General features: G+C 43.9%; 1 protein-coding gene and 1 long non-coding RNA gene across 5 annotated transcripts; one reads left to right on the top strand and one right to left on the bottom strand.

Moving 5' to 3' along the window:
* Nucleotides 1-32,135: 32,135 nt before the first annotated feature.
* ldlrad3 (low density lipoprotein receptor class A domain containing 3) lies at nucleotides 32,136-102,225 on the bottom strand. Of its 4 annotated transcripts, none has more exons than XM_056416694.1 (7): nucleotides 101,819-102,225; nucleotides 79,348-79,434; nucleotides 63,185-63,310; nucleotides 61,927-62,061; nucleotides 46,385-46,429; nucleotides 34,758-35,160; nucleotides 32,136-34,233 (listed from the first exon to the last, which is right to left on the bottom strand). In XM_056416694.1, the coding sequence occupies exons 1-7, from the start codon at nucleotides 101,868-101,870 to the stop codon at nucleotides 34,029-34,031; spliced, it is 1,053 nt and encodes a 350-aa protein (XP_056272669.1). In that variant the 5' UTR covers nucleotides 101,871-102,225; the 3' UTR covers nucleotides 32,136-34,028. The 4 variants fall into 4 exon arrangements, with proteins under 4 accessions (XP_056272669.1, XP_056272667.1, XP_056272670.1 ...); XM_056416692.1 differs by having other exon boundaries at nucleotides 79,288-79,434; nucleotides 101,819-102,223; XM_056416695.1 differs by lacking the exon at nucleotides 79,348-79,434 and having other exon boundaries at nucleotides 101,819-102,224.
* On the top strand, nucleotides 66,651-89,749 carry LOC130195257 (uncharacterized). Its single transcript, XR_008832035.1, has 5 exons — nucleotides 66,651-66,839; nucleotides 66,967-67,047; nucleotides 84,302-84,534; nucleotides 84,610-86,883; nucleotides 87,101-89,749. It is a non-coding gene; the product is annotated as an uncharacterized LOC130195257 (long non-coding RNA).
* Nucleotides 102,226-112,247: the final 10,022 nt, after the last annotated feature.

Below are 112,247 nucleotides of genomic sequence, written 5' to 3'. Positions count from 1 at the left end.
CCAGGAACAAACACACACACACACACACACACACACATTTGCATGTTTATATGACCACACATGATTGTGCTTCTAATAGTGTTTGAAAGTACACTCTGTGTTTGTTTGTGTGTGTGTGTGTGTGTGTGTGTGGTTGTGTGTTTAGAATTGTGAAGTCTGACTGGGTTTCCTGTTTGACTCTTTCTCTCCAAACTCGGCATGAAGTGTTGGTCAACTTGTTCGGCTCAGGTTAACTCCTCCCATACTTTTGAACCTCCTCTGCTCAAGCCACCTTCCTTGTTTCCTTTCCTCGCAGTGCGTGACAAAGTCAAAACCTCCAAGACTTGCTGACCATCTCAAACTACACTTTAAGGACATGTATTAGGGGATTCTTCACCTGTTTGCTGGTCATTACTAACTGGAGCAGAGTAGAACATGTGCAGCTTCAACAGAGCGACTGCTGACGGTATAAACTCCCTCTTCATGATTGGAAAGCATTGTTGTCACTCGCAGTTTTACAAATTGCTCCTTACATCTTTTAATGGTTCACCTCTTCTTGGTCTGTTGTGTGCAAGTTTAATTCTCCTCTCTCTTCACCGCCGTCCTTCAGTCCCCGACCCGTCCTCTCTCCTCCCCGCCTCCTCCTGCTTCTTATTTACTGGGTCGCTGGTGTGCCTCATGCTCTGTATAGGGCCCCACTTTGCATTTTCCTGCCTATCAGAGAGCTTGTGTGTGTGTGTTTATGTATAGGAACCCCCCTTCTCCTGCGAGCTGAAAGCGTAAAGACAGCGTCCCTCTCCTTCAGTCCAGAGGCTAAGTCTACTATCATGCTAATGCCCATGTCCTGAGACTAATAGGTCCTTTTACACTGGAGGTTTTCATTCCCCTTGCCTCACTAAAGGGTTTAGTGCCAAGGCCCTTTCTCTCCTTCCAAAACTTTTAAACAGGATAAATATTTCTGTGATTCCTCTGCCTGGACGATGGGTTTGGAGACCGTTCTTTGTGTAATTGGCTCCAATGGCCTTGTTACGCTTTCTGTAAATACACCACGCAAGATGCAGGAACGCACAATTAAAAAGGCTGATTGAAAAAATGAAGAGGAAAAAAAAGCTGGGGTTGTGCTGTGTGTATAGGTGAGTGTGTGTGTGTGTGTGTGTGTGTATTTCCGAGCATGTAGGTGTGGCTGTGTTTATGTTGGAATGATTTAGATGAAACTCTTGGTTTCTCCTCGGTGATAGATTTAGATGTGGCATTAAATCAAAGTTGTAAATCAAAAGTTTGATCATTTATGACCTACGGGCAATTATCTTTAGAGTAATGTAAACACCATTTTTTATTTTTTTATTTTAATGTCATGAAATTCTCTCAAAAGTGTTAACCAAGATTGCATAATTTCTAATGATATCAAATTAGATAAACGTATTGTGTATGAGTTATAGCAAACCACATGAAGATTTTTCCATTTAATGGGCGCTTCAATGTCATCACCTTGAACAATGATATGGCAGTTGGATCAAACAATTTGCGTGCTGTATTGACAACTCTTCCTTGATTCAGAGATGATTGCCTTGACTCTGTTTTGGTTTGTTCTTATCTCCCTGTACAGTAAACACACAGTCAAGGCGTCGGCAGTAGACATTCAAAGTGTCATCCAACCGCTCCATCCCTCCCAATGTGAAGCTCCAAACACACACACAACATCGGAGCTGTAAAGGCCCTGCCAGTGTTTACATTTACATCAAGCATGAAGAAGGAGCCAGATACCTGTGCGTTGCTGTTGTGACACTCCTGCGAATGCCACTCCAGCCTGGAGACTTTAAGATTCCAGCAGAGACTCTGCATCTCCAATTTATTGTTGCGTAACAACCGACAGAGAACTGGGTGAGACCGTTCTTTTTAATTTGTTAAAATGTTTTTCTCGTCATGCATCGTCTCACAATTCTGCAATTGGCATTTAATCAAATGTATCAACGGTGTGAGTTATGAGTTTTATACGTCACAGTTATGAAAAAGGACTGAACATGGAAGAAAATATCATGTTGGGAGGCATGATTTATGAATTCAACCACTGGCAGTTATATAATGTATGAGAGGAAAATTAATACACTAGTATGACTCTCTCTCTCTCTCTCTCTCTCTCTCTCTCATATATATATACATACTGACAAATAATATCGGTTACTGTGGATTCACAGACAAAAGCACGTGGCTTATCAGAAGTCCGTTGGCGGTTCTTTCTCTTGCTATGATTTGGCGTGGGATGTGACGGGCAGGTCTGCTCATGTCTCAGCACACAGCAGAGAATGAAAGTAGCCTGGAGCCAGGATGGATTTGACTCTGTAAGCCTGTGTGTCAGTGGCAGCAGGAAGTTGAGGGGAAAACATAAAGCATGAACAATATTTTTACTGTTGTGTAGAATAAGTTTCCGAGGTTAAAACGTTCTGGTTCTGTTTGCCGCGAGGAGTAAAATGCCACGTTGTGTCCACTGGGTCTGACCGGGCTCACGGGGCCTACGACCACGTCCCACTCCACTTACTCGCACTGTCAGATTCTGTATGTTTACAAGCCTGTCGTACCTTTCTTTGTGTGGATCTGTCTGTCCTTATCAATCACGACACCTCTCAGGTCTCTTCCTTCTATTCCCTGATGGAGGAATGTATGCCCTGCAATCCCGATCGCGAGAGGACGAGCCGATGCGTTCTGACAACTCCGTCAAGCACAAGAAATGGCTGCTGGTTGTCCCTGATGCTGCTGGGTACATTCACCCACACACACACACACATTCATGCACATTCCTAGCACACAAAGCATGGATATCATTTTAATCTAGCTTTTCTTAATTTTAATAACTAATTTCAATAAATTTGTTCTCTTTTTCTCTCTTTCCTTTTCTCTGTCTTTCTCTTTCCCCACATATGTAAACAAGTCAGCGGGCAGCCTGAGACCAAGCCAAAACAAAAAGATAGCCCGAAAGCATGCAGCATCACGGTTTCAAAATGATTCTGTCGGTTTACACTCACCAATTGCAATATGTTCACAGTATTGTGTGTATGTATTATCTTTAGTTAGTGCCCTTTAACGTATTGTTCATGACAAGATGCCATGTTTGATAAGAGGCGAGGAGCTGCTCTCCCATGTCAAGAAATAATAAATAATAAACTTAGCGTCCACTACATCCACTCATAGACTATTTTACAGCTGGGGTAATATATAATTCAATACTACTGTGATTACATAATAGGAAAAGAAAACCCAAAGTTCTCATGTGCCAAATGCTTCTTTGTGGTTGCTATCAGCTGTTCTTAAATGGCCGGGTACCCTGGATTTATGATGATTTTACTGTTTAGCAGAGGATGAAGGCAGCCTGAGCTTGAAAAAAGTAGGTGAGAGGAGAGAGGAAAAACAAGAAGGCAGTCATGGAGGACATGAAGAGACCCTTCGGGCAGTTGTTCCTCGATTTCCCCACCAAACATCTCTTAAGGTGAAATATGCATCAGTGTGGAAATATGACAGATAACAGTGTTGTCTTCTTTACAACTCTGACCTTTGAACTTTCTCTCGCTTGCTAGCTTCGGGCCATATATGAACTTTAACTGAAAATAAAAAATCAATCGTAGAAACAACAAACAATATTACTTTTTTTTCTCATATGCAATGCTGTAATTATCTATAGATATTTTTTCCTATCGAGGGAAAATATTGAAACTCCCAATATGGCCATCTTACTTTACTTTTTGTATCAGTTTTGTCATATTATATTTATTAAAATAAATGTAGAACAATTACTAAATTAGCTGAGATCATTCCAAAATATTCCAACACATAACACGATTAAAAGTGTTGTTCAATAAAGTCTTGAAACAACCACATTTTGATTGATGTCATTATGCTATCTTTATTGGCTGTCTTTAAAATATGATTGCACTATAAATCAATAAACGTGAGGCCTACTTTCCTGGACAAATTACACAAGAAATACGGACGCAGGTGTAAAAAAAGAAACGTACAGTAAATAGAAAGAGATTGTAAAAACAACTAATTGTTTATACAACTGCTGAGTGCAGTTACATGTGACTGTAGTGACTGAGGTTATTATTTGTGAGCACTAATCCTGATGTTGAAGCAGCCTCTGTGAGCTATGACATGCTGTGATTGACAGGTAACCTGCAGGGGAGAGGTCCAGGTATGCACACGGCTCTTCCATCCATCTCCACCTGTGAGAACACCTGATAGCTAGTGACAGGCAAACTGCACAGTCTGAACTTTGTTCTGTGTGTGTGTATTTTGGTTTGTGTGTGTAGATAAACATCAACCGTAACTGTTTCAGCAGCAACAATCTGTCTTTCTTCAGTCCTCTTTACTTTTGCTGTATTTAGGACCTCAGTGTTGGAGACACTGGAAATGTCATTCCTTGTGGTTTGGCTCATGATTTCTCATAATGGGAAGAATCGCTGTGGGCCTGGTATTACTGACACCTGGTTACAAGCCATTAGCTCTCACATGCCAATCTCCAAAACACACACACTCACACGCACACACACAGTTTTACAGAGGGCGCATGAATAAAAATGATGTGTTTATATCATTTTCTGTTTGCCTCCCTGATTTGTGTTGGCAGATTGATGTGTTTAAGTGTGTTTATGCTCAACACATGTGATGTGCACACAATACCACACACGACTGTCACCGTTAACAGCTGTTAAGTGTGTGGTTACAGGTATTGAAGGAATGGGAGACGGTTATAAAGGAGACCAACAGGAAAGGAGGATGGAAGATGACAGGTAAAGACAGGTCAAGCCTTGCTCTTTGTGAGTGTGAATGATCTAATGCAAATGTTGAGGAGAACAGAATGTCCTGCGCTACCCGTGACCTGCACACCAAACTCTTGTTTATTTTCTGTTTCTGAACTTGGTATATTTGAGAGTACTGTAAACGTTTGTCACCCATGTGCAGCCAAACAGTCAATTTCCCAGTGTTAATCATTCATTGTTAATGTATATTGACTATTTCAGAGTTATTACAATAATAGAAAGAGTAAATACAACCAACTTAGCCCCCAGTGTTGGTGTAAATATTCAGAGATAAACATGTTTGTGTACAGTGTACAGTGTTAAAGGGAATCTGTCAAAGTCATGACAACTAAAGCAAGAGTAAAACCCCAGTGTTGATGACAACATTCACTGTTAATCTGGAAAGCTCCGCCCCCTCCTTCTCCTTTCTAATTGAGTTTCATCAGTCGCATTTTAATTTTGGAAAAACTGCAGTAAGTTTCTCTAAATCACTTTTTTATATCAAATGTTGATATTTCAGCAAAAGCAACACTTTAGAATAGCTATACACTGTGTTCAACTTACACTCGAGCTGTCTTGAAATATCGTATTGCAGACGGCTAACGTGGGTCGAAAGCTCCACAGTAGAGTAAGCAGTGTCAATGCAACACTTACAGAGTATATTAACACGAAGCCAGTGAACATGTGGTCCCTACAGAGAGTTAAAGAGCGACTGTGGGTCAGTGGTTAGCAGAGAGTTTTTCAATCGGGGTTGGCGTTTAATCCCCGCCCTAGTCGATGTGTCCTTGAGCAAGAAACTTACCCCTGAGTTGCTCCCTGTAGCTGTGTCTACAGTGTATGAATGTAACATGATTGTAAGCTCTGGAAAAAAGCATCAGCTAAATGACATGTAATGTAAAGTAACACTGAACATTTCAGAGTTAACACAACTCTGGTAAGAGTTATTATTTTACACTGGGAAGTGTTCATACTGATTAACACTAGTCCAAGTGTCAAATGTAAATAACACTACAAGTGTTATTTACATTTGACAGTGTTGCATTCGGGATATGTTCACGAGCTGAGTTTTAAAATGTACTATATAAGTGTTAAATTGACACTGCCAATTTGACTGTGTAGCTAGATGTGCGGCTGATTTTGATTTCCGTGTTTTCATGCTTAACAATGACTTTATCTGACAACTGGGGTCAGAATATCTCAGGTGTAAAAGTTTGGTGTTCAAGAACTGAATTATGCTCTGATGGTGATGATGTCAATTGAATGATAGATAGCAGTCATTTATTATGTTGCACATAGATCACAGAGCCGTGAGAGAGAGCTCAGTAAAGTTTGTTTGCGATGAATGGTATTTGGACTTCCTCCCAGAGGGACGAATCGCACAGTTTTCTATTTTAGAGACTTTTTAAACCCCATGAGAAAAGGGATTTTAATAGGTTTTTGCCTGCCTTGCAGTCTGCAAGGTTGGTTTCTCCGAAAAAGTAAAGTAAAGGAGTTTGGACAACATTTACTCTAAGAAATATTGCTCAATATATAGTAAGAGTAATAGCAGGTTACTTGCTGTTTATGCAGGGCCATAAATACCCTACTGTATAATGAAGACAAGATCCACTGTGAAAAACAACCAAAACAATACAATCGGGACTTGGAAAACCTTGTCTGAAAAATTATTTAAATTAAAGATTAATTTATGGGAGTCAAGAGAGCATAAGAAAAGAAGTTTCACAATGAAAAGGTGCCGTGTTTGTATTATTACCACACGGCTAGGCCGGTGGAATTCACCTCATGACAGATGAGATAGCTGGGACAGTACACCACATACAACATCAGTGCAAAAATAAGGACAAAGACACAAAGAGAAACAAATACCAAGAACACAACTCCACAAACTATTACATTTAATTCATTTGTTCGTGTGTATTACATAACAGCACAGCCTTGTGGAAGAAGCTCCGGGTAAGATGTTCTGACACCTACAGTCAGGAAAAAGATGGCGAGCTGGTGTAGAGGGTCAGCCGTGATCTTGATCTAGTCTGTAGCCCTTACTTTTTTATGCTTGTGTCCATTTTCTTTTTTGTGTTCTTAGGTTTTTTGTTTCCATAACAGAAAACTCATCACAGAATTCTCTGAATTACGACTCTGTACAATTTGACCAGTAGACCGTGCCTGACTGAAGTTTTTGTTAAAGCTTTTTGAATGTGACATGAGGCCCGATTTCAGGTTACTGCTGATGTGTGCGCCTGATATATCATCAGGTAATGATCATTCAGTTGTCTATTTTCCCTTCAGTACCAGGCCATTTACCTGGACCAGTGGACTGGCTACCTCCAGCCTGTCAGTGTCAACATTTTATTTTGTGATCAGCCCAACAATTGTGGTGTGCTGATGGATTTTGATCTGAAATCATTGGTAAAGAGGAAGTAGAGCAACAGGGTTGGCACGACGACGATGCTTTTGGTAAGGTGTTGGGAAGTAATTAAGTTATTTAATCTGACAACAGCTCCTGTCCTTCAAAAAATCCATGATCGAGAGGCACAGTGAGGCGTGCATGTTCATGCCCCGGATTGTCCTGAGCAGCTTGAGAGGGTTGGTCCTATCAAAAGCACCGGTTTTGGCGATATGCAAATGATCCCAGCAGACAGTGTGGCTGCCACACAGATGGCTGGATTCCAGTTAGCTGCTTCAGTTTTAGGGTCCTGGAATCTCGACTGCTTTTCTTACGACGACGCGTTTCCTCAGGTGTACCCGCCCTCCTCTTTGGCCACAAAGGGTTTTCAGCCTGATGTTTGAGATGTTTGTAATCTCTAATAAGATCGCCCGATGTGTGACGCATTTAAAATGGTACAATGTATACAATGTTTCCACACAGTGCTAAATCGAGACACTACCTCAGCTATATTTTCAACATGTAAAACAACACAGTATGATGGGATAATCTCAAGATATTAAGATTACAGGACTACTTCCCAGAGTTTTTAAATTCTTAGGTGGACTTCATTTGAAATTAAATGAATGGTAAAAGTGCTGGAACTGGAAAAGCTGTACATTTCCTAAGCATGGGAAACTATACTTTGACTTTAAAAAAGAAGCGATTATGATACTAAAAATATTGCATTGCTTATATGTCATATATGTAAATATATGTTGTTCATCATCATAAGTAAACGTGTTTTCAGTTACAGATAGTTCTTGGGTTTCCCCTGCAGTCTATGAGCACTATAAACCTTCTTATCTCATATCTCCTTCAGTCGTCTGACCTCAGGCTCAACCTGCAACATTATTAAGGCACATACCACAATGGCTAACCTCCAACCACACAGTTGTGACCTGTTCACATTTTGTGGGCCATTGTGTCAGCGTCGTTTCCCCCGAATGGTGACTATGATTCCCGGCCAACTTCAGTGAGTTTGAAACAGATACAATAAATAAATAATAGCCACTCCTTAGACACACAGACTTTTATAAGGGGTAGGCAAATGAGATGACTTTACTGTAGACGCCCTCGGCGGTTTGTCCGGTAAATAGATTGAGCCACTTTGATCCCGTCGTTAAGGAGAAACGGACTGGGACAGATGACTGCTCACATTAAGAGGTGTGTTAAATGCTCTTGAACCCAGACACGACCCAATGAGAATACAATTACTGCAGCACAGGTGATACAGCAGTGATTCATCATTGACCTCATTAAACAGAGCACTTGTGTGCTCCTCTCATGCTATTAGGAGGACATCTCAGGACATGGAGTGAACATGAGGCACATTAGTGTGTCCATTTCTTCTCCCTCCATCTCTGCATGGCCCTCTGCGGTTGATGGAGGTGATGTGAAAGTAGACAGATGGGGTTGGCAGCAGGACAACAGGCTGTTGTCCTCGGCGTCTGTTGCTGGGCTCTCTCTCCTTGCTTCCATGTGTCCCATGTGCTCCGTTTCCTCCATCTCCTCATGTAGTCCTGTTCTGTCTCCAAGCCTTTCTCTCACCAATATTACTCGCCCTACATACCCCCACTTTCCCCCATTCTAGTATCAACATGTTTCTGCGTAATTCTCTCTCCATCTTTCCTCTGTCCCCCTGTCTCCATTCTTTTACCCGGAGCCATTATGGTCCCATGCAAACGGAGGCCTTCATTAAATGTCAATTATACACCAGAGACCACACGGTGGAAGGAGAGGACACAATGATTTGTGACCCCAAAGGTCAACATGCTTTATGAGCATTCAGCTTTTGTTTAAAACCAGTCTGTCTACTTTGAGGTCCCAAATCGATCCAATATGAAAAAGAAAAAGTGTCGTCTTACGCTGTTTGAGAAATACTTCATTCCATTAATATGAAGTATTATTCCCAGGCTGATAAAAGTAGGAACACAAGTGTTGGGGGGGGGGGGGGGGGGGGGTTCGTGCCAACTCCACCCAAAGACATCACAGCGGCTCCATATGCGCACGAGCACATGGGAATATTGTGCTCACACATCTGTGCAGTCCCCAGCGTGTTGCTGTGCGTGGCTCTCATACCGCGAAAAGGACCAGGCCAGATGGTGAGTGTTGGTAAGGGGGGGGGGGGGGGGCCACATGTTGTGAGTCTCCATTCAGACAAGCTGTGCAGTATGGACATGCCCCCAACTCTAAATAAACCTGTGGCAGCACCTATGGTGGAGCCTATAGCACAGACAGCGGTAGATAGGAGGCTGAGACGGAGGATAAAGTGAGTGACGGGATTTCCCCAGGGACGCATAAGAAGAGCACTGTGTGTCGTTTCGGTTGCATACTGTGCACTGTCCCATATGTTGTCCTGAGCTCCATGTCGGCCTTTGTATGCTTGTTGCACGTTGTACATCACGGTGCGGCTCGACATTACTGGACTTCTACACCAATGGCTCCATCTTCTGACCCCGTGTGAACCACATTTTATGTGGTGAATCCAACTACATGAGATTATCTGCACACTACTTTATGTGTGTGTGAGACAAAGAGACATGGGGGGGAAAAGATGGTGAGCATTTGCAGAAACAGACTGTGAGACAATAAATGTGAAGGGAGCGATAGATTGAGAGCCATCTGGCAATTTTTATCTGGCCTCAATGAAAGGGGGGTATTCAGAAGGATTCAGTGCAACCCCACATGACTGCATGGTATTTCTGAAGGAGTATAAATCCCAGACTGAAATTCTCTTAATTTCTGCCAGAGCAGGCTGTATATAGATAAGAGCACCTCTATTACAGGGAAGAAACTTCCTGGGGTACATGCAAACCCACCGGCACAGCAGTTTTATCTTTTCCCCTCCTTTCCAGGGATGTACTCCCAGATTACTAATGCATCTCCCTGTCAGCAAGGGCTGAAAATAGGTAAGCGCTGACCCATTTATTCAGACTTGTGCTGACCCCTAACTGAGGTGAGAGCAAGCGTTTGGTCAGGAGCTTCAGGAAGGACTCGGATCGTGTGCGCCCTGCGGTCTTTCAACTGAAAGTAACGTGAGGTGAAAATGACAGGTAACGGCTGAATAGAGCTGGTTGACTTTGGGATAATCTAATGTTTCAACACAGAGGTCATGGTATCACTTTTGCAACACTTTCTCACCCTCCCTGCTCGTTTGAAGGTCGGACACTCGACTCCAGATCACAGATTGTTTGCCCAGCTAACTGGTTTAGCGCTTTCTGGAAGGTGGAAAGAAGTGACAGAGGGCAGATTCTCGTGGGAGACTGATGGTTAAGTTCAGCCAGCTTGCTGACCCACGTCCTCCCTCTCTATCTTTCTCTCCGTGCTTCTATGTGCCCCTTTGTGGCCCCTGGTCACCACCTCTGGTCCTCTGGCCCCTGACATCCACCCCCAGTGTGCTCCTGTCCACCCACTGCATCCCCTCAAAGAGCCACGGGGTCAAAGCAGCAGCAGTGAAGGTGAAAATGCATCTCATCCTTGGTTTGTTCAAGGCTGCCATTATACTGGCTGGGATCAAGCAACCAAGTTCAGCTCCAAGATAAACTGACCCCCCCCCCCCCCCCCCATCCGTCCTCTGTATCCCTCGGGAGATTCACCCCCAGGCGGAGTGTCTTCTCTCTCTTTCATTGCACCCCATCTCTGGCAGAGGACCTGCTCCCTGTTTATTCTCTTTTCAGAACACCCTCCTTTGTATCCTGCTTCTTTTTGCTCTTTCGCTATCACGCCTGCGCTTGACTCTTTCTCTTAACCCGTACCCGCATCTTTTAGTTCTCCATCCTCCACTTTCCCTCCTCTTTCTCCCGACATTTATTTAGACATACCTCCTTATTCCCATCTCATCTTTTCTCGATCTCTGATCTTCTTTCCTCCTTCCATCTTTCTTTCAGTGTGGCCTAGACACCCCGTAGTCTGGAAACGGGCCCATCCCGGCCCTGCCCCTGAGGCCCACCGCACGGCCCCGTGGGTAATGGGCATTGTGTATTCCCACTGATCCCTGACGGGACCATATTGTGCCCCGGCGGGATGTCAGGAGCACAAAGCCAACCGGCCTGCCACATTGTCTCACACTCCAAATGAAGAAGTTCCTCCTCTGGCTCCCAACACAGCCTTGAAATGTCAGCAGAGAGGGAGGAGGTGTAGGGAGGAGGAGGTGGTGGTGGTGGTGTGAGGGTTGTGTGATGCTCATTAATGCACCAACACTCCACTCATTTGGATCCAAATCTCACAGCAACTCCACGAGACACACACACACACTTGTGGCTGCCTACTCTCATTCTAAGAAGGCTTTCATACATGGAGATGAGCGAGCACACACGCACACACACACACACACACACACACACACACACACACACACACACACACACACACACACACACACACACACACACACACACACACACACACACACACACACACACACACACACACACACACACACAGACATGGGGTTGGATTTCTGCTGGGAAAAGAAGTGTAGATTTAAAGTTCCGAGCTGTTTTCCTTGGTAACATTCATTTTAGAGCCAGACATTACTTGGAACGGGTTAATAGGATACAGCATTTCTTTGAACTTGAACACAAGTTCACTCGCAATTTATCTGCTCTGTCATGTCACACTTACACAACGTGACATTTAAGGGTATAATTTAGATGCTGCCGATGTGCAGCTAGATAAATAAAGATAAGGGGCTTCACAGGCGAGTCTTTACCTTCACAACTATCACAGAGCTGGAGTGATTGGGAAGAGACGTGATGTTCAGAGCTCCCTGTCAGCCCATGTCTGTCTAATAGAAGTCAATATTAACTGTCTGGAGATAAACTTCAACACGGCTCCAGCCTCTAATATCCTGTTTTTTTTGTCTGCTGGTTTTACCTTGAATTTATTGATTTCAAATTGCTTTACTTCTATCACAAAGTGTGGTAGAAATATTACTTCACTTACTATGTGGACTTTATGATGAACAATATTGCTTTCAATCCCTACAGGGCTGGTGATGAGCTTCTCTTTCAGGTTATCAAATAGTTTTAGTACCTTAACCATCACAAAAGTTCTTGAAGTGCACAGAACAGACTATTACATCCAGTCATGTGGACTTGGGTTGGGTTATTTAAAAGAAGGATGCTCATCCACAGGTTATAAAGATCATTTAAAGGATAAGTTTGCCCCAATAATATAATAATAGTCTTCACCTGCTCCATGGAGTTTTATCAGAAATGTCAGAGGTGAACCCAGATGAAAAAACTAAAACAAACAGACTACTATTTGCATGGCCTGATTCTGCCAAAGTTAAAGTATGTGAATTTTGTAACTTCCCTATATTTTGTTATATTCTTCTCAGACAGATATATTTATATGCCATTTATATTCCATGCATTATTAATTAATTAGTTAATTAATTAACCTGTGAATGGGGTTTCATTTGGTTCACAGCAAAGCAGTTTAATGAAACGATCCCTGCCTGTTGACACTGCACTCTGCTCCGCACAGGAACGTTGATCTCACTCAAACATACGTTCACCGATTGCTGCCATTACATTCCAACAATTACATTTGTCATTTGACTAGGATGGTATTTGTGTAACACTTATCAAAGTGTACATACGTTCCTTGAGTACGTTTACCAAAGACTTACAGAACTCCCAGTCGTTGAATGAACCAGAGGTACATGTGTGTTTTTATTGACGTTGCACTTCCTCCACTAACCCGCTTCCAGCAGTGTTTCTAGAAGCTTAATGAAGTGTTGTTTGCGGGTGAGAGTGCAAATGTGTGTACTTGCCTGCCAGCTGGAGCAGCCTGGTCAACAGGACGTCCAAGGCTAAGACCTGCAGGTTGAGCAAACTGCCCCTCGTGAAGCCAGTGTGTGAGCTGTTGACTCCGAGCACAGTTAGATTGGCTGTGGCTATAATACCAACATGGCCGGGGCTCCGGGGGCTCGGCTTGGGGTCGAACCCTGCTCTGCCCAGTTGTTCAGGCGCCCTGGGGAGAGCCCGTCTGCATGTCTGAGCTGAAGAGCACTAATCCTAACAGCACCAGCCACGCTTACAAATGCCCGTATTGCAAAATGATGGTGACATGTTCAGTCTTTTCTTCCTTCTGTTCTCTGCTCATTTCTTAGATTCCATCTGGTTCTTCAATCATCTAAATGCCATCTCTCCTTTCTAATCAGAGCCTGCCTTCTGTGAACGTTTGTACTTAGTGGTTGGAAATAAAAGGTCCCTTTAAATGAAATACACAGATGGTATTGAGGCATAGGTCCTTTTATAACTTGAGTCATATATACTTTATAGTTTTTAACATAATTTATATTAGTAATGCTAATGATGTACACACCAAAGTGTTTACGGGAACTGGAAACATAATGATCACGACAAAAATCTAATTTTTCGGTATGTGAAGCCTGACATGTCAGTAGAAACCCCTCGCGCTCTGCTTGAAATTACATTTTTATTCAGCTAATTTGAAAATGCTAATTTATTTAGTAAGAGACATGTTGCCGCCTGGATTATATTTTTCTATTAATGAGATTGAACATTTTAAATGAATGAATCTGCTAATCCTTAAAACGTTGATGCCGAACGTGTCTGATGAGAACGATTGAGTGTAGATAAGAAGTGGACGTAGTCACTGAGAAGTCACACATTGGTTTCATCAGAAATAATTTTGTAAGAAAGAAAGAAGTTAAAGCTACTTGCATCGGTTGCTGATGATAATGCAGGGCATCTGTTTTCCAATCGATAAAATACATCAAATAAAGCGAATTAAGCGAGATGTGTCAGTACTCACAGCACTTGGTTAAGCTTCAGAATAAATGTGGTGTTGGTTGACTACTGCAAAGGTTAATAGTGACTTGAAGCATGATACATTTCTTTCAAGATTTCTTTTTGCAGTTTTGCCTTTATTGGATAGATGACAGTCGTGAGACAGTAAATAAGGGAACACAAAAGAATGACATGCAACAAGGTCGCTTACTGAAATTGAAACGGGGACATCGCAGTGTCTGCTCAGCTACTGCGGCGCCTTTGGCTTTGAAACCAAACCACATACTTTCCCTAACCTAACCGTAACCAACATGCCATGTAACCACACGCAGGAGCCAGAGAGCAAATGCTGGCCTTCTTTGTCAAAGTCTGCATTTTGTCCCTCCAACCACTTTCATACAACTGCACAATACATATACATGTATTAAAAAACAAACTAGACTAATCTTTTCCCGGGGTACATAATTCAGGGAGCAAACTCCTGATTCCACCACATAACTGACCACTTGAAGTGTGGGAGCTTGAATCTGTCGTCTCGTGAGTGTGATATGAGTGGTATGCGTTTATTTTTGAGGGATATTTCACAATGTGCTGTGACTCCTCGCGAGAGTCACCGGCCGTTGGTCCCCACCCTCTTCTCTTGTCGTCGTGCAGTCTGTACATGTACACCGCTTTAGTCAAATTCACACAATCTCTCTGTTTTACATATAACTGTCCCTCCACTCTCTGTCTCTCTCGCCTCCTGTCTCTCACTCCCTCTCTCACCCTTCTCCTTTCTTTTACTTATCTTTCCATTCTGCAGTAATGAGTGTGCTGTAGCTGCAGGCCTGTCCGTGCTCTGTGTTAATCCTTCCTTTCAGCTGGAGGGCCATTTAGAGCACAAGCACCCAAAGCCTGTTCCAGAATTTAATTAAACATTCTTGGTGTCGCTGTGTTAGCTTTCACTCGCTCTCTTTCTCTCTATCAGACATGCACACGCCCGCATATACACACACATACCTACACCTAAAGAAAATATTCCAGACCATCCCTACTCTACAGCTTCTATGTGTTTGTGAAGGCATACGGGTCTGTCCGATGTCAGTGTGTACTATTTACCTCCAGGGTCCAACTAGTGGAATTAATGCACATCTAGCCTCTAACTTGGCATATGGTTGAGCCTCATACCTGTCTGCATGTATCCACCATGCAGACAGGTATGAGGCTCATCTATCACACACATTGCAACTGTTTGATGTGTCCGATTACTTGTTATAACATACACAATATATATACAACATCAAGTTACTGACACATGTAATGAACAACAGCAGTCAGTTCAGAATACACGCCCGTCATTCTGTTGCTTGCTCAAATGTGACACCTTACAGGTGCAATTAAAGGGAAGTATTGAAGAATAATGTGTTATTCTTCTACTTAGCGATGAGAGGAATTTTCTCCATGCATCTCTGCAACCTTATATGGCTGATAAAGTCGGAGCTCCATAAATCAAAATCAGCCAATCAAAACACCGCAAACCCAATCCCTCAAGCAGTGAGCACGACAAAACACCCAATGCGTGCACACACTTGTGTGTGCATTTCATGTTTGAGATGACCCCAAAACTGTTTTTCTCCAGTGATGGAAATTGCCCCGAGTGGCGTTTTGGTTGTTGCCGTTTATCTTCGGCTGTGTGTGTTGTTTGTGGCGTCTCTGTCTTTCTGCAAGTCTGGTTCAAGTCTGGCAGGTTGTCATGGCTTAATGACCAAACTCTCAATCTAATCAGGAGGTAGCAGAAGGCTTTTCATTTCTGTCCCACACATATACTTACAGGGAGGCATATACGTGTCTGTACGCAGGCTCTCTGCACACATACACACACACCATGAAAGCATCCGCCAGGGCACCATGAAACAGTTGGACAGGTGTAAAACATTCCGTGGCCAGTTATGCTTATCAGCCAATCAGGACAGAGAATCGGTGAAGATAAATAATTTCTCGCCAATCAGATGTTGAGGAGGTCCAGAATAAACAGAGTTAGTTCCCCCTCACTGTGAGTGAGTGTGTGTTATCTTCCCTGGACTAACAGAGGCCCTCATTCATACTCAGGTCTTTATAACTGGCCAAAGAAAGACTAATTTGGGTGGAGGTTTTTTTTTGGCGGAGGGGGCAGTATGGGGGAGCTGTATTGTTTGCCTAATCCGCAGTGACTGGGAAGTTGTACGCTGTGCAAATAGCGCATATTTGAGCAGCTCCGCTCCAAAGTAAAGCCCCTTCTGCCCCAAACGTTGAGATAAGCATTGGGCTTGGCTTTATTCTGGGAGCAATGTCTTAACGGTCAATTCTTTTGGCTCTCACTTATGACATTTTGTTTACCATCAGAGCTGCAAAGCACATTAAATCACACGGGATATACTGGCATCAGAAATTATTTGGGACAATTGTAAAACCAGTGCTTGTATCTGCAAAAAAAAAAGGTGGTGAGAGTTACACCGATGCTCCTTTCTTATAAATACATATGCAGACAGTAGAGAGTGAGAGAAGAGATGAATCCCTTTTATCATTTCTTCCCCTCTCTCTCTGTGCCGTTTCCTCTTGCCTCTTCTTCTCCTTCTCTTTTCACAATACCTGAGCTTCAGGTTTGAGGGAAGCTTTTAGATAAAAGTTTCGAAAAAGCACAAAGGTTTCCTGTGTGGTGCTTTGATTTATCACTCAAATGTGGAGAAGCAAGTCATCCATCCACTGTTGCATCACAACCAACTGGGTTTGCAGGAGATATTATGAGCTTTACCAAAGAGATGTGCAGACTTTTTCTTTTCTTTTTTTACATTCACGTCTGCCTTTGAGCCACATGGGAAAGCCTGAATATTTGTATTAGTCTGATAATCATAACACTTTGCATCTATTTTTAAAGGCTTGAGAAAATTATGTGTGTTGTACTAATGAGAGGAGATGCAACTAATGAGATTGCTTGTTAACTCCCCCTTAATATATAATAATTCATCTTATTTATAAATGATTTAACATGTTTCTAATTTCAATAACAAATGCACAAACAATTAGTGATTTATTAAACTTATATATGGCTGGTTTACCTATTTGAGATGATTCATTGTAATGCAGAAATGGTAAGGAAATTAGTAAGGGCTGTTCATTATTGCTTTTTCTATGCTTCATAGATAAGGCCTATCGTGAATTGGGTCACAATCATTTTTCATTTTGTAAAAGTGGGTCCTCAAAAAAAAAGAAGTTTGGGAAACACTGAGCTAAAAAATCTGCAAATATGTCAAATAATCAACCAACCAGTCAGTTCGGTGGGGAGCGTGTTACACGTTAGTTACCGGTGACACAGGAATAACTTACCAGAAAAGACTCTCTGAAGAAAAGATCCATGATTTTGATTACTTGACAGATGGCAAAACAAATCATACTCAGCATCATACTCTGAACCTGGGTTTTACAACTCTGACAAGTTATCTCGGCCGCAATTACTTTTTTATCGTTCATTGTGACAATCACAAAGTAAACACCGCTTGTTAGTATCACTCTGCATGATGCAACCTTCGTCTTTCAGTCAGTCAATCCGCTGGTTGGATAACATCCAGGTTTATTACTCGCCCCCTGGGCAGAGGGGGAAAGGTGACACGCCACTGTCGCGTGGCAATGATGCAATTTAAACTTTATGAAGACGTGCCAGGCGAGAGCGGTTTATCTCTCTGACAGCAAAGGGTGTGTACGAGTGGGACCGCCATGTGTTTGTGTGTGACAGGTAGCTGGCATGGTCGGGCCTCAGCGACATGTTTCACCTTATTTGACGTGGAGCAGGCTTGTAGCTCGGCCCCGGGATCAATAAGGAGTGTTTCGATGACGCGTCAGTGTATATTTAAACCATCTGACGGACTACTTTCTCAGTAACTTCAAGTTTCTTTTCGTATGGCCCAAGGCTGACTCTAATATCTTGCCCATTATTTGACTTTCAGATCAGTGGAACCATTACATTCCCAGAGCGAAGGTTTGCAAACAGTGCAGACGTTCTTGTCTTGGAGCGCACAAGTCAAGCAGAAGACACGGGAAGGCTTGATCAGGAGTTTGGGCCCGACAGCTAAATCCACTGTTTATTCTAAAGCTTTTTAAGGCTCAATAAATTCAGACAGCTGCAGCAGTTAGTGGCATTGTGTTACCTTTTGAATTATTGTGATAGATCTCGGCATCAGAACTTTAAAGGCCGTGTGTAGTTCAGGCCTTTCCTAATCTCCTGTCATCTGCATAGAACTGCATAAAACTACCGCTCACAATAGCCGCGTAGATCAACACCAACAAGGCTAACTTGTCCAACAAAGTGCTGCTTTATTTCATCTACCCTTTAAAACACACACGCTATAATCTATGGGGGGAGTGTTTGGATTTGAGGTCTGAATCTCTCAAAAGCAGTGCTCCCCTTTCTTCTCTTTTTGCTGTATTGAGGAATTCCCTTATCTTGCCCCACCAGTGGCGTAGCACAGAAAAGAGCAGGCCGCTCTATTGTCAGCCCCTTAGAGTTCCAGTCTTGTTTGATAGTTTTTTCTGCGGGTCACTTGACACCCCCTCCTTCTTTTTTTCCAACACCCTCCTTATGCCCCCACATTGTTTGCCTCTTCTATTATTCCCCTAACCAGATTCAGTGTGGGGATGGAGGGTGAGGGGGGGGGGGGGTATTGAGAGGTGGATGAAGGGAGGATAGGGAAGTTTGTCATCGGTTTGAAACAGTGAAAGGCCTCAGTCTGCTAGCAGCCAGCCAGGGTGAACCGAAAAGCCATGGAACCATATGGAGACAATCAAATTACTTTTTTTCTCTTCGCCTTTCTTTCATTTAAAAAAAAAGAAATTATCGCGGACCTTTGCATTTGCCACCCCAAGACCGGGAGGGTATACGTGGAAGATGTGACCAAATTCCACCGCTCCTAATAAGTTAATGAAATAATCAGATCATCGCTTGTCAATCAGAGGAAATGCCTTGCTCTATAGGTGATGACCTTTGGGGGTCACATACCCCAGACCAGCATGGAAAAACAGGCCCTTTTTAGAAAATGGTTTTGCACCACAAGATAATAAACACATTTAGTTTACATAATATATATTTATATATACATTAGATATGGATACATATAGTACATTTAGAAACACATGGCTCTCTACTTCTTCTGGCACTCTTCATTCACATTAAGCGAAGCACTTGGTTGTGCTGACAGAGCCAAGTGAAAACTTTATGAACTGTATTTTCAGTTACGGCTGATGATAGAAAAAAAATATTTTACAATATAATGAGTATGCCATGGAAACACGCTTCCCCCAGTCATTTAAATGGCAAGGTAAGGGGAGAATAGCCAGGGGGTGTTTCATGGTGACGGAGGGACATGCACGTGTTTTGGGGTAAGAACTCACGTCAGAGTCAATGCCTGGGTGGCCAATTAGCGAAAAACGAAAAGAAAAGACCCTGCGCCATCAACCAATGACGGCTGGGGGAGCTGGAGAAAGGGGACGTTTTTTGTCTGTTTTCCTCTCCCTTTCCTCCCACCCTCTGTTCCTCCTTTACTCTCTAACTCTGTCTGTCAACTTGGTGTCCACAGCAGAACTCCAACAGAATACGCAATGAGGATGACTAGACTGGAAGCAGTGGGATTCCTAGAGTTGTGTGCGTCTGTGTGCGGTTATGTATGTATGCGTGGCCATGTGTATGTGTGTGTCTCACTTGTTTGTGGAACAAAAATGTCCTAGTGTGTCCCTCGACAGACATTTGGCTGTGTTCCATTGGCCATAGAGGATTACAAACCCTCTCTTTGCCTCTTCACACTGGCCCACAGTGCTCCAGTCCCCCTGGCTAATGACCCAGTGAGACACATTCGTTCCTTCAAACAGAACACAGCCCTGGGCTCATCTCTGATATTTCCGAAACAAAACATTTGAACACCAGAGGCTGATTACCAAAAAAATCCCACCGATGATGATTTGTGCTCTTCCTTCTACGGTTGATTTGGTGCTTTCTGAACTTTGACAAGTTCAAGTTGCAGAAAGTGCACAGAGTTTTGTTGGCTTTGCTGAGCTACGACCATTTATTCTGAGCGATCCTATGTGGGATTTCTAAAACATCACAGACACAAGACTTTTTCTGTGATCTCAAAAGACGGATGCTGATGCTGAAGGCCTGTACACGGACCACCGAGCTCCAGTTGTTGTACGGCGCCTTGTGCAACTGCTCTGATGCTTCAAGAGATCAACAAGGTGCTGGTTTAACCGAGTTCCTCGCAGGCCTGCTCGTTGATGACCTGAGAGGAGATGGAGTTTAAGAGAGACCTGTGGGAGCCTGTCTCCCTCTCTCCTTGGCCTCAGCCTTCATGGTCTCGCTCAGCCCCTCCAGATATTCCACTGAGCTGATCCTCCCTGACGCCACACCGAGCCCTGAGCATGTTACTCCCCTCTCGGCAATACGGCCTTTATATCCGGGTTATAGAGAGTGGAACGTTGCCAATTGTGGGAGAAGTTACGCGCTGCATGAGTGAAATGAGTTTTAATCAAGATAGTTGACTTTAATGGAGACTGGGAACGTTTAGATTTTTTGTTTTGATACTTTGAACAGTTGTTTGTTGTTGCTGAAGGACCCACAGGCTTACTGTGCATGTGTAGCTCACATGATATACTATAAAGACATATCTGCTTATATTGACAGCTAATGCACACACAACGAGCGCGCCTGTGCAGCTCGTTTTAATGACTCCAGGGCTCGCTGTTGAATTTGAGAATAACTAATGAGTGTGTGCCGGTGGGTGTGCACGCATTTCTGTGCAAGCATGCATTTTTGTGTGTGTCTGCGTGTTGAGGAGCGCCGGCCTGGAGTGGGGTGCTGCTACTGTGTTTGGGTCTTTGTGGCTCTCTGTGAAGCGGGGTCGACCTTGTGGGGCTCTCCTCTGGGGCCCAGACAATGCCAGTGCAGGATTATCCACCCCGGGACAAAGTGTGTGATTACCATGAGAAAACAGCCAGCTCCAGCCTCATAGCCAAGGACTGCCAGGCCTGCTGGAGAGGTGGGCCGCCACTCATTAGCTGCAGGGACACGCTGAATGCAGGCGCACACTCACCGCCTTACACGCACACACAGGGAAACACAATGACACACACGCACAGAGGGACACGCATGCTCATGCTGATACACATGTGCACATATTCACACGTCATATGCGCAGGTATACATACGTACACAATTATGAAGTTGTTATCATTTATGCACATTTGAGGTGGTCAAATGGGAATTTTGACGTATTTGTTATTTGTATGATGAATGCAAAGAAATGCAGCCGGTTCAGACTAAACCAGCAGTCTCTATGCACAGCTGAATATGCAACAACTAAAATAAAGACAACATTATAGAGCGTAAAGAGGCGTGAGCCAACAATCGACCAAATAGCTCCATTAATATACTGATTTGTTTTAATGATATGAAGAACTATGTCCATAAATAATTTGTGGTTATGACCAACATGTGGACATGCCAATGAGGGCTATTGTGACTCTAAATGAATGATTCAGAGTAAATCGTCATTAAAAACAAACAACATGATGCCGCAAGATATCGTCAGTGTTGTTATATATGATGTTTGTATTTGTATAATGTGAATCATCACTTTGATGACTCAAGTATGCTGTGCGGTTGCAGCGAGAGTGTGTTCTCCACAAAGCACCGACAGGGATTGGCCTCCCGTCCTGCTGCGATGACCTCTCAGAGAGCCACAGGTCCATTGAAGAGTTTTCATCTTCAGCCCCTGATCAGTGGATTCCCCACCTCTTCACTCAAGAGTCTTCCCTGGATTAAAGGGATGAGCTGATACCCCTCTATCTCCTCATCCATCCCTCTGTCTCCTCGCTGGAGGATGAGAAGAAGATGTCTTTTGTTGGCGGGAGGTAAACCCACTTGAGTCGAGCTGAAGAGGGTCTCCGATGGAGGAGGTTTGGGGGAGGAGAGGAGCAGACGGTAGAGGGAGGATGGGCAACATGATTGTTGATGAAGACGGTGTTTCTAAAAGACGCCTAGCAGGAGGTATCAGACACACACACACTGAGAGAGAGGGAGAGATTATGAACGGATTGTCTTAGCTGGGTGGCACCTCTGGGTCACAGGGGAGGTCAAGAGTTCGGGCCGTTGCTACTTCGACCCCCTCAGTTACAGCATCTTTTGAGTGAAACCACTCTTTTATATATATTTTTTTACAACTCTGTGCTATTTTACGATCTCTTTGTTTCCCGATTGCTGGGAGGGGTAGAAGTACAAGTAGCAGAGGGCAGGACGGATTGAGCTGGTGGGGAAATATATTGCCACAGACGTTTGTGTTACTTCTCCTGCTTTTTATTCCTTTCACTATGATCAGATCTCGGTTTTTTTCTTCATATACTCATGGGGCACTTCTCCTCCACACCTCTTCAATGCATCTCCTCTCCCTTCCTGTTTTCCTTTGCCTCTCCAGGGTGGGAGACAGGTCACAGCTGTAGGGGACGGCGAGCCTGTCACGTGTTGCTTTGTCTCGGTCTTCACCAGAACATACCGACAGAAGTAACCCGGGCAACTGCCCTTCCTTCCAACAACCCGACTGTAGTTTGGAGGAAGCAGCAGCTTTTCTCCTGCGGACAGTATTCTCCAGCAACTCCCCAAAAGGTCACTTTGACTTTGACTTTCTCTCCTCTGGGTATGATTCATGATCTCTCTTAAATGAGCCGGTTGATGTTTATATTTGACTTCTTGGAGAGCTAAAATAAATTCAGTTCTGATTGGCTATTTATCTACCTGCCAAAACACGATTAGCTGAAGCAGGAGTTAGTGAATGTCACGAGAGAGAAATTAATACATATATATTCCCAGAGCCCTCACTGTGAGAAGAGGCTCTGCCTATTCCTGCTCTCCTCACCAGAGGGAACAGGGTGGCAAGTCGTCTGATTAATTGACTTAAATAGAACATAGATCATGTTTTTTGGAAGACCTAGAAAAAAGTTTGGGCCTCTCCGCTGTATCCTACAGAACATCTTATTCAGCATAAATTTGAGCCTGTTATCAGTGAAACATTAAGCCTGCCCCGCTTCTTCCACCTTCCTCTGCAGCCTCCGCTCTGAACTGAGCCAAGTGGGTCTGATGAAACCCTTTCCTGCTCAGTGCATTCCCATCTATGTGTCTCTTTTCTATTTATAGATACTAGTTAACGGGCAATTTGGCTATTTTTCAACCTGGGTCATATTTCCAACACTGTCATCACTTTGGTTTCGGAAAACACAACTTTGTGGTCAGTTTGGTTCGCTGGTAATTGTCCCAGAAGTCGATCTCAATGCTGTGAACTACAACAGCGAATCCATGAGGCTGCAGTCAACGTTATCTTTCCTCTGAGTCCGGTTTAAATCCCTAGATTGCTAATTGCAGCAGCATGCACAGGGCTCTATTGTGGGGACAACTGGCCAGATACCCAAACTAGCTTTCTGAAATTTCTACAACACAGTCGGTGAGTGCAAAGTTAGCGTGACACACAGTCAGAGTGGGCATCGGTATGTGAATAAAACCCATGTTATACTCATATATCAAATATATATATATATGTATGAACATATCCCATATTTCTTCTGAGGTAAAACCTTAATAAAGAAACTAGGTTGTCAGATTCACTAAAGTTTTAGCACTACTGTCACAGACGTTCGGGAAATTCTTTTGTATATTGCTCTTCTTTGCAGTATGGTGTCCCAAGGGTGTAGCTTTCACTTGAGTGCGAGTGTGTGTGTGTGTGTGTGTGTCTGTGTATGTTTCATCTGTGAGATCATCTGTGAGTATCACAGATGGCCCGGGGTCCCTTTGCTGACATGACTCTCATTTATAACCATCAGGGGTGGGTGCTGCACCCTCGCCTCTCTACCGAGCTCATTCTCCTTCTCTCTCTCTCTCTTCTCTCTCTCTCTCTCTCTCCTCTCTCTGACACACACATACACACATGTACACACAAAAACTATGGCCTAGTGCACTCTACCTAGCAACGCTGGGCACTGAATGGCATCACACTTCTCCCCAGTCCAACTCTATGGTCAGAGGCATCAATGGGCGTCTGATGTTGAAGGATCTGGCCGCTGTCCACAAGGGGGCCTGTTTGTCTTTGCTGATCTATCGTCACAATCCTCACAGCATTATATCATCTTCCCTTCATTCACATGTCTGGATTCAGCTGGAAATTAAAACGCTGTTTGAATAATAATCTTTTTTTCTTTTGGCAATAGATGTATACATTTAGACCAAATATAATAACGTTTTGGAAACCGACACTTCTCGCCATTCAACAGTTGCTATGATTTTTTTATTTCTTTCAAGGGAACTCAACAAGCTGTTACACATGACCCCCCCTCGCCTTCCTATCAATCCACACATCAACCAGTGCTCATTGAAGAAAAGGATCAGCTCCTTCTGGTGTGTTCCCTCGGCCCGTTTAGCATAGGTCCCCACCCCGGGGCCTTCGGGCATGGCTCTGTGCCGTGACACCGGAGTCTGGGGGAATGCGTGCCCTGCTGAATGCTTTCTAATGGCTCAGAATGGTCTTTAATGAGCTTGAAGACGCAGCGCTCCGTATGGCGTTGTTCACCTGGGAAAATCACAATCTGTGCACCCGAAGACTGACACACACACACACACACACGCACACACACTCAGAACATTCAACTGGCTTTTTGCAGCCTCAGCGCACTATTGTCCTTGAAGTGAATAGAGCTGGAACGTGGTCAGTCACGGTTCCATTATGGCGCTGTGTGTTTGTGGACTGATGTCTGCTTCTGTGTGTGTATGTGCGTTGTTGTTTTGTTTTGTGCCTGTCCTCTCTAGTCATGCAGGTTTTCCATATGACACCCCTTCCGTCGAATGTATTCAAATAATTGATTTATTTACTTATATTGCTTATAGTATGTACATAGGATGTATGAAACACAATGGCCCCCACTTCTCTTCATGCTGATGCACGGCACTAATTAACAATAGCGGTGCCACATATAACCCCATTTGTTCCCTCTCTCCACCCCTCCAGCCCCCTATAATTCCACCAGTCTACTATCTGCCTCACAAGTCTCTGGGGTCTCATAAAGTAGCACACTGGATTTGGACAATCCAACATGTGCTTTGTTTCCCCGACCACGGCTTTCTCCTCATTTATAATTTCCCTATCTTCTAACCTTTTCTGTATGTAATCTTTTCCAGTTTTCCTGGCTTTGCTACCGTTGTTCTTTTTATTGAACTTTTTTACGTCTTTTCTTCCACTACTTTACTGTATTCCTTTGAGTATCGGTTAGAACTCTTGGGTGTTTTTTTATTTGTCTTCTTTTGACTTCTTCATCCCCTTCTTAAATTAATCTTTCATACGCCACTCTGTCTGCTGCTGTCTCTCTCGATCTCACTGTCTGTCCTTCTCCTGTCACCTCTGGTCGTGGCCACGCAGCTGCAGGCATCTCTACCCCCATGACCAGCGGTGAGAGGTGCTCTATCAGCAGAGGGTGTGAACGTGACCAAGCGGGGACTTCCCTCTCTTCCTTGGGCCACAAAGGCAGGATGGTCCGCAACAGAATATCAGCACCGACAGAAAGACACCCGCTTTTGTTTGACTTCATGGATGCTGCCCATTCACTTATTCGCTCCCCTCCTCAATCTTAGCTCTTTTTATTTTTGGTTTCTGTCACAATCAGTGCTATTCAAGGTGTCTTTCTTTCTTTCATACTTTCTTTCATCCTTTCTTTCTTTTCTTTCTGTGCTCGTCGTATTACAGCTGAGTGCACATATCACACACAACTCAAAGGTGTCTTTGATGTAAATCTCCTACTTTCTCCATCTTCTTTTTATGGTTCCTTGCAGATGTGCACTCAGCCCCTCTCCACACCTGAGTTGTACTGTTCAACTTCACACAGCACCAGCGCTCAGGTCAGCAGAGCACGGTGAGTCTCGGGTTGTGGGCCCCTAAGTCAGGAGTTCGGGGCCCCTACTGCCCCCCAGAGGGAGTGCCGTGGACCCAAGGGGAGGGCCAGGGCGGCCCTGTTTGACAGCTCAACACAGGGTCTGCTGGTGACCAGGGGGCCATGGAGGGGGACAAACTATACTACTTTAGATCCCACCACACCCCGGTTCCATCCCCCAAGCCTCTGGGCTGTTGTTCCCTCGGAGAAGAGGGTGTGTTTGCTGGAGGGACCAGGCGAGGAGAGGCAGGGCCCAGGACAAAGGACGGTCCTCCGGCCAGCACTGTTCTGCATGGTAGCGGCTATATTCTTCTCCCCTCTTTTTTGCCTTTTCTTTTCTTTGGGTTAGCTGCCATTGTGAGGACGTGATGGAGACTGGGGGGCAGATATGATGGATGGAACTGGGGGGCACAGACAAGTTGGGGGGGCTGCAGGGATGGAGAGGCCCGGTGTCGTGCTCCCTGTCTGAGAGGAACGTGCGTGGCATGGGGTGGCCCTGGGTGGTAGGCGGACTCTGGCCGGGGGGGTTTACGGTTCCTCTGTTGTGTGTTTCATTCTGAAAGAGGGACTATGGAAATGGGGGGAGGACGCAAGCCTCGGTGAGAAGGAGTGTGTCGGGGTCCATGAAGAATCTATGGCTTAGGAAATACAAGTGAAGAAGGATGTTACTGCGGGTGGGGAATTATTATAGTCGAGGGTTCATGCTGAAGAAAAATACTTTATATCATCGTGGTGCATCAGCTTCTCTGATGGAATTAATGAAAAGTCCTCCACAAGCATTTCGGTTTTCAAGTTAATAAATAATGGCCACAATTCCAAACATTTTGTAAATGATGCACTTAACATTTTCAGTTATTATATGTTCATGATATAAAGTGTTATAGAAATTAACATAAATCTGCAAGTTGGAAATACAGTCAATAATTGGTATTTTAATAGAAATAGAGTAGAGACTAGTGTTGCACTGCCAACTGCCTTTGTGTGTGTGTGTTTATTTGCATGTGCGAGTGTGTGCGTATGTGTGTGTGTGTGTGTGTTCCCATAGTGTTTGTGTGTATTATTGGGTGCTGCTGAAATATGTGGAGCTCAGTTCTCTGGGGGTGAAAAGACAGATGAGGGTACAGAGTTAGGATGAGAACACAATATTTCATCATGGACACTACAGAACCAGGCCTGGATAAATTGTTTAAAATAATCATTATATGGCTATCCGTTGAACCACAACATATAATACCACACACGCCACATGATATTACCATCAATTTGGAAGCTTCACTCGGCTCCTCTGGGCTGTTATTCCTTGTGTAATCTCCAGAACTTCTTCCTCTTTATTTCATCACACCATAAGGTTTGAATCCTAGTTTTCCCAAGGGAGCACCCTCCTCCTATGACCTCCTTACTGCACCTTGCACTGTGGAATGTCCTCTCAGCAAATCAATGTCAGCCTGCTTCTCCACTCACTTCCATCTCCCACTGTCCACCTTGCAATGTGGAATGCTGTAATCCATAGATAATCCTGAACTGTTTATAACCACAGGAACACCTTTCAATAATTTGCATAAAATGTAAACCCCATTCAACTGCCTCACACCATTCAAATTCCAAATTTCTCGTAATTTGACCGGTAACTGCAAAGATCAGTAGTATTTCAAAGACCTGTTTTTATCAACAGCAGCATCAACTGTTGAGGCTCCTTCATCTTGCGAACTAATTATTTGTTGTCAACGCTTGTTTTAAACGCTTCAGGTTGCTGTCTAGGTCCCTGAATGGGGCTTTAAGACACTAAATATGAGGTGGTTGCCTTTAAGATAACAGCAACCTCATACCACTCCCACTGTACCCTATCAGATTAGCTGGAGGTCTTTGTTGACACATACAGACCACCTGCTGCATGACAAAATGCCCTTACGCCACACTTTCACTCTCCTCATCAAGGAAGATAGCAAACCTCCTCCTGGTGCTCCACGGACCGGAAACAAACGGAGAGGAAACAAGGACAGACGCCAATCTACCGCCCATCAGATACCAATCAGGGCCTGGCAACCTGCTGGCATCCCTCTGGAGGACTGAGATCAGTATCTGGCAACATGCTGGTTGTCCAGTAGCCGGCAGCCTGGTGGCTGTCACCCAGTGCCCAGAAAGAGACATCCTCTTAGGGCTGGGACAAAGGTGGTCGGTCCTCAGGGATTACCCATTAGCATGCTAGTCAGTGTGTTTAACACTGGCCTGAATGGAAAGGACAAGAGCCAGCACCCTGGTCTATTCTTAAGCAGGGAAGTGTTACTGTTTCAGCTGCTAAAGCTGGTCTGACTTATGCATATACGTACACACACACATGCATACCAGAGGAATGTGTGTTTCTACCAGTATGTGTACTGAGGTAACGACAGCGAAGGTTTTTCCAATCATCTCATGAACCTTTCCTTGACTTCTGACCAACAATGTGGTCAGCTGGCCTTTTGAACTCATGTGTTGGTCCTTAGTTGGTTACCAGACTGTGACATCCGCTGATTTAGTACAGAAATGGCATGTTGTTTGTTGTTAGATTTGCAGAATCGGTGTGATTGGTTCCTTTTATTGCATGAATCGCATAGAATACAAGGTATAGGAAGTTTCAAACAGGTGGCAGCTGAAATTATTGCTCATGTATTCATCCTGTGAAATTAGCCAACTTCTCAATGGTGATTTAGCTATCTGTGTTTCGGGGTGTTCATAGTCTTTTCTCTTTCTGTGTGTGTTGCCTTATGATGTGTTAAGACGCCTGTATGGAAATGTATATTTGTGAACCTCTGTGATTGTTGCTATGTGTGTCCGTGATTGTGTGAAATGCTCCTTTTCTGGTGCTGGTGTGTGTGTGATTATGTGCTCAGACTTGCTGGCTGGTGGCTGATAATGACACAAGAGGCCGTGTGTTTGTGGATCTCTTAGCTGAGGCAATTCTCACCGTGCTCAGCGTGTCTGGGCTCTGTGTGTTTTTGAGGTTGCACGCGTGACTCCGCCAGCTGTTCTATTCTCCTGTCGGCCCCCTCAACCCGACCCGGCCCTCGTTCCTCACCGGCCCCTCCTTCCCTCAGAGGCCTGCTCTTCATCTGATAAGGGCCACGCTGGCCAAACCCTCGGCAGAGCTCCTCAGAGCTTTTGCATGCTAACAATACAGCCTCCTTTCCTCCATGCTCACACCATTTACATGTGAAAACATTGGGTCTTATCTCCAGTTCACTGGAGCTAAGGCACACCGGCCAAGAGAGTGTGCATGTTCCTATGTGTGTGAGCTAAAGTACATGAGTGTAAGCAGGTGAACACTTCTGTGGCTACATTTTTATATACATCCCTTTATATGGCTTTCTTTTTCCAGTAGAAACACATGATTGAAAAAAAATATACATATTTACTTTAGAGTAAGCGTACGATTCTCATTCAGCAATCAGCACTAGTTGAAATAAGTACAGTCTTTATTGTCAGGGGGAGATAATCCAGCTTTATTGCAGTGTTTCCAAGAGCGGAAGGCCAGTAATGCCGAATGAAAGACCCCCAAGAGAGGAAATGTAGTCTATCTTGTCTGTCACCTTGGAATATTGCCATAATGTCTGTTAACCATCGTCTCCCTCTGCATGAACACAGACATCACCACTTTCCTCACTACTCACATAACAGACAACTCAACTATTTCTGCTTTTCCTATTGTCATTGCTTGCTCCCATCAGCATCACTGTCCACTGAGGGTCCACTGACTTGAGAGTATTGGGGCGTGTGGGGGTCCTAACTCAAAAGACAGCATCATCTAGTCCAGCAACACACTATGTTACAGCAAATCAATAGAAATATTCCATCTGCCAATTTACCAGCTGCCTGGAAAAAATAGACACGACAGACAGGCAAAGAGAAGAGTGCATGCTTTTAATTAAAGTCTGTGTAGCTAAGGACTCGGGCTCAGCAAACATGGGCCTCCGCCATCAGAGTTTACGACAAGGTGAAGGAGAGCGGGGCTCCTAACCCCGGGAGAGGAAGACGGGGTGAAGGGAGGGAACATGTGAGTGTGGGCACATAACAGATGAGCAGGACTATTACGATGCGGGGGCAGGTAGGGCGGTGGGGAGGGGGGGGGGGGTGCTGTCAGAGATGCTATCGCATGTTATCTGATATGTCCAAATGTGATGCGGATATTGGAGTGAGAGGGGCAAGATGAGAGGCCGGGCACAATGAAAATAGGGGGTGACTGGTGAGATAGTATTCATAGTATTCATGTATTCAGTGAACTAGTTATCATAAGAGATGAAGATAGTTGCCATGAATATAAGATGTATGGAAATCTTGAACGTTGTTCAAAGCTTGATAATTTTGATCAAACAAAGGTTTGACAGAACCTAGATTTGACTTTTTAGATTAAACCAAAGCAGGACAGAAAATAAGAACTTTGTTTTTGAAAACTGGATCTGAGCTAAGCGTTGTCCATTGTGGGGGCATGAGGACCTCTACTGGTGGACATGTAGAGCTGCAGGAGTGCTTCAGCTCAAGCGAGAGCATATTTCCTCTCTATGTTTTCATTCAAAGCAGCAGCTGCAATCACTTTTTGTTACGTGATAAAGTGCATTTTAACGCTTGTAAGCCTTACAGCTTTAACACTATGTAAACTGTTAAATGGTACAGGGATGGTTATATTATAAGGCACAGAGACGATAAAGTCATAATGCAAGACTTAATGTTGACAACCCAGACATGGCGACCACGGAAATGCAGTTATGTGTATTAGTACGTCATGACTGTTTGAGCTATGGACAATCAGACTGCAAACTGGCCTTCATCATCATTACACAAGGCCTGTTGTGATTACAGAATACAGTTGTCAATACATACCTGTGTTGTGTCGGCTGCAAAGATACAGACATACCCCAACATGACCTCTGAGTTCATAAAGTAGAAGATGTTGGACGACGTGGACAACGTGAAGAAACTGCAACAGAAGGACGACATCATAATTTGCATTAGATTCACATGGATGTGTGTCTATTGCTACTGCAACTTATACATCAAATACAACTACTATACTACTACAACTACTACTACTACTACAACAACTACTACTACTACTACAACAACAACAACTACTACTACTACTACTACTGCTACAATAACCACTACTACTACTACAACTACTACTTAAACACTTATATTTATTATGTGTGTATATATTATATTTAATATTCAATTATTGTAAATTTGTTTACTTTTTATATGACTGATTTTTATCGTTTATTATTGACATTACTTGTTTTTGATCTCTTGTGTGCACTTGACCCGTTTGCTGCTGTAATCCTGTAATACATGTCCCCACTGCGGGACTAATAAAGGAATATCTAATCTACTACCATGACATTGTTATGGCTATGACTTTCTTATGACAGGATCAGACTTTATTTCCCTATTTTACTCTATACTATGACATTTTAAATTACATTGTTTACGGAATCTTTGTCTGGCAGACTATATTAGCTTTTTGGGCTACTACATTTACATGTCTCGGACCTTTTTTGGCATTTTATGACATATTTAAGGCATACTATACGATGACTATTTTTAAATAACTTTTTTCTGCCATAGTATATATTTTATTTTTCGGCCATTCTCTACTATGCTTCTGATATGTATGTGTTATAGCAGACTTTGTTAAGACATAACCTACAGTATATTTTTTCTTGACATTTGTTTTGACACATTTATGTCACACTATAATTACTGAAACCATAATCAAAGTATCAAGGCAATACTTTTCTTTCCTAACAATGGCTTCCTCCAGCCTCTTCTGCTTGGATGGAGAGAGGCGGAGGAGGCGGAGCTGCTTCTGATGAACCTCCCTGTGGTTCTTCAGCTGCTCCTCCAGCATTTTCAGGATAACAAAGACGCAAGAAAAACACAAGACCATGTGATCCAGACTTTTTGATTCAGATAAACACTTTCAGTTTTGTTAGACATCGCTTGTTGGCACTACAGCCCCACAGGTGAATGCAGGTAGCAGAGACAGTACGACAGTACAGGGTGGCGCAATGAGGGAATAAAATGTACGTAATATGTAGCGAGAGGCCCGGGGACAGGGACACATTGGTGGGGGATGTCATACGACTCATTCGAGTACTCTAATGACTATTTTTTGACGATCTGGCTATTTGGGGATCTGTGACATAAGGTTTACCCAGACCGGCAGAAAAGCTTCAGACTTTGCAATAAACATATGAAGTTCTTTATAAAATGTAATACGAGTTCTCCAGGGAGACAAATACATACACGTTGAGTCAGAATTGTATATTACTTTCAATATACAGAATATCAGAAGAAAAAAACAAAAACATGATGGGCACACACGTTTGTAAAAAGCCAACTCAATATCAAATCAGAAAAAAGGGAATTTGATCTTCAACATTCCCGAAAACAAAACCGAGACACAAACAACAGAAGAGACAGACCGGCATACACTGTGTCCTGAGAAATGCTTTCCAGTTCTACAGCAAATAATATGAATTCTGATTTTACTCAAGACAACGTTGTACATTTTATTATAATAAAGGCACAAACAGTTGTTGATACGTAATCATTCCCTTGGAGTGTCATATCCTCGGGCTAAGGTTAATAATGATTATCTTTGGTTGTATTGTTTTCTTGTGCATTATTACTTCTGGCTCTGGATCCAAAGCACAACTAAATGTCACACGCCTCACTTTACAATCTACGTTTAAATAGATTTCTTTACTTGCCCTAACTCCTATTTACAGTGTTGAACACTTTGAAATGAATGAGAACAAAAGTAAAAGGCGATGATATCATAAAAACACAGATCCTTCAGATATGAATGTCTTTATCTAATACTACTGAGGATGATTTTACAAACATGACAGTTATATACATAAAAAAAAATCTCAAACAAAATGTGAACAATCTGATCTAAGAGATGAAATTCTTAAATGTATGTTGTCATGTGATCTTACCCGGCTGTTGTTGTCTTTAGAGGTTCTCTTTGTGCCCACAAACAAATCACATCCACAGTGATTATGAGACCAAACTGGCCGACAATAAGGCATCAACAAAATAACTTTCATAACTTACATTTCTTTTTTGTGTCTCCATAAAAACTTGATTGGTCTTCAAACAGAAATGTAGTAGTTAGTACCAGAAAAGAGAGGGCGCTCTCTGCTCAGAGGAATGACGATGCAACTCACTCGGTGTATCACATCTACTCCACTACATCGTTTTAATACATTTTAATGGTCCGTTTCACATTTTTTGCTTGAATTTATATATAATCTCAAGAAATCTCAATGGTCCTTTTCACATTTTAGCTTAAATTTAACCAAATGAAAACAAAAATGTTATATTTTCGAAAAAGAATACTCCACTGCTCGACGAGAAATATTTCTGAATAATATGGGTTTAGTTTGAAGTACCACTCAAGAAGTTACACAATGTTATTATTCACTGTCACCATATTAACAGCTCACTGTTCACATCAACACCGGAAAAACAGATTAAAACAGTTGAGAACCTGTTATTGAGCTGCTCTCGTTTAAAGAGCTGCACGATTTCTGTGAAATTATAAGTAATTACACAACACGACTGTACCGTCTTCATTTGGACTTACTCTAAAAAGTGGATCAACTTGAGTAAGAATAAGGCTTCAACATGTCATTGCTACATTTTATATGTACAGCACATCATCACATTTAGCCGTCAACAGTATAGAATTTATCTAGATTTTAGACATTTATTATTATTATTATTATTTCCTGTGATTGAACACAACAAAAGTCCATTATAAACCCCACTGTGGAAAACACTGGACGTGAAATGTGAAGTATCGAACGGTAACTGATTTAAATGTAATGCCTCCATGCGCCCAGCAGGCGGAGCCAACATACAAGATCAGTGTAGTGGGAGGAGCTCGTCTCAGTCCAGGGCTTCAGGGAGCCGTGCAGGCAGTAAGGACACTGTTTAGTACACAGGTGCTTAGTCCTTGTTGACTCCTCAGCAGGGCTTGCTGGGGGCCGCCCTGGCCCTGTGGCCCTGCAGCCTGATCCTTGAATCCTGCACTCTCTGATTTAAAAAAAAAATCCAACAAGAGAGAAGCTAAAGCTGGTCCGACTCCTCTCTGGAGCTCAAACTCAGCTGCGTGCCTGAGGCTACAGTTCTGGGTGTGGAGGGGAGCGAGGGAAGTGCTCTAGGGTAGCTCGAAGGGTCTTGTGGGCCCTCGTATCGAGGCAGCTCGCCCTCTGATGGAAGCTCCCCATCTGAGAGGTATGGAGGAGGAGGAAGATCAAACCAGGGAGGCCGACTAGGGGAAAACAGAAGAACAATGTCACGTCAACAGACTGAACACTTAATACTTTTGACTGGGACCAGCATTTAGCGAAGATCTTTTAAAAATCTTTTTGTTATAATTTCATTCTCTTCATCAATGTTCACCACATTTCTCTGTTTGAGTAATTTATCAACATTTTAAATAGCAACAATCCTCCGTATAATATTTATTTAATATAATTCAATACATCATATATAATGGGTAAATGAGCTGCGTAAAGGGTTACTGATTGAAAATCACCAAAAACTGATTTGTCTGGTGTAAATAAAAATGACAAGTTTATCTATTAAATCCAAGTAGTTTATTATATTGTATTACACACTTATATTATTATTATTATACACTTACTTAGAAAATACTTTGCTAGAGAGACAACATGTAATGCCCTAACACTGCTTTAATGCTATTTTAGTTGTGGCTTCAAGTGAAAAGCTTTATGGATACAGTCAACGGAGTATAAACTTTCATTAAGCTTTTAGCATCCTCTTTTATCCCACCTGACATCCAGAACCGCTTGTGAGTAAGATGGAGGTGAGTCCATGGGGAGTCCAGGGGGATAAAGGGTCCCAGACAGCAGCTGCAGGGTTTGAGGAGTTGAGCTGTACTGGCCCCCTGCGGTGGGCGAGCCGGGGGAAAGACCAGGACCTCCGGCGTGGACGTGGCCCCGGTCCAAAATGACCAGACGGGAGAGCAGCAGCGGCTGGTGGTGGTGGTGGTGATGCGAGCTTCCTCTCACGCCTCTGGGCAGCAGGACGCTCCGCTTCCTCTGGTGGTGCAGTACCAGGGCCAGCAGCGCCACCACCAGGACGAAGATGACTGCGCTGCCAATGACGGCGTAGGTGATGCTGGGGTAGTAGCGCAGGCGGTAGTCCAGTGTCACAAAGTCCTGGCCCGGAGCTTCTGTGGGGGGAGGAAGGGAAGGGGATGAAGAGCAATTGTAAGGACGCATGATGTAGGAGGGAAGAGGGAGGATGAGAGGTGGCTTGAGAGACAAGGAGAGGAATGGAGGCAATAAGGATGCAGAGGGAAACAATGTGAGGGGCGAGGTGGTTGAGGATACAGGAGGATGAGAGGTGGAGTTGAAGAGTTTGAGGAATGGAGAAGGAGTGAGGAAGACTGGCATGAATATAAAGGAGTGAATTCAGGTTCATTCTGACATGTGTGTGATTCAACGGAGGCTTCGGACTCTTCCGAGGGAACACACAGCGGTCCTGTGCTGAGGCGCGTGTTGAACCCACAGTTCACACGCAGGGACCTCACTCTTTGTCTTGAAGAAAGAGAAAGAAAAGAGAGGCTGAACAATTCTTTGTGAGGACAAGACTGCCCACAGCAAGAGAGTTGCTCAGCATGGAGGATGAGCGAAGGCATCAGGGCCGTCACACATTACCGCGTTTGTCGGGGAAATGGGGAATCTAGGGAACTTTATGTCTGCCAGATGGGATGAGGGAATAACACTTTGACATTTCCGTTCACTGATGTTACAGAGTGAGAATTCAATCAGAAACTCGGGCTGAGGCTCATGTGAATGGCATCGCCGCAGACAGTGCTGTTAAACCAAGGCCGAGTGGATGAAATCCTATTTATTACGCAGCTGCAGGAAGGCTGTGCAAACGAGGAATGAGCGACATTATTTTACAGCTGCTGTTCCAGCTCAAGTTACACTGTTACCTAAACGGCTCCGTAAACATCAAACCTCCAGGTGCCTCAGACAAAGTTCAGACCACCTTTGGGGCACTTTAGATGCCCTCTGTCTGTGAGGGTTCTGTGCTGCTGCTTCACAGACTGTGGACTTTAACGCCTAAAATACAAAGATTCATATCCCTGTTCATGATCCATCATGCAGACTGTCGAGGATATTGTGCAGAAGGCTTGCCAGGAAATGACCAAAAGAAGATGCTGCCAATCTGTAAGCATTAAATCCCCCGAAACTGCAACAGGGCAAGCCCACTGGGAGCTCCAGCTTGACACCGATTTACAGGCGCTCGGAGGATATTTCATTTAGCACAAGGCAGACATCCTCCCCGCACGTACAAGCTAGAGCTGCAAGGAGAAGGACATGAAACGTCCAAAGCTCCACACAGTGCAGCAATGAGACCCTGGGACGGGGAGTCATAGGTCTGATGCACAAAGACATCCGGACTAAAGGGATCTGCACCGACTGATTCCAAGAACATTATGTAAGATCTCGTGATATGGATTAAAAAAATGCATTGATGAAGGTCACAATGTGCACAATGTGGAAACATGACTTATAACTGTGAACAGTATATATGAAGCAGCCAGGCGGATGAGCTTCGCTTACACACTATAAACATGACACATGGAAACATTCAGGCAGGCTGTGTTTGTTTCATCTGTTCACAAATACCTCAAAAGAACAGGTTACGGGTTCAGCTTCATCCGGGTTACGGACCACACTATTTCTTCGCCAGGTCTTTCCAAGAAATAGTCAGGCATATATGCCCTGTCGGGTTGTTTTTACACTTGCACATGGCACTGTGGCACGAGCGTCCACAGATGGCATGCCAGCTACGAACATCACACAGGTGCTTAAGCTCAGCGCAGTGGTCGTGCAGAGGCTGTAAGAACGAACTGTGAAGAGGCCAGAAGACGAGCGCTACCGGCAAAACGCCCTTTACCAACCTCCAATATGCTGAGAAGGAATTAAGATTAAGTGTAAACTCGTTTCTCATATTCATGGACTACTTTAATTGCCTTTTATACTCGCCCTAAATATTCATCACAGCTGTTTCTGGACAAAGCAGCAGGCCATTATTAGAGGATGAATTCTTCCACAACTTCCAGACACCGTGCTGCGTGTTTCCTCTGTCTAACTGACCTTGAAGACCTGAAGGAATCTTCAGCAGTGCGTGTGTGTGTGTGTGTGTGTGTGTGTGTGTGTGTGCACAAATGCTGTTGAATTTCCAACAACAACCAGCCTGGCATAGAGCCTATTTATGTACCAGTGTGTAGTCAGGGGCCCGATGCCTTAATTAAATCTAATCTAATTCAGAAGCTCCACCCGCCTGCTGCCCCAGCCAATAAAACAAGCCCCCTCGACCTCTCCCTTGTGATTTAAAATTGGCTAGTCGTTCGCGCTACCAATTAATTATGAACTGGACACTCAGCGGAGAAAGGCCAAAACAAAGACTCATTATTTCCATAATTACTTATGGAAAAAAGCACAAATAAAGAGATCACATCCCTGCCACCCTATGCTGCCTGTCAGGTTTGGGTGCCGTCCTCTGGGAGCAGAGCGACACACACACACACAAAGGGAACTCACAATGCTGCAACATGGCAGCGCACAGCCTTCTCTGAACTTATGAGGGCAAAAAAGGCACAAAGGCAGATGAAAAGAGAAGAGACTGAAGCTTTTCAAGTAGTCTTTTCGGGTGGGGTCCTGTGTGTGTGCGTGTGTGTGTGTGTGTGTGCGTGTGTGTGTGTGGTGTGTTGAGCTCCAAATTGTTGTGTTTCCATTTTTTTTGAGCTGTTTTGCAGCTGTGAGTTGCAAAAGAAAGGTGTCATCAATCACCATTCAGGGAGGGTGTGGTCTCATGACAGCAACGCTAATTCAGATTCAAAAGAAAAGAGTCAGACTCACACACCGGTACCTTACGGACACACGCACACTTCATGTCCTTTGATGGCAGAAATGTAATTTCTCTGAAGTATGGAATCACACATCAAAGTCCCAAATAGCAGAGATGTTGTTTTTAAAAAGAAAAAGTGGAACGGCCACACGCTCTTACCTATGATTTAATATTTCTATTTAATAAACATGTGGATACTTTCCCTTTTTTAAGATGAAAATGAATAACCATTTGCATGTGACTGTCTCTCATTATTGATTGTGATTGACTTTGATTATGTTTTGACAGGCTTTGAATTGGCTCTGTACTGCTCTGTGGCTCTAGCTCTGACCTGCTGTAGGCTCTGTGGCTCTGTGGCTCTGTGGCTCTGTAGCTCTGTAGCTCTGTGGCTCTGTAGCTCTGTAGCTCTGTGGCTCTGTGGCTCTGTAGCTCTGTGGCTCTGTGGCTCTGTAGCTCTGTAGCTCTGTGGCTCTGTGGCTCTGTAGCTCTGTGGCTCTGTAGCTCTGTGGCTCTGTAGCTCTGTGGCTCTGTGGCTCTGTAGCTCTGTGGCTCTGTGGCTCTGTGGCTCTGTAGCTCTGTAGCTCTGTGGCTCTGTGGCTCTGTAGCTCTGTGGCTCTGTGGCTCTGTAGCTCTGTAGCTCTGTGGCTCTGTGGCTCTGTAGCTCTGTGGCTCTGTAGCTCTGTGGCTCTGTAGCTCTGTGGCTCTGTGGCTCTGTGGCTCTGTAGCTCTGTGGCTCTGTGGCTCTGTGGCTCTGTGGCTCTGTAGCTCTGTGGCTCTGTGGCTCTGTGGCTCTGTAGCTCTGTGGCTCTGTAGCTCTGTGGCTCTGTGGCTCTGTGGCTCTGTGGCTCTGAGCCTCGTTCACTTGATGGAGCTTTTATGATCAAAGTCAAACATCAAAGTTCACTGGAGGCTTTTCTGCTTTTTCTTGTCAAATCTGCCATGTAAGCTGCAGGTAGGCTCCATGTGTGCTGTCCACCAATAGCAAAGCTACTTGGACGCTGTTGAACGCATACATAGGAGTAACTTCTCCGATGTAAAGTGAAGGAAGCCGGGCTGCCTCCTCTTCGTCGAATATTTATCAGCTTGATTAGACATTTTTAAAGCTTTTTTCATACTGAATTATTTATTTCCAAGAAATTTAGGAGCACATGTCTAGTTTCCAAGATTGAAAGTGGTACTTTGGTGTGGTTCTTTATGGATGATCTTTGTACAGATCCGTCAATTAGATCAACTTATCGATTCGTTGATAAAATACTATCTTAGTCCACTCAGAATGTATTTTGTCCAGGGCAATCCTAGATGGGAGCTGTCCCTTTAGCTTATTCAATTTCATCCAAGTCTTGTATGAAGAAACAGGAATACACATCAGGGACTTCCCAGCCCGGGGTTCTTGGTAACCAACAGGGTCATTTTGCAGTTGTGGTGGCGTAGCTAGCGGGCAAGCTAGTGGTTAGCTGAACCTGATGGATAACTGGTTGAAATAGATGGGGTAAATGTTAGGGCATTTCATTCAAAATGTTCAGCAGACAAATTTGAAAGCATTTATAGATGAAAAGCAAAGTCAATGATCTGCACACTTAACAAACTAGACAGGCTATAATTCGAGACATTATAGCCAAATGATGCTAAACAATCCTCCTAAATTGGCAACTGGAAAATATTTTCAATCAGCAAAGTCAATTTATTTCAGTCAAATGTGTCTGAATGCTAAATCGCTTAATTCTGTCTGGTGGTTTATGATTATTTCCCCATAATTTCTATTTGATGACATGGATCCTCAGATGAAACATGCTGTTATAGCTGCGTGAATAATCAAAATTAACATTAGTCTGGTAATATCTGTAATTTCATTAATTGTTGGAACAGCAACATTAATGACTTTATTTGACACGACAATGCAACCTGTGGTTATGGCATTAATGGCAGAAGACATGTGTTTGTCGTGACAGTTGGTCGGACCATACTGAAGGCCTTTCTGGTGACTCTACATCCGCATGAAGGCAGCGGCTGTCCATTCCATCTGCAGTCTCCAACTGGAGAGATACTATCACGACCAGGACACAATTACTTACGGCAGAGTCGCTGGTTATATTTCGTGCAACCGGCATCAGATTGTTGTAATATAACCACAGAACACCCGTGTGTTTATGTGCACATCAACCGAGCCATTTCGATTAATTATTCTACAGTTTCTTGGCACTTGGCAGGGAGGAAGTGCTGCTGGGTTCATGAAAATAGAGCCCGCAGTGTCCTCTCGTGAGCAACGAGCAGCAACTAACCACCAACGTGTGAAGAAAGAGGTAGAAAACCAACTCTATGCAGAGAAAGTAGAGTGACAGCTGCTGATCCTGATGACCTCTGAAACGTGATGCATCAATCATAACATCTCGAAACACAGTTAGTGGTAATAAGCCTGTTCTTGTCTGAATGTTTACGGTTTAAGTTATTTATATTAAACATTAAAATGCACATAAACTGTAACATGCATGTAGCCCATGTATCCAACTTTAGATTATATCTATCTATGTTATTTTTCACTGCATGATAAATTGGATGTGTGGCATGACAGATTGTGAAAAGTGTGAACTGCATTGATCTCATGGTCACTGTGTGGAGTGGGCACCCCTGTAACTGGTTGAAATAGTTTGCTATAAGCAATGAATAATCAGTTAATGAAGCTTGAATAGTGGTAATGGTTTGTATTGTGTTAGAGTTAATAGATTAGCTAATGGGTAAACAGTCAAAATGCTAGTTAGCTAAAAGTAATAGATATATGGTTAAATATTCAGCTTCTTTCATCTTTCATCATCAGGGATTTCATCTTGAGGGATAAACATGGACCACCCTCGGGAACATTTTGGAGAGTAGCGCTTCATCTCGTAGATGTACTCATGTTCCACATAAATAACCTTTCTCTGCAGCTCCCCTAGTGACACTGGCACCTCTAACCGTGTTTCTAGCCTCTATTCATAAACTCATAAACCTGCCATATGTGGAGGCTTGGAGAGGGTGGCAAGGTGCAGCCTCTCAACTCAGCCACTTTAATTACATCAGAGTGCTTCCTCCCCTCCTCCTCCTCCTCCTCACCACTCCTGTGCCGTTGGGTTCCCCCTCTTCCACCCCCTCGGCTTTGTGCGTTCCATTGCTCCTCCTCCTCCGCTCTGCACCTGCTCTTCTGCTCTACTCCCCTGTTGTTGATAATGTACTGTCATGTCAATGGCATCATTATTACTTTGAGGATATACACCAGCTCCAGTAAGCTTGGATTATGCCCTCAATGGAATGCTTATCAACTCTGGATTTTCAATCTTTCTCTTTCTTTCCCTTTACCACTCTCTTTCTAGCATTTTTCCCGCCTGCATCAATCTTATCATCCCTGTACAACAGGAGATAATTACAGGGTCAGGGAGGGTCACAGAGGACAGAGGAGAGGGGTTTAAAGAGGACAGATCTAAAAACAGATGTAGATATATCCAAAGGGAAGAGGTGGAGAAATGGGTATATTGTGTCTTTTTGAGTATCATGTGCACACATCTCATCTCCTCTACCACAGACTTAGAACATTGACCTCTACACACACTGCTCCTGTCTAGCTTTCAATCTAGAGACACAGTCACACGGGACCCCTGCTGTATCCCTTCAGGAGCAGGAACGTACACTTTTTGCCTGGATCCCTTCTCGTGCTGCTCTCTTGTACTGTACATCTTTGTCCTCTTCTTTCTAAACCTGGACAACAAGCCTCAGGATTCTTAGATGGTTTGGCTCCAGTAAATACCCCATCCTTGGTGATGAGCCACACAATTTAAGTAACATCTAATTCTTATGTATCACGATACTATTCACATTCCAAAATCTAAATGATTCTGTCTAAGAACACAACTGTGTGCAACCCTACATGTGTTTATCTGTGAGTTGTAATACTGTGCGCACCACCTTCTAAATTTCTTTTTCATTAAACAGTCCAGGAGCAATAAGCCTTAATATCAAAATACGTCTTACTTGAAATGAAATAAAAACATAAATCCATTGAGAGGTCCTACAGAACAAGATGAGACAGAACATTGGGACACACCCACACATTGTGAGCTTGTATGTAGCTACTGAAGCAAAGTTAAAGCCCATGTTAGTGCACCATAGCCTATTGAGCGTGCAGTGCTGATTAAAACAGACTCTGATACACTCCTTTGTCTGTCTTTAATCAAACTATGCTGCAGATCAACAGCAGACATGTCTTTGGGTTGCTAAGATACACGTTTTTTTTATTAGAGCAAATTCTTCTATCCTGATTGGCTACTTGCCACTGACAATGCTCATCCAAAGATGAATGAGTAGAGTAACTCCACATATCTTACGTGCCCAACATCTCTGAATAAAGGGAATGGGGATACTCCCCACCCCTCCACTTTGGTTCATTCCTGAGGGAGAATAGAGAGTGCTGAACTTTCCCGATGCACTGAAGACTTATTTCACATTCAAGTGACATTTTTAAAAAGAGTCCAAAGTGTGTGTGTGTGTGGTGGGGGGGGGTGTAATCATCCTTTAAGCAGTACAGGATTTGCATACGTGTCGAGTACACCGTTTCCAGCTGATTGAGGTTGGTCACAGAGGTGCTTTCCGTTATTACAGTCACTTTGTCTGACGCTAATTACAAATGTGGGGCTTCTGCCTCATTTGGCAGCTTGGTTGCCACAGTTACGCCCACAACGACAGCGTTATAAGATGAGGTGCGGAAACTGTGACAGACTTGTCAGCACATTAAGTCCAACATGAGAAGAGAAGAGATCAATCATATACACATACACTACTACATATACACACACACACATACACACACACATACACACTACATACACATTATACTAATCATACACTACACACAATATACATACACACACACACACACATACACACACACATATACATCATACATACACATACACTCACACATACATACACTCACTCACACACACATATAGATACACATACATACACTCACACACACACACATACACTCTCACACATACATACACATACACTCACTCACACACACACACACATATACACTCAAACATATACACTCACACACACACTTACACACACACACACACACACACATACTCACATATACACTCAAACATACACTCACACACACACACACACACACACACACACACACACACACATACTCACATATACACTCAAACATACACTGATACATACACTCACACATACACACACACATACTCACATATACACTCAAACATACACTCACACACACACACTCACACATACACACATACTCACATATACACTCAAACATACACTCACACACACACTCACACACACACATACTCACATATACACTCAAACATACACTCACACACACACACACACACACACACTCACATATACACTCAAACATACACTCACACATACACTCACACACACTCACACACACACACACACACACACACATCATCCATTAGTAGTGGGCGGGCATTCAGAACAGTGGGAGGGCGTGCATTGGGTTGAGGGGTGTGTGTGTGTGGGGGGGGGCATGCCTTCTGGCTTCAAACACCCTCAAACAGATGAATCCATGTGCAATTAACATAAAGTCCCAGGCACATACATTCACAAGCATACCGTCAGAAAAATAAAAAAAGTTCAAACACATTCACAGGCCGCATTTAGATGATGAGGAAGAACGACAATACAAACAAAATACCAGAAATCCTTTCATCCTGGTCCAGAAAGAGCGAGCTAACTATACCCATGCCACATGGTGGAGACGTCTGGGGGGACAACACGGGGGAGGGGAAACTACAAACAGCAACTTGTGGGTTGTTTGGTGCACTTACTCACTTCACAACAAGCAAAGAGGAATCTACAGGGTGAAAAACAAACTCATAAAAGTGACTGTGGTGGATATGGTGGCAACACACTTGACTAGGATTACAGAACTGAAACTATCCAGTGTTCTAACCCAATTTACAGCTGCTATTACATTTCGGTCTCGAAACATTGTGATTTGGTCACATTTGTCATGCTAAGCAGGTCGCTATATCTTTTATTTATCTACACGGGGCATCTGAAAACCACACGTTTGTCTTGCTAAGACACTGTCAAACACAAGGGGAGGAACCTGGAGACACTTGACGTTCTCACGGCACGTGGGACCAAAGTCTTTACAGGTCCATTGTCCTCAATGAAAGAACGTTGGATGTTTCATTCGGTCGCTACAACGTGTTTGAAGCAAATGTTACACTTTATCACATTCCATCATTTCAGGCTGCCCGCAATTTAAACAAGAGCAAGAGCTTTCAACACAATTGGATTTTAGAAAATGAGACACTGGTTGTAGAACTTTAAAGACTTTATGTTCTCTAAATAAGCCTCTAGCTGTCTCTCTCCCCCCCTCTCTCTCCCTCTCTTGAGATCTTAGGATATGTACCCTTTACTTTAGTGTGTCCTCTGTTCTGTGTTACAATTCCTCCCTGCCAACACCCTTTCCCCTCGTGGGACATACAAGATTGATTGATTGAGAGCTGCCCTGCCGAGCCACGCTGGGAAGCAAAGCATGTTAACTGCAGGACTTTTCCAGATCCCTTTGGCATCCCGGTATTAATATTCATGTCCCAGGCTGTGCCCCATCATGTACTATCTGTCAGTTCTCGTTATCATGCACAGAGATAGAAGGAACCATTGGACAGGCTGTGTATGTGGCCAGACTTTTTCATTCATTAAAGACTTGTTTATGTCTTCATGGCTTCATGGAGGACCGCCTGTGTAGTTGTGTGAGACTCCTGCTGTATACCCCTGTGTGTGTTTGAGTGGCGCTTTGGGGAAGGGAGGTTGTCATGCTTCATGGGGACTCTATTTGCCTGCCCTGTAATAAATGGCCGCTCCATTGCTTGACACTATCAGAACCCCCCCCCCCCCCCACGTAACACTCAGTCACCGTTACTGTGGGCCGGAGGAGGCGAGAGTGGAGGGATAGATGCCAAGGACAGGACGTAGAAGGGCAGGTGAAAGGAAGACAACTACCTGATACATTCACCGAGCAGCTATTGTGATAAGTTGACAATAAAATACAAGAGAGCAAGGATGGGTTGAAAAGGTTCTGCAGGGCAGCTGATAAATGAACGTACTTGTAATAACCAGACGTTAGACTGGGCCACCCGTCAGGCCGAATGGTGAATATCACTAGGCTGCAAAACGTCTTCAGCAGCAAGTTCACGGTTTAATTCCTGGCTACCTGTCATTCCGCTACTTTCTTTCCCGTAATATTAAATAAACAGATTACTGCTTTACTATCACGATGAAATCCTTTAGCCTGGGACAGACATAAGAGTCTTACAGATAAATATTTAGGAATATTGAAAATATTTGGTTCTGATCTTGTATGTATGGTGCAGCATTTGAACGACCTTGAATAGAGTCGGCATCCTGTATGTCTGTGAACATATGCAGATCCAGTTCAGTGTGTATGTGCGTATAGAAACATTTCTGTCGTATCTACTTTCTTATACCTCTAAAAGGGGTGGGTTTTGACACAGAAGTCAAATTCAATAAAAAAATAGTTTTGACATTATAAGCTTATGCTCTTTTGCTTTATTGCCAAGAGTCAGATGAATAATAAATAATAATATATCCTTTATTGATCCCCGCGGGTAAATTCTTCTCTGCATTTGACCCGTCCTGAGTTAGGAGGAGCAGTTGGCTGCAGCGAAGCGCCCGGGAAGCAACTGGGTCCGGTGTCTGGCTCGGGTACCTTGTGGTTACGGGACGACCGCTCTCCCCACCGAGCTACAGCCGACCCCAGATGACAAGATCGATTCCATCTCATGGCTGCATGACATGTTGTGGGTTTTATGTGCAGTGACTTCACCGTGTGTTGTCATCGCTGTGCGTTTGCCAGGCAGACACACGGAGGTCACTGCACCACGATGGGCTCTGAATATCACGCTTGCTTGTGTTTCACAGAGAATCAGACTCCATAGAAACTGCAAAGACAAAGAAGCGTCATTCATTGTTCAAAGACGTGCCATTCATTGTTCTATTTGTAACAACTTGCATGCTTCAGCTGAGGCACAGCAGTGGAACCATCAATTATTTTTCTAAACCCTTTTAGTGGTTGTGAAGGGTATATGTTCATGGAGGAAAAGGAAGAATGGGGAGGGTTCAGGATCGCCGAGAGGCTTTGACTCAGATCCCCTCCCACCAAATGACGGGGAACTCCATCACCATGGCAACTGTTCTCTGGGGCCAAAAGGTGAGTTAGAAAGGGGAGGAGGCTGGCTTGAGAGTGGACACAGACTCGCATACGCCTGACGCATGTGCACAGACAGATAACACACAAAGGCCATGATGTGATGGAGCTGAGCGATAAGACTAGGAATCCTATTCAGGCCAGTGTGCATTAGCAGGCTTCAACCAGCCTCTTCAGGATGAGACCATTATAAACTGTAATCAGCAGCTAGATCGACAGAACAGCAGGCAGGCTGACGTGCAGGAGTCATAGAGACACTGACTCATCTGACAGCCTGGGGGACAGCGGGCCGATAGGAGACGATTGACTGTTGAGGGAAAACTGTATTTAGTGATTTCATACAACACAGAAGTATCACCAGCTGGGATTGAAGGTGTAAGAAAAGCTCAGGCTGACATTCACAAAGCATTAGGAGGTTCAGGAGACTCACATGTGAAAATAAAGAATGAGAAAATAAAGAATGTGTGTGTCATGTGAAATGAATGGATTTTTTCTTCTTCTCTGAAACATAATATTCCTGTCATAAGGAGGATTTAAGGATACGATATAACGTTAAAATCCGTGAGAACAGAATGATGTAAGCACAGTGGTGCGATGAAATACCCTGCTTTAATATGCATCTACTGTGTGTCCTATAGAGGACAATATTATGTCTTATGTGGATGAGCAGCCTTAAGCATTAAAACCCTAAATTCAAAGTAAAAGAACACATTTTCTTTCCCTCACAGCTGGCCTCTAAAATAAGCTGCATTCATTAGAAGTCGAGTACAAGGTCAACTAAAGAAGTAGATAGTACAGAGACAACCTGACCTGCTTGATGAGGAGGAGGAGGATGTGTCTGAGTGGATCAGCAAATGATGCTTTCACACTGGACACTGGGCATAATACCAAACACTTTCCAAAACACACACGCTTCTTTGAGGGGGTTTCATTCTTTCCAATGCTGTGAGATCATCAACTTGTCGAGAAGGGAGGCATCTTTGAAATTGGCAATGCATCACAATGAAACTTGCTTTCTTCTTGGTCATTTCTTGATATTGTTACATGGTGTTTACACTGAGCTGGAAATGCTTTGAAAACATCTTCTCTGGAGATGCATTCATGACGAGTCCAGAGGCAAGAAGACCTTGGAGGTCTACAGACGTAGCAGGAAAATAATAACATGTTGTAAATCCTTTCATTATACACTTGCATTCTTGACTACACTGATAAGAAAGCGCTGTAGTTCTACTGAGTAATCCACCCAAACAAATGTGTTACGCTTACAAATGATGACTTGGGTGTAGCAAAGGACTATTAATTGATAAAAACAATTATATAGACCTGTAATATCCCGCTCAACCGAAGGATGAATGCACGGTAGATGAATGCACAGTTATTGCTGCTTGCTTTAAGTTGAGCGTGCGAGCTGCCCGTCAGTTGTCAGATGTCAGTTGTATCGATCAGGTGAGTGGCAGGTAGGCCATCAGTCTTCCTCGAGCTGCCACTCGCCGAGCTTGACCCAAAGTGCACAGGTGGCCGGCGTCTTTAGAGATGAGATTCAAGCTGGTTGACAGCGGTGCAGCTTTTTGTGTTCGTGCTGTCGTTATAACACTTTTACAGTAAGACCGGAAGTGAAACCAAAATTGTGAGCATTATGTGACGTGTTTTTACTGTTTGTGTAAAATCTAAATCTTTTTTGTGTTACTTCCAAATACTCAACATAATGTGTATTGCATTTTTTCATAGCATTGAAAGTAAAAGCTCGAGCACTGCAGCAGGTTTAATGTAACAATCAAACCAGACACACACATGGCTGATGGCCCAGAATGGTCTTTCATGAGCGCTCCGTATGGTGTTGTTCACCTGGGAAAATCACAATCTGTGCACCTGAGGACTGACACAGGCCGACACACACACACACATGCATGAGCAAACAAAGAATGTACCCTCTTGGTGACAAGTGGAGACAGCGTTTCAGTGAGTGAAGTTCCAGTTGAGAGTCTTTCATTTAGTTCTCAGAGCAGACCATAGTCACACAGACAACAATAATTCACACCTTTCTTAATTACGATGATGAAAACGGAAGAGTTGTCCAATAAATCCAGGTATGCTCTACTTCGATTTATTGTGCATACAATTATATCACTTGGATCACTGAAGATACATCAAACCTGGCAACAACTGACTTTTAGATCACTATTAAACAATATATTGTTGCATAAAGTAATATGGTGAAAAAATAAAGGCTAGGCCAGCGTGGACAGCCTACTCAAGGCTTATCTTTTAAAGGTACAGTGAACAGCAGCTAACCCCCCCCCCCCCCCATGACAGGCCCACTTTATCCTGGAAGGCCACGCTCCGATAAGAATGAGCTAAGAGAAGAGAAGAGCACAGGGGAGTCAGTGGGTTGAACCCTCCAAAGACCCACACAGACGCACACAGTACAGAATACATACACACAATGATGGAGATACTGACACGCAAACGTTGTCTGTAAAGAAGAATGAAAAGGCCGTGGAGACACACACACAATGCCAGTCCTGCCATGGCTTTAGTTCTGCCCGGTTTTTCTCCCGGTTAGGAAGCAGAGCGAGACCCTTAATGCTCATTCCACCGTCTGATACCCTCTCCTTCAACAATGGGCCTGGTCAAGCTGGTGGAAGCGCGAGGCGCCCCTACGTCTTTTATCAAAGTCAAACAACAACAACAACAACAGCTGAAGGTCTACAGCTGCTGCCCATATCTGTGTTCAGCCAGAGTAGAATCAAGGGCCTGTCTCGGTGATTCGAAGTGCAGCACGGTGGTCAGCTGTGCAGCTCGTACATATTTGCTCCGATTGTGACCGTTTGGGTTGAGGAAGCGTGGAAAGATTGGGGATCAGTGCCAATGGGGGGGGCTGGGACCTGGAGGTCAGAGATAAGGCTGATCCCACAGCGTTCTCTGAGACAAGACGTTTACATAAGAGAAGACACGGAGGTCATGCATGCTGTGCGGTCTAAACATGGGGACTGTGCTCCCAAAAATGAGGAGGGGACAGCAAATAAATCCTCGCAGGAATCTTGGTCTGCCACCAGAAGGTACACTGCGTGTGTCACCATCTCTGTCTGCTCTTTTGCATTCTCCTCCGCTATTATCTCAGGCCAATCATTATCTCGTGTCTTATTCTCTCTCCCTGCACGTACATTAGATCCTCCCACACATCAAGGGAAGTCCCCAGCTGGAAAGAGCTGACTGATGTTTTTTAGAAAACCAAAAAGAGTGAACAGTTTAATGTTCCATGAATTGCAGAGATGTGACGGACATCAAACAGTCCTTTGTCCCCTCTTGCCCCCGGCTATTTACAACGCCGAAAGCTTCATTAACCAGAAGAAAATATAACTCTTCCTATTGCTGATGGGTTACCACACATTAAATCCATGATGTACGTACTATCCTGTGTGTTCGACATGCACAAGAGCCCTGGCTAATTGGCAGGAATTAAGAAATACGGCTCGCTGTGTGTTTAACCTTTACAAATGGAAAGGAAGATCATTTGTCCATACCTTAGTGTACAGCTTACTTGCTCAATATAATGTTCTCATTTCTATCCTTGCATTCCCACGCATTAGTTGTTTTGTTAATCTTTACCGACAGCATTCTTTCCTCCGTGTGATCACTAAATCTCAATGAATGTTTGTTTTTCGGTCTCCCTCCCAGATGCTTGTTTCCCAGCTTGTATCAGCCAACTCAGTGTGTCTCTGCCTGGGGATCCTTTACACGCCTTATTCTCAGCAGGAGCCTCTTTTAATGGGTTCCTGCAAATCAATAACAGACAGTATATGTTAACGTACAATTACGCCGCATCATTTGCAACATAATTGATGCTCGTCCGTGCACTCGCTCGTTTGTCTCTGTAATGAATGCTTTTGAGAATATGCACGATTATTTTGGTTCCCATCCATCAGCACCAGGCTCAGGCAGGCGTGCACATATTCTATGACACAGAAACACAATCTCCAGCCCACTCAGCCACAGATGAGGCAGACCACACATCAAGCCGTAGCACACAGTACAAGTGTGTCAACTCGATGCCCATCTAATTAATAACGCCGCTTCCAGCTCTTCATCATCAGAGGTCTGAGGGAGTCATCTGATACGGAGTGAGGGACGGTGATCATGTAGCGCACTGTGGAGGCTTTCTGTGTTGAGGCACCACCTCCGCAGATGCAATTACAGGATTAAAAAGCAGATATTATATACTAGACGCTAAAACTATAAAAATACAAGTTTTTAGAGTGACATGTTTTGAAGTCAGTGTAATGTAAGGTATGTTTTTACAAACAGAATAATGCTATTCAAATAACTTTGAGACTTGAGAAAGCCAAAGTGTTTTTTCCTATTTTAATATATGGCGTTCACAACGGCCCTGGAGCTGCATGTGCAGTTTACTTTATTGTCACCTTAAAAATCACAACTCACAATTCTAAAAGTCAGTATGTATGAGACACAGGAGACCATAACAAGGACGAAATGTGGCTGCACAGGGGGGGGGATATGAGTTTAAAACATGAATACTACTCTCAAAAAAGATGTTGTTAGAAAGAAGATGTAACTTGAAGAGGAGAAAAAGAGAACACGTCTGCCCTGAGTTTTGCTATTTCTGTGAATACAAATGTTTCCCAGTGGCGGAGCTGGAGGATGCTGCTTTGAGAAACTAGGCTAGTAATGATAAAAGAGCACACAAAAGCTGTCCTGTTGAGGCGGCACATCCACATCTATTGTGCAAGGACTCCAAGGAAATCGCCGATAGCTCAACACATTCAAAGCAAAGTCTCAGAATACTTTTTTAACAATTAAAATGAGTAAATAGATGCACATTATAGCCACGGTGAGGTGCCTTTACAGGCAATACGAGTCAAACGTTTGCCACTTGGCAGAAAAAAAGCTCTCTAAAGAACTATGGAGCTACACTGTGTTGTTTTCTGTCTTATTTAAACATCTGAAAGATAGAGATTATTCCAAATCTAATAATCACACAGAAATAAAGGGAACTATTAGCTTTCATACGCTTTCATTTGAGATTCTTGTTGACAAATGAGGCCGGTTTCAGAATCTGAGCATCTGGCTGACAGCTAAGTGAGAATTCCTCATAGAGGGCTGAAAAGTCTCTCTAATTTAGTTTCCTCCTGCAGAGGCAGCTACTTGAACTGTGATTTATTTTCTCCTATATTGTATGAAACCCTTTTGAAATGCTCTCCTGCTCTGTCAACTGACAAACAAAGAACTGACCCAAGTCTGGCGCATCAATTTGCTCAAATGCACATTATAAATCCTGATCATGTCAACAAGAGCAAGTAACACTTGATGTGCCATAACACACACTCTCATACTCAACATATAAAACAGAAACGCAGCCCCATCAATATCTTACCACAGCTACGTTGTTTAAAAGCGTTTATGGAAAGCCATGACGTTGCTAAATACACTCATCAACCATCAACAGTGGAAATGTCAAAGGGCAATTATCTTTATGTGAGTAAGTCAAATAAAAAACATTTAGAAAAAAGAGGGACGATTACAGCATCACCACCAATGATATAAGTGCTTTATGACTGTGGTTCCAATGTCGCTGATGACGGTTCTGCTACACTGTCAGTTAAAATAAAAACATCCAAAACAGATCTGAGATTATATAAGACTCGGAGCAGCATGCAATGGATTTCGTCAGATATGAAATCGAAGCGCTGTGAAGGATCATTAATACCACAACCAAAACAAAACATCTGTCACTGATGGTTCCCAAATCTACTTTACTGGTGAAAACTTAACTACTAATTCATAAGAGGACACACACATTGATGGACGACACTGTCGATATCACTAAAGGGGTCATGTTGTTTCGGAATTTTATAGAATTTAACAAAATATTTGTATTTTATCAAGAATTGAAAAGATAAGAATCAGCTTTTATTTAGAATGTGACAATAATTAAAACCTTTTCTTGGGTTGTGAGAGCAATGCATTTTGTGCACAGCATATTTTCTTCCTCTCTGCATCTTTGCTGCAACTGGAAACTGCAACAGCAACACTTGTTTACCACAGATCTGCACACGGTGGCCCTGGAGCACTCGTACTCTCCGCCAAACAAAGCTGCTTGAGAAGGAGCAGAGGTGAAATCCACCACACAAATCTCGTTTTAGTGTTCACCGTATCGCTTTCTTCTCCCTACCGCTTCGCTTTCACGTGGTTGTTCACATGCCTCTAGCATGTGGGTGTCCATGTGACAGTATCAAACAATGAGAATAACATAAAGAGGAAGAATGGGCGAGGCAGGGAGAAAACAACAGATGAGGCGGATGTTGAAAAGGAAAACAAAACAGCTATGGAGCAGGAGCAGAGCGTTGCATGTAAGCCCTGCCCATCTGAACATAACGACCACAGGCCGCCCGAGGAAGCAAGCGCAGAAGAGCAGAGGCGAGAGGAGAACGCTCATGACGAGAGGAGGCAGGACAGTGGGGCACGAGGAGGGGAACTAGTGAAGAGAAGTGATGAGCACAGGGTGGGGAGGGAAGACAAATGCCAACACCGAGAGAAGTAGATGGGAGTGAATGGCCCATGAGTCCGAGAGGCGGATGAGAGAGAGCAATGAGAAGAAGAAAGACAAAGCTGCAATTGAGAAAGATGGTGCAGAATCCAGTGAGTAATGAGAGCACTGTTGCATCCAGGGACTCTTCCAAGCCCCCTCTTCAGTCTCTGAGCTTCAAGGAAAACCTCCTTCAAAATCTCATTCCCTGTCGTCTTCCTCACCTCCCTCCAATCGCTCGTCATCGCTCACAATCCAGCTCTCCATTTTGTTTGCCGTTTTCATCCCTACCTGCTGGCTTCTTTCATCTGCTCTGCTTTGTTTCATTCCCACCTCACCACCGTGGCTCCACTTCAATCAGCTCGTCCAGATCACTCGGTGTATTGTTTCCTGTTCCACATGCAGCTCCACTGTTTCACTGCACTTCCTGTTTCAAAGGTTTCTGCGTGATCACTCTGCAGATACCATATGTCCTGCTCACCTCAGGCCCTGTCTTTAGGGGGTTTTCTCCCTCTACCGGCATCCATGACATCATCCCCAGCTACCGCGTCTATCTCCCCGTTTCCTTCCACTTCTTCGTGCTCCCCCTTGATTCCCTGTCTTGTTACACAATGAATCCAGATTGGATTTTTTTGTTATGTTTTCCTCAATGGCTTTGCCACTCTCCCTAATCCCTCATCTCCATCAGTTCCTCTCTTGCTTTCTATCACTCTCTCCCGTGTGCTTTCCATTCTACTTCCGCTTCATCGTCTTTACATTCACATTTGACTCTTTTTTTTCATCCCTTATTGAACCCCTTCCCCCTCTCACCATCCTCCAACAGTTCTACCTCTCACAGTCTCTGAGATGCAATCCCTCTTTTCTCTCTCCAGGGCACTCTTCTTTTTCCTCCTTTCCACTAAAGCCTCCTTCTTTTTGCATTTCCCTGATGGATACATGTACACCTCCAAAACACATATACACACACAGACACACAAAAACACACACATACACACACATAAACACAGACACGTACACACACAGACCCCCCCCCCCCTCTATCACCACCTAAACGAATATCTGCAGTCCATCACACCATCTATAATTGGCACGGCTCTTTCTCTGTCGAGCAGCACCTTGGGCTCAGCCGTACATATCACTGGTGAATGAACACGGTATTGTCAGAAAAAGCATTTGCAGAAAATAACCCGGTCCATCATAGCGAGAGCTGGCTGGCACCTAATGCATCACTCACGGGTGTCCCGCGGTTTACTCGTAATAGCTGCGCACCATTTTGATGTATTGCCACTTTTGTAGATGCTTGTGGGGATCAAGCTGCCTCTTTGTAATATGTAATACTGAATTAGTTACTGTCAGGTTACCATGACGAAATCATGCATGGAAAGAAAAAGCGGTAATCAAGCAATGAGACGGGAAGAAGTCTTCAGTCATTCAAACCCCTTGCAACGTATCAGCCATTAAGTGGGAACCTAAGAGAGAGGAATTTATGGAACCACTTGTTTTGATAAGATGCACCTGATCCCAGTGTAGATTACTCACATTTTATATTTATATTTACACCAGTCTTTCTGCAATTTATAGTGCAGCCATGCAGCTTTTAAGTGACTCTGCATGGCTGCATTAGACATGCCCGAAGAAAAAGATAATATAGTCAGAATAATTGTGGGGGGAGAATTAAATTGAACTCTGGGCACATACATAACCGTCTCTTGAAAGTAATGCAACATTTCTCCAAAATTCATGACAGTCATACAAGGAAAATGAATTCATATCCAGTGCAGCTCTTTGCTGATAATGTTCTCCATTTTTAACTTAATGCAATTTAAAAATGCAATAACAGCATTTTCACTTCTCTTGTGCAAACTTTGGAAAACATTTCTTCGAAAAAACTTGTATAAGAAGTCCTTATATTTTCCTTTTTAATTATTTTAAATGCACACTGAACCTTTTGAAGACTTCTATATTAGTCTTTTTTTTTTCAAAGAAGTAGTCAGAGTACGTCACATCTATTGACTCCTTTAGCAGTGTGACTAGTAATGAGCAGTCAACAGCGGGATTGGTGCAGCCCCAACACATGTTGCTCTTTCTTTATGAGGATATTGTAAAGATAACGGCCTTGTGAGGCTCACTGGAGTTTGCACAATTCAGAGTAGGCAGGCACAATTTTATAAAACAGCGAGTGTATTGTAAAAAGAGTGGAGGTGCAGTTAATGACGGAGGATTTAGATGCAGAGAACCAAAAGGCTTAGACAGAGGCATCCCCATTCACACACACACACACACACACACACACACACACACACACACACACACACACACACACACACACACACACACACACACACACACACACACACACACACACACACACACACACACACACACACACACAAACACAACACAAACACAAACACAAACACATTTCCTTTCTGCTGTCAGCCAACCAGTGAGTGTGTACTGAGGGGCCAGAGGGCCACGTCTCTCAAGCCAAGTGCCGATGGAACAGGGAAATGTTACAAATGAGGCCAGGCATAAACTGCTTTGATGCAAATGTGAAGCTTGTAGAAGCAGAAATCCATGAGCTGATGAGCTGATTGATGTCCTTTTGGGGTTTTACATTTTACAATGCTACTTAGGTCATCTCATGGTTTCAAACTGATTATTTCTCATGATTCAATGCTTTTGGCTGCTGCATAGCGATAACGGACTAAGCTAACACAAACAAGAGATTGACACTTGTGTTATATTATTATTTGATGATAGAGCACCTGTTCTTTCCTTGGATTCATCTTTCAAGAAAGTTATTAAAGTGGAAGTGTGGTCAACAAGAAGTGATGGAAAACAATTCCTGTGCACCCACGCATAAAACATACATAAAAACACACCAGCAAAAAAAAAGGAAGTCCAACTCTCCCCAATAGCAACAGTAGAGCTAAAGTCTGCGGGTGCAGGTCGTCACTTGACCACCATCACCATGGTGACTGAATAAAGATAGGAGCCTGAACAGAAATGGCTGCCTGGTCCTGATTCAAGGACGGGGATGATTCACGCAGACTGGTTACCCCCCCCCCCCCCCACGCCTCCCCATGCTAATGGCAACAAGGCCCCTTAAACAATAGCAGCTCTGAAAGAAATGACACTTAGCCTTGGTGAGTGGGAGGGAGGGAGAGAGTTGGAGGGAGAGAGAGTGGGAGGGAGAGAGAGTGGGGGGGAGGGAGGTAACAGATGACTAGAAATGAAATATGTGAGGATTTATTGTCAGATAAAGAAAAATAAAAAATTATATATATATAGTATATTATCCTAATTGCTACTGCCAGAAGTCCACTCTTAAAATGCACTCTCCCAATAATGGAAAACAATTAAATCTACAATTTAAATGTACAGGAGTAGGAAGCAGCACCCCATCAGTTTCATGTTGTCAGCAGCAGCTAACGGCGCCTCGCCGACGGCGTGGCCGTCCTCTCCGGGGCACCAGCAGCCGCCTCAGCGCTGCTCTGTGAACATGCTTCGGGCTCACAAAAGCAAAAACCTGAAAGTGTCCCAGAGTTCAAATCCATGGGCGGCGACATGTGCAACCTCCCCCTAAGTGTGCCTGACAAGTGTGCGTTGGCTCTGATGAACTGGCACCATTACGTTCCACTCCCACACCTCCGTCGACTGCCACTATATTCCCCCGCGCCATTTCACGCTCCCTCCCACAGATTTCTCTCTCTGCCAGCATTCCGAGGGCTCCTGACGAAGGCCACGAACAGACCGCCATCTCAGCGTCACACACGTCCCGACCACAAAACATTTAAATCGATTAACTTGTCATTTTAATTTATAGCACCTGGATTGTACGGGCACAAAGTCTGGCAGCAATCATCCCGGGAGGACGCGGCCGAGTGAGAAACTATTAGCAAGCTAAAAGGATACCAAGAGTGAGGCGTTTCATCACTATGACGTCCTTTATTTGTTCTACATCAGACTGACACTATATACTGTTGTCAAGGTTCCTGGTGACGCTAATGGAGAGGCAGGAGTTACTGCTGGGTGTCAGGACGCCGTCACTGCACGCTGTCTGCATTGCTGGTGTGTGTTTGCCCTGTAAATAGCAGGGCTGTGAAGTGAGGCTGCTGAACACAGTGCTCATGTCAAAACCACAGATGCAGCGCTAGTGGATCTACGGAGTATTTCTTACCCGGCTTGAGGAGGATACAACACAAAGAAGGCTGCAGATTACTCTCTGTGGGAAGGGAGCATCCCTGGAGTTTAAAAGGAAGGATTTTACTTCTCGGGGAGCGGCGCTCCATTCATAAAGCAGAAGGTTAAAGGCATTTGTTGCGGCTGTGTGGCGATAGTGGACAGAATACAGCTTATGGTCATATTAATGTTTTAGTTGGGCAGAAATTGTTACAAGAAGCCAAATTCCCTTGATTAATCACTGTGACACAAGTCCCTCTCGCTGACAGGCTCATCAGGATGTACAACAGAACCGGACAGGTCACGTTACCCAACATGTTTTGCTGACACTTCATTCTGCAGCTCTTAGACGTTGTAGAGTACGCGACGTACTTTTTCATCAAACCAATCAGAGTCACGGGTGATGTTGTCTGACAATCTTGTGACAGTTTACTCATGTCGCAGACTCATGTTAATTGTCAGCTCGTTGCCCAACATCTCCCTCTGACTGACAGTTCTCTGAGGACCTCGAGGCCAATGATTACTCTGATGTGAACATAATGTGCGGTGGCAGTTACACTTCCGAAATCGGCACACGACCCAGTGCACACTGAAGCAATGTGTCAACAAATGCCGAACCCTGGGAGTGCTTCTGTTGTCGTAAGAGTGACGCAAGATACCTTTCAGACAGACCGTACATCATTTTGTTTATAATGTATTGTAATTTAGATGGTTTGATGGTTTCAAAGTACTTGTGAGCCGTGCAGTCTTCCCGAGGATTTGTTAAAGTAAATATCTGTGAAAAAACAAGTCTTCCCCATGTGATGTGGAAGAGCTACAGCACATTGTGAAACTTAGAACACAACATCATTTAGACCTTTGTGTGTTGTCTCCTAAATGAACCGATGCACAAACAACCAAACCAAAACAAACACAGATGATGCTTATGACTCCACAAAGCAGACCTTATCTTTCACATTTCACACTTTTGAAGGCCTCAACCCATCCTTGAGGCCTCTGTTCCTACCTTCACGCCGCCTCCACTTCCCCTCACTCTGGTCCCCCTCTCAAAGCGACTTCAGTTCAGGAAGAGGCCCAGGTGAAGCTTCTTTGAGATAGAAGAGATTCAAAGTGAATCACACACTCCCACAGTCACCACACACCACTCTTCTGTCTACATGTGTTAATTAATGCGTTATGAGAGACGCTGATGTCTGCATTTTAAATCAATTAATTTTCTTGAATGACTCGAGCGGGATGCTCAGACTCTTTGACAGAAGCTTCAACTTCTGTGCTCGTCACATTCATACTGAGTCTTTAGACCTCGTGAGCCCCGTGACCTTCAGGAAGTTTCTTCTGGAGGTCGCAGTTGATTTTTGGGAATTAAATATGCAGAACAATCCCTCTCGCATCGCACTGTGCTCCGTCACTGCTCTCCATCCCCTGCTGTGAGGAGCACGGCAGACCAGCGAGAGCAATGAGGAGCTCAGCTCTGCAAAACTTTCCTGTCATTTCTATCTCCAGAGTTACATTATTCGGCCTCGGGCTCGTCTAGAGACGGATGCTCTCATCCTTCTCGGCTAATCGCTATCCCTCGCTCAGTTCTATTAAAATCCTGCCCTTCTCTACCAAATCACCTGACTCTCTTGGCCTCCATCTTGCTGCCCATTGCTATTTATTGCTCCCCGCGACTCCTTTTCTGGTTCACTGTCTTATGTTGATGTGGTGTGCCATCCATTTCTTTCTCTCCGTTATCGGTTACAGGCTCTCATGCCAACTCTTCTGTCTCACTGTGCGATGATTGCACCGATGCATTCGGAGAAGATTGTGTATTGTTAAATTGCACTGTTTGCCACTTTGCTTCCTCTCTACTAAAAAATCAATTACCCATCAAATAAAACGATCAACGATAAAAGCAGCTCTGTGCTGCCGCTTGTGTCTAACTGTGCCTAATTGTTTGAAATCACTCTGATGCGGAATAAAAGCACTGCAGGCATAAAGAAGCTAAGAGCAGGGTGCTGCTTCTGTCGGTCTTAATGCTACGTGTTAGATGATCTGTCCGCTGACAGGCTGATCTCTCACTAGACTATTCAAATCAAGGAGCCAAATGTGGAGACACTGAAGCAAGTATTTATGGGTAAGGAATAAGGATGAGGAAGAGGAGTTGAACAGAGGAGGAGGGACAGGGCTGGGGAGAAAGTGAGGAAGGAGATGCTGTGCTGAGGTGTCTTGGAACGGATATTGTACGCGTATCTGTCACCTGCAGGTCTCTGCTTGCTTATTATGAAGAGAGGCAAAGTCAGAGCAGAAGAATAGGTCATAGAGTGTGTATATGTGTGTGTGTGTGTCTGTGCGTGAGAGAGAGCTCATAAGGAAAAGAACGGCAGAGAGTCAAACCCCAGTGATGCCTTCCCTCCCTCCAAAGTGCGGAAGCTGATGTTACAAAATAAAAGGAACAAAGAACAAAGGAGAGAACGCTGCTGTTCCTCACGACAACACCGAGCACTGAACTGCTCAACACTCGTCGTACTTTATGCAGCGCTACACTAGTTGCAAACAAGCGGGAGAACATTTGGGTCATTCGCTGGTTCATTTCTATGGAAGCCCTTGAGAACATAAACATTACTTTGCTGGATAGCTGAAAGATACTGAAATATGTTTAGTCTTCTATTATTGGACCGCTTACAACATTTTAGAAACAGAGGCGGTCTGAGGAACCTCTCAGCCGGCCATAGCAGGCCTTTTTCTTAAATAATTGCACAACACTTTATTTCTGTCGAAAGTGAGTATAATAATTGTTCTGCTGTCTGGCAACATGAAAAAAATCATAAATCACTCTTTCTATCCTCACTGAGCACCAACCCTTCATGATATGATGTATCTGAGTGTAACTGATTCAAAATGTTCTCTGCCAGATCATTATTGCTAATTTTGTTTACCGTGATATTTTATTGTGTATAACAGAAGCAAACATTCCTCAAATGAATCCCATATTAGGCTTTCTGCAAACAGCGAGCTGTTCATACAGCATCCAACACAAGCCCCCGAGCCTCAGATGCCATAACAACTCACACACAGATACATGCTGCGAGCACTGGAGTTGAAATTGGTCACTTGTCAACGAGGAAATGGAGTTCAGTGGACTCAGATCCGAATCCATATTTCTGTATCACTATACAGCTCTATTCAGCATGCTGTGGCTCAGCATTGAGCCTGAGAAGGATGACCTAGTGCTGATGGAGGCACTCCTTCTTTCATTCTCTACTAACGCAAGGAAAACAATGAATTAAAAAAACAAATGTCCTCAGCTTCACTTATCGGGTAATAAAAACAGAAGATTCATTAGGGTTAGCTTATCACATTTAGATTTGTGGGGTAATCATACATTAGCGGGCTAAATTATAATGAGTAAAATAATGATCTGCTGGGACCATTAACCGATCTGTAGTTTGTCAATAGTGTCAGATCAGAGCTATTTCTCACAGCCTTAGGAAAGTGATAAACTGTTTTATTTCATTTCAGAGGAATAAATGGTCTCGGCAGGATTTACTGTGTTCATATTCTGAAGTTTAATGTGGGACTGCCACGCTCCTTTCCTGTTTATTCGACACGTTTTGCCTCTTGAGTTCCCATTTCTGCTGACTTGGCCTATCGCAGCGTTGGTAATAACATTACTGCCTCGTGGGCTTACAGACACTGACAGTTTTTTTTGGACCCCACACTTATCCTGTTTTGTTATTTCTGAGAGAGCAAATCAGTGTGACAGCAAGACCTACACAGAAGGATCGGGATGCACAAGACAAAAATGCTGACAGCGGGGTCCACGTCAGGATTGCTGCCAGTGGAAGCACAGCGGAGCTGACTGGTGTGCCATCGTGGCGGCAGGAAGTGAGAGCGCCACAAGGCCGGGCCAGATGTAATGGAAGTGGATCTTGCCAGTGAATAAGAGACACTGGACCAGCAGTCAGACTCACTGTCAGGGAGGACAACACTGTTTGTTTGTGTTACAATGCAGAGTCAGCACAATGCCATCTATACCATTTCATTTCACGACGTTACAATAATGATGCAATGGTGTGTTCAATGTGTGTCAAAACGTCCGAGAGAGGAATGTTCATAGCAGCACACATCGTCAGATCCGTCCGAGGCTTGAATCATGAGCTAAGTGATGTTTTCAGGAACATCCGATGATATTGAGTGACACACTCTTCCAAATCCCCTATCATCATTTTATCCAGTTTAATAAACAAGCTGTACATATTGGATCCACAAGCGTTCACTTATTCTGAATTCTTTTGCAGAGCTCCTCAATAATTGGTGTCTCTGCAGCTACTTCTGACACATTGAATCTGGACTTCTAGTCTGTGTTTTTTACACTATACTTTAAAATCCCCCATAAAATATGATCATTTACATCACAATTCTTGTGTAATAACAGTACATGTTACCGTAACTGGTGATTGTTTGCATGTGTCACTCATGAAATTCGAAGTAAACAAACTCAAATTAAAATCTGAATCCTATCACAAATTATGAATCTAAATTCAATTTATTGTTAAACCACATGCCTTTAAACTCTATGAAGTGATAGATAGTGTCATATATGTTTTACATATCATGTAGATGTGAGGTATAACTGTTTCATATTATTATATCTAATCTGCTACTTATTACTACATACATAATTTATATTGCTATTTTCGCATGACGCTTGGCATTTTATACTTTAGTCCTGCTGAACTTTAACATCTAAGACGAATAACCTGCTAATTACAATCCTACTTTACATGTTCTGGTTGTAGGTTAATGATTTAATTTGCTTCATCATTTCACAATGTTCTGCTGCAGCAACTCAACGTGCAGACAGGAGTGTTGTAGTTTTGCCTCTCGCTGGCTTCTGTCTGTGAAGTTGTCAGGTAACCAATAAATGCCTCAATAACGACAGTTTGAAATAAGGGTGTGAGGAACATCTCTGCTCTGCGACAACTCCCTGTTCTTTGTCCCTAATCCCTCCTCCTCCTCCTCAGTCTGCCCTTCACTAGATGTTTCCATTCCCTCTTTCTTTCCAGCACACATGATCATTTCCAATGACTGACCTGCTGTCGTTAGGCAGAGCTCTTCGTCGCTGTTGTCATGGCAGTTGTCCTGGCCGTTACACAGGAAGCTGCGGTCTACACAGTGGCCATTTCGACACTTGAAGCGAGCCTCCGAGCACACCAACGGGTTGCCTGCTGTGGTTGGGACAGGGCAGAGGTCAAGGGTCAAGTGTGAGTTCAAACAGGGTTACAGTAAGAGCTGATTTGATGATTTGATGAAATGTAAGAGAAGATCATGGGTATTACATTGTCATGTGGAATTTTGGAGCAGAAGTAAAACATTAAAAACACTAAGTTAGAGTAGTAAATTATTCGATCTGGTGAGGGCGATAAAAATCTAACTGAAAGATTTTTAAAAATCCTGCCCAGCACTCTCACTTCCTTTTATGTTCTGGGCTTTAGCTTCTGCGAAATGAGGCAAATGTATCTTGTGAGACGAGCCAGACGATAACGTAGTGCTGACGCACTCTGTGCTGGGAGCGTGGAGCAAAAGCTCCATTTAAATGACCAGATTAGATTTGTGAGCGCGGTGCCCTGCAGGCGAAGGAACACTGCTCTGACAAAGGGGAGTGATCGGCGTGATGCACTTTCCCAATGAGAAAGCAGGGATGGGGTCATGTGAGGACAAAACAATACGCCTGCACCCCGGTGTTCCCATTGTCCATCATTTCAATTCAATATGTGTAATAACCTGCATAGGAGGCAAAGCTAGGCCCAAGGGTGCAGACTCAGGAGTTTTAAGTGATGCAAGCAAAAAATGACTCAGACTTCCTTGTTAATGTAAAAGAAGAATCTGCTACATTTCCCACTCATAACTCGTCACCTCGATTATTATCCGTTCTAAACGCAGGATTTGATGTTGAGTGGAGGGGACAGCAACAAGGTACCTTTATAGAATGACATTCTTCTGAAGGGAAGGACATATGTTTTAATAAGTATAGCAATACTGTTCTGGTATTACAACAACTAAGGCCATACAAAAGTAACACGGTTTAAAAAATAAATTAGTGTGACAATTCCTGACCACATCTGCCTCCACTATCATGTGTGTGCTGTCCCTCTGGAGAAACTAAAAGATATTCGCTTTTTAAAAATAAATCCTCGACCAAAGATGGAGGCTGGGATGTCAGTTGAGTTTTGTAAGCACGGTCTTTAAATAAATGTCGTTTATACAGAATGAACCGATGGAGCAGATTATGACTCACGCCATGATTAGACAATTGGATAACAATGGAATGAGTTGTTGTGCGAGACTCACTGCAGTTTTCCTCGTCACTTCCGTCAGGACAGTCGCTGAAGCCGTTACAGTGGAAGCGTCCGATGATGCAATGGACGCCATTAGCGCAGGCGAAGAATGTGGGGGCACACGTTGACTTGACCTTAGCTAAAGAAAGGTGGAGGGTGGGGGGGAAGTGGTGGAAAGAAAAACAATGGATTAGTCTCTGTGATGAATGATGCAGCAATTCTTAATGCACTACATTATGTTTTCTGACCTAATTAAGCTTGGCCCCGATGTACAAAGGAACGGAGGCTAAGTTGTCCTAATGATTTTAATGACAATTAAATATCAGACACAAGTGCATGTTTTAAAATTAAAACAGCAAACCATTAAACCAGCGGTTCCCAAACTCAAGAATGCCGCGGCCCAATTTGAAATGAGCGATTAAATATATCTCTTGTTCTGCCTGTTTTGTGATATACAGGACTGTCTCAGAAAATTAGAATATTGTGATGAAGTTCTTTATTTTCTGTAATGCAATTAAAAAAACAAAAATGTCATGCATTCTGGATTCATTACAAATCAACTGAAATATTGCAAGCCTTTTATTCTTTTAATATTGCTGATTATGGCTTAGAGCTTAAGAAAACTCAAATATCCTATCTCTAAATATTAGAATATCATGAAAAAGTATACTAGTAGGGTATTAAACAAATCACTTGAATTGTCTAATTAACTCGAAACACCTGCAAGGGTTTCCTGAGCCTTGACAAACACTCAGCTGTTATAAAGCTTTTTTTTTTACTTGGTCTGAGGAAATATTAAAATTTTATGAGATAGGATTTTAGAGTTTTCTTAAGCTGTAAGCCATAATCAGCAATATTAAAAGAATAAAAGGCTTGCAATATTTCAGTTGATTTGTAATGAATCCAGAATGCATGACATTTTTGTTTTTTTAATTGCATTACAGAAAATAAAGAACTTTATCACAATATTCTAATTTTCTGAGACAGTCCTGTACATGCCTAAAAGGCGCCTAATATTTCTAGACTGAAATAATATCGGCATTATAATTATTATAACTATGAGGATTTTTTTTGTTGCCGATTTTGTGGAGCCCCCTCAGGACTTGGTGCCCTACGCGCAGCGCGTAGTGCACGTTATGGGAGCGGCGGCGCTGATCACAACTCTGATCAAAACATAAACTAATACTATAAGAGGGCGCCCCATTTGACATTGTTTTGTTTGGCGGTCAGATAAAAGAATAACACGTAATTTAAATCATAAATATTTTTATATTAATTTCAAACTTTTCAAAATTGAAAACATTTTATTTATTTATTGTAAATGACCTCTCGCGGCCCACCTGCAGTACCTTCGCGGCCCACAGTTTGGGAATCGCTGCATTAAACCATTACCCATTGTGCATAGGTCAAACAGCTGCTTTGTTATAGAGACCGATTCATTATTTATTTTTTGTTCTGTAATGATTATCTTCATGGGCTCTGAAGTACGGTTAAATAAATGGTAAAATCCTGAGCACAAAGTACTGATAAGAGAAGAAAAACAAATTGATGACAAAGAGAGCACGCCGTGTGGGAGAGTGTTTGGATGGATTGAGCCATTGATCGGCCGAAGCGGGCCACTGGCCGTTCTCTCCCAGGACGGGCCTGACTGACGAGCCTGCAGAACATCAATGCCTGGCATCCTCCGTTTAGCACTAGCCCCTAATTTGAACTCAAACACATTGATCTTCCCTGGCAGAAGGAGAAAAACAAGATTGACGGTAGATTCTGGAAAAGGCGTCAAGAAATAAACGACCTCGCTTCAGCGCAATCTCGGAGTAAAGCCCAAAACAAGATATTCAAAAGACAATGCACGAACCAACGATATGTCCAGTTTATTATAATGACCCACATATGTGTGAAATACAGGATCATCTCTCTGACCTCGGTTTCTCTACTCAAGTGCATAATAATACAACAGTTTGAACTTTGTGTGAGACCTGCTCCTGTTGTATTTGTACTTATGGGAGACTAAAGATGCACCAATACGGATACTGATATTAGAAATCGATGACAAATGGGGCCAATTCATTTAATTAAATTATCTGTTTATACAATATATACATACCGTAATATGCTGGAATTTAAATTGCACCAATTTGTTGCTGTATTAAAACGTTTGGATTTGAATTGTAATTGCCGTGGACTTTTAACATTTCTTTCCAAGTTGCTGGTCTACAATTATTTTAATTTGACGACAAATAACAATGCAGCATATTCATATCTATGTATTTATCTGTTGCATTTTGTTGGACAAAGTTAAGAAATAATTGTTTAGGTCAAGCTTGATGTTGCCTTACACATACAGGAATACACAGTGAGTATTGGATCAGTACTTATCATCCAATACCCAAAGCTCTTTCAGGATTAAAAAAGTGGGATTGTGCATTCCTATCGGAGAGCGACAAAGCAAAAGCTGCCAATTGATGCGGAGGCATTTACATGATACAAGTTCAATACTAATACAATTGAATGCCAATGAGGGAAGAGCATTTTGAACATTTGAAACATTACAGAACAACTAAAGGACGGAGCAGCCCACACACTCAAACACACAAGGAGGGGGAGAGTGAGTGGGGATGCTAGACATCTCAAGCAAGACGCCAAACAGTCTCTGTTCTTTCCTCTACTGAATACAAAGGGTGGCATTGGCCTGCTCGTAGGTTGGCATTGTGCCATCTCAAATGCCAGGGGCACACATTTTTCCCTCTACAATGTATTGTAAGAGGCTGATTTATGAGCTCTTTCAAACTACGGGGATTATGTGTCGCGTGGGGGGGGCTCGGCATAACAACCACGGTTTGGAGCACCCATCTCCAGGATGAAATGTAATCCACTGAACGCAGGAGGAAGCTGGGATAGCGCCCGATCTCTGTGTCTGTAGTCTGGGAAGCCTTTGTTTACCTGGGCAGCAGAGGCCCAGAGCACCCTAAGCTCATAGTGCATGGTACATCACGTTCATTAGACTCCAGAGAGAAACGCAGTCGTGGCTTTGAGCTACAGAAACACATGGAAGAAAAGATACAAAAACAAGCAGCGGTGGGGGAGCTCGTCGAAATGGGTCTGGATTCAGACAAGGAGCAATGTAATAATAATAACAACAACAAAAACAAATTAATTAATCGTCTTTTTTTCCTTTTTATATTTCCTTTTGTTTTTGAAAGAGAACATGTGCTGGTCTGGCAATACGTGTCCTCACAACATTTCTCTTCTCCACATATATCCTCTCTGCTATTTGTATTTGATTGCCAGGCGTGGCTGGAGGGACAGCTCTGTCACTGCTCTGCGATTCCACATTCACCCGCTCCCTCGGCCAAATACTCATGACCACTCGTCCTGCTGGTAGGATTCATCTGACCCGGTGGTTGTGTTCCAAATGAGCTCAGAAGACACACGAGGGGCTTATGAAGGGAAAGTCAGCAGCACTGGTTGGAAGCATAGCGATCATGTGCCGAGCTGTATTCTGGGGGATGTGTGGCCCTTTATAGGCTGAGCTGAGCAGTTTCAGAGCAAGAAGAGGAAATATTAATTAGAAAGAGCAAGTTGAGGGTGGAAGAAACCAAGAAAACGCCTTTGATGATCTCGTGAAGGGGTCCTGCTTGACTCCATGTCTGGGACTTCATATTCAGGTAATGCTGATTGATTTGCGTCGCTCTGCCGTACTCTGCAACCGATTAAGATCCAGTGCAGCCAGTCTTGATCCCAACACTCTGTTTTTAAGTCCCATGCCACGTTTTCTTTCTCTTCTTTCTTTAGTTGTTTACACGAAAAGCAGGCAGAGTTTTGGGCGACTTTCAAACTAAGTTCCAGTGTTCAGCCGAGCAGCACAAACGAAAGGTAAGTGGTCAGGCTCGATTACTTGAGGTTTGCACTGTAACTAGCAGAAAAACATGGACGGATCACACAGAAACGCAGTTGGAGGACACGCTAAAGCACAACAACACACACATAAATATGCCTCCTTTCTTTCCCTCTTTTTCGGTCTCCTGCACAATTACAGGCAACCATACACACCACACCGAGGTGCTTAGTTTCACATCTGCCAAAAATCTGTACTTTCTAAAGCAATCCATTCCTCCTTTGTTTTATTTTCAAAGATTTAAATATCAAACATTTCCACCTTAAGTAAAAAACAAAGTTCAAACCTAGACTTTCGTTTCATAATCCATAATGAAATTCGAAACAGAATGCTCTACCGTGTGTCACTTCCTCACAGTCTCTATCTCCCCTGTGGCTTCGGCATTCGTGTCGGGCTGAATCTGACAGCAGAGTGCTTTGCTCTTCCCCAAATGTGCACCTCTGTGCCCTTCCCCACACTTCTCCCCTTTTCTCCCTCTCCTCAAATCCACAGAGAATAGAATAACTTGTTCGGCACAGGTAGGCTTGGTCGTGATGGGCATGCGTGATTGACGAAGTGAGGCGAAAGAGGGGAGGAATAGACTAACAAGAAAGAAAACAGCACGAGTGGGGGGGGAGTGGAGGGGAACCGAGGCTCTGAGAGTGGAGACAGCTGACGGCTTGAAAGGTTTCTCTGACCTTGTTGAGGTTTCTTCGGGGAGGAAATCAATAGGTAATGGAGTCAGGGTGTAAGCAAGAAGGGCTAGGGTAGTTTCAGTCTAGAGGGCTCGGGGATCAGAATAATCATTCGGTACGTTTCACTGTCTGAGCCCGACGCGTTAGCTGTGCAACACAATGACCTCCTGTGTGCAGGGAGAGGCATTGCAACATTGTGGAGCCAAGTGTTTACAGGCCAATGGTGTTGTGCAAAGCCGTCAGACTCCATGCTAGACGAGGAACACATGAACAATACAGCGGGCGTTTGTTCAAAATATCAGTCGTGTTTCAGCAACTCTGTAAAAGAGGCAAAGGGAAAGACAAAGGCACACAGTGAGACAGCAGCGGGGGAGATCTGCCAGATGATGGCCCTGCTGCGAAATGCATCGATGAAAACAACATGCGGCAACTATTGTCCTGTTTTCACTGGTCGTGCCCAAAACAATCAAAACAAGACTGTAAAATGACAAGGCCGCTGATCTTATTCCTCTGAAGATTTCAAAGCAATCATTTTGTCTAATTTGTGACCAAAAATCTGACATGGAGAGCACTTAATGTGAAAGAGCACTCAGGAGACAGAATCAGACTTAGAGACTGCGCGTAAGAGCCGTATCAATATTGCATTCCCGTTCCCTGGTATTAATTACAGCAGCTCATGGATCCGTCAGCCATGAAGCGCGTGGAGGTGCACTCGACTCCGTCCCGTTAACCCTTCCTCTGCTGTCCTAATCTTTCCTGCAAAAGGTTAGGACAGCACCACATTCTCTTAATTTTCCTCTTTTCGGGGGAACAACACATGCAAAGCCAGATATGCTCCAGAGTCTTCCAATCCCACCTGCTGGTTCTTATCTGTGCGTCCTTCCAACTGTAAACACCCACACAGACACGCACGCAAACACACTCTCGGTGCAAAGATTCTCTATGAACAACGAAGCAGAGCACCAACAGGAAAACAAACACATCTGGCTTGTTGTGCTCGAGTAAGTGAGTGTATTGGTCATTGTTCTTATCAAATAAACACACGAATCTCAGCAAACCCTTTCCGACACGGGGGTGGGTTTGAGCATGAGCCTCATTATCTAAATCATAACCAATTTGTCTCAGGAGTCGTTTTAGCTATTTCCACCCCTGCTGTGTAGGAAACAAATAGTTTTTGATCAGCATTTAGCAGCTCTCTTGAGCTCGATATCTCCTGGGCATGTTATGGAGGTCAGTACACAGAAAAACAAAAAGCACCATTAATGTTGCTCCAGGCTTTGGCCGTCTTATAGACTACACTAGAAAGCAATAATATGATAACATTCCATTAATCCACTGAAATGAATTCCTTTTTTCTCCCAAAGGTTGAGAAGAAATAACCGAATCAATAAACAGTGTACCGGGAAGTAAAAACTCCACATGGTTGTATCCCCTCATTGTTCTGAAGTATTAATAGACTTCTAAACTAACTAAGCCCCCTTGAGTGTGGGCATCCAATTTGCTGTCGTTCCTGTGTGGTCTCCCAGTGATTGAATAAAGGAGGCCAGGAGTGAGAGTCCCTACTACTGTACAATTGATAAATAGGTCACGTTGCAGCAAATGTTAATAATATATAACGAAGATTTGCTTAGTGACATGGGTCGCAGGTTCAATATGTCTATGTTTGGTAACCTTCCCTTCAGAAGTGGTTGTGTTACATCTCTTTTGCTGACCAGCACCACTGTGACCCAACGTGACAATTAAAGAATTATAGTACAGTTAAAAATGTGTAGCTCAAGTAAAGAGAAGTCATCAAATTAGCCAAGTGACTTTGCAATTTCCGTTACGCAGCAATAGTTCTCTGGAGTGTGCCAACATTGGATACCATTAGCTGCTGGTTATCCCAGCGCAATAAGGCTGATGCAGTAAAAACTAGAATGGGCACTCGGTAGAGCGCATACCTTTGCATATCACAAGATTGGGCATTGAATTATGAACATTTTGGCATTAGTTGCATGCCAATTGGATATAAATTGACCGCGCTATGGTAAAAAGAAGATGTTGACCTTTTCATGACCTTGACCTTTGACCCGATCGATCCCAAAATCTAAGCAAATGGTCCCCGGATAATAACCAATCATCCCACCAAATTGCATGCGATTCGGTTTAATACTTTTTTACTTATGCGATTAACACGCATACAAATAACTAAATAAATAAATAAATAAATAAATACACGGCGATCAAAACATTACCTTCCGCATTTTCAATGCGAAGGTAACCAGAGAGTGCTTTGAATTGAGCAATGGTTGACTTTCTTGCTTATGAATTCAACGAGTCATTTGAGGAGGAAGATCGTGTTATTTCTTCTTGAAAAAGTTATCCAGCCTTGCTTTGAAGCCTGAATGGCTAAAATGATCCTCTAATTAAGAAAAAAAAGCAAATTATTTTAAAGAAGTTAGAAAAACAAACACATCTTTGTAGAAGAAAAACTGTCTTTTAATCTCAGCACGCCTATTTACCATCATGTGACACATCAGATGTCTCTTGAGACCCCTTTGGTGTTCTCAAACACCTGGTAGGGGGCCGTTCCTCTAAAGAAGAGGAAGGTCCGACCAAGAAACATCCAGTTTGTGACTGGAAACCCAAGATTATGTGGAATGTCATTTAGATAGTGGAATAACGAGAACATTAGCCTTGATTACAACATGCAAGCTTTTTGAGCTGAATGTGGTTGATGTGCTCTGATCTGTGATCTTTGAGAGTGACTGCCGCTGATGATGATAAAAGCATGGAGAAAGTAGACCTGCCACAGTCCTACTTTCTTCCACAAACTGCATGTCTGCCCCCCCCCATGCTTTCAGCCCCACTACACATCTGTCCTTGCTCGCCTGCCCATGCCCTGCCAAGACAAGGGCAGACAGGCTAATCCTGGCTCTGAGGCCCAGTGAGCTCAGCCGGCTCGCCTCCTTCTCTCCTCTGTCAGGATCCATGTCGTCCAACACTCTCCCAGGCTGTCGTTATGGACACCGGCGAGCGTGGTGGTACGTTTGACCTCTTTGTGTGAGGAATTACTCAGCAGCCTGTATCTGAATCATGGCTAGTCTGAAAAGCACTCAGATCTGCCAACTCCTATACATACAAGCACACCCACGCCAAGCAGATGTTCAGTACTGGAGATACTGAAAGAACGACTGATATTGTTTCATCTTAAATTCAGTCATGTGGTAGAATCAGAGGTTACAACAACACAATGTTTTACTTGATTAAAATTATCTGTAGGGGGTCTTGGCCTCACGTCGTAGGAGAGTAATACAATAAGTGGCATCTTAAATGCAATAGACTCTCAGCCCAGACTTTCATTTAAGAACAAGCGACATATAATAGCACGACTCAAGTTGACCCTCGTGCTAGAGGGGACCGGAAGAACAAACAAACAGGAGAGGAGCAGCAGGGATCGGGAGGAAGGGAGAAGCCTGCCTTCTCTAAGTGAATAAACAATCCCCTGACCATAAGAGAGACAATGCCTGGCCTATGAGGCGTAGCAGGCTGCGGCACACACATCCACAACAAGTAAATACATAAAGGAGAGAGACGAGCAAGCGCAGAGCAGGTTTGTATGATTGTATTCTGAACCTCCTCACCCGCTGATGGCACTGGAATAAAATATAGTCACATCAACAAAACAGCCAGAAAGTGTATTTCTGCTTCCAGACAGTCTCGTCGTCAGTTCATGTGTGGGTTGCTCGGTCTTACGAGGCTCTTTCGCACTGATTGGACCGATACAATCACAGTATATGCAAGTGAGTGTGGGTTGCAAAACTGTGTTCAAGTTCACTAATTTCATATAGATTCAACGGAAAAATTGATCTTTCCATGCAAATATAAATGGATTTGTTCTCCTTTGTGTTTCCCCTTCAGCTACATAGTTTCCAAAATTCGTATTAATGAGACACCAGGGATATGTCACCAAATATGACCTTTACCTCAGGCTCTGCATAAGTATTCATCGGATCAGAGATACCCACACCAGCACAATCTGCTGGCTAGACGGTGTGGGCTCCCAGGGGATGTTCTCTCCCACTGCAACAGTCTCCTGGGGCTTAAGGGGTCACAATAGAGTCCTGGAGCTAAATATGTATCAGAGAATTCTATAGGTTCACACAAAGTTATTGCATATATGTATGTATAAGATAAGATAAGATAAGATATATACTTTATTAATCCCCAAGGGGAAATTAGTTCTCTGCATTTAACCCATCCTTAGTTATTAAGGAGCAGTGGTGTGAGGATTGCAGTATCTCCTCCTCCTTTTTTCTGTTTGTTTGTCTATCTGTCTGTCTTCCTGGATGGGCGTGGTTGACCTACATTCCGTTTTTCCATCAACTCACCTCCGCTCCTGTTTCTCATCATCACTGATTACACCACTCACCTACAGCTGCTTAAGACCCCGGTTCGACCATCAGACTTCGCCAGTTCTACGTATACTCTCAGTGAGATCCACATCCACTCCATCCTGCCTGCCACGTCCAAGCCAACCTCCATCTCAGCTGCTGCTCCGGGGTTTTCCTACTCAGCTCAGAGTTTTGTTTTTTCTCCTGCCTGTTTTTGTGGACTTAATAAATCCAGCTCTTTTGGTTACACTCCACCCAAATTCTCCGTCCCAGTGTTTCTGCATAGCGGGTTCTCCTTTTGTGTCTCTCCCGGAGTCCTAACAGTAGAACTGGCCAACTATGAACCCCGCAGGATCTGGAACGGAATCCACTCCAATACTACATGCCCTCTCCAGTCAGGGGACTCTCCTGGGTGAGCATGAGAAACTTTTCCAGATTTTGGTGGAGAGCAATCGATCCATGGCTCACCACGTCTCCGAGTTGGCTTGCCAGGTCTCCGCTCTTACCACATCAACGCTAGCTGATCGGGCTATTTCCCGTTCACCCCCTTTGCCCTCTCCTCGCCAGGATTTTCCAATCTGCGACCCTGAGCCTTTCCACGGAGAGGTGGAGAAATGTAGAGGTTTTTTCTTTCAGTGCAGAAAGGTGTTTCGCCAGCGTCCTGTTGCTTTTTCTTCCGATGCAACAAGGATTAATTTTATTTTGGGTTTGCTCCGCGGAAGAGCTCTAACCTGGGCTCAGGCCTTAGACTCTTCAGTGGACTTCGACACTTTTTCTTTTGAGGACTTTGCTGCCCGGTTTTCGTCCGTTTTTGACCACCCCAATTTCTCGGGCTCCGCGGAGAATAAGCTGCTCAGCTTACGACAGGGAGGCCGGACAGTGGCGGACTATTCCATAGAGTTCCACACACTCGCTGCAGAGGCTCGTTGGACCGAGGCGCCTCTCAAAGCGGTGTTTTTGAGAGGTTTGAGTGACCAGCTTCGGGACGAATTAGCAGCGCGAGACATTCCATCGGATCTCACTGAGCTGATTTCTTTGGTTTCTCGCCTGGACTGTCGCCTGCGGGAGCACCGAGCGGAGCAAACACGGAGGGGTTCACCAGCTCCACACAGTAAGCCTAGTGTTTCTTTTTCTCCTGCTAACGCTGTGTTTAGACCTCCATCTTTTTCTCCGCCGTCCAGCGTGCGCACCTCTTCTCAGGAGGAGCCCATGCAACTGGGTCGAGCTAGACTTTCTCTGGAGGAACGTCAGCGCCGGATAGATGCAGGCCAATGCCTGTACTGTGGAAAGACTGGGCATGTTATTTCCAACTGCTCAGTACGCCCAAACTGGGAGGCTCGTCAGTGAGATTGGGGTCCCTGACGAGTCCACTAGAACCTTCTCTTTCCCCATCATTACTTTGTTTCCTAATTCCCGCCAAACTCTGTGTTAGCTCTATGACGTTGCCTCTCCAGGCTCTCATTGACTCTGGGGCGGAGGATAGCTTCTTGGACCGTGAGCTAGCTGAGCAGCTGGGACTATGCCTGGAGCCTCTAGAAAGACCGCTAACAGCTTATGCTCTTAATGGCCAAATCATTTCCTCAGTCACAGCACAGACACCCCTGGTGACTTTAATCACCTCCGGAAACCACCGTGAACTCATTCAGTTTAAGGTAATATCCTCTCCTTCCACACCTCTGGTTTTGGGTTACCCGTGGCTACGTACACACAATCCACACATAGATTGGGCTAAGGGGAGGATAATTGAGTGGGATGATTTCTGTCTCGCTAACTGCCTGTGTTCTGCTATACCATCTCCATCAGTTTCTCCAGTTCCTGTTGTCTGCTCTGATGCATCTGTAGATTTGACTGGTGTCCCTGCGATCTACCACGACCTGAGTTGGGTCTTCAGCAAGGAGAGGGCTCTCTCTCTTCCTCCCCACCGACCTTACGACTGCCCAATAGATCTGCTTCCTGGAGCTCCTCTACCCTCCAGCCGCCTCTACAATCTGTCCCGTCCTGAGAGGGAGGTTATGGAGCATTATATCACGGACTCTGTGGCTGCTGGTATTATTCGTCCCTCCTCCTCTCCTGTCGGTGCCGGGTTCTTCTTTGTAGTCAAGAAGGACAAGTCACTACGACCCTGCATAGACTTTCGGGGGTTAAATAATATCACGGTAAAAAACAAGTATCCTTTACCTCTCCTCACCTCGGCTTTTGAACCTCTCCAGGAGGCGACCCTGTTTTCCAAATTAGACCTTCGAAACGCCTACCATCTGGTCCGCATCCGACAGGGGGATGAATGGAAGACAGCGTTTAACACTCCATTAGGTCATTTTGAGTATCTGGTCATGCCTTTTGGTCTCTCTAACGCCCCAGCCGTTTTCCAGGCTATGATAAATGATGTCTTACGTGACTTTTAAACCGCTTTGTTTTCATCTACCTAGACGACATCCTGATTTTCTCCAGGAGTCAGGAGGAACACGAGAACCATGTCCGTATGGTCCTACAGAGACTGCTGGAGAACAAGCTCGTCAAGGCGGAGAAATGTGAGTTCCACCAAGACCGGATCACCTTTCTGGGCTATATCATCAGCCAGGAAGGGTGGAGGCAGACCCTGGGAAGATCAGCGCCGTGGTGGAGTGGCCGGTTCCAACGACAAGGAGGGAGCTTCAGAGGTTTTTGGGTTTTGCCAATTTTACCGTCGCTTCATCCGGAACTTCAGTAAGGTTGCTGCACCTCTTTCCAAACTCACCTCAATTAACATCTCGTTCTGTTGGACTCCGGAGGCTAACAGAGCTTTCATCAAACTCAAGTCCCTGTTCACCTCAGCTCCCATCCTCATTCAGCCAGACACAGAGAGACAGTTTGTTGTGGAGGTGGACGCGTCTGATACGGGAGTAGGAGCAGTTTTGTCTCAGACGGCTGGTCCTGATAACATCCTTCATCCCGTTGCTTTTTTTTCACGTCGCCTCTCTCCAGCGGAGCGCAACTATGACGTTGGTAACAGGGAGCTTCTTGCCGTTAAGTTGGCACTAGAGGAGTGGAGACACTGGCTCGAAGGCAGCAAGCAGCCCTTCCTGGTCTGGACGGACCACAAAACCTCTCATACATCCAGTCTGCGAAGCGACTGAACTCCCGACAAGCCAGGTGGGCTCTGTTTTTCTGTCGTTTCGACTTTTGCCTCACTTTCCGTCCTGGGTCCAAGAACGTCAAGCCCGATGCGCTGTCCAGGCTATACTCCCCTGACTCTCCCGAGCCTCCAGAGGCTCCAATCCTTCCCAAGAGTTGTGTTGTAGGCGCTCTCTTGGGAGATTAATGACACCATCCTGGAGGCATTGAGAGAACAACCAGACCCGGGTAATGGTCCTCCGAACCGTCGGTTTGTTCCTGATGCTGCCCGCTCCAAGGTTCTGCAGTGGGTCCATAATTCCCGGTTCTCAATTCACCCTGGAGGAAACCGTACTCTTTCTCTCCTGAAAAGACATTTCTGGTGGCCCACGATCAGCAGGGACACTCTGGAGTTCGTTTCTGCCTGTCCCACGTGTTCCAGGAGTAAGTCCTCCCACCAGTTACCTGCAGGGTTGCTCCAGCCCCTTCCAATCCCTAGTCGTCCTTGGTCTCACATCGCCCTGGATTTTGTTACCGGCCTGCCCCCCTCCCAGGGCAACACCACTATCCTCACGGTGGTTGACCGGTTTTCCAAGTCGGCTCACTTCATAGCTCTCCCTAAACTCCCGTCAGCTCTGGAGACCGCCCAACTCCTCACGGATCATGTTTTCCGGTTGCATGGTATCCCTTCTGACATTGTCTCTGACCGTGGTCCCCAGTTCACCTCTCGAGTCTGGAAGGAGTTTTGTCAGTCCCTGGGAGCCTCAGTCAGTCTGACTTCGGGATATCACCCCCAATCAAACGGCCAAACAGAGAGAGCCAATCAGGACATGGAGTCAGCTCTCCGCTGCATCACCGACAAGAACCCCTCAACTTGGAGCTCGCATCTCACCTGGGTAGAGTACTCCCACAACGCTCTCACTTGCTCCGCTACTGGTCTCTCCCCCTTTGAGGCTTCTTTGGGTTACCAGCCACCCCTGTTCCCCGAAGAGGAGCGAGAATTAGCTGTCCCCTCAGTCCAGCAGCATGTGCGTCGCTGTCAGAAGATCTGGAGAGATACACGATCTGCCCTCCTCCAGACTTCTGTACGGAACCAGCGGTCTGCCAACCGTCACAGAAGGGCCGCTCCTCCTTACGCCCCAGGCCAGTCAGTCTGGTTGTCCTCCCGCAACATTCCTCTCATCTCAGAGTCCCGGAAGCTTTCCCCACGCTTCATTGGTCCTTTTCCCATCGTTAGGATCATTAACCCTTCCGCAGTCCGGTTGAAGCTTCCTAGAACTCTGAGAATTCACCCCACTTTCCACGTGTCCCAGATTAAGCCGGTTCACACCAGTGAATTGAGCCCTCCGGCTCTACGCCCTCCTCCCGCCCGGATTCTCGACAATCACCCTGTCTATACGGTGCACCGCCTTGTGGACGTCAGACGACGGGGCAGGGGTTTCCAGTACCTGGTGGACTGGGAGGGTTATGGCATCGAGGCGATGTTGGGTCCCTCGTTCCCGTATCATGGACCCAATCATGGTCAGGGCCTTTCACAGGGCCCATCCGAACAAGCCTGGTGGTCGCCAGGTGGCTCCCATTGAGGGGTACTGTGAGGATTGCAGTATCTCCTCCTCCTTTTTCTGTTTGTTTGTCTATCTGTCTGTCTTCCTGGATGGGCGTGGTTGACCTACATTCCGTTTTCCCATCAACTCACCTCCGCTCCTGTTTCTCATCATCACTGATTACACCACTCACCTACAGCTGCTTAAGACCCCGGTTCGACCATCAGACTTCGCCAGTTCTACGTATACTCTCACTGAGATCCACATCCACTCCATCCTGCCTGCCACGTCCAAGCCAACCTCCATCTCAGCTGCTGCTCCCGGGTTTTTCCTACTCAGCTCAGAGTTTTGTTTTTTCTCCTGCCTGTTTTTGTGGACTTAATAAATCCAGCTCTTTTGGTTACACTCCACCCAAAGTCTCCGTCCCAGTGTTTCTGCATAGCGGGTTCTCCTTTTGTGTCTCTCCCCACGGAGTCCTAACAAGTGGGCTGCAGTGATGCGCCCGGGAAGCAACTGGGGGTTCAGTGCCTTGCTCAAGGACACTTCGACTTGCAACTAATGGGGAGAGCCGGGATCGAACCGACAACCTTGGGGTTGCAGGACGACCCCCATACCCCACTGAGCTACAGCCGCCGCCGTATGTATGTATATATGTATGTATACATTTATTTATGTATATATATGTATATATGAATGTATGTATATATGTATGTATATATGCATGTATATATTTATTTATGTATGTATGGATGGATGTAAGACAGTGGTCAGACATTATCAGATACATTGTTATTAACGTTTTGTGAGGAATATGCATTTTTTTTAATGTTCATGTAGCTCAATAACAGAAAGAAAATAAGCTAAGACAACACAAATGTACTATCTCCAATACATTTTCTTAGAGGGGGGGTGTCTACTGTCTAATTAAGATTGCTCCAGAACTGCAGTCTCAAAGCTTGCGGGCATCGTGTTCCCCCTCAGATATTAGACAGCCAGACAGAGCTCCTCCTGTAGCCACCATAATGAGTGGCTACTTCCTTTCCTTCACTTACTCCCTTGTCTGACCCTGCAGAGCCCCTAATGGAGCTAGAGGTTTGTCTGGGGAGGTTTTGTGAAGCAGTCGCCAGAGATATCGACTGACAAGTAGCCGTCTATTTGAGGATCATAAGGCCTACTTATGTCAGAGCAGATAATGTAGATGCCGTCAGCAAACCGGGAGAAGCAGGCTGAGTGTGATGCTTTATGATAACTCGCTTTTATCTTTACCAGTATAGCATATCGTGTCAGCAACAGACAGAAAAGCTTGTCTGAGGGTTCAAAGTGAAAGTTCTTGAGGTGAAGTTGAGTGTTACAAACTGAAACACAAACTACATAACTAGATAAAACAGGAGCACGTAATGCATCTCATTAGCTTCAGTGCATCGGAATATAGTTCTGACATTTGCTGACAGTTTAAGGCCATTGAATGATGAGAATCATGGGCACAGGGTCCATCCATCTAAGTAGTGTATGACTTATTCTAAGTTATGGGGATGTCAACAATAAAGCTGGACTAAATGATGTAGTTTAGGACACCTCTAGAAATGTCCCCAAACTCCCCATGTATATACAGTAAATGACTACGGTATTACAAACTAAAAGGTTCATTACTGCAATATTATATATATATATGTGGGCTGAGTGTGTCTGTATGTGAGCCGGCATAACACGGGACACGACTTTGTCAAGAGTAGTCTGCCTGTCCCCTCAGCAAAAAGAGAGAACAGTGAGAGAAATGACTGCTGCAGGAGAAAAGATGGAAATGAAATGTCAGAATAGAGGACAAACTACATGTTGTTGTTTTTGGGCAGGGCAAAAAGCTGAGAAAGAAAAAAACCCTCTGAGGAGATGATTATGCTTTTCTAATTGGAAACAAGCCCCTGTGAAGCCAATTACAAGCCAGAAGCCAAAACTCATCCGATGGAATAGGGCGCAGAGAGGACTGAAAAGGGGAGAGCGAGACAGTTCGAGAGATTAATATATGAGGAGATGGAGGTCTCCATTCAGTGTGGCGGGGCCTCTAAGCCAATATCCATCAGCGGTCTCATCTTTGTGTGGAGCTGTGGCTGGGTCGGGAGGGGGAAGAGGAGGAGCAGTAGGCCCGAGGGATCAAAGTCAACTAAAAGTCAGGATCAAAACGGAACCATTACTGTAGCTTTACAGTGGCATTATGCATGCGCTGCTATTCCTGCGCACACATGTAATCGGCCTTTGCTTTGATGGTATTAAGTTGGTGCGCTGGTGCTAAACTGGGGGCTGTGGGTCTAACAGGGAGGACGGGTGCACGCTGTGTAGGGGAGGGAAGGATGGAGGAGGAAAGTTCATTTAAATTGGCATAGAATTAGGTTTATATGGGTAGGAGTGGGAGAATGTTGGATAGCAAGAGGAGTTCAGGAATTGAGATTTGGTGAGACTCTAAAGAGGCGATCTGGCTTCATTGCTTTAGGCACACCTAAGGACTGTAAAAAAAAAAAAGAGAAAGACTAAACTGGACTTACGACAGCCTGTCTCGTCGCTGTTGTCAAAGCAGTCGGACAATCCGTCGCAATGCCACCCACCGGGGACACACTTCCCATCTCCACACATGAAGTTTCCAGGGATGTTGCACTCCGTGGTGAAGTTGTTCCCAGGGAGAAGCTGGCTCTCTGGTTGAGGAACAAATAGAACGACACAGGAAAAGAAAAGAAGAGAACTGATTAATACGATGTCGCAGCATGAAGAAAGTAAACTTGTGGAGAGATATTGCATTCCAGCGATATGCATCGATCGACACAGGCAAAATGGGAGACCGTTATTATCTCCATTCTCTAGATGGGAAAACAATAAAGGCAGTGTCTCTCTCTTTAAAAAGCTATATGAATGCACTTGGAAATATACAGAGGGCGATCTTCTCATGAATACAAAAGCAGGGGGGGGGGGGTACTATTAACAGTAGTATGCACATAAGAGTGAAGTTCAGAGCGAGGCAGTATCATAATCAGGCAGTTGAGGAAACACCCAAAGAACAATCACAAACAAACAAACAAATAAACGTGGGGCCTGTGTCACACACATACGCACACACAGCACTTTGTGCCCTGAGCTCGTTCCGGGCGTTTACAGTTGACGCAGTGCAGCTGTGGTATAATGGGCTGGAATGTGAGACACGGTCTTTTGGCTGAGGGTCGACACTATGCGGTGAACAGTTGAGCTCGTAAACAATACTATAGGGCGGTAATGAGGAACACTTTCATGCTGCAGTGCTGCAAACTGTGTCCAGCTGGTCGAGGCCACTTCATCGCAGTGGGGTTAACCAGCAAAGTGACTGATTGGGTCCCAAAATGTATCTCACATTCTCATAATTCATCGTGTTCAAAGAGATTAGATATTCCGTACTACAGTGTTGTTTCAGGAAAAGTCGCAGCCTCCGATCTTTCTTTATTTCAAAATAGATCAGATAAATGATTTCACTTTGAGCATGGTTCCTTTGATCTATTTAATCATTACAGGGACACATCCACGACGAGGCAGTGTGCATAACGGAGGGATCCATTGTACTGCGGTACAAATAAAAAGCGTTGACATGTCAGTGTTTGTGAATTCCTAACCACGGCTCTCGGTTCAAAGCCAGTTGATATTCACTTAGTCGCTACGAGAAACCATCCGCGCTTACATCATCGCCCTCCTGGAGCTCTTTCACCACAGCAGCTTGTGGAAACCAGACATAGATCCTCTCATGAGACAGCGCGACCCTTCTAATCCTCTGACGGGATAATGCAAACCCATCTTTTGCCTCTTGCAACACACAGAAGGGGAAGGCATGGACAAAGAGCAAGGGCTCTTGTAATTTCCGAGGACTGAAAAGCATTCCAATAACCATTTATGATTGTTGGGAGGCCCCAAAAACTGTAACTCTCGGGGAATACATGCATGAGTGCTGCCTTGACAAAAATAGAACAAATAGCAGACTGTTTGTGCGTCTTAGTGTCACCTGTGTGGTGTAATACGTCAGTGCATATAGGATAACACAAATCCCAGTGGTGTGCAGACACCATTTCTTGAAGACAGCAACTTACTATGGGGAGTCTGAGAAACTTGCAGGTAGGTGTGAAAACAACACAAAGTCATTTTTTATTTTTTATTTTAATATATCGAAAGTAAACACCACCATATGCATACAGACATACACTACCGTTCAAAAGTTTGGGGTCACTTAGAAATGTCTTTATTTTTCAAAGAAAAGCACTGTTTTTTCAATAAAGATAACATTAATCAAAAATACACACTATACATTGTTAATGTGGTAAATGACTATTCTAGGTGGAAACGTCTGGTTTCTAATGAAATATCTCCATAGGTGTATAGAGGCCCATTTCCATCAACGATCACTCCAGTGTTCTAATGGTACATTGTGTTTGCTAATCGCCTTAGAAGACTAATATCCGATTAGAAAACCCTTGTGCAATTATGTTAGCACAGCTGAAAACAGTTATGCTGGTGATATAAGCTATACAACTGGCCTTCCTTTGAGCTTGAAGTTTGAAGAACAAAATGAATACTTCAAATATTAATCATTATTTCTAACCTTGTCAATGTCTTGACTATATTTCTATTCAATTTTCAATTCATTTGATAAATAAAAGTGAGTTTTCATGGAAGACACAAAATTGTCTGGATAACCCCAAACTTTTGAACGGTAGTGTATAGTCTCTCATATTCATACAGTCTCTCATATTCATACAGTCTCTCATTTTCATACAGTCGCTCATATTCATACAGTCTCTCCTGGCTCGTCCCCTCCTGTTTGTGTTGGTTTGTCTCTTTCTGACAAAGGGACCTACACAGAGATGCATTCTTTGAAGAGGAACAACACAGGAATGTTGGACACCCTTAATTAGCTCTATCTGACTGGTTCTTCATATCGTAGCCATACAGTTATTTTTCTTACACTATGCATGCTATGGATTCATGAGCGTTTACAGGCCCACGACCTGCCGAGCAGATACACGTGGGGCCACTCGATGTCGACGTATAAACTAAACTCGATGCTCTGTAAATGTCCATTCAAGCCCACGCAATACACAAGTAGGAGGGAGCCGTGCAAAAAGACTTCAGGGAGCTTGGAGAGGTTCGAGAGGCGTCAGGTTAATTACAGAGTTGCTTTGAGAGTACGAGCGTGAAAGAGAGAGAAAGAGAGAGAGACGGTTGTGAGTGAGTGGCTCCTTTGGTCTCCTCAGCTCATCTTATTGCGATCCCCCTGTCACTCTGTCTCTAGAGTAGCGTTGGCGCCGCATGCCCCTCTCATTACGGCTGAAGGGGCCGCTCTGTGTGCTTGTTGACAGAATAACAACACGCTGCTGTTCTTTGTGGGCACTGCTCCCACGGTCATTCATCCTATGTGCTTTGAACTACCGGCTTTTGGATATCTTGGGACATTATGCACAGTTGCCCAATCCTGCTGTGCTCACCCAGCGGGTGTGTGGGGGGGAACTGGAGGAGATAAGGCCGGGATGATGCTGGACGTCTGTGTAGCTTAGTGGGGGAAGTGTAGACCAATTACTCAGGGTAAATATTGACGATACTATCCTTGCCTCTGTACACGCATCCTCTGCCTCCACGATGTTTGTGTCCACTAAGGCGCTATTTAGACCTTTCAATCATAGAGCGGAGAATCTTTCCTGCCTTTGCTGGATACTTTTCCTAATTAGCGTTTACATTTGAAGAAGTTTCACTGCTTCAGACAGGCGTAAATTCTCCCCTCACCATCTTGCTGCTTAGCTGCTGTTGCTGGGAGAGTATATACACACTGCACCTCTCTTACCTCAATTATAATTTGAAAAGAACTCAGAGCATAAATTACTCTAATTTCCCAGTGGTTCTGGATAATCCTGAAATCCCATTTGGTATATTTTTTTATATTTTCTAAAGGGCAATATCATCCCTAATGCGATCTCTCCTTGTTGAGATATAAGTGACATCATTATGAGCACGGCTGCTGTTCTGTTACGGATTATATTCAGAAGAAAAAGGGCACTAATAAAAGCAAACATCTATCAGTTTTCCAAGCAAATTCAAAATCCCCTTCGGATAATATTTAATTCTCATAAAAATACCTGCTTTAAATAATATAGATAATATTAGATAACATTTGTCTGATACAGTTTTCACCCAAAATGTTCAATTACATGGTTACATATTATTAAAATAACAGTTACATCTAGATCGATAAATCAGAAAATATGTCCCGTTTCAAAAGTTAAATTGCAAAACACACACTTTTCGTGAAACATCCGTTATCAATGCGGTATGCGATGTGCACTCATACCGTCCCACTTCTGTAAATTGCATATGATTCTCTTCCAAGCTCTCGCAACAGCCTGCTTGTGTGTTGTTATTGAATGTGAGCACAGAGCAACACAACTCCCTCAGAAGAATGTGTTAAGAGTCTTCTCGTGTCAAACCCTGCTCATACCGGGCAGCAGCCTCCGGTTCTGCTGAGTGAGCCCATTGCAGAAGATTGCAGTGGCAAAATCTGCAAACTTGAGGCTTAAAAACATCAGTCCACAAACCAATGGGTGACCTAACGATGACAACGTCCACTTGTTATCTAAAGTCGATGGCGCATACATTATTCTGCACAGTGAAGGTCAAACATCCGAGAGCCTGAGCAGTTGTTGACCACTAGTGGTGCAATGTTCAAACCAGAGGGATTTGTTAGTGCATGCACACAGGAGTGGCATAATGTCGTTTAATGCCCATCAAGGAGGAAGATGACATGCTGCAAACATAGACGTAAACAATCCCAAAAATCCAAAAATAATAATATTGTAATTGGCGTGTTATGAGAAAGACGTTCAACATGTTTGTCATGTGTAACAATGAAAACATTTTTCCAATAATACTCCTTACCACGCTTTTAATCAAAACAGGCATTTTGGGGTTAAAGCAAGGAATACCTCTTTACTCTACAATAAAATTAAATAAAGAACATGTTGGTAAAATATTGGGGATGATTCTGGTTCTTTATGTCTCAGTACCTCCTGCGTATATGATGTTGTCATTTATTTAAAAAGGTGATTACTTTTTGCATAATTGGAATTGGAGAGATCTGCGCACCCACACTCTCTTGAAACGTTGTGCATTATTCAAGACCTTTGACCACTGTCGCCCAGTTGAACAAGCAAAAATCAAGTCAGTGCATAAACGAAAAGCTTAACACTTATTCCATAATTTTCCATGGGAGCACTTCATACATAATGATGCTGGAAATGCAGCCTGGAGACTTCATTACACCGTTAGCAATTCTCTGAATATGTAAACACGGACCGCGCCAGGCCGCCTCCAGTCCAGCCACCCACATGAAGATTCTCACACCAAATGTCAGCATGCCAGCCAACATTAGATACCTAATTTGGTAGCGATATTGTAAATACTTTCAACAAAGCCTATTACTAATGTAAGCATATGGATGGCTTCCTTTCTATGATTCTTCAGGGTATGTCTGGACATAACTGCTGCCCTAATACTCAACAGGGAAACCAAGAAAAGCACAGTGCGGTGGGGAGAACCGAAAAAGAAAAGGAGAATTAAAGATGAGTAAATGAAGGGCAACAAATGGGAGGGAAACATGAAATAAACATGGAAGAAAGCGGAGTAAAAAAAGAAAAGAAACCGAGAGGTGGACAGTAACATCCTTTTCTCCCTTCAGATTCCTTATAATATCCTTCCCGAAAAAAGTTATATTCCCTGAGCTCGAGGCATGAAAGGTCAGTGATATAAATCTATATCTGCGGTGACTATTGGCTTAGCCGTTACTGCTTTAACCCTATCTTTCTCCACAGGCTGAGATAAATGAGCTGCATTGATTAGCCCTGGGTCAAAGGTGGAGCCTCGAAATGAAAACAGCACCAGACAATTGATTGACCTGCCTCTGTAAGCCACTGGAGAATTGAAAGTAATGGCAAGTATCACATAAACATATATTGATGAGAGTAGCTCTCCAAAAGGACACAAACAGGTTTTATTGTCATAAACATAATGCCACATTCTCATCACCATCATTTCACCTCAGCTTTTTGCCCTCAATAAAAGACGTTACGACGAGAAAGGAGCGAGTCGAGTTACATGACAGCCCGACAAGGTCATTGCAGACACGAATGGTAACGTCTGGTAACGTCTGCTTGTGTTGGAGGATTAGGAGAAATAATAAATATGGAGGAGCTCTGAACAAAAACTAGCTTTTTCACTTAGTTGCACAAGCAGACTGTGAGGCGCATTTGGTTGTTATTGTGTGCGTGTGTGTGTATGTGTGTGTGTACGTGTGCGTGTCTCCATCCTGTTCCTTCAGCTCACTGAAGCATCCAGTATAAATAAGCGTGTGTAAAGAAGTGTAAAGAATCTGCTCTGCATCAATTAAAGATGGAGACGGACAGAGGCAGCGCAGCATGAGCACAGAGCAGCAGAGCAAGTGAGGCATTAGTGGGGGGAGGGGAAGAAGGGCAGGCATGCAGGAAAAAAAGACAGTAAAGGCGGAACAATATTGTCTATATATAAGCCTGCGCCTCTTTCGGCTGTTGTTCAGACTTTTTCGCCCTCTTAAGGCCACATGTTTTACGGGAGGAGCTTCTGTGAGTTTTAGGAAGGGGCCACAGGCTGTGTCATCTGCTACGTCGTTACTGTCGCTGTGGTGTAAACAGTTATCGCCATGACAATGCTAAGTGAGCCAAAGTCTCGTATTTTTAATCTTGACCTCGATTCTGAAGTGAGGAGAATACAGCTCTTAAAATAGGCTCCATCGCACAACCACCACCAGCCAATAACCAAATCCTCACAAAATCCACAACGGAGTGTAAATACCCAATGAGGAGAATACAGCACAGCAGCAGGTTGTGGATGCATTTAGGCTTTAAAGAAAGAGCTAAATCAAAAGTCATTAAGCAGATCTCAAGCCTGAGATAATAACATTTGAGAACACGCGTTAATAAGATGGGATGCATCCTCATTAAAAAAAACTCATTCAACAAAAAATCTGAGATTTATTTGATCGGTCATTTCTCCAAAAATATACACACATGATGTTGTGCAGTGGGATAACACACATCCCAGTTCCACTGTCACAGCAGAGATTTGACCGGGGTCCTTAGTTAGAGTAATTTGGTAAACTACAATATGTAGGCCGTATCTTTTACTGCAGCGTCTAATGTGCACCACGCTCCAAAAATGATGCGAGTCCGATTTCCTGCCAGAGCCTCTGTTGTTCCCAGACTAGAGGAGTGTGTATATGAGAGGCCAGACAGCTGACATCAATATGAGTACGTGAACCGAGCACTCACCACAAATCAGCCTTGAATCATTTTAATTCAATTCTTAGTCGTTTTTATTTTGACATTTATTTCCCAGGAACAAATCCTCCATCCTCCACTTCACTGGCCTGTGTCATGGATACAGCTGCTATCGGAGCACAGCAGCACGACTTCACAACAAGGCGACCGACACGAGTCATCCAGACTGGCTTTAAACAAATCCCAGATTTATGTTGTGTGAAGCACACATTTGGAGGTGTAAACAAAAAAGCACACACTCAGTAAAAGAGCGGTAAAATGACGCTCGGTGCAGTGGGTCAAGTTAAATAAAGAACATTTCACAGCAGTCTATTTGCAAAACAACTCTAACTTTCATCTTGATTTTCACTTCTAAATTTAGCACATTATATAAAATTGTTGAACTGTTGACTTATTGAACACCAGACCAAGTCATCTTCTGCTACACTAGATGTATTAGCACACAGTTTGTTATGTAAACAGATATCTTGACGTCTCCTCTGGTCTTCATCACTTGTGGTGAAGAGGAGTCAGTCAGTCAGACTGACAGCTGGAGACAAAGATGCAACATGTTATCTGGTGATTGATATAATTTAGTAATAGAAATGCTCCCAGCATACAGCACATGTTGGGCTCTAAATTTGTAGAGGTTCTCTACTGATGAGGATTCAGAGCTTGTTTATGAAGTATGACTGGGCAATAGATCGATGTTATATTCATATTGTGATCCTTTCATGTGGCAGAAATGTCGTGTCGTCATGGTGTTAAAGGCTGCGTTACCGTCCAGGAGCCCAGGTATGTTGTTTCCTCAACTTACCAGACTGTTCTAACTGGTCTATTATTTGCCTTTACCCACTTAGTCATTATAACCAAATTACTGATGATTATTAATAAAAAATCTCATTGAGTGACTTGTTTGTGCATCGATGATAAAACCTACAATATTGTTGCACGATCAATATCGAGGTATTTGCTTAATATATATTGTGATGTTTTGATTTTTACTTTACAGGCCAGCCCATCTTCCAATGCACTGATACAATGCTATATTTCTATTGGTAAAAAATGCATATGAATATCACCAAAGAGAGATATGGACGGAGGGGAGGAAGCATGCTGAGCCAGAAAGTTCAACAATAGCAGCGTGGTAGCTGCTGAACAGATAAACAAGAAGAAGACTGCCTATGAATCCTCTTCGTCACTTAAGTCAGTCGTGTGACAATATTATCGTGTTCCCCATTGCACATAACACTTACATATTCATATCGCAAAACAGCACTGTGCTTTCTGAGCCACGCACACATTTGTTTGTGCAACTAATGACATCAAAATGTCAGTACACATGTGCCAATATCCTGAGGACACAGACGCTAAGAAGCCGCCAGCCCGTCTGGCTGCAATGCAACCAGCCTCATGCAACACACCTGCTTACAATTAAAAGTTAAACACGGCGCCTTAAAGCATCTCCATATTTGCATATGCAGTGATTTGGGCAAAGAAGGTGATGCACTTTTCATCCTTTACAGTAGTGTATTGAACACAATGTTTTAAATATGACTTTGAAGTTCAAGTTTGACTGTAAAAAGAAAGAAAATTGACTTAAGCTGACTTCATCCTGGGAAAAGGAATTACATTCCAAGGACGTCCCAAGAACTAAATCTAAAAGAGTCTTTGGTGCCAACCTCACAAGGAGAGAGTGGTTAACTCTCAACGGGATTGTCCGGAGCACTGGTCACTTCTCACAGATGGGCATAAGCCCAATCCCCCAGGGTGCCACTGGAGAGCAACAAACAATGGACCAAATGCTTGTCCTCTCAGCTAAAGCAGGATTAGTCTCCATCCATGCGGCACGATAACGAGGCGATTGTTTGTCTTTGGGACTCAGCTCTGGCTGTATATATGAAAGAAGGACACTGGCTCTGAAGGCAGAAAGTCAGTACATGCCTCAAGGAAGGGACACACACCATAAGCCATGTGCAGAACATTCTCTTCTACAGCATCTCACTATAGTGTGTTGTGTTGTAATCAAAAGAAGGCAGCAATAGATATGTGAAATGGTATAATATAACTCCCAAACAACTAGTGTCAGGTTTTATAATTTCACCTTTGTATGCAAGATGAACTAGAATGGGCACTCGGTAGAGCGCATACCTTCGCATATCCCAAGATTGGGCATTGAATTATGAACATTTTGGCATTAGTTGCATGCCAATTGGATAAAAATTGACCGCGCTATGGTAAAAATAAGATGTTGACCTTTTCATGACCTTTACCTAGACCTTTGACCCGATCGATCCCAAAATCTAATCAAATAGTCCGCGGATAATAACCAATCATCCCACCAAATTTCATGCGATTCGGTGTAATACTTTTTGACTTATGCGAATAACACGCACGCATACAAATACACGGCGATCAAAACATAACCTTCCGCATTTTCAATGCGAAGGTAATGACACATGAACAGTATCATACAGCAAGCACCTCCCGATACCATAGGTTTCATATCGTGAGGTGAGGTACTCGCCGATACAAACATACAATGTGCTTGCCAATAGACAAATATAGTATGTAAATATATATACATACACAGCCCTGTACAGGAATTTAACAGGAACAGTATGAGAACTAAAATGACAAAACGTGTAGCACAGTTTTGCAGCAGTCATATTCCTTTAATGGAAAAAGAATTGAAATTGTATTTTCATTCTTCCTCATGTTGTGCTTTTCTGAAAATAAGGAGAACATGGCAACATCTCAATCCAGTCTCAGCAGTGATTTGTGTTTCTCTCGTCGACTCACCTCAAACACGGTGCTGTTTACAGTCAACATGCCAGAATAAATGCACGTGTTCTAACCTCCTACAGCATTTGGCTTTATCTCAGACATTGAGGGATAACACTGATTTTAGAGACTCAAACAACAAACAGCCTTTATTTCTTGTAAATATTTCACTCAAAATCAAGCCTGCTGCACCACATGGGTTCACCTGAAGTGCAGCATGAGGCTCTGTGAGGTTTCAAATGGCCTTCCAAGCCATCTGTGGGCTGTATCTTGTTAACACAATATGGACCAGGAGTATATGAACGTTATGGTGTGATGCCGTGCTGTGTTTGCTTCTTGCTTTAGCGACCATTTCATTTTTGCCTCCAGCTATGCAGTTCCCCAGCGAGGCAGCGACCTCTTGCCCTGCCGGCATTAAGTGCTTTTCAGAATTTGCGAGCTTCAGATGAAAAAGCCTTAATAACAAGATAGACAAAGTATAAAATGTCTGTTTATTCCTGGTTTTTAGAGCAAAAATAAAGATTTCCCGCTAGGATGTGACCACCCAGCAACGAGCAGGCGTTTAGAAGGGAGGGGCGCAGACGAGCCCTCTTAAAAGCTTCAGCCTTGTTTAAGAGGCTGCATTATTGATAGTGCATCTGTGGTCTGAAATAGGACCAGAGCCAGAGAGAGAGAGAGAACAAGTTTGAAGACATCAAATGTTGAGAGAGAAACCGTGATTTAGACCAACACAAATGTAACGACGTGCATATTCCACAAAAACAATAGAAACACAAGATTTATAATGCAAAGTAATTGACTAGGACATACAAACTGCCTTCCAGTCATTTCTATCAACATCAGAATCAGAAATCAGAATCAGAAACAGAATCAGAATCAGAATCAGAAGAACAAGTTTGTTCATAATCAAACGAAGGTCATGAGGAACTTTTTTTTTTTTGGGAAATCGCGAACAAAATCATAGACAAGACACGCCGATGATCAAATGCATATGAAAGAAAAGGTGGATGAAAGATGACAGCATACAGAAAAAGGAGAAGAAAAAAAAAAGAACCCTAGCCCTAGAGTGTAGGACAGGAGAACAGGGAGCACAAAAAACAAAACTACATCTGCACACCAGCTACAGACATACATGATAGACTTGCAGGAGGAGGAGGAGGAACTGGGCGAAAGGCAAAAGGTAGGGGCCGCGCCCCGACAAGAGGCCAGCAGGGCCCACAGCAGCGCAACCGCCGTCACCGCGCGGAATTGCGACCGGGACGACGGGGCAAAAAGCAGCGGGGGAAAGATGGGGATGGAAGTGGGGGGGAGTTGCATTTCAGTTCAGTGTGTTAGTTGGTGTGTGGGTCGTCCTCCCCCCTCCCCAACACCACAACAGACAAAGTTCTCAGTCCACAAGATGGTCGTTGCTGGAGATGTGGCCTTGAAGGGGCCTGGGGAAAACAACCAGTGGTGTGGGATAGGGGAAGGGAATGAAGAGTCTCGCTTCAGTGATCTTGTTGTTGTTCCAGTCCCAGCCTTGGCCTTGGGCCCTGATAGAGGAGAGAGCAGGGAAGAGAAGATGAGATTAGTTCTGTTCAGTCAGTGCAATTCTTTTTTCAGTTCCACCATTCCCTCCCCTTTGCCAATGCCGTTTGCCAATAGGTTCAAATTTTGCATTTGCAGAGCTTTCACGAGTCTGTCATTCATTCTGACGGTTGACCAAAGTAATCAAGTGCCAACAACTCTCAAAACAAACTCCGTCAATCGTGTCGGGTCGGGGGCTTTTTTTTGGCTGTCACCGTTTCCTTAATTTTCCGATAAGCCAGGGCAGCGCCAAATCCAAACAGCAGAAATCCTGTAATCCTGAAATATTATTACGAGTATAAAGAATAATAATTTGATTCTAATAATTTAGGATATGAATATATAAGCATTTTTTGCTTCTACCTATACCTTTTCAGTCTTTCTGTTTTGTATGTTATATAGAATAATGTTGTATTGTATTGCAGTGATTGACTGAATGAAATAAAAATGTAAAAAATAATACATATTATTATTTCCATTATTATTATTATTATTATTAATATTATTTAGCAACAATGTACACATTATTTGGAAAGTGTCAATATCAACTACATTTGTAAGTTTATATAATGCTAATAAAATTCAAAACATATACAAAAATTAGATTCCACTAAAAATTGATTTTAAATAAAAAACACCCATGCATACACAGAGGTAAAGGTTGTTGCAAAGCGAGATGTAAACTCATGCAGGGTGACGGGACGGTCCGTGGAGAATATTATTCAGTGAATCTCTCTGAATGGAGCTGCGGAAAGTTGTGTCTGTATGTTATTAATATAAGAAATTAATTACAGAGGTCTGTTGAACCGATTGCCTGAAGCTATATCTGTGTTCTTGCGTATGGATACATAAAGGTAAATGGAAACCAGAAATGCTTACTTTGCCAAACAAAGCTCTTTGTCAACATGAGCACAACACCGATGCTTCATTGGCCTCTGTCTTGATGTCATCATCAGCAGCCCCTCTGCGATGAAGTGGACCTTGCAATGGCCACTTTATTGAGTGCCTTTGGATTGTTGGAGCAGTGACGTGCCAAATTAGTCTTAATCTGTCTGCACAGCTCATACTGAGCCTATAATCCCATAGCATTAGTATATTTTAACTGTTTATGAGTCTGGTCTGTGGTTATTAAAATAAAAATCCGAGGCTCAAAATAGAGTTCGTACGATCCAGTGTGGTTATGTTATGGAATGGCATTTTCCCACGTTGGCAGTATATTGAATTTGAGAAAAGTTGTTTTGTTGCAGTTTTGTTTTCACCTCTTGGATTGGGTTTTAGAGAAGCAATTGTCCATCTAATCCTCGAATAGATGACAGTGGCATTTTTTCAACAGCCTCCCAGCCTATTACCATCACCTTGGGATTACCTTCACAGCGAGGAGGTGCTGATGGAAATAGGGTGGAGGAAGGATGAGGAGGAGAACGATGACACAAATGACATTTGCGGGCAAGCTGCTTCCCACTCAGACGGAAAACAATAGACATAACACTGCACACAAAGTACAACGACCGAGATGTACGCACAAGTGCACACAAGGACAGTCGGACAAATATCTTCTTTTGGGCTCAAGTTCCTCATCCATCCCGAGGAGAAAGCTTCTCCTGTCCAACAAACGCATCTATTCCATTCAGTCGGATTCCCCACCGTGGCCCATCAGCGGCACAGACCCAAATGTCAACACTGACCTGCGTCTGTTACATCACGCTGTCGCAGAACACAACGGTAAACAGCACACGCTCTTCATCGGCCGCCGCCATGAGACCCCGTGCCGAGCAAACGGGCGTTTCCACAGAGACAGCCGGACCGTGAGAACTGATGCAGACAGCGGCAACAGGAGGAAAACAGCCACGATCTAGTTTTTAAAAGGGCATTCACTGACGTTAGAGATGCTCAATGATCCAGAAAACGAGATGCGTTAACTCAAAAGTCATCGGTATATGAGATGGAAGCACATTAAATGTTATAGAGACAACGCTAAAAGGTTTGATATTTAACCATTAACTCTTCTAAGCACACACAGGCTCATTGTGCAGCGTGGATCAGATGAACTGTAGCAGAGGGAGAAGTTGCATCCTTTTACTTAAAAAAAGAGCCTCGGGCTAGGGAGGGAGGGAGAGAGAGAGAGAGAGAGAGAGAGAGGAAATGATGCAGAGAGGGTTCAACAAAAGGCGCAGACTGGCTTTGTCTTCTCGTCTGTGTGTTAGCCAGTAATGAGCTCCTAATTGTGTAGCCAGGTCATGGAGTCACTGCAGAGGTTGAAAATCCGTGTTAATCAACGATATCTGCCAAAACTGAGCATTAGAGGAACAGAGAGAGAGAGAGCAGGGTTAGGGGAGGCGACGTAAAGGGATGTGAGATAGAGACTCGACATGAAGGAATCGGGGTAAAGGGGAAATGACGGGAGCATTACAGGCCAAATGTTTATTTCAACAGAATGCAGATGAGGCCAGTGGTCGCCTCTATATCTTGCCACCTCTCTGTTTTTCTCTGTATAATAAAATATCTACTCAACTGAATAGTAATGAGTCAAAATGGAGTGTTTCAGTTTAAAAGTGAACGGGTGTCGTGAATAGTTCTCACCGCGGCCGACGATATTGTAACTAAAAGGTCATCCGATACGATTTCAGTCCATGCGCTGTCTTTAAAAGGCTAACTTGGACATAGAAGCGACGCGACAGGAAATGACACGGGCGATGATGAGAAAGGTCCCGAGAGTACCTGGTGACCAATTTCTTTTTCCAACCGGTAATTACAGTCCGGGCCACGAGTTCACCGCATGGGGGACGTCTCATTTCCTCCCGCTCGGTGATGAGCCATCCTCTCTCCGCTGAGTGGAACAAAGCGGATGCTTGGGAGATGTTCATTTTCTGTTGCGCACACAGTCAGTCCATGTCAACGTGATGACGGTGTCACCCCCCCCATCCCCCCATCCCCCGTTGCCACTTCATTCATCTCCGCTGGTGAGCCTGCTTCACCTGATGTCCCTTGCCTTCTGAGAGTCCAGCTGCATGACTTAGTCCCTTAATTCTGTTCCACTCACTCACAGACAGAGCCCTAGACCTCGACGTGGTAATGGCTAACAAGTACTCTGGCACTGCATTGAGAAGAAGCTCCCGATGCCCTGAGGGTTATAAACGGAAACCATTTACACTACCGTTCAAAAGTTTGGGGTTATCCAGACAATTTTGTGTCTTCCATGAAAACTCACTTTTATTTATCAAATGAATTGAAAATTGAATAGAAAATATAGGCAAGACATTGACAAGGTTGGAAATAATGATTAATATTTGAAGTATTAATTTTGTTCTTCAAACTTCAAGCTCAAAGGAAGGCTAGTTGTATAGCTTATATCACCAGCATAACTGTTTTCAGCTGTGCTAACATAATTGCACAAGGGTTTTCTAATCAGACATTAGTCTTCTAAGGCGATTAGCAAACACAATGTACCATTAGAACACTGGAGTGATCGTTGATGGAAATGGGCCTCTATACACCTCTGGAGATATTTCATTAGAAACCAGACACTTCCACCTAGAATAGTCATTTACCACATTAACAATGTATAGTGTGTATTTCTGATTAATGTTATCTTTATTGAAAAAACAGTGCTTTTCTTTGAAAAATAAAGACATTTCTAAGTGACCCCAAACTTTTGAACGGTAGTGTACATCTCACTGCGGAACAGATCGGAGATCACATGCAGACTCGCGCTCAGAGCTGCGGCGCCTTGAAACCTCCGTCGCTTCCGCGGGGTCACCGTCCCCGGCCACTCCGACACATCGTTCGCTTGCCGTTCGATGTCGGTTGTCCTTTGAAAACCAAAGGAAATGCAGACGGCAGCGCTTTCGCGGCTCGTTGGCCAGGAGACTGAACGCGCGTCATTGGGCATCGGTGATCAGCGCAGCCCATCTCTCTCCACTGCAGCCACAGCTCTCTGTGGAAATGGAACGAGCGGTGGTGGTTGTGGGTGGGGCCGACGGGGGAGAGTCTGACGGAGACACACTGCTCAAAGCGCTCTGCGCGGCATCGGTAAACACAGCAAACCGAATGAAAACAAGTGGCCTCCTCCAGAAAGCGGCTCCCGCTCGTTTAGCTTGTTTTTGGAAGTATCCTTTTCTTTTCCTATTTCCCGTAAGGGTTTGTTTGCCTTCATGTGAGTTTATGAAAAGTTAATTGGTTCCAGACTCACTCGTGCCGATGTGAGCCAAAGGGTCAGTAACATATGTGGTCACGTATGTGCTTCCATATGTGAGCGTCTGACCTTGGATGAGTTTACTTTCCTTCACCAACTGTCACACTTGAGAATCACCAGTTATGCAAGTGTTTACATGTCTTGTCTATGTGTGTGTGTGTGAGTGTGCGCTTGGGCTGTGAAGGATGTGTGGCTGGCTGCAGAGGTCAGTCAAGGAGGAATCTACCATAATCCGTCATCATCAACATGCTGTGCTGTTCTTTCGGGACAGAAGAGCTCCTGACCCATGGAAGGACACGGTGGAGATGAGATTCACACAAGGGTGAAATGTGATGTCTACCAGCTTGACTGGTTTCTGTAGAAACGATGTTCAACCATACTGGGGGCTGCGTGGGCAACGTGCATATGTCAGGGCATCTACAGAAGCATGCGCTTATTGAGGAACCTTTTATTTTTAAAAGCGGTCGCACGTTTATCGTTATGTAAATGTCACTTGCACCAGAAAGGTCACATCCCCCGTCTGATGGAATGATGGACGTGCCTTTGGCTGGGCATGACATATTTGCATTCTGGTTATTTCACTGTAGTTTAATCTCCTCAAATTAACACTTAATATAATTATAATTTACTTTTTTTTTTAATTGTTCATACCTCCATTTTGTTTTGATGTGGATGAAGATTATGTTGTTTTTCTAGTTTAATGGTATAAAAGAAGACTCCCCAAATATATATATATATATATATTCCATATATGCACACACCACTTTTGATCCACGGTAAAGTGTCAGGACATCAAATGCCTATGAAAGTCATTAGAGAAGTCTCCAGCGTGCACTAACTTTTGAAGTACATAAATAGAAAGCTCCTTTAGAGTCTTTGGAAATCCCACCAATCCTTCATCAAGTATCTGGAGTCATTAGGCCCAGGAAGGCCGGGCTGACGTATCGTCCAAGGCATAAAAGAAATTAGTCAAATCTCAGGCCTGCAGCTTCTCATCAGAGAAAGCTGCACAGAGACGGACTCAATTACCATCTCTGACACAGTAGACCCGGGCAAGACTAATGGCTTCGGTCCTATAATGACCGAAGCCACGACTATATATATATATATATACACATATAGTGCATTCACAGCACCTTATTCAAGCACAAACGCACACATATGATATACACTGACTGGACCGAATAGAGAAGTAAAGAAAAGAGTGCACACTTGAAGCAGCGGGCTGAAAGCTCAAGAGGTGAAGCCGTGTTTTTGTGACATGACAGAGGTGGAGTCATGCATCACTGCACCTCTCCTCCTCAGAACAGTCTTCAAATTACCCCTGCCTGCCGTGACCCTTTTATCATCAATTTAACACAGACTAATTCTTTGGATTCAGCTGCAGAAAATGAGCGGCTTTTCGTGCATGTAAAAATGGAAAATTCAATATCAATATCCAGGGGTGGTGGGTCAAAGCTCTGAAAGTAATTATCACAATTACTTCAAGTCCGCCAAATTGAGATTGTTTATTTATTTATGTCTGGACCCGCCCGGTGGTGGAGACGCCTCAAGTGCATGATAGCGTGTACGTCACCAGATTGGCATTTCATCTGAGGAGTTGCTCAATCAGACTTGTGTCCATGCGAGCGAACACGCAATATCAGGTGAAGGGAATTCTGTTGGCACCGTCACTTCAATGTCTGGTGCGAAGAGGAGGGCGGGTCACATCATTCCCTTGCACATTTCCTCTGTGGATAGGGATGGATATCAGTGTAATGGAGGGTTTATTGGTCTGCTCCGACATGCCTGCCAAATTGGTTTGCTCTGAGAATAAGGTTAATGGAATGTAAGACACATCGTGGCATGCAAAGATCTCCTTGGCACAACTATGGCATGGAATCTCTCCAATTACTATCAATAACACACACAGCGATATCACATTGAGACAGGGGAAGTGCACTGTGCGGCACCTCAATCGGCGGCTTGTTTCACGAGCCAGCATCTCGGCCAGGGGGGCCTCGGACTCGGAGTTTACCCCTGGACTATTGAGCAATGCTAAATCCTTGTGTTGTGTAATAGAAGGAGAAAAAGAGTTCCACAAAAGTCCCTGTAATCCTAAAGATTAATCTAATCCTGCAGATAAATGCACCAGCAGCAACGTTGTGCTTCTAACACAGATTTTACCTACAATGCCATTAAGACAATTTGCATATTCATAGCACAGGCTCGTTACCGCAAGCATTTGGCAGCTGATACCTAAAATGTTCCTATGCAGATGATTAAACAATATCAAGAGAAAGTAGATTTCTACATAATTAGAAAATGAATAATTATTCAAAAAAATCACATTAAATATTTGACACAGAATAATTGTATTTTATTTCATCAACATATTTCTGTCTAGACATTACGTCAGACTGTTTGTTTTTGTCAGTGTTCTGACTACAATCGGCCTGATTCCTCTGTGGCTGATAACACCTGGAAACAGCATTTATTTATCCTGAATTCCCCGAATGACAAAAGGAGCAATTCTTTGAGTTGAGTGAAACATCGAGCAAAACAAACGTACACTTTCCCCGGGTCGAACACACACAGAGGGTAGGTGGCCCTAATGTCGTCTGTGTTTCTCTATGGGTGTCTGTTGACCTTTAAGGGGGCGTTTGTGAGGCTGGTTTGACAGCAGGATTCTGAAATTCCAGTCCAAAATAGCCTGTCATTGTCCACACTGGCTGCCACGGTGGCTGTGAGACGGAGTCCAGCAAATGACGGCTGATCACGGGGGACAGCAGGGGAGCCAGCTGTCAGCCGGCCAGTGTCCGCTCCTCGTCTGACAGCGGGCAAAGCGGCACAGGGGACGCATGCTGCCTCATTACAGTCCTAGATGAAGATAAAAGTGGGGGATCCAAGGTGACAAATGAGCAAATGTGCTTTGCGAGCTCCAAACTAAATGATCCACAACTCTGAGTCCCCATGCAAAGTTCGACTCGCCCAAAGTCTGCATTCCACGACTGAATCACCATACGGTATATCAACAACTCCAGGGTCAGGCATTTGTAGAGCAGTGGTTCTCAGATGGGGGTACGTCTACCTTGAAAATAGTTATTTAATACATATTAAATAAAATACAATGTAAGTTCATAAACTGAATTGTATATATTATATATTATCAGGCACTCTGCCTCTCTCTCACACTAGAAAGCAAACTTGTCAGCACATCTTAAGTTACCCTTGCCTTTAGCTAAGGCACTGTGGACAGTTATAATCCATGTGTCGCACAAAATGTCCTCATGGTTACCTCCACTGGGAATAACTATTGATAGAATATGTGCTGAGCAAACACTATACAGTATTGGGTGAAAAGCAAGAGTGCCATATATTCACAAGTGGACAAATTGCCAAAACCCTAAAGTCTACTCAAAACAACTCTCTTCTAAAAAGGCAGATTCCTCCAAGACTGCTGTTTGATCTTGGCATCCAAGAACGTGGTGGATCAATACAAGGCAGGCAGACGTCAGGGATTAACAAAACATGTGCATCACTGCATGGCAAATTAGCCAAGATCAATCTAAAATCAATATGTAATGAGCTGTCTCCAAACCTTTTCCACTAAATTGTACTCCTCGATCCACATACCCCAGGCTTCATGAAACATTTAGCTTCATGACTTGTAGATCACAGATGCTCAAAGAGAATTAACACAGAACCGACTTCCCACGCAGAGAGAAACACAAGATGGAGTCCACCTGGTGGTGAAAGGCCCCACACGGTGCACATGTGCTGGGCTGGTCGGAAGCATGGGACATGCGGAGGTGTTGTTACATTTGACTGATAACTAATGTATGCTTACAGTATATCGGGTTGGTCATTCTGCCCGAAGTAAAGGATTGGACGCGACAACTACCGTTTCAGTTTCTTTTTGTCAGAGCATTCGTTTTATTGATTGTTGTCGGATGCAGAGAGAATTTCAACAAATACAACCCAACAGTTAGAAGAACATTACCAACCCCTGCTTTAACGCCGCTCTTTTACCATCGTCTGAAACTTGACTCCAGTCATGTGGCTTTGTTTAACAGCTCTGGGAAACAAAGCCACGCTGGCCCTCCTTAATCCCTGGCCTTCTCTGTGCGACTGTGGCTGGACGCACATCAACCATGTCAGCCAGCGCAAACACACAACATCTCTTTCCCTCTTTTCCTGTTGCAAAGACACGCAACGATAAGCACGGACACAGAGGTTTAGTGGGCTGTCGCTGGGACGCCACAGTTCAGAAATACAAAAAATAACTAGAATGGGCACTCGGTAGAGCGCATACCACAAGATTGGGCATTGAATTATGAACATTTTGGGATTAGTTGCATGCCAATTGGATAAAAATTGACCGTGCTATGGTAAAAAGAGGATGTTGACCTTTTCATGACCTTGACCTTTGACCCGATCTATCCCAAAATCTAGTCAAATGGTCCCCGGATAATAACCAATCATCCCACCAAATTTCATGCGATCCGGTTCAATACTGTTTGACTTATGCGAATAACACGCACACATACAAATACACGGCGATCAAAACATAACCTTCCGCATTTTCAATGCGAAGGTAATAAGCGGAAACAATGTGATTCTGTCTCCCCGTTGAAATGACAGGAATAGTGTGTCTTTGGTTCTGAAGGAAAAGATGCGGCCAGCTGGCCGGTGTGTGTGTGGCTTGGTAACACAGAGCAGCACAAACAATGTTACAGCTTAAACGCATCAAACTGTGGGATTGCAGCAAGTAAATATTTCAATATATCTTTTAAGAGTTTTACAAATCTGTCCAAGTACAGTATAAACATAAATGTGTCAAATGTACCTCTACATTAAAGGACATTTGACCAGGGCAGCCCTCTGTGTTAGAGCAATGTACAATATGGTATATAAGATAACTGTTGCAAAGGTAATGAACTTTTCTGACATTGTTCCTGGATTCATATCAATATCATCCCTGGTGCAGGGCCTGGCAGACCAGCTGAACATCTTAAATGTAATTGCAGGCTGCCACATGTGTGGCTAAATCTCATAATAGCTGATTTATGTCTTGCAGCTTTGAGTGTGAGTACAAGGCTGCAGAGCACACAGTCTGGAAGCATCCTCTGAAAGGGAGTTGGCCCACAGAAAGTCTTTACTACATTCAATATCTCATCATTACCATGGAACAGATGCTGTACGTATACTGGAACAGTTTAGCACTTTTGAACTGTTTAGAGCTGTGCATCAAACCCAGATATGTATGGCTAATTTCCGAAATGTAGTACAGTCTATTAATGTATTTTTAGCCTCAAATTTGGCTTGAGCCAGCTGATACATGATTCTGTATACTGTACAGCTCATTAAGTATAATAACAATAATATCTACATATTGTTGAGTATTAAAGCCATATTCATTGGAAGAGTGAACCCGCTGATCTGCAAGACTCACATATTCCATTCGAGGGATTCAAAATCCAAATAGTGATTTTGGACAGTGTTGTGGAAATGTATGAAATGAATGATTCTGTAGTTGAGTGTGAATGTGAGTTCATTGATTACAGCATGCATAACAACCGTGTTGGGATTCCTCGGTTCCACGTGACACTGAAGGGAATGAAATGCACTCACATCGGCAACATATCAATAAACTGTATATATATAGCCAGAATAATAATAAATGGCAATGTTCTACTGACTAAAGAACGAAAGTGGCTGGTAATAGCAATGATATGTAACTTGCATCCGGACCAGGGCACCAATACAGCACACACAAACAGAGTCCAGTTGACATTATTTTTTAACCTGGTCAGGCAAAGAGCTAATAAAAGACAGAAGCATAATTTGTTTATTCAAAGCCGACAACTACTGCAGGTAAATGTCTGACATCACTCATGTGTACATGCTCAGAAGAGCAAACGGGGCAGGTATTGGCGGCCAACACGAAATCTCATTTCCACACCCAATATAATATTTACATTTCACTTGCACTGAAAAAAGCATATATTCATGTGCACATGAACAGGTGTTACTAATAACCTCAAATGGCTCTCTGTTTATCAAAGTGTCCCAGTAAGCCAGGACCGCATGACAGTGAGCCAGCATCCACAATAACAGAACCCTGAAACCCAAAGCTGCTAAATGGAAATCAACATCATTATTCTGGTATTCCTGTGCCTCTGGTATCATGTCAAAACATCTCCCAGAAAGGACCTAAGTAGTACCTGGAGCATCTTAGAGCTGTTTTAGCGATGCACATTCAATGCACCTACAATAACAGTTTAGCTCATTACTATGCGCTGTAGATGTGATTAAAAAATGTGAGTGGAAAAAAAGTTGAATCTTTTTTTTTTACACATAAGAAAAGGTCTCGTAAGAGAAAATAAAAAAGTACCTTACACATGCAGGTGGATGACATGTAATAGGAGTTACTGTATTAAACACCGGCACAGTGGACATACATATTTAATTAGTTTCATTATACCAGAACGTGCAGCATACAGTCCACACATGTGGAGCCCTTTCTATATGCAGAGCAGATGATTATTGAAAAGGCGAAAAGATGATAAGATCTCACCTAATTTGAGGCTGCTTACCTCTGATTCACTGATTGCCACGCAGGTGTTTCACATCACCGTGATTACTCACTGTTTAGCCCACTGTAATGACTAATGACCAGAGGCGTGTCACCGGTTGGGAGACCAGCATAGTTCAAAGGATCCACACTGTCCCGTACACGTGTCCTCCACCAGGGGCCCAAGCGGCCATGGCGGGGCCGGAGGAACAGATTGACTTGTCAACAGTGCCCTGTCAACAAGCTCTCCGTCATAACCGTAAGCCGGAGGAAACTGTAACCCCGTCTCAGCGGGTGGATGTGGGGATGGAAGCGACGCTCGTGAAGGGGGGCATGCATCCAGTCGACGTGCACGAAGCAACATCGCGCGTGCAGCTTCAAATCCACATCTCCAGACATGAAACACCGTTCAGTCGATGCGAAGGAAAAGTCAGATAACTTATTTCCATAGAAGTTGCTCCAGTTAGTTTGAGTTGAGGCCACTCGTCGACTTAAACAAATAACAACACCACTACCTCCTACCAGTGGAGCTTTAACCAGCCATACAGAGAGCATTTAAACACATTGTACATCGCCCGTATACTGAAGATAGTGTCGGCGGAGTAGTTTCCGTGTGCTTTAAAAAAACTTACCAACAGTTCTTGAGCTTGACCACGAACCAAGCAGAAGGTACCAGATCCACATCCTACGGTCTACTTCCCCCACCCACCCCCGGCCTGCCCTTGCTGTCCTGCCCCGCCGAGGGGCCGAAAACTGGGGGCAAAGAAGAAGAAAAAAAACTTATCCGACACAGCTCCGCTGCTCCTGCCTGTCGAAGCTACTTCTCAATTGTTCTTCTCTCTCCCTCTCTCTCTCTCTCTTTCTCTCTTTGTGTTTGTTTTTATCTTCCGGCAATACGAGGAGCGCGTTTGGCGTGAGAGTGGCGGATTCGCGTCGGGACATAAGTAGTCCGGTTCGGGGAGTGGGAGGGCGCACGGGCTGGAGCTGGGAAGGGGCTCGGGGTGGCGGCAGGCAGGCAGGGAGACGGCCGCTCCGTGCGTTGGTGCTGAGGGAGGCGGAGTCGGAGGCACAGAGCCGGAGAGCAGAGGTCGCCCAGTCCGGGACAGTGGTTCTCAAACTGCGGGCGAAGGACCGCTAACGGACCCCGCAGGAGGAAACCGGGAGTTGTTTGATTGCACCGTTACTCGCTGTCACAGCAAAGTTATTTTAACGCACGTGTAGATACTCAACAGAGACGGCACTGCCATGGGATACATGAGAGAACCTCCATCTACCAAATAGAATATACACTTTTATTAATCCCCAAGGGGAAATTAGTTCTCTGCATTTAACCCATCCTTAGTTATTAAGGAGCAGTGGGCTGCGGTGAAGCGCCCGGGAAGCAACTGGGGGTTCAGTACTTGCTCAAGGACACTTCGACTTGCAACTAATGGGGAGAGCGGGGATCGAACCCACAACCCTGCGATTGCAGGACGGCCCTCTTACCCCACTGAGCTAAAGCAAAGTGAGGGCCACATTGCTTACTGATATGGTTTCCTTAATATTAAATAAAGATATGAGCAGGCCTAGGCAAGGGCCTCATTGTCTCCTGAATTCCTGCTAAAACATTGCATGGGGTTATTGTTTATAAAATCGAAAAAAATTATGGAAAGAGTGAAAGAAATAAACCATAGTGTATTTTATTAATGTTAAATCCCATTTGGAAGATGGCCTATAAAAAACACCCTGTTCAATGGTTCTTATGTAAAATTAAGTACACTAGGCCTACACAGGGTCTCTGTAACACAAACTTGCTTAAAAAATGTTATATTAAAAACTATAATAAATATATATTGCAAACCAATATGATTATGGGACATGATATAAGTAGACACATATAGGCTATGTGGTCTTACATTGTATACATACTACACATCGTAGCAATGTATCAAATGTGGCTGATGTATCTCTTGTTCAGTTTCAAGTGCACAAAGATATGCATGAAATGATAAAGCAATACAATTCCGAAGGAGTCACCGCCAGGTGTCGGGATACTGTTGCTCTCATTTAAGCCCCCAGGAAGTTCCTGTAGATCCTCCTGTCATCACCTACAACCCAGAGTTCCCCTCTTTGGTTCCTTCAAAGACAATTATGCTACCATTTTATTATGTATCCAACAATTAGACATTGATGGCAGATTCAGTATATTTTTACTTTACATCATATGAGTACTTAATGTGTTTTTTAGCTCCAACAAAACATTATTTGGGGAAGCCAAAACTAACAGTCAAACATACACAAAAATGATGCCATCTAACAGTTAAGACAGACACAACTCAACCGCTTACCATAATATTTTATTTGAAGACTCCTGTTGATGAATGTAATCTTTGGAAAACACTAGAAATTAAATATGTAGTTGAGATTTTTAAAAGCACAGGCCTTTTGTTTGGTCCTACAACAAACATTTATTTGTTTATTTGTTTATTTATTGGATCCCCATTAGCTGACGCCTTAGCGACCGCTAATCTTCCTGGGGTCCACAGAAAGGACAAAATACAATACATACAAAAACATACAAAACATATCGTGAAACCAAGTTAAAAATAGTACAACAAAGTAAAAAACAATAAAATGGTGCAGTCAGATGCTCAGTACAGTTGAAGGATAAGATATATGTTATGTTATGCAAATCAACTTAAGTCATACAAAGAAAAAGAAAAGAAAATCAGATGACTAAAAATCAATAGAATACATCAAGTGGTGAATGTTCTTAGGTGCGCCTTTAATTGTTTTTTGAATGATAAATTGTTACTTATGTGAGTTAAACGAGGAGGCAGTAGGTTCCAAGCGGTAATTGCACGATAGATAACGGTACACATGATCTGGTAATTGGATAAACATCCTGTTTACTTTATTATATCCAGGCAGGGAGGATTAAAAGTGCCCCCTTAATTCTGGGTTTTTATGTATGTGAGGTAATAACTTCTTATATTCAATCTTGGCAACACTGGGATGGGAGGATGGGGCAAAGCAGCTCTGTCATTTAAAATGTATATTTTCTGCATCACCATTCATCCCCCCTTCTGTATGGCTTGTATACAGGAACATATTATCAAATTACAGAAATATGTGCATTTCAACAGTATGTGCCAAACCAAACAAAAGGATTAACCGTACCAATACTGCAGTTATTTTCAATAGGAATACAAATATTTTTGAAATAACTAGATATGCATGCAAAAGTTGGCACAAGGGAAAACTATTTGGAGCATTCTTCTAACACATGGTTTGCCTTGATGTAAGGTAAAAGAGGTAAAACAATGTACAACATCATAGCATGGAAGAGTGTTTGGTGGTGGCACAGAAAGCAAGAGACAGTTGCAGAGAGAGAGAGAGACATCTTCTCTCTAGTTCTACTACTATACAAACTTGTAATGCAACTTCCACACAGTAAGGAATTCAATATTTAACAACCCAGATGGAGGACTGTCAGGCCACTGATACAGACATACAAAACAGCTGCAAGGCAGAAAAGAAGCAAGAATGTATCATCACGTTTTATATTGACATTAGAACATCAGTTTATGTTGAATTGAATTAGAGGGAGACAGGGAGAGAGACGCCAACGACAGGAGGCTTCCCCTATCAAACCTCTCTCCTCTTTATCACAGAAGTGCAGCTGTGTGCAAACAGACAACGGTGCTTCGAACAAGACCCCATTTTGATAGCATGCTAACCTGGAGGACTACGATTGGGATGAGTCCCAATATCAGACTCCTCCAGCCCACTTTATATTCATCCACACACTGCCTTATCAAGCTGAAGCCTCGTGCAGACTCGAGCTCCAGTGGAGGGTCTTAGCATGACGCTCGAATCTGGGAAAACGTTGTGAACGATTCCTGCTTGATAGCTGCTGCAAGGGCCTGTGTCCTCGTATCCCTCCATTGCAGCATGTTGTACCTTATGTTTTTAATTCTGTTTTGACTGAGTCCTGGCGTGAGGCTCCCGTGGGCTGCGTAACGGCTCTGGAAGCACACACAGTTGGCAGATATGAATATCCTGATGAGCCAACAAAAGCATACACAAGCCTCCTCAGCACAAATCCTGAATACAATCAACACTCGTAAAACTAAACGCTTGCTGAGGAGGAAGATGATTTGTCAGTCAATGATAAATGGATTTCATTTTGCTCCCCAGGAGTTTTCATTAATGTTAATGCCGAGCCGTTTCACGAATTATACAGTCTGATGCATGAACCACACCGGTATAATCTGTTTTTAAGGGGGGCTGCAAGTCAAAAGCAGAAATGAGCTGAACTATATTCCTGATTGACGCATTGTTTCAGTTCTTCCCATCAATTAGTTGAGGCTATCTTTAAACAACTCAGACCTTATTAGCCTCTGGTCAACAAATGGACTCATTAAGGGACATAACTCTAATATGAAGGTTGTTATTGATTTAATCGCAGGAGAACCCAATTAGTGAAATTTGGAAAATGACTCAATGAGACAATCTGATTAGTGAACGGGGGGAGCATCGCAACCCGGGATGACTTTGCCTGTGGGCGAGTGGTGGCATTGAGAGAAAGAGAGAGAGAGAGAGACATTCAGCCAGAGATGTAGCGAGAGGTAAGGGAGTGTGTAACAGGAGCAGCACAAAGGGAGTCTGTGTGACAAAACAGCACTTACAGACCAGTAGGGAGGCAGAATGAGGAAGGAAGCCAGCAGCAAGAAAAAGTATCAGGGGATGAATGAGGGAAACAAGAGATGAAGAAGGTGTGAGTATAAAGAGGTGAGAAAACAAATCTGCGGAGATATTGTAATAGAAAGAGATGACAAATGAGAGGAGAAATTAATTTGAATAAATATTTTACCGAACCTTTAAGGCAAACTGTAATGCTGAATGTAAACATACTGTAAATCCGCCATGGTTGCTGAGTTCACTGTCACGGAGAGCTCTGCTAACATATCACAACATCCACTGAGAGTGTAACATGTGGTCGAGAGAGCCTTAAAACAACTCAGGAGAGCTTCAGCGTGACATGTCCTTGTCATGTCGGAAAGCCATGGAGCCAGCTGCGATACGCCACGGCCCCGAAAGGACCGGCTCATTCTCTGGGGCGAGTCCCTTGACATTCATTTTACATTTAACAACCAGCGCACCAATGTGAAGGACATCTCCGTTTGTGAGTAAGTGTGTGAGTCAGAAACAAACGGGGGGAGGACACACCGAGGGACAGCACGCTTATGGTTTCAGAAAATGTTTCTGCTGATCCATAAAGGAGTTGATTTTAGTGGAGAATATACAGAAGAAGAGAAAAACACACCGCTCCCAACACGACACCACACACTCACACTTATGTGACCAATTGTATTGAAAAACATGCACAAACACACTTAGTTATACGTTCTTGCATGATTGGATGATTTTGCCCACTCTCAGTCTCCTTCATGCTCCTTTAAAGACATTAATTGAATAATCATTCAATTATGTGACCGTTGCCTGGATCCACTGACATTAGTTAGCAAAGCTGACCTCCAGCCTGGCGGCGCAGCGGGGATATCAGATACGCATCAACAATTGAATCAGAGGGAGACAGAACCGGTCATTTGTGTGTCTGTGTGTGTGTGTGTGCGTGTGTGAGGCCCAGGCAGAGAATCAAAGATATCGATTTGGGATTTCAGAGGCGAGGGCCGATAACAATTCGAGGGAGAAGCGCCTGCAGCATTGACAATTACTTTCTTGATGAAGCCAGACAAAATGGCGTACTGATTGGAAAGGGTGACACGGCAAATTGCAAAATACAAGTGTGAAAATAAGTATGTTAAATATAGCATTAGCATAACATTAATGGACGGGAAAAAGCAGGGATGTGAATATTAAAGAATATGATCCGGCTTTGGGCTATTTCACGAAATGTAAATAGCCGGTATGTTAATGGTAAAATAGATTAAAACCCCCATGTAATAATGGACTCACATTGTACAACGATGTGAGCAACAATAATTTATAATTAAAAATATAATTTAATTATTTATATTTAACAGTAAAATATAGACAGGAAACCAGAATATGTACCGTCATTTAAGTTGACACCAGTCAACAGTTGTTTCTGATGTATAAAGATTCAAATGAGCCCAACAAATAAAGCTGAAGTCATAATTTACTCTCAAGGCAGCAGTGGTCCATCACTACTGGTCTCCAAAGCACAGGCGGTGGCATTCTTAAACAACAGCCTCAAACCAGGTCAAGTCCAGCTGAGCAATGGGCAATTTTCTCTCACTTACACAGATTTGTAGACAACTGCAACCACCCATCAGGGTTTCATCCCTCACATGGTCAGCCCTCTTTCGGCAAAATATAAACTAAACTTACCGGTATGTTTCTACAATCTTAGGTGTCATTCTAAATGATGAAATGATGGCCAGTGAAGTCTAAACGCTGGTTTATTATCTACAGAAACACCTGTGGCGCTACGTCAGAAAGAAGCTCTATGAGGTGCTCTGAGCTGCATGCAGCTGGGGCTGGTGAGGATGACATGAGTTGTGAACCATATTATTGGATGCATTGAAATGCTGACCTGACGATGGCATTCAATGAATAGTCCGGGGGTCACAAACATGTCACATTACATCATAAGCGGTGACCACAGTAGACCGTGTGATAGTCGATATAGGTATATATGTTGTGAAGATAGTTTATGAAGATACAACCTTTGACCTGCTGGTGGCTCTGAATGATGAAAAGTTAGGGGTCATAGGCAAATCTGATGTAGCAATGCAACATCCCATTCAACATCTGTTGGGCCAATTCACACAAAGCCATGATTGCCGACCTCAAGGTGGCACTAAAGGAAAAGCCAGGGGATAACCAAAGTCTCTGTCCTCATCACATGAGGACCATTCATGTCCGTATTGCATGTCAATCCATGTGATTCGGCAACATATTTCTGTCCGGACCAAAGAGACCAAAGAGGGGCACCAGCTGTTCAACACTGCCCACCGTGGTGCTTGTCCTCCCTCAGACGAAAAGGTGGATGGCACGACATCTTTTAACATGAACCCAGTAATTTGCCCTAAAGATAATCAAATCCTAACCATACAAGTGGCACATCAGAAAATGCTCATTTGTACACAGAACACAATGTGTCCCTGAAAGATCTTTTTTCTTGTGATGCTTTTGAAGGCACCGTGAGGACTTTCTGGACCGCTCACCAGCACCAGAAACTCAAAAAAGCATTAAGAGAATTGAAAGTAAAACAATTACTCTCATTCATCTCTTTTCCAGACATTGAGTGCCTCCTTGCTGCATAATGTCCACCTCTTCAATTATAAGTTATTTCCTGTGCCAGCGGTCGCACGTGTCTTCTCGATAAACGGGCGTTCATTCACATTCAAGTCAAAAACTCTTTTATCAAAGGCAACATTACGGTACAATGGGATTAAACGGAATGACATAACGGAACCGATCACATTTTGCTTCACGCCCCATTGTGCATCAGTCTGGACACACGTGACCAACTTACCAGACATCGAATACATTATTGAAGAATAGAAGGAGAGGGGGTATCACAGCGAGTGAGCCATCGAGAGGAGGAAAACAAAGGACAGAAGAGAGCGTCAGGGCCAGAAGGTCATGTGATGGAGTGAGGCCAGGATGAAAAGAGGCACCAGTGCTCCCAGCAGGCGTTCCCTGTTTCATAGCACACCCGCAGGCTGTCTTCGTCTTTTGAAGGGCTAAAGTCGGCCAATCACACGCCCTGGCCCTATTCTGCATCTTCCATCAGATTTCAATGTGCCCCGAGCCATATTAGTGTTTGATAAAAGAACCCTGAGTTGCAGGACGGTAACATTGAGAGCAACCTTGAGAATATTACGAGGTGCTGTATGTCTGCGAGATGAACGAATATGCACAGCGTCGTGTTCGAGCTATTGAAGCGTGAATTAGAATAAAAGAGGAGCAGCGGACAGCTATTGAGGACAAAAGAAAGTGGGAGCAAACAGGGAAGAAATAATTGGTTCATAAGTAAGATTCAACAGTCAAGCACATGAATATAGATGTGTGTGAAAGGGGTTAGGAGGAAGAGGAGCATGAAATATCTGAACTAAACTAAATAGTTATGGACGTTAGGATACGGTTTCGTCAAGGTCGTGATATAATGGCTCATGTGTGGAGCTCAACACGGTATAGAGACTGAACACCGGGGAGGCATGAGGTGGCAGCACGGCCCAAAGGTTTCTCGACAGGAATAGATTGTGTAGGTCTGGGTGCAGCTCGAGCAGCAGGAGGACCGGACGCTCGGCACAGCGGGATCTGACTTGTCAGGCCAGATCAGTTTGATCTACTAGGCTCCGGCATTATGAGCAACGCCACTGGATTATAACTCAGTCCTGGTGGCTCTGGGCTCTGATTGGAGCAGCAGGAAGAGAGGGCGGAAAATAAGGGGAAGGGCAAGAGACCGGCAGGGGAGCTGAGAACAGGGCCTTTGATCACAGGGTGGAGGAATTACCAGCTATATGCCCACTGCTCCTGGGCCCCGACCACAAAGCACCATGGGAAATGTCTATTTAAATATCAACCCCTTTGTTGCTCCACGACTGTCATTCATTTCTTGGCATGCACAGAGACAGAAGTAAACACACACACACACACACAGAACTGCAATAATCATCATCAGCTCCTGACTCCCTCACCCGCTCAGCCCAGACCTTCTCTCTCAACATTGATGGCTCCATCGTCACCCCCTCCACCCATGGTCCGCAACCTCGGTATCATCCTCAACCCCACCCTCTCTTTCAATTCAATTCAATTCAGTTTATTTGTATAGCCCAATTTCACAAATTACAAATTTGTCTCAGAGTGCTTTACAATCTGTACACATAGACATCCCTGTCCCAAAACCTCACATCGGATCAGGAAAAACTCCTAAATAACCCTTCAGGGGGAAAAAAAGGGAAGAAACCTGCAGGAGAGCAACAGAGGAGGATCCCTCTCCAGGATGGACAGGTGCAAAAGATGTAATGTGACCAGAAGGACAGATTTAGAGTTAAAACACATTCAATGAATATGACAGAGTGTATGAATAGTTCGTAGTAGGCATATTCCACGATGGAGACCTCCACGATCCATCAGGCAGATGGAGGTAGAGAGGAGGAGTGAGCGGAGTCTCAACAGTGGGCGGAGTCTCAACAGGACAGTGGCGTAGTCGGTAGCAGGAATTCCACGACCCAGACCTCGATGATCCACGCCAACCACATCACCAAACCTGGCGTCTTTCCACCTCAGGAACACTGCACACCTCCGGCCCTCTCTGTCCTCTGCCACCACTCAATCTTTCATCCAGGCCCTCGTAACCGCCTGGACGACTGCATCAGCATCCTCCATAAACTTCAATATGTTCAGAGCTGCTCACCCCCACCCGCCGCTATGAACACATCACCGCTACGCAGCCTCCACTGACTCCCGGTCAAATACAGGAGAGACTTTAAAATATTGTTCAAGCAAGCCCTCAAAACCCACCTTTCACCTCTCCCCCTGCCCCCCACCCTCCACCACATGACCCATTCCCCATAGCTTCTCCAGTTATTTCCTTTTTACCCGAAATGTTTTGTTTGTTTGTTTGTTTTGTTTGCTCCTTGTCTTTCTTTTTACTTTTCTTCTCTTGATCTAAAGCTTCTTTGAGTGTCTATTAAAGTGCTGTATGAATTTAAAGTATTATTAAGATTTTTTTTGTTATGTAGCCTTGGGCAAACCCTTGTTAGCGTCGCTGCTGAGGGGCCACAGGGACATGGGGGGATACCAGTCTGCACACACACACACACACACACACACTGACTTACTGACAAAGAGAGGTCGGTCATCAGAAGCATCTCAACAATAGCCGTCCCTTGAGGTGTGAAGGGGACATCTTTCCCGAGTCTAAACACGTCTCCGACTGGACGACCTGGAGCGGGACATTCAAATTCAAAATGGAGTTGAAATGTTGCGAGGCAACGTGATTCACCAATAAATGAGTCCACCGACACACACACACACACACACACACACACACACACACACAGGACATGGACTCAAAACACACGGCAACGTCATGAGCATGGAAGCACTGGCAGTTCAACGTTTCTGAGCAGTATAGTTAAAGTTTCTGGCGTATCTCCCAATTCTCTCAAGCATGTCCAAAGCTTACCCTGCTGGCTGAGAATATGTGTCTGTGTGTATATGTCTGTGTGTATGTGTGTATGTGTGTATGTGTGTGTCTGTGTGTATGTGTCTGTGTGTATGTGTCTGTGTGTATGTGTCTGTGTGTGTGTCTGTGTGTATGTGTCTGTGTGTGTGTGTCTGTGTGTATGTGTCTGTGTGTATGTGTCTGTGTGTGTGTGTGTGTGTGTGTCTGTGTGTGTGTCTGTGTGTGTGTCTGTGTGTGTGTGTCTGTGTGTCTGTGTGTGTGTCTGTGTGTGTGTGTCTGTGTGTATGTGTCTGTGTGTCTGTGTCTGTGTGTCTGTGTGTGTGTGTGTGTCTGTGTGTGCGTGTGTGGGCCGATGGGGGTTTCCCACCTGCCATTTGGAGGGAGGACATGTGAGCGTGGAATGAGCAGAGATTTGATCGTGTCTAATCCTCGGAGGAGGGGGGCCACCTCAGCATATCGGCAGTGGAAGGGCCAAATCCAGAACGTAGACAAAGGGGGTAGTGTCGCTGCATGTTGTGTGTGCAACAGCTTAACCACACACACTTGAAATGATTATTAATGAGCTTGAAGTGTTTGTGATGATGTATTTAGTTTTAGAAGTGGCGAACGACCCCTCCCCCATAACATTTGAGGTGCCAACTGCCCTCTATGGCGAGAGCGCCTTCAGGACCCAGCATGCTCCCTGCAGGTCAGCTGGGAGCAGAGCGAGCGGGCCTCCTCCGTCTCCCTGTGGATCATTTAATTGAGAAAGTCTAATGGAGTATTGCTGGTGGCGCCTGGGCTCAGACACACGCTGAGCCTGACCTTTCATCTTGAGAAAAATGAACATGACCACCGGATGCTCGTTTATTCAGACGATTCTTCATTATCTTAACGGCCGCCCATATACCGTG

Source organism: Pseudoliparis swirei, chromosome 6 (genome assembly GCF_029220125.1).
Source record: "Pseudoliparis swirei isolate HS2019 ecotype Mariana Trench chromosome 6, NWPU_hadal_v1, whole genome shotgun sequence".
Lineage (NCBI taxonomy): Eukaryota > Metazoa > Chordata > Actinopteri > Perciformes > Liparidae > Pseudoliparis > Pseudoliparis swirei.
This window is presented reverse-complemented; position numbering and strand designations above follow the sequence as displayed.

Excerpts from the sequence above, each read along its gene's own strand:
- ldlrad3 (XM_056416692.1), bottom strand. The coding sequence starts at position 101,870 with ATGTGGATCTGGTACCTTCTGCTTGGTTCGTGGTCAAGCTCAAGAACT. Across the intron at positions 63,311-79,287 it reads CAGCGACGAGACAGGCTGTC|CTAAGGTCAAGTCAACGTGT; the intron begins GTAAGTCCAGTT and ends ACCTTTCTTTAG. Across the intron at positions 62,062-63,184 it reads AAGTGACGAGGAAAACTGCA|CAGGCAACCCGTTGGTGTGC; the intron begins GTGAGTCTCGCA and ends TCCCAACCACAG.